This window comes from Carassius gibelio, chromosome B23 (genome assembly GCF_023724105.1).
Source record: "Carassius gibelio isolate Cgi1373 ecotype wild population from Czech Republic chromosome B23, carGib1.2-hapl.c, whole genome shotgun sequence".
Classification (NCBI taxonomy): domain Eukaryota; kingdom Metazoa; phylum Chordata; class Actinopteri; order Cypriniformes; family Cyprinidae; genus Carassius; species Carassius gibelio.
In genome coordinates, this window is record NC_068418.1 from 13227236 (window position 1) to 13341073 (window position 113838).

The 113838-nt window shown below is 38.4% G+C and overlaps 8 protein-coding genes and 2 non-coding genes across 27 annotated transcripts; 9 read left to right on the forward strand and 1 right to left on the reverse strand.

The window, feature by feature from the left end:
• Window positions 1-3434: 3434 nt before the first annotated feature.
• Window positions 3435-7696, forward strand: prim1 (DNA primase subunit 1). The gene is made up of 13 exons (XM_052593567.1): window positions 3435-3620; window positions 3823-3980; window positions 4669-4775; window positions 4854-4927; window positions 5034-5170; window positions 5284-5342; window positions 5429-5538; window positions 5758-5849; window positions 5988-6123; window positions 6450-6519; window positions 6649-6755; window positions 6873-6971; window positions 7382-7696. The coding sequence occupies exons 1-13, from the start codon at window positions 3512-3514 to the stop codon at window positions 7399-7401; spliced, it is 1278 nt and encodes a 425-aa protein (XP_052449527.1). The 5' UTR covers window positions 3435-3511; the 3' UTR covers window positions 7402-7696.
• Window positions 7697-7774: 78 nt separating this feature from the next.
• On the reverse strand, window positions 7775-17080 carry tfip11 (tuftelin interacting protein 11). 3 transcript variants are annotated; one of them, XM_052593564.1, is made up of 14 exons: window positions 16932-17080; window positions 16112-16324; window positions 15865-16021; window positions 13497-13650; window positions 13224-13351; window positions 12836-12991; window positions 12558-12749; window positions 11245-11559; window positions 10342-10448; window positions 10101-10269; window positions 9772-10015; window positions 9547-9689; window positions 8385-8550; window positions 7775-8282 (listed from the first exon to the last, which is right to left on the reverse strand). In XM_052593564.1, the coding sequence occupies exons 2-14, from the start codon at window positions 16315-16317 to the stop codon at window positions 7921-7923; spliced, it is 2499 nt and encodes an 832-aa protein (XP_052449524.1). In that variant the 5' UTR covers window positions 16318-16324; window positions 16932-17080; the 3' UTR covers window positions 7775-7920. The 3 variants fall into 3 exon arrangements, with proteins under 3 accessions (XP_052449524.1, XP_052449525.1, XP_052449526.1); XM_052593565.1 differs by having other exon boundaries at window positions 16112-16321; window positions 16932-17051; XM_052593566.1 differs by having other exon boundaries at window positions 16675-16933.
• On the forward strand, window positions 16988-25240 carry naca (nascent polypeptide associated complex subunit alpha). Of its 10 annotated transcripts, XM_052593562.1 has the most exons (11): window positions 16988-17075; window positions 17944-18019; window positions 20620-22377; window positions 22456-22502; window positions 22566-22764; window positions 23710-23795; window positions 23914-23991; window positions 24091-24237; window positions 24508-24636; window positions 24773-24895; window positions 25116-25240. In XM_052593562.1, exons 2-11 carry the CDS (start codon window positions 17950-17952, stop codon window positions 25128-25130), a joined length of 2652 nt encoding a protein of 883 aa, XP_052449522.1. In that variant the 5' UTR covers window positions 16988-17075; window positions 17944-17949; the 3' UTR covers window positions 25131-25240. The 10 variants fall into 10 exon arrangements, with proteins under 10 accessions (XP_052449522.1, XP_052449517.1, XP_052449516.1 ...); XM_052593557.1 differs by having other exon boundaries at window positions 20620-22502; XM_052593556.1 differs by having other exon boundaries at window positions 20620-22421; window positions 22461-22764.
• LOC128012704 (small nucleolar RNA SNORD59) lies at window positions 24354-24429 on the forward strand. Its single transcript, XR_008183186.1, has one exon. It is a non-coding gene; the product is annotated as a small nucleolar RNA SNORD59 (small nucleolar RNA).
• Window positions 24968-25043, forward strand: LOC128012703 (small nucleolar RNA SNORD59). Its single transcript, XR_008183185.1, has one exon. It is a non-coding gene; the product is annotated as a small nucleolar RNA SNORD59 (small nucleolar RNA).
• A 718-nt stretch (window positions 25241-25958) lies between the features above and the next one.
• LOC128012187 (uncharacterized) lies at window positions 25959-27581 on the forward strand. Its single transcript, XM_052595262.1, has 3 exons — window positions 25959-26418; window positions 26645-26833; window positions 27159-27581. The coding sequence occupies exons 1-3, from the start codon at window positions 26296-26298 to the stop codon at window positions 27342-27344; spliced, it is 498 nt and encodes a 165-aa protein (XP_052451222.1). The 5' UTR covers window positions 25959-26295; the 3' UTR covers window positions 27345-27581.
• Window positions 27582-27772: 191 nt separating this feature from the next.
• On the forward strand, window positions 27773-34643 carry LOC128012186 (calcium-independent phospholipase A2-gamma). 2 transcript variants are annotated; one of them, XM_052595260.1, is made up of 10 exons: window positions 27773-28629; window positions 29141-30589; window positions 31144-31293; window positions 31392-31549; window positions 31754-31848; window positions 32363-32534; window positions 32617-32674; window positions 32767-32961; window positions 33051-33246; window positions 34060-34643. In XM_052595260.1, exons 2-10 carry the CDS (start codon window positions 29231-29233, stop codon window positions 34320-34322), a joined length of 2646 nt encoding a protein of 881 aa, XP_052451220.1. In that variant the 5' UTR covers window positions 27773-28629; window positions 29141-29230; the 3' UTR covers window positions 34323-34643. The 2 variants fall into 2 exon arrangements, with proteins under 2 accessions (XP_052451220.1, XP_052451221.1); XM_052595261.1 differs by having other exon boundaries at window positions 27773-27906.
• Window positions 34644-35225: 582 nt separating this feature from the next.
• nfascb (neurofascin homolog (chicken) b) lies at window positions 35226-49412 on the forward strand. 2 transcript variants are annotated; one of them, XM_052593176.1, is made up of 27 exons: window positions 35226-35440; window positions 38322-38433; window positions 38561-38666; window positions 38876-39066; window positions 39154-39276; window positions 40102-40272; window positions 40547-40658; window positions 40780-40964; window positions 41728-41859; window positions 41940-42083; window positions 42172-42283; window positions 42445-42608; window positions 42791-42938; window positions 43047-43171; window positions 43251-43352; window positions 43451-43663; window positions 45283-45359; window positions 45472-45697; window positions 45798-45913; window positions 45998-46208; window positions 46287-46409; window positions 46851-47024; window positions 47114-47245; window positions 47336-47402; window positions 47661-47672; window positions 48417-48452; window positions 48547-49412. In XM_052593176.1, the coding sequence occupies exons 2-27, from the start codon at window positions 38346-38348 to the stop codon at window positions 48776-48778; spliced, it is 3522 nt and encodes a 1173-aa protein (XP_052449136.1). In that variant the 5' UTR covers window positions 35226-35440; window positions 38322-38345; the 3' UTR covers window positions 48779-49412. The 2 variants fall into 2 exon arrangements, with proteins under 2 accessions (XP_052449136.1, XP_052449135.1); XM_052593175.1 differs by lacking the exons at window positions 35226-35440; window positions 48547-49412 and adding an exon at window positions 37337-37485 and having other exon boundaries at window positions 47661-48420.
• Window positions 49413-51584: 2172 nt separating this feature from the next.
• Window positions 51585-75820, forward strand: LOC128011226 (acidic mammalian chitinase). Of its 4 annotated transcripts, none has more exons than XM_052593406.1 (13): window positions 51611-51710; window positions 51804-51830; window positions 52017-52221; window positions 52637-52693; window positions 52779-52944; window positions 53401-53525; window positions 53667-53790; window positions 53932-54120; window positions 54224-54340; window positions 68785-68917; window positions 69536-69793; window positions 74200-74415; window positions 75240-75820. In XM_052593406.1, the coding sequence occupies exons 1-13, from the start codon at window positions 51683-51685 to the stop codon at window positions 75464-75466; spliced, it is 1872 nt and encodes a 623-aa protein (XP_052449366.1). In that variant the 5' UTR covers window positions 51611-51682; the 3' UTR covers window positions 75467-75820. The 4 variants fall into 4 exon arrangements, with proteins under 4 accessions (XP_052449368.1, XP_052449367.1, XP_052449366.1 ...); XM_052593405.1 differs by lacking the exon at window positions 54224-54340 and adding an exon at window positions 68583-68699 and having other exon boundaries at window positions 51621-51710; XM_052593407.1 differs by lacking the exons at window positions 68785-68917; window positions 69536-69793 and adding an exon at window positions 54426-54558 and having other exon boundaries at window positions 51603-51710.
• On the forward strand, window positions 66445-106648 carry LOC128011227 (acidic mammalian chitinase-like). 2 transcript variants are annotated; one of them, XM_052593410.1, is made up of 11 exons: window positions 66445-66516; window positions 94489-94515; window positions 94698-94902; window positions 95254-95310; window positions 95396-95561; window positions 95973-96097; window positions 96229-96352; window positions 104012-104200; window positions 104306-104422; window positions 104508-104640; window positions 105263-106648. In XM_052593410.1, the coding sequence occupies exons 1-11, from the start codon at window positions 66489-66491 to the stop codon at window positions 105466-105468; spliced, it is 1377 nt and encodes a 458-aa protein (XP_052449370.1). In that variant the 5' UTR covers window positions 66445-66488; the 3' UTR covers window positions 105469-106648. The 2 variants fall into 2 exon arrangements, with proteins under 2 accessions (XP_052449370.1, XP_052449369.1); XM_052593409.1 differs by lacking the exon at window positions 66445-66516 and adding an exon at window positions 94261-94395.
• Window positions 106649-113838: the final 7190 nt, after the last annotated feature.

The following is a 113838-nucleotide window of genomic DNA, read 5'->3' on the forward strand; positions in this document are numbered from 1 at the left end:
GTCACTTCCACCCACACATGGAGAACACTACTGAAGGAGGAGGAGGAGGAGGAGGATGTGAACTGAACAATAGAGACTCGCGTGTCGATGGAGTTTCGTAGCTGAAGCGCTGACATGCTTCACCCTGTCGCCCAGATAAGCCTCTCTCCCCTCTGTGCTTCTCTACCAGCCCCTCATCCTGCCCCGCAACAACAGCCATTGTTATAAGACAAACATTACAGTCTATTTCTGTCAAGGCTGATCAAGTAAACAAGGTGGTGCTGAACTTGCACCGCCAACCTCTTTTTATTTATCTCATCACAGAGATTCTGTGCCAAACAAACACTAAAAAGAGGTTTGCAAGCTGCAGTTTCAGTAACATAGGAGCTAGCTGTCATATGAGAAGTTGTCACAAGGACTATTTCTCAGTAATTGTGAGGTTTCGAGTCAAAAATCTAATTATACCAAAGTGTTTTTTCCTAGCAGTAACTTTTGTGGGTTTCAATTACTGAACTTCAACTTTGTTAAGTTAGAACAATTTTTTTGTGATTTCTGTCCTCCAAACTTCCATATTATAACCAGTGAACATTTACATTTAATCATTTAGCAGACGCTTTTATCCAAAGTGACTTACAAATGAGAATGTAGCATGTACTCAGGTGAAAGCCAACCATAAAATCAAGGTAGATTTACTGAAACCTGAACCTGTACTCTCAAGACCAGCATGGTAGATTTTGTCCATGGTCATGGTCATTTTTTTTATTTTTTTGTAAATAAACTTCAGATCAGGGCAAGTTGTTACATTTTATAAATTGTTGTACAATTTTAATTAATTAATTAATTGTTTTACACTACCATTACAAAAATTGGGGTAATATTTTTTACTTTTTAAGTCTCCTTTGCTCACTAGGCAATGAGTCAATTAAATATAGTAATGTTGTGGAATATTACTTTAATTTAAATTAACTTTCTATTTTAATATTTTTAAAAGTGTAATTGATTTCTGTGGTGGCAAAGCTGAATTTTAAGCATCATGACTCCAGTCATGATCCTTAAATATTCATTCTAATCTGCTGATTTGAAACATTTATTATTATTATTGATATTAAAAACAAGTGAGCTGATTAAGATTTATGTGAAAACAATTATATATTTTTTTCAGGATTCTGATAAATAAAAAAGTTCAAAATACCAGCATTTATTTGAAACAAAAATCCTCTGTAACTTTTTATCAGAGTCTTCACTGTCACATTTGATCGATTTAATGTGTCCTTGCCTAATAAAAGAATTAATTTCTTTCAAATAATTATCTTACTAGCCCAAACTTTGAACGGTAGTGTACATATGTCATCTGGGTTTCATAATTGCTTTACTGTTATAATTTAGCTGAAAAGCTATTTAATCATAGTTTGCATTATGACAGCTTACCTCCTTACAGTATAACAACATGCTCTGCTATTAGAGGAAAGCATATCTTCAAGTACAGGAAGACAATTATTCAAAGTGCTGAAAAAGGATCTGTGAAGGACGACAGGAAATGCACTTCTTCAGGGAAGGATATTAAGCCTAAAATAGCACTGACCAGTTGCTACATGAGAACGTCTCTGCTGAGCCACTCAGGAAGCTGCTAGTCATTAATATAGAGGCTTGCTGACGAAAGTAAAATCCTCTAAAATGCATAAGGAACAACTAGGCATTGCTTAACCTGAACGTACTGAATTCAAAACGAAATAAAAGAAAGTCAGTGAGAGGAGTAAATGAGACTAGTACACTCAGACACAAGTGCTCTCAGTCAGACACTCTCTCTGTGAGAGCACTCACTTGTACAAGAGTTCCTGTGAGCTGCACTCCATTAGGATTTACAGTCAGTTATTCAAATAAAATATGAGGTTTCTTTAAAGTGTTAGCGAGAGGATGCATCCCAGTTTCTGTTTTAGTGCATAATGCCTGGGACAGTGTTTGTTTTTCCATCACAGGATGCCTTGGTGGGGCCTTTCATTCACTGGCACCGGACAAAGGCCTGGGATAATATTCCTGGTGATGGGCCTGTGCAACATCATACCCACACATCTTTACATAGACACAGGCATCATATCAAACATTTATACACCTTCACCTGTTTACTGCGGTGACTGTGGACTCAGCACATCAGATCTACAGTAATGTCAGCTGCAGAATTATCAATATGCATGCAGTCAATATGACTGTCGCAGTCTCTCCAGTACTCAAGTGGTTTCTGCCCTCCTGTGGTAAGACAGAGACTCTGAAGGAGATACGTAGTTCAGAAAAAAGCATGTCAGTGTTGGATGGTTTTATGCTGAATGCAGATATTAAAAGGTTGACTGGTTTTCTGTTTGAGCCACATATTTTAGTACATAACCAATAATATTTGAATGGCTGTTACCTCTGACATTTACAAAAAAACATCTTAAAAGGATAGTTCACCCAAAAATGTAAATCCAATCTCATAAGACTTTGATTAGTCTTTGAAACACACCTTAAAGGGATAGTTCACCCAAAAATGAAAATTCTGTCATTAATTACTCAGCCTCATGTCGTCCCAAACCTGAGAGACCTTCATTCATCTTCGGAACACAAATTAAGATATTTTTGATGAATTCTGAGAGCTCTCTAACCAGACAGAATTTTCATTTTGGGGTGAACTATCCCTTTAAGATATTTTAATGAAGCCTGAAGAGGTTTCTGTCCCTCCACTCAAAGTCCAGGTAACCAAAACTTAGGATATCCCAAAAGGTCCTAAAGGCATCATAAAATACAATGAACTTCAAAAGATGACAGGATTTTCATTTTTATGTGAGCTATCCCTTCAAACACACTATTCACACTATTAGTACTTTATTTATTTTGTCTTCTAACAATGTTTAGTGGTACATTCAGCAGCATATATTTTAAACAAATAAAACAATTCTACCTTTTGTGTTTAATAGCATTCTAGTTAGAAAATTATGTATTTAGATTAATATTTATACATTTTTTTTTACAACTCCTTCCTTTTGCTAAGGCTAATTACGCATTTAGCATTCAAATACCCTTAATACACACACAATTTATTCACATTTCTTGCATAATAAAAAGTATACTGTCCAAGCCTGATATTTAACAGATGTTCCACTGTTATCTTCACAAATTTCACAAATTTCTCAAACTCTTCTATTGATACTGTTGTCTTTTAGAAATGTATTGGGGCAAAACTGTTAATCTGTACGAGTTCGCCTGATGTAAATCACACATTCACCATCCATCTTCTGCCCAATGTAACGTCTCGGGATTGCAGGAGTGCGAAACAGGTGTGTGGACTGTCCATTTTTAATCACGAGTCAACATAATCATAATCATAACCCACTCCTTTCCGAACCTTTAGGTGGCAGCACAGCAAGCGGAAAATAGTAACATTACCCGTGCGCGAGACCAACGAACAAGAACCGAGTACGTCATTTCCTATTTACGTATATTTTCCCGCGCTGTTTGTAGGTTCAGCTGTCACTGAGAATAAACACTGTACGATTTAAGTATGTCAAACTCAGATTATGATCCAGCTTGTTTGCCTGACTTGTTGCCGATTTATTACCGCAGACTGTTCCCGTTCTCACAGTACTATCGCTGGTTAAGTTATGGCGGGGGTAAGTACATTTCTCAGCCACTAACTTGCCAATGTCGGACTGGTCGGTAAAATGCTGTCTTTCTGTAGTTCTTGTACTATTTGTTTTATGAGTTTTTAGTTTATGCAATATGTCTTTTACATGCATACTTTATCTTTCAACAACATTTATGTCTCTACCTCAACACTATTAGAATCAATATTTCTAATTTTGCCTCTTGCAGTGTCTAAAAATTACTTCCAGAACCGCGAGTTTTCCTTCACCCTGAAAGATGACATTTATGTGAGATATCAGTCCTTCACCACACAGAATGAGCTGGAGAAAGAGATGCAGAAGATGGTCCCATACAAGATTGATATTGGAGCAGTCTACAGCCACAGGGTAATATAACTCCTCTATATTATATTATATTACATTACATTGAGATTATATTAGGTTATATTTCATTATATTGCATGCCCTGTGGTGCTATATGCTAAAACAGCATTATTTTGATTATTTTTTATGTCTATACATATTAATTGAAAGACTTGATGGAATATCTATACTTCTAGAAATATGTTTGTCACACACAGGATTTAAAATCAAGGAAAAAAAGTGGGCAAAATATACAAATAAAATTGTGCTGTGGTTTCATAGTTCTGTAGCTACGTAGATAATAATCTAGTAAGTATATTTATGTCTTTGTTGCTATGAAATATTTGCTGTGTGATTAGATGCTTCTAAAAAACATTCATATTTAAATGTCAATTATAATTACATTTGTTGCTCTTTAATCTGCTTCATCCTGTTTTAAATGAACTTTTTAAACGAAGTATGCTCAAAAGATATTAAATTATTATTATTATTTTTATCTTGTATAATTTTAACTTCTGTATTTGATTGGTTCTTATTTTGTGTTTCTGTAACTCTTGTGTTGTTACTACTCAGTTTTTTTGCAAAGAAGATAGCCTTAGATGCTTACATGGCAATAAAATAAATTACTACTACTTTAAACTGCTTCATATTTGTTGTTGGGAAAAAAATGAACTGAAATGTCTCCTAATTTCTCTGGTTCTGTGATTAACAGCCCAGTCAACATAACGCAGTGAAGTCTGGGACCTTCCAGGCGCTGGAGAAGGAGCTGGTGTTTGACATTGACATGACAGACTATGATGATGTCAGACGTTGCTGCAGGTATACAGATGCCTTTTCTGCTTCTTTCATCTCATGGACTATTGCTTTAAATGCAGTTATTTTCTTTTTGTTCTTTAGTGCTGCTGATATCTGCTCAAAGTGCTGGACTTTAATGACCATTGCTATCCGTATTCTGGACCGGGCTCTTCGGGGTAAGCATAACTTTTTATCAACAGAACTAACAGTTTTGAGTAACATCATAACAGATGTACAAATTGAATTGAATTTAACCAATTTTGTGCTGTTTGTGTGGTTCAGAGGACTTTGGCTTCCATCATCTCCTGTGGGTGTACTCGGGCCGGAGAGGGGTGCACTGCTGGGTTTGTGATGATGCTGCTAGGAAGCTCTCAGTGGCGGCGCGCTCTGCCGTGGCAGAGTATCTCAGTTTAATCAAGGTACCCTCATCAGATAATTGATCATTCTAGAATCTGTTTTTTATGTTCAGCTGTGTAATCTAAAAGCTGTAATTTCATTCATTCAATTGTGTGCCCTGTACATGTTTATTTAGGGTGGTGAGGAGACCTTGAGAAAAGTTGTGTTGTCAGATCCAATCCATCCTTTCATCAAGTAAGGGGAAATAATGACATACTTCCGTAGGCATATAACACGTGCGTGTCAATAATGTAACCGTAGTCTCTCTCTTTTTCTTTTAGTCATTCTCTGTTGGTGGTGGAGCGCTATTTCCATCAGTATGCCATTGTGGACCAGGACATATTGGGCAGTAAGGAGAGTGTAGATAAAGTGCTCGCTGTGTTGCCTGAAGATATCCTTTCATTCCCAGTAGTGCTGTCACAATACCAGGATTTCAGTAGTTCATATACAAATACCAGTCAGATTTCACAATTCTCTGTACCAGTTTTGATACCATATAAAAAAAAGACTGGAAATACTTAAGCAGGTTTTCATTGTGTCATTTCATTAGTGTAACTCCTTTTATATGAGGAGACTACTTGACCGTTATTTCTTTAAGTCTGACTTGCACATATCAAAAAGGACCTGGCAGTCTCTTTTAAGGATGAAAAGGACCCAATGAAGCGATGGGACCTACTCTGCGATCTGGTTGCACGTAAAAAGGTAAAAGCAAAGTACTGGCACCACTGACCACACAACAACCTTGAGATAACCTCTCCTCTTTGTAGACAAGTGAAATCTTTTACCAGGGAAGGTAGTTGAGTTTCCTATGATTTTCATTTTTCATGTGTGTCTGTGAAGTCGAATAGTAAGAAGGGGGGTCAGTACTTCGATAAGGAGATCATGCTGCAGTACTGTTACCCACGCCTGGATGTCAACGTCAGTAAAGGAGTCAACCACTTACTGAAGAGCCCCTTCAGCGTACACCCAAAGACAGGTGAGAAACGGACTTTATACACTGCTGTTTCAACGTTTGGACTACGAAAGTTGTTTTTGTTTGTTTTTCTTTTGGGATGACTGTTTCCACAAAAACTTAAAGCAGCAAAACTGTTTTTAACATTAATGATAATGTTTCATTATGAGGAAATCAGCGTATTAGAATGATTTCTGAATGATCATGTGACACTGAAGACTGAAGTTTTTTTTTTTTACAGAATCGCATAGCTAGTTTTGTGGTGCAAGTTTCATCTGTGCTTTAAGTTTCAGGTACAATGGGTTAACAATTTTATTTCAGTTTGATATTGTATTCAACATTTTCTTTAGGTCGAATCTCAGTGCCAATAGATCTGAAAGAACTGAACACGTTTGATCCTTTTGAGGTGCCTACGATCAGGTAAATGCTGAGTATTTCAGTGTCCTTCTTTGTCAGGTTGTTCTATATAATGTGACAAGTGCTTTTATATATGTGTGGTTTCTATACTTGAGGATGCTCGATATGCTAGACTTACTGGTCTCTCTGTAGTCTGATCTGTGAGGAGCTGGAGAGACCCAGAGCAGAAGAGGCAGAGGAAGATGACATGAAGGACAAGGAGAATGAACAGGAAGCTGGAGAACGACGCAGAATCCGAGGTGAGCAAACATCGACTGTTCAGTTGAATTGGTTTCTACATGTTGGTATTGTTCAAGAGTCAGCTTCCGTTCTGTGGGCTGGTACTGTGTGCTAAACATGGTTTTGGTTATTTGTAGACTACAAGCGGACCAGCCTGGCCAAGTATGTGAAGGTCTTTGATCGGTTTTTGGAGGCAATGGCTCGATCTCGGAAAGGAGAGATGCTGAAGAAGAGTGGTGAGATAGAAAATGTTTCTGTTTTTCCACATACACTTGATCTCAGCTTTTACATTACAAATGGATTAGGGATGCACGACACATCGGTTATTGGTCAAAATTGCATATTTAATTCTGCATGCTAATATCCTCTATTTTTACATGTAAATCTTAGCATTAAATGACAACAGAGTTCATCTTTAAAAACACTAATTTAGCAATGTTAAAATGTAATGTTTAGTCAGTATGTTTTTATTTTTATTTAGTTAGACAAAATAGTTCAAATTCTTAATATTGGCCATTATATAATAAAAAAAATAAGGATTGGCTTAAGTGTTGGTATGTTAAACTGATGATGGTGGTTCTAGTTGTTGTGACTCTGCAGATTATCATTTGATTGTTTGAATATGATTGATTTTTGGGTTTTGCAGATCTTCAGAAGGACTTCTAAGAGCTGGAACTATAAAACAGCAGTTTATCAGAATTCATGTACGTTTATCTGCTGACTGTCTGCTTCTGTAGATCTAGACACCTCCACATTCAAAGATCCACAACAGTTTTGCTCTGAAACATGTCATTGGACGATTATGTATGAAATAATGTCATTTATTTTCATGTGATACTGTGTTTCTTTACTTTACTACTGGGAATAGGTTTTCCCTCATGCTCTGTGTTGTGTAAATCAACCTTTTTTTTGTTTGTTTAATTGTTCTACCAGCTAAATAAAATAACTTGTACAAATGTTATATTTGTTGTCTGGTTAAAAGAGAGGAAAAATACAAAAAGTGGTTGTTGTGACCTCTGTATTTCGCATGACTCAAGCATGGTGTTAAAGACAATTTTATTCACAACCAGTTCTTCAGCAATATAAAACAACATTGATAGACAAGTCTGATACAGTGTAATAAACTGCATGGAAGCAGACTAGACAGCAACATTTAAACAGCTTCTCTTTGACGGAGCATCAGTCTCATTTGGCCATGTCAATCAGACTCTGTAGTGATGTTGGAACCCAGGTTTTCTCGCCTTGGACAAAGACCACTCCACGCTCAATGTAGATGACTATTCTACCAAATGTGAACAACTGTTTGCCCATATGCCGTTTAGCCACCAGTGGCATGAAGACGATGCCGTTCTCCTCAGCTTTGGCCTGGACTAGATCTTTAAAGTTGGTAGGTACAGATGCTGGTACTGCTGTGGTGCCTGGTGGCCGTGTGACAGAATTCTCCATGTCACGGCGCTCAGGCTGAGGCTCGCACTGGAAATCTTTCCTTCTCTCAGTTTGAATCAGATATGCAATGTTCTCTCTCGCTCCAGGTTGCATGTACCCACCTGCAAAATACATAAGTAAAGTTGAAGGAAGAATGAGAGACCTGTACAAAGCTACAAACACATTTAGTGGACTTTGTATGTTATTTTTTTCTAGTGACTGACCTAGCCCAGATGCAACAGCACGATTCATGATGTCAAGGGCCTCGTTCAGTTTTTCTTTGACCAGTGGGTGACTGAGCAGGGTCTCTGAGAGCAAGCTTTTCCAGCCCAGATACCACTTGGTGATCTCCTCATAGTTTGGGTTGTTACTGAGCCAGGAACACAACACCTGCACCAAAAAAAAAAAAAAAAAAACACCTATTAGTCAACTTCAATGTACGAGTGACACTTAAAGGTGCTGTAGGGAACTTTTGTAAAAAAATATTTTACATATTTATTAAACCTGTCATTATGTCCTGACAGTAGAATATGAGACAGATAATCTGTGAAAAAAAAATCAAGCTCCTCCCAGTGGTCCTATTGCCATTTGCAGAAACTCCATCGCTCCCGGTAAAAAATAAACAATCAGAGCTGCGGTCCGTAACTTTGTTTGTGTTCAAAATGTAGAAAAATGTATATAATAAGCGAGTACACCATGAATCCATTTTCCAAACCGTGTTTTTGGCTTGTCCTGAATCACTAGGGTGCACCTATAATAAGTTTTTATATTCTGACTATTTTAGATTGCTTCGGGGATACCGCGGCGGAGTAACCCAGCACCTTTGTGATTCTTCATAGACATAAACAGAGAGAAGTAGTTCCGGCTACGATGTTCTTCCGCAAGACGCAAGCAGTTCTGTTTATTAACCGCTAGAGCGTCAAAAGTTACCTACTGCAGCTTTAAGGGTCAACTAAAGCAATTAATATATTTTTTTTTTTGTAGTTTTTCTAATGCTAATAGTTGTGTATGTAGTTCAATGTAACAGTAAAATGAATGAATCACATTTTAAACTTTGAATAGAAATGTAAAAATGTACATTTAATATTAAAATGTGTATTAAATATTTAAAATGTTGGTTAAATCTATCAAAAATAATACAATATAAATTAGATTTTTTTTAAATATCGGCCAATGTCTTAATAAATAGGTTCATTCAAAAAAATTAATAAAAAAAATGTATAATTAATTCCTTCATTTTCTTCATAAGTGGCACTCTTGGTCAATCACACATTTAGTTCCAAAATGCAAGCCATACTGATGTATTCGCCAGTCAAGTTTGGCTCTAACTGATGTTTATTCTAAATAATTTTTATTCAAAAAAAATTATTCTTTAGACTGACTGACCTGTAGCCATTTAGGGAAGAAATTCTTATCCAGCAGTCCAACCATGGTGGAGACCGAGAGCATCCCTTCCCAGTCCATCACCCAGTTGAACGGTTCCAGTATTTGCTGATGAGGATTCACCACCAGCTCTCCCAAACACAGAGCTGCAACACAGTAGCAAAACCTCCAGAGACTCCCTAAGACTCCCAAAGTCTGACACTGACAATCTAAAAGATAAGGACATACCTAATTTGGGAACAATATTTTTGACCATGAAGGCCTCCCAGGCACCGGGTGTGAAGACCTCTTTCCAGGGTTGTAGAATGAGTCTGGCGGAGGAGTCACTGGGGTGCCAGCGCTGCAGGGCATGGGCTAGTTTACTGCGGATGGGTGCGTACAGCGGCTCAAGACGGGTTTGCATTAGAGGCAGCCAGGGATGAATCCATGAGTGGATTGGCACTGTGTCTGTCAGTGGGTTCCAATTGTCCACCTATCCAAAAACAGAGAGAGATTCGAACTTAATCATACTTATGTTGGACAAGAAAGTGTGAATTGGTCATGTGATCAGCACAAACCTCTCTTTGTAGTCGTGGGAAAATAAGCTGCTCCAAAACATGGTCCAGAATCCACAGCGGCAATACAGGAGCCCAGCACTCCACACAGTCCACCATGGGCCCCACGTTTCTAGGCTGCCACTGAGACACACAGCTCCTCATGACTGGAACCCACACTTCCCATATCAACCTGCACACAAAACACGCTCGAGTCATTTTCTTCCACAGACCCTCCACACACACACTTCCAGTTATGGGTTACCTGTGATAGGGGTCCATGTTAGAAGTGTCTGGGCCACCATGAAGAGATTGTGAGCTTTCAAGAATGGCTCTCCACTGACCGACTTCCTCTAATCCATCCGCACAGTCCTTTAGATCAACAGAGGAAGAGTGCAGAATTCATATATAATAATCCAGAGCTTATACAAAGTATGGAAACAATAACAAAATCAATGATGATTAATACAAAGATCTAACAAGATTTTATGAGTAGTTTGGGACTACTGGACTTTAAAAAAATTTTTTTTTAATTATATAACATTTTATAATATATTCAACTAAAAAACGGTTCTTTTAATGTTCAATACTATTTAATTGTATTTTTAATAGTGCCATCAAACAATCATATCAAAAATAAGTTTTGGTTTCCATAATATGTGGGTGTATTTTGTACATTATATATAAATACACATGCACACACACACATGGACATATACATATACACATATACATATGCATATATATATATTAGTGCTGTCAAATGAAGTTTTTGTTTGCATAATGTGTACTATTTTTATATTTATTATGTATATATAAATACACACACATATTGTATATATTTTGAAGATATTTACTTGTATTTACGTCTATATTTATATGCATATAATTAATATTATAAATATATTTAATATATAACATTTTCTGAAATATGTAAATGCATGTGTGTGTATTTATGTATACACATAATAAATGTACACTGCACACATGCATATATTAAGTAAAGTTTTATATTTATTTTGGATGCGATTCATTGTGATTAATCGTTTGACAGAACTAGTTTTTAACAAATAAATGCAGCCTTGGTGAGCATAAAGGGCTTTCAAAAACCTTGCTGAGCCCAAACTTTTGAACGGTTTTATAAATACATACTATATAAAATGTATACCTTCAGTGGATCCCAACTGCGAAGTCTCTCCATCAATAAAGGATGCACCACAGACACAGCTAGGTCTCCCAAACCCAAGGTTTTATACTCTTGATAGAACTCTGTCTGCAGATGTTGAAAAATCTTAGCGCACTCCTGAAGGCAGAGCGCAGGGTTGCCCTCCTTATCTCCCGCTTCAAACCGATCCACCAGGTTCATCACCTGCTCCAGCCGACCAAGAGCCTGTTCCTCCTCTGCCAGCCTGACCTGCAGTGTGTCGCTCTCATGGGTCAGGGTCACCACAGTGTCCTTTTCGTGCTGCAGACATCGTGCACTCTATACACACAACACAAACCCAGACAGAAATTAAGAAAATTCATGCAGCCTTCACGTGCTATCAGAAATAATCATAAATACAAATTTCCTAGTCTGAATTTAGACCGTTAGAGCTGTCAAATGATTAATCGCATCCAAAATAAAAGTTTTTGTTTACATGTTTACATAATATGTGTGCGTACTGTGTGTGTGTGTGTGTATATATAAGCACATACAGTATATATGTATGTATTTACATGCATATATTTATATTATATAAAAATATATTTTATATATAGACTACATTTTTTTATATATATATAGTTTGACAGATCTAAGAGCCGTAAACTTTAAAAGTGGAGGAGAGAAACTAACATAGCAGTACTGTAAAGTTGTATTTGTTTTTCTTACAACATCTACCTTGCTTTCTCCTGCCGTTACAGTCTTGTATATTTACATATATACATAACCATTTGATGCATATTGTATGTATTGAACACAGCAAAAATAGCATTTATTTCACTGAAATTTAGGAATCATCAGCTGGTTAATATCATCTAGAGAGCGCTGTGGCGACCAATGGCTATATTTTATTCAAAACCTTTTGAATACGGACTAAATATCTTCTAATCTATACCTTTTGGCTTCAATAAGACTTGCCCAAGAAACAGGCAAAAATAAACAGGCCGTCCTCCATGATTTCTGTTCTTTCAGACAACAAAGCACTTGACCACAATAAACTTGTAATTACATCTTCAGAAGCAGGAATAAGGAAATTTCCAATAGCACTTGAAAGCAGCATAAGCACTAGGCCGAAACAAGCATTTATTAAAAGGTGAATTATCATTTAAATATGATACACAAGATGTGAAGGGTTACAAAAAGGCTACTAAATGATTTATTACATACAATTTTATTATTATTATTATTATTATTATTATTATTATATTACTTAATTGATGTGATATAATATTATTTGATGTCAAATGTAAATCAGTGCAAGTTTCTGAGTGCTGTACCTGTAGGATGTCTTGCTCTGTCAGCTCAATCAGCAGTTCGAGGTTGTGTTCCAGCTCCGGTAAGGAGAAGCCGGAGGTCTTCTGTTCTCGAGTGCTCACACTCAAAGGAGCCTCTTCAGGAACACTGTGCTTCTGACTCATATGACTGTAACTGTGATACACCTTCTGCTCTCTGCCTGTCATATCGATCACCTGAAACACATGAAGGATGGGTTAACTGCTTCCTGTGAGATATATTAAAGACCAATGTGCATTATCTAATTGCTCTGCACTCTCACCTTAACCTGAGCCAGTTCTCCAGCAGGTCTGCTCATGCCCCTGCTGGTCAACTTGCCATGAGCTTTTAGCTCTTCCACAGTCTTGTAAGAATATTTGGGCTTTTTCTTCGCCGTTCCTGGTTCTTTACGCCACTGGCCCAACTCCCTCTGAAACTCCTTCAAAAGATGAAACAATAATGGAAAAAAATAATTAAGCAAACAATTTGAAAACAGGGCTGCTTAAGAAAGGTTTGAGCTGCTGCTGATCTGTTTAATCAAATGCTAGTTTAGTTTCCTGACTCCATTCTGCATTTTAAAGGATCACTTTAATTAATTTAAATATGCTGATTGAGCATTTGAAATTTATTTATTTACTGTAACCACCAGGAATTTGCTCACGCTGACTTACTTTCTCTTCCTCCTCCTCAGAGTCTACAACAGGGAAATCCTGCAGGGACTGCTGGGTCCTTTCAGTACCGTATGCTCCAACCGCTCCCTTTCCCTTCCGCAGTTTCGCCTCAATCGGGTTCACAATACCTTCACACAAAGACATTCAGAAGAGGACATTCACATCATGACACCAACCCCAAGTAAGCACATGATGCACAACATAATTCACAATAAGCTGGATGCAGGAAAACCAGTATACTGAAGTTTGAAATAAAGGATTAAATTGTTTTACCTTGAGCATTTTTGCCCAATCCTTTTCCTGGAACGTAGCCCATCTTCTGCAGAAGTTTTTGACCAATGCCTCGTGTGTGTTTCTCCCAGGATCCGAGGTCCTGCCCTGTTCTGATACCACCTGCAAACCTCTGGGATGTCTTAAAGCTCCCACCCTAAAATAAAGAATTCAAAGACATATATGACACAAATGTTCAAATATTTGGGATCAGTAAGACTTTTATATTTGTAAGTAGTGATCGACCGATGTATCTGTTTACCGATATTTTTCCCGATATTTAAGCATTTTTCCATAATCGGGTATCGGTTTTGTAATATCGGATTCGCCGATTTACGGCGCCATCTTGTGGCCGTTTTGAGATTTCCGCCATTGCAGCCCGGGTGTCTGAGGAGATCAGTCACCAACAACTCAGTGCACAGGTAAATATATGTTCTACTTGGTTTGCTTTAATTAATCAACTTTATTTAACATAACAGACATGCACAAACGAGATCTGAGACATAAATTCCTGATATAGTTAATTTATGCAGCTTGTTTCTAAACAATTGAGACGAACTCATTGAGTCACGTAGTGTAATTCATCATGTCCTGCCCCAATAAAGACGTATCTTTACATGAATTAAATAAAACAGACAAGAATGAGTGCATGTTGAAAATAAAAGCGTTGAATTTAATTCTCTATCTGTTGTATTTGCTCACCATTAGTCTAGAAGAGAAAGTTTGTTCATATTGCTTAGCAGCTGACAGATGATCTGGAGGCTTAAGCACGGCGACTGAATGAAACTTTTGACAAGATTATCTTGTTTAAACACCCTAGATTATATTATCATTTACTACATAACAATTATTTCGCTAATACACATATAAATATAGCCTACCGCTTTGTGGAAATTAATTATTTATTATCTCCATGCGCGATCGCGATTGATTAAGTTATAGTCAAACAGCACTTTGTCAGTTGGCATTTCATGATTTAACGTTAGATTAAATTTAGATCATAAAATGCCAACTGACAAGTGCTGTTTAACTTTATATAGTCTCGGGAAAAAAAGTTCGTTCATATTGCTCAGCACCTGACTGGGTTGATGATCAGGAAGCCTCAAGCAATGCCACTGAATGAAACTTTTGACAAGATTATCTTGTTAAAACACCCTAGATTATATTATCATTTACTACATAACAATTATTTCGCTAATACAAATATAGGCTACATATACCGCTTTGTGGAAATGAATTATTTATTATCTCCATGCGCGATCGCGGTTGATTAAATTATAGTCAAACAGCACTTTGTCAGTTGGCATTTCATGATCTAACGTTAGATTGAATCTAGATCATAAAATGCCAACTGACAAGTGCTGTTTAACTTTATATAGTCTCGGGAAAAAAAGTTCGTTCATATTGCTCAGCACCTGACTGGGTTGATGATCAGGAAGCCTCAAGCACGGCCACTGCATGACATTTTTGAAGGAAGCAGGCTTACAGGGCAGAATGCTGAACGACTCTGTTTTCTACACTAAAACCTAGTTCTGCTTAACTGGGAGTAAATAGCTATGCACTCCTAAATAGCCCTCCCGCCCCCACCAATATGTTAGAATCATTTTAGTGCTTTATTTTTTTTACCTGTTTTTATTTTTTTACCTCATCAAAGCTTTTATTTTAAAACAAAGACACTTAGTAACAGTGCGCTTACATTTTTTGGACTCAGACCCCTCTATTTATTTGTGTATAAATATAATGTTTTTTTTTTTTTTGTATGCAAGGGGGAAGTGATTGTTATAAATAAAATGTTTTTTTCAGCTCATTTGTGTTGTAATAATTGTCAGAAACAGAAGTATAACAGTAAATAAATATCGGTTCTGCATATCGGTTATCGGGTACATAAACATACAAATAATCGGTATCGGTATCGGTTATAAAAAACCAATATCGGTCGATCACTATTTGTAAGAAATAAATACTCCTATTCTACGAGCCAAAGACTCATTTAATTGATCAAACATGACAGAAAAGACATGAATTAAAGAATCCTAAAAACATTTCCATAAACTATTAAGCAGCACAACTGTTTCAACATTAATAATAAGATTAAATGTTTCTTGAGCATCAGATGAGCATATTAGAAGGATTCCTGAAGGAACATGTAACACTGAAGACTGGAGTGATGATGCTGAAAATGTAAATATTTTAAAATATATAATTTTACATAGTAATACAATGTAACAATGTTACTGTATTTCTGATCAAATATATTCAGACTTCTGGGCTTTCAGAAACATTTACAAAAAAAAATAATTAACCTTAATACTTTTGGATCTGATATTCCAAATGAAAGCCATTGTTATTGTGAACTGACATCTCACTTTACCGTTTGGAGTTTTTTGGAAGCAGCAGTGCGGGGTGGAGGAGGCGCATCTCCGCTATCATTCGAGTCATCTGAACCCTCCTGCTCTGCTTTCTCCTCAGCTGCAGTCTTTCGCAGGCCAGCACTCACAAAGTTCACGGGAGCTGAATAGTCCTTTGATCTGTGTGGATACAATTATCAATATTTAACATTGTCAGTGACATTTACCTCTTATTCAATAAGGTCTCTAGCAACTTAACAGCCAAAATACTTTTTCCCTCCAAAGCTGGGCCGCTCATCATCAGAGTCATGCTCTGCCCAAATCCCGTAAGTTGCTTCTTCTTTAGTCTGTCTGTATCTGCGTCTCTCTGGGTTGAATTCGTTGGCCAAATCCCACTCGGACACCTCAAACTTTTCAATTTCCACACCATCCTCCTCCTCATCCCCTCTACGCCCATACAAATGGGACATAGACATCTCTCTGCTGGAATTAAACAGAAGAAGCTTTTAGGAATCTTTTGGGACCCCCAAGAGGAAGCAAGGGAGTACTAAGGGGTCCATGGAAAATTTGAGAGAAAAACTGTGTAACAAATGTAAGATCAAATCAATTATACATAAAAAAAAAATAGATAAAACAGTAAAACAAAAATACATCAAACAATGCTAGAGAGAATACAATAAAATAAAAATGTACTAATTATATTCTCTCGTATATAATATTTTTACAGTATAACTTGTGTCTTTAAACATGAAAATATATCGCTGCCAAAATTAGTTCGGGCTAAATTAGTGAAACAACATTAACCTTATATAACACGAAGGTGTTTAACCTACTTAATGTATTTTCTCACATTAAACTCCTACGATAAAAGAAAGTGCTTTTGATCGTAATATTAGTAATGTTACGTCAGGCAAACGATTTTTAAAAAAGCGTCAGGTTAGCATAGCATTGCTCGTTTTCTGTATACAAAAAAAACATGCTTTCTTTTAAAACTGTTAACGTTACTGTGAATTCTCCATCACGTCTAATTAATGTATACACAGATCTGCGCTAAAATAGCAGAGCTCAAGCACCTAAACGATATATTTACCTGAAAATGTGGGTTCTCACTGTCGGCAAAAGCGTATCCAAAAGCAACTTCCTGTCGGAGCCGGAAGCAGAGCTGTGACATCAGAGCGACGCGGGGGTCAGAAGCCCTCTCTTACAGCCATCTTGGATCCTGTGCCCTGAACAAGTGAGTGCTTCTATGTTAAATCTACTGTCATCCAACGCTGTTTCGACGCGTTTGACCTCTGATTTAGTACTTGTATCGATGCTTTAGTGTTCCTCTGTGCTGAACGGTAAAGATTTGTTTATTTGTCTCGATTGTTGAGGAAATATCTTGATGAACACAACCGGCTGACTGTTCAAAATGGGGGCGCGTTCTATGTGTGCGAGGACTGTCTAACAACACGACGAGATCACATGAAATATAGTTTTATAAACGACTAGAGCGATATTTGTGGAAACTCTTAAATGTAATGACAAAATGAACCTGCTTTGTGTGCGTCAGTAATAATCACTCATTAGAAAGTTGTTCTTGCCTATTAAACAAACAGTTTATGAACATACAGAGGTACACATGTCACGGTGAAATTATATTATAAAATATGAAAATTAATTTCCTGCTGACCGCGTTGTTTTGTTATTATTTGGGTAGTTTTCTCTGATAGAGGACAGTGCTGCTCCGTTACACACGTGAAGTGTGCGTCACTTTACGCGCGCGCGCCCACAGCCTGTTAAACCATGCTTTTGTGTAGTTATGATGTTTAATAGTCTATATTATGTGTGGGTTTTTATAAAACTCACAGTTTCCATACAGTGGACTTGTGAAATGTTATCAGTCGAGCTGGAAACTTGGATCAGATGTGAACACAGCAGTGGTTAAATTTAATCCGGCTGTTAACAGCTGACTGTAGAGGCCTATGAGAAGAGGCCTAGTGTACTGCTCACTTTGAATAGAAACATGAGCACACAGCACAGTCTAACACATGTCTAAACCTATTATTGACACTATTTTCTGTAAAACTTGTTTATTTGTGTATTGTTGATTTCTGTTGCAGTCCAGAATGCCAGGCGAAGCCACAGAAACTGTCCCTGTTACAGAGCAGGAGATGCATCAGCCCCAGGCTGAGACGGGTCAGTACTGCTGCTAAATGTGCATGTCTAACTAAACCAACCCAGGTTGTGTGAGGAGTCCTGGAGCTATAGTGTTGATCCTTTAGGGAATTCTTTATTTTGGAAAAAAATAAGGCAGTTACTGTGAGTTTGATCATTCTATTTTTACAGTGTTTTTGCACCTGTTTTAGATTTTCTTCAGGGTTTTTTATGGTCCTAGCAGCTGTTGTAGAAACTCCACGAAGCGAGTTTCTCTAGTTGGAGTGGTGACATGTTGTTTTGCTGGGTGGGGATGCTGTTTGAGTCAGATTTCTCCACCTAAAGTTTTTAGGTTAATGTTTTTGAGCCCCTCCCTGGATTTAAAAAGAACTGCACTAGTTCTGGCAGTGGGATAGTTCAGCCAATTTTTATGTTGATCCAAACCTGTATGGATTTCTTCTGCGGAACACAAAATAAGATTTTTTGGAAATTGTTATTGACTTAAATTTAACAGAGTAAAAAAAAAACAGGATATATATAATTTCTCAACAAAAAAATTATTGATAGTTTTGGGGGAGAATTGGCTCTTTAAGCTTCAACTCAAACCTTCAGTGCAGTTTTTTTATTTAATGAATTAGCCTACTTATGAATATAGTTATGAGCTAGTAACAACATTTGATTCTGAAAGTGATCCAGGACTGCCTTGCCCAACAATGTGTTTGCCTGTACTGATTACCGTAATATTACACTAAAGTTGAGTTGATATTGAAACCACATGCATCCTTACTTTTTTTTTTTTTTGTGCATGGAATATGGACAGTACCACTCTGCATGAACATTTTCCTAACATTTCACTGAACTTTAATGGCTGCAACCAGAATAGCTGTAAGACATTTATCTTAGACTAGGAAGTGTGTCGTTCTTAATTGGAAGGATTTATTGTACACTTAATATATTTTAAGGCTTTCTGGTCTCCCAATGATTCTGATTTTGAGGAACATGCTTTTGGTGTATATCTTAATGTACGGCATCAATGTAAATATTTATAGCTAAGTGTTAAAGCAACAAAATTAATCATTTTAAGAAAAGTTGACTAAGCATACAAATCATAAATGTCAAAAATGTGAATCATAGATATGGAACACTATCTTTTGGATGGCACTTTGGTAAACCACAGTTATGACAGTATGAATAGGAAATATGATTTATTGGAGCCGTTACAAGGGGCATTTTTGTAAAGCAAGAGAAAATGTTTTTCCACTAGGAAGAATGTTATTGCCTTGGTTTTGAGAGTCATGATATTTTCCATCAGATTTATAGTAAAAAAAAGCTAAGTATTTCATACATTCTCTGATTAAATATATTTAATATACTTCTTGATTTCTTAACTGCTGTTTTGATTTTTATTTGAAGTTGGGACTTGGGCATTGTATGGAATAAATTAGCAGTGGGCTCTCTCTAGTCTGTTGTGAAAGTTATAAAGTAAACATTTATGAAAGTAGTTTTTTTGCTGTTGTTATGAAAGTTAGAAGTGTATCTTGTGACCTATTATTGCAAATTTACCAATACTGATGGAGGGATCACAGTTCATAATTTTAACCAACAACGTGGTCAATTTTACTGTGTCTTTTTCAACACAAATGCACATAAGACCTATCCAGTCTCACACATCATTGCTTGCTTGCACACTGACCCAGGAGGAGGGTGTTTTTGGCCACTATATATTAAGTTTATATTGCTCTGTAATCATTTTCACAATATATTTATGTTTAGACTTATTTTTAATTGGGATCATGTACTGAAGAAGCAATATACCACTTATATAATAACATATACCACTATATATAAATAACAAAAAAGCAGTTCATTACTTGTGCCTCTGAGGGTATTTGCTTTACTAATATTCACTGTTTCAGTTTTGTTACAACTTTATTTGTTGAATAGGCAATACTACACTGTTTAACTGAGTGATTGTTCTTTCAGATTTTGAATGTTTTTTTTTTTTTTTTTTTGTCTAATTTACCATAAAGTAATGCATATATTTTCTGCATTACAATGCTGAAGTGGGTAGTAACATCCAGTTTACATGAACTTGAAATTAGGGCTGCACGATATTGGAAAATCTCTCTCCCTCTGTCTCTCTCCTGCGCTCTCTCTTTCGCGCACTTTCCGCAAATCACATTCGTCAAGGGCTGGGGAGCAGCTTGGCCGTACAGTTAATGAATAACGGATCAACTACGACAGCCTACATCGCACATCCTGCGATGTGACTTTTGTGGATTCGTACATTGCGATAACTTAAATGACACATCGTGCAGCCCTACTTGAAATGTACCAAAGGTTTGTGTTAATCTTTGAACAATGTTAGTTTGTTGCAAATCTTTTAGTGCCGTAGTTCATTGCCAGTCCCTGTCAGGTTCTCACACGTGCAGTTGACTGGTGTTTTTGCAAAGTCTTAATTCCTAACAAGATAATCAAGGTGTGTTTGGTTTGATTTTGTAGCCTGTTGTCATTTTGTGGAGCAATTTAACACATTTGTGCAATTGACTGCATCCCTCATAACCAGCATGGATGTGATGGTTTACACCATGCACTTTTTAATAGGCAAAAAAAAGTCACTCTAGCCCTTTTATTTCCATTAGCCACACCTGCTGCTGCGGCTCCTGCTCCCTCTCAGGCAAAGCCTAAAGAGGGCAAAACTAACCCCAAGCTGTCCTCTTCTCCTCACACCACTGCTCCTAAGCCAGTTCCTGCTGGACGCAGGAAACGCTCCTCTCTATCTGCCTCCTCAAGCTCCCCTACCTCTCCTAAGTCTGCCTCTGCCCCCCGTGCTACCCCACCATGCTCCCCTTTGGCCTCTCCTCCAGCTGGCTGTCCTGTTGCTGGGAAAACTGAGCAGACTGCTCCCAAGGTGGTAAAGGCTGGCAAACAAGGGAAGCAACAGAAGGCAAAGAATTTTAAACCTGCTGAACCTGAGCAAGCACCTCCCTCTGCCTCTAAGCCTGCTCAGGATGCTGCACCAGTTGCAGCACTGCCATCTCTTGCTATACCAAAACCAGAGGTAGCAAAATCAGCAGGAGATGGAAATGCTCCCCCTGTCTCTCCCAAAGTTGCTGTGGCTCCTGTTGCCTTTAAAGTAACTTCTAAATCTGCTGCCCCAGCACCAAAGTCATTTACAGAAGCTGTTGCCGCCAGTCCACCCAAAGTGGCTGAAGCCCCCAAGGTTGCCCCTGAAGCTCCAAAAGTAGCAACCCCTGCTGTTTCAGAAGCCAAGACTCCTTTGCCTTCAAAAGCGGCTGCTAAGCCTAACGCTGCCCAAGTGCCAAATGTGAACCCTCCCACTGCTGCTCCCCCAAAACCTGCTCCTGCAGCATTTGAGGATGATGATCTCCCACCTCTCTTACCACCTGAGAATCATTTTACAATGGCTGATTTTCCCCCTATGCCTCCTAGTACAATTCCCGTAGTTACCCCACCTGCTCCTAAACCAGAACCGGTCTCTACCAGTAAAGTTGAATCTGCCCCTAAAGCAAAGGCTGCTCCCAAAGCTAAGCCAGCTCCTAAGGCTGAACAGAAAGCAGCACCTGCTCCAAAAGTTCAGGCTGATCCTAAAATTGACCCTGAAGTTGCAGTCACTTCTGTCCCTAAGACTGAGGTTGCTCCTACAACTAAAGCTCAGGCCGTCCCTAAGGTTGAGGCTGCTCCTGGATCTAAAGAAAAGTCTTCCCCTAGCCATAAAGCTGAGCCTGTTCCTGCCCCTAAGGTTGAGGCTTCCCCTAAAGTTGAGGCTTCTCCTGCCCCTAAACTTAAGCCTGTTGCTACTCCCAAAGCTGATGCTGCTTCTGCACCTAAAGTTAAGTCTGCTCCTAGCCCTAAAGCTGAGCCTGTTCCTGCCCCTAAGGTGGATTCTCTCCCTAAATCTGACTCTGCTCCTACCTCTAAAATTGAAGCTGCTCCTGTCGTTAAAGTTAAGCCTGTTGCTGCTCCTAAAGCTGAGGTGGCGGCTGCTAAAGTTGAGGCTGTTCCTGCCCCTAAAGCTAAGCCTGCTCCTGCCCCTAAAGCTGAGTCTGCCCCTGTTTCTAAAGCTGATGCTGCTTCGGCACCTAAAGTTAAGTCTGTTCCTAGCCCTAAAGTTGAGCTTGTTCTTGCCCCTAAGGTTGAGGCTCCCCCTAAAGCTGACTCTGCTCCTACCCCTAAAGTTGAGGCTGCTCCTGCCGCTAAAGTTAAGCCTGTTGCTGCTCCTAAAGCTGAGGTGGCGGCTGCTAACATTGAGGCTGTTCCTGCCCCTAAAGTGGAGTCTGAGCCTGCCCCTAAAGTTAAGCCTGCTCCTGCACCTAAAGGCAAGCCTAGCCCTAAAGCTGAGGCTGCTGCTCCTAAAGCTGAGGCTGCTGCTCCTAAAGGCAAGCCTAGCCCTAAAGCTGAGGCTGCTGCTCCTAAAGCTGAGGCTGCTGCTCCTAAAGGCAAGCCTAGCCCTAAAGCTGAGGCTGCTGCTCCTAAAGCTGAGGCTGCTGCTCCTAAAGCTGAGGCTGCTGCTCCTAAAGCTGAGGCGTCTCCTGCTCCTAAAGGCAAGCCTAGCCCTAAAGCTGAGGCTGCTGCTCCTAAAGCTGATGCTGCCCCTAAAGTTAAGTCTGCTCCGGCCCCTAAAGTTGAGGCTTCTGCCCCTAAAGTTGAGGCTGCCCCTACCCCTAAAGCTGAATCTGTCCTTGTCACTAAAGTCGATTCAGCCCCTGTTCCCAAACAAGTTAAAACCCCATCCATACTGGAGCCAGTCATCAAGAACGACAAGGGTATCTCTTTTTACCTCTTTCTGTCTGTTTTTGCTTTTCATGCTTATGCTGGTATATATTGCCAAATGTTTCCTCCCCACAAATTCTTTAGGGTTTCTTCATCAGTGAAAGTTAGTCTGGTAACTGTCATCTGGGAATTACCTTTCCTTAATCTTTGAGTTAAATTAAAGCTTTAGTTGGATGCTTTTCAGGAAGTAGTTCAAAGAGCATAGGGCCAACAGTTGAATGGTTCATAGTTATATTGTTCAGAGTTATAAGCCTAATGGCAATTTATGTTTGCTTTTATTCTAAAGTTTATTTAACCTGTTAACTGTCACCCGTCCGCTCTGTGGGACGCCTACATTTACTTCACTATATTACAATTAATTCTAATCTAATCTTGACAAACTATATATCATTGGAAAGGTCTAAGACTCCCAAATATATATTTTATCTATGTTTTTTGTTAAAAAATTATGTAGGAAAAGTAATAGATTAATTTATGACAAGAGTGCACCCTCAAAAATCTACATTATAACGGGAATTTTGACCTTTATTAAAAAAACAAGACTTCTTTGTTGCCTTTTTCTATATCACATTGTAGAAATCATGAGAAATTATATATCAACTGAAAACTTAAAATCTCAAAATTCATCCTTTAAAACTCATTTTAAAATCAGACATTGCATTACCATATAAATGGTACATCAATATCATGTTACAAAATTTTTTCATTCATGAATAATAAAAATTTAACTTTGGATTGTGCACTACAAAGTCAATGTTCAAAAATATGAGTGACAGTTAAGGGGTTTAAGTGTACTAAAGTATTTGTGCAATTTAAACGCTGTAAAACCAATCCACCATTTTCTCCATATCCATTGAAGATTTAGATTATTCCAACAGGATTTTTGATGATAATCTATGTCTAATGGCAAATTAACTTGAAGTGTCTTGGTGTTTTAGGGTCTGGCACTGAATCTGACAGTGATGATTCTGTTCCTGAACTGGAGGACCAGGACTCTGCACAGGCACAAACACAGCAGGCACAGGTAAGATTCCTTTGATCAGCACATACAAAAAGCATTAATTTCTCTCCACGTTTTTTTCTCACCGTTTCCATTACAATTTTGCATTAACATGAATTGAAATTACATTCCCTTTCCACAGCTTGCAGCTGCAGCTGAAATCGACGAGGAGCCAGTCAGCAAAGCAAAACAAAGCAGGAGTGAGAAGAAAGCCAGGAAGGTAGGTCATCCACAGAAACTGATAAATGTAATTTTAACACCAAATTCAATTAGAATGAATGCAGTGTTGTTTATCTGTACCCTTTCTTCTTTTTGCCAGGCCATGTCCAAATTGGGGTTGAGACAAGTTGCTGGTGTTACCAGAGTAACCATTCGCAAGTCCAAGAACATTCTCTTTGTCATCACCAAACCAGATGTCTACAAAAGTCCAGCTTCAGATACTTACATTGTCTTTGGTGAGGCCAAGGTAAAGATTGGAATAAAATCTGCTTTCTTATTTAAGGTTGATGTACTTCTCCATTCTCAGCCCTGTTTTGGTTGATAGCTAATTCTACATGGCCTGATGATCTAGACCTAAGTGACCTCTTGATGATGATTTAAACAGTTTGACTTTCGTTCTTCTGAGTCTGATGAAGCCAAACGTTCTGTCCTGAGAGAGGAAAATTTCACAGTGGTGTAAGTGAAGAACACATTGAAGCTCACAAACTAAAATCTGGATGCTTTTTGCTCCTCTCAGATTGAAGATCTGTCCCAGCAAGCTCAGTTAGCAGCCGCAGAGAAGTTCAAGGTTCAAGGAGAAGCCGTTTCAAACATCCAGGAAAACACACAGACGCCCACAGTACAGGAGGAGAGCGAAGAGGAAGAGGTGAGTGTTAACACTGTTGTGATTCTAGAACAGAATAATGCTGAAAATGCTTCATGAAACATAATCTGTTCATATGTTCAACAAATGTGAAAAGTAAATGTCCACATTCATGAGTGATTTGATTTACCATTTGCAGGTTGATGAGACGGGAGTGGAGGTCAAGGACATTGAGCTGGTCATGTCTCAGGCCAATGTATCCAGGGCAAAGGCTGTGCGTGCACTGAAGAATAACAATAATGACATTGTCAACGCTATTATGGTGAGTTAAACTGATAACTTTAAGAGTTCTTAATTTATGCAGGTAAATAAAATGCATTTTACAATTCAAAACTCTTCTGTGATGAATTAACATTTGACTTTCGTTCTTCTGAATTTGTCCTGAAGCCATTTCATTTGTTCTGAGAAGAGCTCAGGCTTTAAATTTGGTGCCATGGTTACTAGCAATATTACTTAATGTGTCTTTTTGCCTGCCTTCACAGGAATTGACGATGTAGATGGAGATCAGGGACTGGGTCACATTAAGATGTTGCTGATTTGATCTACACTATTGTTTGTACAATTTATACCCAAGAGAAATAAATGCGTGGCTTGATGAAATGATAAATTTTGTTGTATTTTGTGAATTTTTTTTGTTTTTCTTTTGTTTGGTAAATTTGTCCAGCGCAGCTCAAAACATGAACTGGATAGAGCAAGGGGATGTAAAAATCACTCTGAGGATGGATTTTTAATATATATATATTTAAAATAAAGATTGTAATGTCTAGGCTGTGTTGGATTAAATTCAGACATACAACAATTAAGTAAAACAGTATAAACCTTTACACAACTAACCTACTGACAGATATTGACTATAAATATATATAAATGTTTACCTATACATAAACAAAAAAATACAAACTATACAAATGCTTCACATAAACTGTACCTATACACAACTAACCTACTGACAGATTTTTTTTATATGAATATGCACCGTATATAAATGTCTACCTATATATAGATGGAAAAAGTCAAATATATAGACCATACGAATGCTTCACATAATACTTTACATGTGCAGAGTGAAACATTGTAAGTCAAGCAGCTGGCTGAGGAACCGCAAGATGATTTGTGCATAAGCATGTAAACATCTTGAGTCTTGTGGTATTACGTACACAGCAGTGTGTGTGAAAAGTGTCTTGGGTGCATATTTACATATTACATATTTACGTTTTAATAAGTGAAAGACATGGTCACATTTTTCTTTTGAGTCCCGGTTATTATTATTATATTTTTATTAGTTTTTCCAGATATTTGGAATGGACAGTGTGTGGGACTTTTATTTTGGAAAAGCAACAAGGAACAGCAGCAGTCGGTGAGCTCACGTACGCACTGACTTTTGTCTTGAATAATATACTAATGATCAAATATAATAATTAACTAGATGCCGCGATACTGAAATGTCTTCGTCACACATGCTTGCAAGACGTTACTCGGTATGCAAAAATAAGTGTGAAGTTAATTTGACTCTTAATGCGTTAACGTTACCTAAATGTGTTGTGTAAGTTAGAGAATTAGCTAACAGACATCGGAACAAGTCATCGATGTCATAAGTCATACAGGACAGCACGTGATTTTAAATGCTCCTTACTCTCAGTCAAATCACTTTATTAGACTAAAATGGCTATGAGATTAGCTTTGGTTGGAGCTGTACGTTATATCGACTCCAGAACGAGTGTCGTTTCTGCACAGAGACTCTTCTGCTCTCAAGCTAGAGGACAAGGATCTTCTGACACCGTAAGGGTGAGAACACACTCCTCTCTTAGATCCTTAAGCTAATTACAGCCACGGTGTTTTTACGTCCAGGTTTGTCTAATAACTATTTTGCATACATACTATATATAGACTGGAGTGTATGTTTCTGAGTTTGCACGCATCATCCAAGACGTATCTTAAAGACAGCCTAGTGAGCTTTCCACCCAGCCAGGCATCTTTATAAGCAGTGTATCATGTTCATTTTGTGTCATAGGTGCTGTATGATGGAGAATGCCCAATATGTGTTAAAGAAATTAGCTTTCTTCAGTTTCTTCAGAGAAACAGATCAGGTAAAGTAGATTTTGTGGACATCTCACTGTCAGAATATGACGGGAGCAAATATGAAGGAGTGAGTTATGAGATGGCAATGGAGGAAATGACAGTGATCGATGAGAAGAACAAGGTGAGGGATTTTTATTTGCTCTATTAATTTTTTGTGTAAAGTCATTTTTTAATGTCCACACAAAATTAAGATATGTCATAATTTACTTATAATTTAATAATTTTGGGAACTTAAACTAGTCAATAAATAAATAAAAATAATAAAAAAATAATAATACAATTTGAGTCTTTGGAGTTTTCCTGAATCTTTTTATTTTATTTTTATTTTTATGAATGTCTATAAAACATTCAGAAATATTTGTATGGTATTTAAAAGGATATTAAAGTAACCTTTACAAATATATAATTCATTATTCCTCTGTGACTTTTTGTTCTTCTGAGGGCAGATTCATCGTGGAGTTCCAGCTTTCACAGTGATGTACAGTGCAGTGGGTTTGGGTTGGCTTGGCTCGTTCATCTCTCTTCCACTGTTCAGGCCTATAATGGAGCGAGCGTATGGGGTGTTTGCAAGAAACAGACTGAAGTGGACCGGCAGAGAGGGTTGCACCACTGGACACTGTGCTAAAAAATAGTCTTAAGGGATAGAGAACATCAGGTCAAAGGATGTATTGAAAGTAACAGCTGTTATTGTTAAGTTTATTGCATTTAAAGTGTAATATTCAGAATATAACTGTAATGTCAATATGTGCACAGAATAAATGATCTTTTATTAAGACCTACAACTTAAAAAAAAAAAAAAACATAAGTTGCCCTTAATAAATGCACTGTGATATATGTGTATATACAATAAATTACTGTGAGGGTAAAAATGCCAGAGTGTTGACACTTTGAACAGCTCTAAGGGAACTTTCTCTAAATTTAGAAGCCTCCTGACTGGTCATCAACAGTTAAGATGCAGAAGGACAGATTGTCCTTTAATGAGAAATAGCCAGGGGTTTGGTCAGTAGTTCCTTTAAACCAACCAATAGGATTTTAACTTCAGAGTAGGGCGGGATTAAAAACCACAGCAAAACAAGTGTAAACACTAACAGACATAATCCAAGAGAAAACAAGCAATATAAGTGTTTTAGAAGGAAAGTCAGCATTTATTGTTCACTTTGAAGTCAAATTCAGGAGAAAAAGAAGGAGCGACAGGTAAGACAAATTAACTAGTTTATTTGAATGAAATCTACAAGTGACCCTCAAGGTTGAGTGTGCTTTGTTGAATTGGAATTAACTTGACCTTAAGTTTTAATGAAGAATAAAATATATTTGTTTTATGTTACAAGTTGTAATCATTACTTAAGCTCCACACTGTAAACATTCACAGTCTTTATCTTACAGAATTACGACCAATGGATAATGTGTGTATGTGTGTGTGTGTCTATGATTTGGTTTTATTAAGGCCAGTGAGATTTATGACTATAGATTTCTATCATTCATTATGTGTATCAAATGTGTATTGCTTCTTAATAACATTTTACTTGTGCATTTGTAATTTTTGCTGAATATGAGTCTGATAATAGATACTGAAGATTGTGTAGCATTTAAATTCTCTGTTTTTTATGATATACATTAAGGTCAGCCTTGTTATAATACACTAACAACCAGTTAATATTTCACGTTGAAACAAATTGCAAAAGAGAAAGCAGTAACTGGGTCTGCAGGTGAATTTTTACTATGTTTGGCATTTTAAATAGAGGACTTGTTGGTTCACTGTGCCTTAGCACATGGATATAGGCATGTTGTGTCCTGTACACATCGTGACTCAAAGCCGCAGTCCTCACAGATCACAACAAAGACAAGAGGCAAATAGCTGCACTTCCCTGCTGTCTGTCTTCCATGTGACCAACATGCAACTATAAATATGCACCGGAGGTTCGTGGAAGTACTAAACGGTATTTTTCTGACCTACAGTCGACACCTTGGTGTCCCATTTCATAGTTCTGTGCAGTCACCCTGTTCTCATGCCCAGGATGGCTTATAAAATCCCCAAAGAGATTGTAGAATTAAAGGCTTAATTAAACTTGGCTAATTAAAACATCACGATTAAAAAGACTGCATTTTTATGAATCAAATTGGCTCATTTATTTCTATAATTTGCTTTGTAATCAGCATGGCGGTGTGTGATTAATTAGAAGATATTGCTTTGAATTACTATTGATAAATTAGCATTAGCATATAACACACGTATCGTCCATAACTGACCAGGAGGGGGCGTACAACACTGGTCTGCATTGTTAAACACTATAATAATCTTCGTTATTTTTCCTATTTATGTGGAAAAAAATACAAAGAACTGAATTTTCTCTAGGTTATACACCATATGGACAGACACATTATGAATAAGTATCTATTCCCCTTTGCTGATTTTTGTTTTCTATTTTAGACATCCCATGATTCTGATTCTGCTGCCAGTGCTCATTCAGTCCTCGTCCAGATCATCTGCTTGGTCTCTGTTGTTGTTGGTGCGTCGCTGATGGCTTGGTACCTCAACAAAACCCGGGTCACTCACCTGGGGTCAAAGCGGCTCCGGTTACTATACAAGATGAAGTATCTGCTCACAAACATCAGAAATGTTTCTCACCTTGTCAGGAGGCCTCATAGGTCATGTCAGAGTATCTGCTCCTCTCAGTCTACAAGGAGAATCCCTCCCAAATCTCATAGATCAAAGACGACTATAAGATATTTTGGAACAATTAGCAGTAATATGAAATATGACAATGTATTTGGCCTTCAGATGTATCGATTATATTCAACCTCCAGTAGAGAGACTTCCAAAGCAGAAGCTCCCATTGGAATTTACCAGCACAACAGGACTACTTTTCAGCTGCGCTTACTTGGACTGAGATTAGGAGAGTCTTTTAATCATCTCTCCAGACACATAAACTTGTACTTTAAGCAGAAACAGGTATATGTGGTAGATCATGGGCAAGGTGGAATGATGTCTGCAGTGCAGGAACCGCTTACCAGAGCATCAAGACGAGTTAAACGTGAGAGACGCACTGCAGAGTCCAGAGCTTTTATAGGGACACCTGCCACTGAGCAGGTCTCTGAATCATCCTCACATCAACCTTTGACCTCAACCTATCCTGGACTACAGTTGTTCCACATCAGTTCCTTGGCAAACAGATTTGGGGAGAGTTACAGCTATGTGGCCAATCACATTAACTCTGTATTCTCTAGAAATCCAGCACAGCAAATTCATATGGCGGTATCACCAGATGATGGGCTCAAAAGATTTAGAAGCAGAAAGCAAAGAGTTATGGGTAATAAAAGTGCTCTTTGTAGGGAAACTGCGCAAACTCAGCAAAACATTAGTATGGGTACAAGACCAGAGATTGATAACAATGTATCTAGTTCCTGGGATGAAGGATATCTCCATTTTGCCCGTCACATCAACCAATACTTTGGCGCAAAAGTAGAGGACACTGTTGAGAAAACAGCACATACTGAGATCTTGAAGACTTCAGTTTCACTGGACTCTCTAAATAAACCTAAAGATCCACTTCCTCAGCCCAAATCCCCAGGATTGTTCCACATGAGCAGCCTCACCACACGCTTTGGGGAAAATTACACTTACATGGCCAATCACATAAACCGGTACTTTAAAGGATCTGCAGCTTCAGAGAATGAGGAGGGAGACGGAGAGTTAAACCTTTACAGAGGTTCGCCGGAGTACACTGTGATCTGGGAAAAAACATCCTTTTTTGAGTGTCTGCTAAAACCCTCCACTATACCTGGTTTTGTGGGCAGCTACCTGGGAATGGGCTCTTCCAGGCAAAGTGACCAGAACACAACTGTAACAAGGACCCCAGAGGAAATTCGGGATAAAACAGTGAGTCTTGCTGACTTTGAGTTCCATTGTGTGAATGACAGCTAGGAGTATTCATATACATATTTTTTTTTTTCCCCAATTGGTCCGTGTGCGACGGATGCACAATATAGGTACCATATCAGTTACCTGAAGATTTTAAAATTATTATTATGATTGTTAAAACATTAATAACCTAATACCCTTACTTTTTTTTATTTTTTTATTTTTTTTGCCAATCCCCAGATTTATCTACATTTTTCATTTTGTACATTATAATGTTGTGATGCCTAAATTCGATTTGTAGCATTTAAAATTATGGATTTAAGTTTTTAGTGTTTTATTTTTGCCTTGCTTATTCAAAATAGAGAGGACTTGTTGGTTCAGAATTTTATTAATCAGTTACCGACAATGACTTGAAAATAATTTTCAGCTCATTGTGTTAGCCAGAAGTTTAATATCAATGCATCCATTTGCATTTGCTTGTGGTACACAGGAATTATTTTTTTTTTTTTTGCAGTGAATCTACTTTGAAGTGAATGAAATTGATTAATTATAGCAGGAAATCTGTTTTAAAGGATTTAAGGAGGAGAAAGGCAGATGAGTTGACTAGAGTTCTACTGAAGAGACTTGAAGAGGCTACAGTAATGTCAACTATCACTTCCTGTGTGGAGGAGCTGAACGCTCACCTCTTTCAGCACCCAGCATGCAAGGCTGTGATGTGGCAGGTATACAGTAAAAAAACACAATCCCTACACCAAATATAGATCTCTCTTGTAACTGTAGAAATTCAGAGTTTTCAATTAAATGATCTGATTAAATATAGGAAAAAGCAGCACTGCAGCTGCTTAGATGCCGTCGGACCTTTTGGATGGATGAAAAACTTCAAGAAGCCATCAGGGAAACTCTCGCTCTGATTGGTTATGTGGATCAGGTCAGAGGTCACGGGATCAGGGTGCTTTCCATTGATGGAGGTGGAACCAAGTAGGAAACACCACATTTAATTAACAGTGTATGCCTGTAAAACTAGACAAATATGATCCAATACATTTTACAAAAAAGCTTTTTAATGATGCTAAACATCTGGGAGCAATTTACAGAATAAAGTCAAATATTTTTGTCCCTCATATAAACAAACGTCTTTATGTCAAGATGGCTTTTTACTTAAAGTTATTTTGTGATTTACAGAGGGTTAGTTTCACTTCAAGTGCTAAAACAGCTGGAGGCTCAAACAGGAAAACGAGTGTATCAGCTCTTTGACTATATATGTGGAGTCAGCACAGGTAATAATGCATGACACAACTATTCTACAATTCTAAACATATATACATGAACATTCTAAAGTTTGGGGTCAAACTCTTGATTTATCAATGAAACCTGAAAACATGTATTATGGTTTCCACAAAATATTAAGCAGCACAAACATTTAAACAATGATAATGATAAAAAAAAGTTTATTGATTAGCACATTAGAATAATTTCTGAAAATACAGAAGACTGGAGTAATGATGCAAAAAATGTCTCAATATTAATGTTTTTGCTGTATATGAATACACGCAGCCTTGGTGAGCATAAGAGAATTGTGTCAAGAACATTGAAAAAAAAAATTCTTACCAACCCCAAACTTTTGAAAAATAGTAAAACCTGACTGTATAATTTACTGCATTGGGGTCTCAATCACCTTGTCTGTGTTCATTCTGCAATAATGACCAGCTTACTTCATATGTGGTACATAACATACCTATAAATATATATATATAATGTGGTCTACTTTTTGTGTCTCTGTTTGGTGTACAGGAGCAGTTCTGGCTTTCATGTTGGGTCTAGCTCGTATCTCTTTAGATGAATGTGAAGAGATGTATCATCGTTTCGGCTCAGATGTTTTTCGACAAAACCCCCTGGTTGGTACTGTGAAGATGGGCTGGACACACTCCTACTACAACACAGAAACATGGGAGATGATCTTAAGGTTGGATTTACACAGTAAAAAAAAACTGTACTGTAGTAATGCAAGCATTGCTTTATTAACTATTGCTACACGTTCATCATAGGGAGAAGCTGGGGGAAGAGATTTTAATTAAAACAGCCAGAGATGAGCTGAGCCCAAAGGTCAATCAAAGATAGCATCTGGCTGTTTTGAAACACATTTTTTAAAATCCTGGTTTTGTGAATCTCCTGACTGCTGTTCTCTTCTCACACAGGTGTCTGCTGTAAGTGCAGTAGTGAACTGGGGAAAGAGTCCCAAAGCATTTATCTTCCGCAACTATAACCATGCCCCAGGACGACTGAGCCGCTATGCTGGAGGATCAGGATACCGGCTGTGGCAGGCCGTCCGGGCCTCATCTGCTGCTCCAGGATATTTCCAGGAGTTCCCTCTTCATGGCGACATACACCAGGTCAGAACAGTCCATTTCAGATGACTTGTAAATTTGAGGACTCAAAACATACTTGTATCCAGACCTTCTTTCCTTTCTTTTTTCTCCAGGATGGTGGTCTTATCCTCAATAACCCTTGTGCTCTGGCTGTCCATGAAAGCCGACTGCTGTGGCCCAGCCAGGGCTTCCAGTGTGTGCTGTCACTGGGAACTGGTCGCTATGATAATGCTAGAAGAGGGCCTGCAACCTCCACAAGTCTGAGAGCCAAAATCAGCAACCTGATCTGCAGCGCCACCGATACTGAGGGTTAGTCTGCGATCACTATGACAAGCATTTTACATTTACTAATATTACAAATAATCATTTCACAATTTTTGTGTTCAATACACAATTTAATTGTAAAAAAAAAAGAAGGTATCTTTCATGGGGTCTTATACCACTATGAGCATCATTTTACAATTAATAATATTGACAATGATATGATTATTTATATATTATTAATACATAGAATACTTCTACAGTACTTAATTATGAACAATACACACATAATTATTGAATAGTTAAGAAAAATGTCTCTTATGGTGAAATCATTATTTTGGATAAAAGCATTTGTTATTTGAATAAATGTAAATTTAAATTCTGAATATAATTTAAAAAAATAAAGCTACAAACTTTATTACAAAAAAAATAAATTTTTAATTAATTTTTGATGCTATGTATATTTAGCCTATCAAAACTGTGCTGTTTGGCACACACTTGCAAAGAATACTTTTGCAATTATTTAATGATTAAAAAACATTATCTTCTGTGGCTCTTAAAATAATTACTTCAGATTAAAACAAAACTTTTAGTTGGATAAATGTTTAAGAATTAAATGATACATTTTATTATTATATATATATATATATATATATATATATATATATATATATACACGTATGTACAACACAGTTGGCTAAATGCACTTATTGTATGTATGTATATGCAATATGTGCATTTAGCCAACTGTGCTGTTTTGCAAGTGTTTGCACTTAATTAAAAAAAAAAAAAAAAAAAAAAACAAACCCTTTAGATATACTGAGGTTCATTCCAACATATTGTTCATACTGCCATTTTCAGGTGTTCATACTCTATTGGATGACCTCTTATCACCGAATGTGTATTTCCGCTTTAACCCGATGCTGAGCTCAAACGTGACACTGGATGAAAGCAGACCTGAAGTGCTTCATCAGCTGCAGAAAGACACACAGCTGTACCTGGACCGGAACCGACCCAAACTGGAGCGCCTGTGTGAAGTGCTGATGACAGAACGCTCAGCAATCTGGAAAACGCGGGACTGGATCGGTGGGAAAGCGTGGGAGCTGCAGCAGCGCTGGGCTTGAGTGGACTTTACACAGTGCTGAAGAGAAATCAGTTGAATGAATGTCATTATGTGGATGAAAGCTATACTAGACCATCATTAAATTCTGAAGATATGTCCTTACTGGTCTGATTGTGAACGGCTGTGTTTTGACAAGTTACAAATCATGTTAGAGAAGTTACAAATCAAATACACAGCCATTTTACACTGAATGTTTTGAGCACTTATATGCCAATGTAAATTCTGTGTGAATGTCAATATTTATAGACTGATGTATTTATTTCTGTTTCAATTTTTCAGATTTATGAAATGAAATAAAACTAAGAGCACTACCTCTATATAATCACTGGTTTATGTTTTTTATATATAATATTTTTTTAAAATAAGATTAAAGCACATAACAGATGATGTTAAGAATTAAAAATTCAGGTATTTTTAATACATTGACCGTGAAGTTTGGACTAAATGCAGTGGTTTTGACATTTTAAATTGTTTATACACTTATTTATTTGCCAATTTGTAAATCTCTTTTTTTTTTTTTTTTTTCTTCTTCTGTGTGTTGTTGTCTCTGTGTACTGGAAGCTTATGTCACTAAAACAAATTCCTTGTATGCGTAAGCATACTTGGCAATAAAGCTCTTTCTGATTCTGATTCTGATTCTAAATGTCATGGGATTGATATGAAAACAAAACAAAAACCTATAGATATTCTCTACTAGTCATACTATAAAGATGATAGATAATCATTACCATTACCAAAGTAACAGATTATGGCAGTGTGACCATTTCCTTTAAATATACAATATGTTATGTTAGAGTCTCTAATCATGGTGATTTTATTGGTGTTTTCCATGCTTAAATGAACCAAACGTAGTCATCACTCATGTGACTAGCGGTGACTGGGACATCAGTCAAGAGCACTGTTTGTTATTTTGGACAGTTGTGCAAATTTGTCCCTCTGAGAAGTAATTTTTCTTCAGCTTCTGCTAGAAATTGCAAACAACTGGTGGATTTTTTGACAGACTGGCATGGTTAAGGAGACAAAACATTGACAAAGAGCACAATAATTATGTTTTTGTAAATTGAAAACAGACCCAGGATCCTCCATCTGAACACTGAAACCACTGAAATATCAACTTGGGTAAGTTTCATTATATTACATATATGATTTATTTAATTTGATAAATTTAAATTGATTCAATTAAATATATTTAATGAATTTATATTTCTTTTTATATTTACCTTTGTATTAATATTTCGGTAGCACTTTATTTTACAGTCCTGTTCCCCATGTACATACTATGTACTTATTATAGTAATTACAATAACTACGTAATAACTAGGTACTAACCCTGAACCTACCCCTAAACCTAACCTTACCCCATGTAGTTACCTTGTATTACCAGAACTTTAGATAAATACACTGTAAGTACACTATAAGTACATGTTAGTACACGTACTGTAAAATAAAGTGCAACCAATATTTCTATTGGAGTTCCACCATTACTGGCTGTAAATCAGTGTGATGTCACTGTTAGCCAAACAATGTATGCTTTATTATAATGTCATCCTTCTTTCTGACTTGAGCTGAGAGTTGTGAGTCAGCTGCTTCATCTGAATTACACTTGTCACTGATGACAGAGTCACAACGAACGCAGACATGTACAAACCGAGTTATGAGTCTGTTAAAGTAGTTATGAAAATAAACATAAAGAATTGTGCATGGCTAACTGTAAAATGAGTTCATTCTATTTTGCTTTTAACCTACTCACTAACTGTGAAATATCAATATCTTTCTTCTGAGTTTGGCTATGTCTTTGCCAAAGTAATGCAAAATCAGACCATAAAATAAAGACTTTTTAATGGTACTAAAACCACTGATTATTAATCAGCATATGAAAACAAAATGTGCTATCTTGCAGTTTAGGTTAGCCTATTCTCATTTTGGTTAAACTGTATAGTTTAGATTCAACATCTCATAACAGGTTAACCAGCAGATGTTCTTCCAAACAAGCTTAGTGCCACTTTTACTGATAAAACCCTGAGTTATTCTGTCTGAACAGAGCCAGCTTACTGTGTCCGTGTGGACAGAGGTTTCATTGTCCCGTCTCTGGAGGAAGCGGTTCATTCAGGCTGCTGTCCTGCGCTGTACAGTCTGGTGCATGGCACTGCAGCGCTGCTGATGTCATACGCACCCCTGAGGATACTGAAGTGCTGAGGAACATGACCAGAATTAGATCATGCTTATGTCTCTGTTCACTAAGTGCGCTGACTCAAGAACTTTTTTGTTCTTTCATCATATTAGCTCATCTGTGGAGTGTACAGTAAGACCGTACTGGCATATTGTACTTTATTTGTCCCTGGATGCCTGAGCCGATGTGGGCTGGGAATGTGTTTCAGTGGTTGAGATCCTGTTTCCACCCACATCTTCTCTCCTGAGTCAAGCTCTGCCCTCTGGGACGCTGTTGTGACATGCAGTTCATTCAACTTTTTTTCTGTTTTTGACCATGATAATTTATGGCTTTTTAAATTTAAAGCGTGGTTATAGTTAAAGTGGATATTTAAAGTACACAAAAAGAGCACCAATTTATTAAAGCTGATTTAAATCTCTTTTAGATGCAGTCACGAGTCGCATGACCGCATTTGAATTTTTGCTGAGAAACAAACATTTCATTCATTACGAGTTAGCTTAGTTTTTCAGGACCAAACAATGAGACCCACACATTGATGTCATAATCAGAAAGAATGCTAAACATCTTTCAAATGGGTTTGGCTATTTGAGGCCTATGTAAATATGAAACGAAAATTAAAAGAAGATCAAATATTAAAATAAGGACTTATATACTTGAATCACAATTTACAGTAAATCCTATGTCATTATAACTAAAATATATTTTGCTGTCTTTGGACACCGTCCATAAGTATACTGAGAGAGAGAGAGAGAGAGAGATGGATGGATGGATGGAGGGGGTGGGGCGTCATTCATGGTTCATGGGACAATGAAGAGGGGTGTTAGTTGGAGAGGTATACATTACAGAAGACATCTGCTTGGATTGACATTGTTTTGGACCTATCTGAATGCAACAAATACATTTGAAATTGGAATGACATTTTTGGAAAGTGGGGAAATGATGACAGATTAATATTAGCATAATGAGGAAACAAACTGCAGGGCTGATATAAAAGGTAACAGTCTCCAGATGGTGCACTTGACAAATGTGATACTTGTATAATATATCAGTATTTGTATAATGTATAATATTTGCTTTATTTTAGCACTGTGAAATGACCTGCTGACACGGATACATATGATTTTGTGAATCCTGGATACTCCAGTTCAGTGGCTAGTTTGTGTAACTTAATTGTTTTTGTCACTGTAGGAAACTTATGAAGTAGGATGTAGTAAGTAAATTATGCTATTTTACAAACACAGATGCATTATTTATTTGCATATGTAGGACTATATTGTGTTAAATTATCCATGCAAAGGAGTTAAATCGTTTTCTGTTGTTGGTCTTTTATCTTGTCCGTTTATATTTTAACGGCTGTTTCTTTAAAAATATTAAACATACACTTGCAATGTACAATTTAGCGGGTTTTACATTTTAAATGCCAAAAAGAATACGTTCGTGCTTGTTCTGAAGGTAAAACAATCATTGACGCAGAAGGATTACGCACAGGGTACGGAGGTGCGTAAATGCAAATAGCTCTATCGTGGGCAGCGAATCACAGTTGAGGAAAGCGGAAGAGGGCGGGAACTTAAAAGAATAGAACCAGTGATTAATTTGCATATGGAATAGTTTGGTTTATGCGCTTCATCATTACAAACACAGCATTTTCATGGTTTACCTGGAACTTCTACGCAACTCATACAAAACAAAACAAAGCATTATTAATTATGAAAACTGATTAGTTATAAATTAACAAACAAGGAGATTCAAGACAAGGATATGTAAGTCAATATTTGATTATTTTGTGGTTATCTTAGTACTGGTGTTAGTGTTATTATTATTATTTTTTAGGTCACAATAAGGTACACAGCAGAGATGCGAGCTCTGAAGTGTTGGAGGATTCCTGCCATACTTACTATCCTACAGCAAACATGGATTTTAGCCATGGAAATTCCTCCTGATGGTGAGGACCTGCTGTTTGGAACTTGTCCACAGCTTGGCTTGTGACCAAAGTTCATTGTTTATTCTCATACGTTGTCCTTTTAATCCGTTTAACATTACATTTTTATGTGTACTGTACATCCTCACAGTCAGGCAGCCTCCAATGATTTTTAAAGAAAGTCCTCAAGACTACATAGTAGATCCAGTTGACCCTATTACTGTGGAGTGTGAAGCGACAGGGAATCCACCTCCAGTGTAAGTATCCTACAAGCATTTTAGTGTCCACACACTGTAATATATAATCATAAATGTCAAATCTTTATTGGACTAATTGATTACTTGCCTTAACCTTTTTTGGCCTTTCCTTCCCTATTATTTGTCTTTGTGTCAATAGTGCTAAAATATTAATTGATTGCAATGTAAAATGTATGCATTGACTCATATATGACACTTATTGCATGTAGCTTCACATGGACACGTAATGGAGTGTACCTGAATGTGGCTCGAGATCCTCAGGTCAGCATGAAGTGGCGTTCTGGCACATTACAGATTTTCTTCTGGGGTCGTCCTGATGACTATGAGGGTGTCTATCAGTGCACGGCGACTAATGAGTTTGGCTCAGCTCTATCCAGTTACATCAACCTGCGTGTCTCCAGTAAGCCTGTATACAGCATGCAACTGTTAATTCACAGTAATAACATTTGGTAAATGGGTTTTTTGAACATGTAATTTCTCTGATCAGAGGCCCGTACCTGGTTGAAGGAGTATCTGGAGCCGGTCTCAGTAGTTGTTGGGCTTCCTCTCATCCTTCCCTGCAATCCTCCTGTAGGTCCTCCAAAACCGGACACTTACTGGCTGAACAGCAGTAAGTCTCCAGCTTAGATGTTTCTGATATGAAAGATAAAATATGACCCTGGACCACAAAACCAGTCTTTAGTCGCTGGGGTATATGTAGCAATAGCCAAAAATACATTGTATGGGTCAAAATTACAGATTTTTCTTACATGCCAAAAAATAATTAGGACATTAAGATCATGTTTCATGAAGATATTTTGTAAATTTCCTACTGTATACATCTAAAAACTAAATTTGTGATTAGTAATATGCATTGCTAAGGACTTAATTTGTACAACTATTAAAAGCAATTTTCTCAATATTCAGATTTTTCCAGATTTTCAAATAGTTTTATCTCGGCCAAATATTGTCCTATCATAACAGACCATACATTAATGGAAATCTTTATTTGTTCAGCTTTCAGATTATATATAAATCTCAATTTTGAAAAAATTGACCCTTATGACTGGTTTTGATCTAAATGATCTAAAGTTGCTTTGGACGCATCAGAGTCAGTGCTCAGTTGTACTAGGTTTTTTAAAGAAGTTAAAGTTATGTTACAGAAGATTTCAATATCAAATAAATGCTGTTCTTTTAAACTTTCTTTCCATCAAGAATTTATAATTTTTTTTTTTACCATTGCTTCCACTAAATTATTAAGTAGCACAATTGTTTTCAGAGATCATTGAAGAAAAACTGATTAAAAAATAATTAAATAATAATTAACGCGTCAATTATTTTTACCGAACCCACACTTTTAAATGGAACTGTTTCTGTATCTTACGTTTGTTGAATCTTAAATAAGCCTTTAAATATACTGGCTATAGTTTGTATCCAATTTCATTTTATTCCATAGCCATGGCACCAATCCGTCAGGACCGTCGAGTATCAAAGGCAGAGAATGGAGATCTGTACTTCTCCAGTATTGTAGCAGAAGATGCTCTTACAAACTATGTGTGTGTCGCGCGCTTCCCCTTCACAAACACCATCCAGCAGAAACCGCCCCTCATCCTGCAGGTGCTCACAGGTCTGTGTCATGAAATATTTTCATTCTTCTTTGGGATTATTGCTTAAACAATTGATTTAATATTCCGCCATGCCTATGTCTGTGTGTGTTCAGTTTGAGGAAGAACCATGATTAAAACCATCTAACAGTCTAACGCTACGGTGAGTTAGGACTCTTATGCTTCTTTATTGTAAACACTGAACAGACTGATCCACTAACTATTCACTTCTGCTTTGGCCAGGTTTGTAAAGTGCCATGTTCTCTATCAAATTTGTGTTATTTTATGTCTATGTAGCTCGAATGGCAGCCCATACTGCACCCAAGTTTCTGAAACCTAAAGGAACTGCCAGTACAACCATTGCATTGCTGGGGGAAGAGCTTGTTTTGGAGTGTTTTGCTGCTGGAGTGTGAGTTTTAAAATCATTTTGATGATCTGTTTTCTGACACCAGTTGAATGTAGGTTGATTAGCTTGTTGTGAAACCTGTTTCTTACAATTAGTAGCTCTGATTCTCTCTTTTTTCTTGTAGTCCAACTCCCTCCATCAAATGGATTAAAGATTGGGAGGAGATGTCCATGACAGGAAAGAAGTTGGAGAACTTTAATAAGACGCTAAGAATAAAGAACGTCTCTATGGATGATGGAGGAGACTACATCTGCACCGCTTCAAACAGGATGGGCAGCCTGGACCACGTCATCACTGTCAGGGTCAAATGTAGAATACTTCATTACTTTATTATCATTGTTCATGACTGTCATTAGTTAGATTCACCCAAAAATGTGTTGTTCATTATTTTCTATAGAACACAAACAGAGAATTTGAAAGAAGTTTACTCTGTTCTTTTTCATACAATTCCAGTTAATGCTTCAAAGTGACAAGACCACATCTGTCACTGAACAAAAACACATTATAAAAGCACCATAATGAAACTCCAAACAGCTAGATATTTGATGTATACATTGTGCGAGGAACAGACCAACATTTTTGTCTTTATTCTCTAAATTAAAAAATCAAATTTGACAACATTTCAGTGTCAGTTTTGACATTTAAAACATCACCTAACATAAGTGACATTACACCTGGTTCCATATTCACAGTTCTGTTCACAGTTTGAGGCCTCTATAATTGTAAAATATTTTTAAAGGATATCTCTATTGCTCAGTAGGGCTGCATTTTTATTTATTTTATTTAACCAAAAACAGAAATGTGAAATATTATTGCAATTTGAAATAGATTTCTATTTGGATATATTTGATGGCAAAGCTGCATTTTCAGGAGTCATTACTCCAGTCTTCAGTGTCACATGATCTCTCAGAAATCATTATATTATGCTGATTTGGTGCTCAAAAACACAAATCTATACAGAAAAGCATCATGGAACAATATGAAGATGAATAAACAATAACTACATTTTATTTACTCAATGAATGACAAAATCAAGATGGCTATCTATTCTCAATTCTCTTTCCATCTGCAGCGGTTCCGTTCTGGGTGGAGAAGCCTGAGAGTCTGGTTTTGTCTCGTGATGACAGTGGTAGTATAGTGTGTAGTGCTGATGGAATTCCTCGACCACAGATACAGTGGCTGGTTAATGGAGAGCCAATCAGTGGTGAGAAAAAACACAGCTTCATATACAACCAGGTGCACTGCTAAGCTTTTTAATGCTTATTTTTTCTGTGTTCACTTTAGATGCTCCTAAGAGTCCAGGCAGACAGGTTTCAGGAGACACTTTGACGTTCAGGGCTGTGGTTCCAGACAGCGCTGCTGTGTTCCAGTGCAATGCTTCAAACCAGTATGGCTATATCATGGCAAACGCTTTCTTGGCTGTAATGGGTAAGAGCTAGAAGAAGCTGGATTGAAAATTCTAGAATTTACGTGCACCATCAGCTTTAATGATTAATTGCAACTATGTTGTTTGCAGATATGAAACCTCGCCTGTTAGGTCCCAGAGATGAACTCATTAAAACAACCGAAGGCAATCATACTCATTTAGACTGCCCATATTTTGGCTCTCCGAAACCTGCCCTGCGTTGGTAAATATATTGCCTTACTATAAATTAAAATTGATACAAATACAAGAATAACACCAGGAAATATATATATTGTGATGTTGTTAATAAACAAAACATGCAGTAATTGCATGAAACATTTCAAAAGTGTATATAGCAAAGTTTTCAAAGTTTTCTGTGTATAGGTCAAAAGGAGGACTCGGTCCCTTAGAGGGAGGTCGTCATAGGATTCTTCCAAATGGTACACTGGAAATCAGAAATACAAAGCTACAAGATCAGGGAAGCTATGTGTGTGTTGCAAGCAATGTCATTGGACGAGATGAGAAGGAGGTCCAACTAGAGGTCAAAGGTCAGAATCTAGACAAGTTTCTTCTTTGAAATGTCTACTAAACATACCCATATTTCATAAGCATAAGAAAATACAAACTTTTTGCTTTATAGAATCGTGATTCTCCTATTTACTTGTAAATGTGTCATAATAACCCAAGTTGACTTGATTGTTTGAAGATTAAACTTATTTTTATTTTATAGAGCCCATTAAAATCATCCGTGCCCCACACAATACTGTTGTCATAAGAGGAAGTCTGGCTCGCTTTGATTGTAAGATTAAATTTGACCAAACTCTGGATGTCACCGTTACTTGGCTTAAGGACAAGAAGTTCTTGATCTTAGGAAGGAGGTAAACACAACAAATTGTTACATCTGGCCACAAGCACAAGTGTCATGAATTATTCTAGTGGTTTACTACAGGATAACAGATCGTATTTGACTGCTTTGTGTCTTACAGGATGACCAAGGATGAGGATTCTCTGAGCATTGCTGATGTGTACAGACGAGATGAAGGCGTCTACACCTGCAGGGTTAAAAGTGAACTGGAAGAGGTCACTGCCTCAGCCAAACTCACTGTGATGGGTACCAACACATATACAGTTTCTGAACATGTATGCATTATAAACATGAGCATATTATTGATGTATACTTTTGCTTTCAGATCGTCCAGACCCACCCAGTGACCTAGAGATATCAGACCCATCAGAGAGGAGCGTTAGACTCACCTGGGTACCAGGACTGAGCAACCACAGTCCTATTAAAGGTACACGAATACACACATCCACACAAATATAGATGCAAACAAAAATTTTTCAAAAATAAGCTTTACAATGACATAATCCTGCATTAATTCTCTTTTAGAGTACCTGGTTCAGTATACTGAAGATCTCCTTGCAGACTATTGGCTGCTGCCAAGTGGCTGGAAGAACCTGTCCAGCTACCCAGGAAGCCTGAACTCTGTCATTTTACAGCTGACACCGTTTGTAGAGTACAGATTCCGGGTCATCGCTGTCAACGGTATAGGTCCCAGTAAACCCAGCTGGCCATCTGAATACTACCAGACAGGAGGAGCTGGTAGGTCCCTAATCTGTTCTATTCTCATTCAAAATTTGGCGGTCGGTAAGAATTTATTTATTTTTTCTCAATCACAACTACTGACAAGATCCATTCATACTAAGGACGACAACTGTAATGATAACAATAAAGATGTTTTAAAAATGGTTTTAAATTTAAAAATAGAAGCACAGTCCACACCACAACTATAATGATTACAGCACAGTGGAACAATATTGTTGGAATAACTTTCAGATTGATGAATAAAAACATTAACAGCCAATCAGAATCCACATGATTTTAAAGAGCTTGAACATTTAAAGAGGCAGACAACAAAACTGCAGAATATGCTTATAATAAACATGGATACTTGTATAGTTACCAATATAGTTATCATATTTGTTTTGAACAGGCCATTATTAGGAGCCAAGCACCGAAAGTGCAAGGCACCTATTGTATCCGTTAGCGTAATTTTTTTCTTCCACTGCAAGTCTAAGGCAGCCCATAGAACTGATTGTGGGAAAGTATAATTTGGCACACTGATAGAGGACAGTCCCAACGTTAACTATAGCAAATTTGAAGTCTCTAACTCCAACTCTCTAGCGCCACCAATTGTCCAAAGTTTCGATATTTTTATGCCAGTTACTTTAGAACTGTAAGCCAGAAAATTAAAATAATTTTTTCCTCTGAATCCTTGGCTCATGTCAAGTCAAATACAACCCAAAATTAAAAAATTGCTTTACAAATTAACAAATTTGACGAAAAGCACGCATAAATGTATGTGAGACTATATCTCGGCAATGGTTTGGCATTGAGACCATTTGAGACCAAACTTGGTGTTTGTCATAATAACCATGACCTGAGACTACTTGCAGTGTTTCGACGCAGTGCCTCCTAGTGGTCAGCTGATATGAAAAAAATCATATTTTTGCTTATAACTTTTGAATGGTTTGGCCAAAAATCACATAACTGGTCTCTTTAGATTCAGTGAGTCATGTTGAGTCAAATGCTATAAAATTTTCCTGTGTCAGCCATTGTAGGCGTCGGCCATTTTGAATTATGTTTTAAAATGCTGTATTTTTTGAACCTCAGATGATCTTCAGACTGTGCTGACAGTTATGGATTGTGTGTCGATAGAAAAAAACTTTTTTGCATACCACAGCAACGAATTTGAGGCATCATGCCAAAATGACACTTCAGCTTGTATCGCTGCAATGCTTTGGCATTTTAACACCAAACTTTCTGTGTGTCATCTCTCACAGAACATTACAAAATGATTTGATTACACCAACACCTCTTGGTCAAAAGTGATAAGCCATTTAATCATATTACTAGTGGTTGTATTTATGATTTTTCAACCATTTCTATTACAATCATCCTAAAATTGCTGTTATTGCTCACTGTTGCATTTGTTGTGGTCCTCCATGCCATGCTTAGCTCCTAAATTTGCCGGTGGAGTGCTTGGCCCGTAATTGCTGCTTGCAGCTATATTATTATAAATGTTTTTTTACTGTAACTTTTTATAAACTTAATGCATCCTTGCTGAATAACTAATAAAAAAAAAAAAACTTTGAATGGTTATATTATATTATATCATATCATATCATATCATATATTATAGAGTTATGTTTTGTCTTTAGTGCCTGATGCCATCCCAAGGAACATCCAAGGAATGGGAAGTGGAGTGTTCAGAAATAACATGGAGATCAGCTGGGAGGTGATTTAATGTTGATTGGTGGATGGCAGTTATTGTAGTCAGAGATGCTGACTGGGATGTAATCGCATGCATATGATTTAAATGAACTGTGATGTATTTGTTGTGTATGAAGCCACTAGAGTACAGAGAATGGAATGGGCCGAAACTGGGCTACATGGTTTGGTGGAGACGAAGGGATTCAAGGGAAGAGTGGAAGAACTACACAACATACTGGTGGTGTAGCTACATCATCTATGACACTGACACCTTCACACCCTATGAGATTAAAGTTCAGGCCGTCAACTTCTTCGGCTATGGCCCAGAATCCCCTGTTGTGATTGGCTACTCTGGGGAGGACCGTAAGTTCACATCTACTTCAGTAACCCTGAAGTTCTGTTCAACATACATTAGAAAAAGAGATGCGAGTCAGTTTTTCGCTCATATTGGGTTCTCTAACAGGTCCTGTTGCTGCTCCATCTGACCTGGGAGTGTCAGACGTTGAGAGCTCAACGCTGACAGTCCACTGGGAACCAGTGGCACGAGCTGACATCATGGGTGAAATAAAGGAGTACAAAGTACGCCTTCTTAGATGCTCAGGTCAGTTGATTTGCATGCAGAAATGATATGGGCTGCTGATGGAGCTGTGCTTGGTTTCTCAGGTTTATTATTGGAGAGAGAGCAGTCGCCTGCCCTGGCACACTGTGAGCAGGAGGATTAAGACCAAGAGTTTCAAAGCTAATGGACCTCGTCTGTCTGGGACCCTAACCGGTCTTGTACCATATAGTAACTACAAGATGTATATTGTAGTAGCCAATAATCGCTTTGAGGGTCCGCCCAGCAACACCATTGAGTTTCAGACACCTGAAGGAGGTATTAAACTGTTCTCTTAACATTATAACACACAGAACACATACTTGACTTCTTGCATGCATCTCCGTTCCCCTCTAGTGCCCTCGATTCCCAGATCATTCAGAATCATGCACCGGCACTATGACACCATTTACCTGGACTGGGAAGAACCTGCAGAACCCAATGGCATTCTGACCGGATATATCCTCAAATATCAGTCATGTAAGTGCACTTACATCACTTCTCATGACTTTTTTAAAAGCATTAGTCACAAATGCATTTTTTTTATTATTAGGAAAATTCAAAAGAACAGATATCTTTTGTACCTTTATAAATGTTTTATTGCTAATCCATTTAATGCATTCTTGCTAAATAAAATATAAATTTATTTTACTGACTTTAAACTTTTGAATGGTGGTATATGTGTAAATTATACAAACTATTCTCACGACACCATCATTATCTTGAACTAATATTTAGTTTACAGTGGTAAAAAACATCTTTTCTCCAAATAGCATTACTAAAAATTATGACATTATTTGTAGGTTTTCAGCATTTTATTTATTTTGTAAACATTAACATGAAAATGACTAAATGAGGACACACATCAGGGTTCTTAATGGTATCTAGCCTTACCAGACTGTGATCATCATGTCTTTGTAGTGAACGTCTCTCTGGGTGACAGAATCCAGGTTGAATACATTCCTCCGAACATCACCTACTTCTCCCTGCGGCGATCTGACCGTTACACGCGATACAAGTTCTCACTGGCAGCACAAACCGAGGCTGGAGTCGGGGAGGCATTCACAGAGGAATCACCCCATTTTACAACTGAGGGTACGGTGTCTTCATTTACATTCATATGGTGATTGTTCCGCAACTATGATTCCTGACACATCTGCATGATTGACTGTGTGTATGAGCAGAATATACCCGGGATCAAGTGGACATTGTGACGCAGGGTTGGTTCATTGGCTTAATGTGTGCAGTCGCTCTCCTTGTTCTTATCATGCTCATAGTCTTTTTCATCAAGAGGAGCCGAGGAGGAAAGTACCCAGGTGCGATAGAAATTTCTTGAGACAAGTTGAATGTAATTATATATAATATATGTGGCAAAACATTATTTGGTTTGTTTTTGTTTTTATAAGTGCGGGACAAGAGGGACTTTGCATTGGAGCAACTGGATGATAGAGAGAATGGAACGTTTGATTACAGGTGACTTCAAAGTTCTCTGAAGTTTATTTACTACAGACACACTTTATTTTCAGTGATACACTTACATAAAAACAGCCTGTGAGGGTGAAAAATGAATCAATCCTATCATTTACATCATAACATTATCACATTAGCACAAGTTGATCTGGAGCATGTACTGTACACCACAATAATTGTTCCTTTTCCATCACACATTTCTCACTTTGTTTATTCCTCCTTTATTTTTGTTTCATGTCTTTTGCGACTGGACCACTGAAGGTCTCTTGAGAGGTATGATTCGTGTCATTTTTAACAGGTTGTTTATTAATTAAATGGCCCTATTCTACTATAGTACTTTAATACACTACAACTATTCCAGTCTAACGATCAAGTGTTTTTTTAAACCATTTTTACACTGCTGGTTCAATGGTTTGTGAAAATGAATACTTTTAATCAGCAGATACATTAAGTTGTTCAAAAGAATATTTATAATAATAATTTGAAAAAGAGTTTCAAATAATTCCAAATAATTGCTGTTCTTTTTAACTTTCTGCCCATAAAAGAATGTATCAGAAAAATATTATTCAGTAAACATTGATACTTGTGATCTTAAATGTTTGTTAAGCAGCAAATCAGCATTTGAGAATGATTTCTAAAGGGTCATGTGACACTGAAGGCTGGAGTAATCATGTAGAAAATTCAGCTTTGATCACAGGAACAAATACATTTTTTAAAATATATTCTAATAGAAAAAAATTATTTGTAAAAAAAAATTAATTTAAGAAGAATTGTAAATTTAAAAAAGAAAGAGAGAAAACAATTATTTATTAAAAAAAAAAAAAAAAAAAAAAAAAATTTGTATTTTACAATATTAATGTAATAAAAAACTTTCAAAAGCATTAAAAAATCTTGCTGACCACAAACCTTTGAACGGTAGTGTATTTTTTTTTATTGACTACTCTTTTGTTTCATGTTTTGTATGTAATGTTTATGCTTCACATCATATTAATTGTGACTTCTTGGCTTCTATATCAGGATAACACGAGTGTCCACAATGCCCTATACCAGGCGGTATGCATCTCTTTAAGCTTTATGTGCTTTGTTTGCAATAATGAAGATCTTCTTCCCTGTAAAATTAGTCTCAAATGAATAATTTCCTCCTCAGTGAGGAAGAAAGTCGACAGGGACGCAGTCAAGCTGCGATTGAGCACATCGGCAGGAGAACGAACAGTGACGACAGCCTCATGGAGTACGGTGAGGGTGAAGAGATCGAGTTTAACGAGGATGGCTCTTTCATCGGCGAGTACACGGGCGTCAGTAAGAGGAACATGGACAGGAGCCCGTACCAGGACAGCTCTGAGCCCACGTCTCCTGTGGCCATCTACTCTTTTGCTTAGAGCTCATGGTGGGATGCCTACAGTGTCCAACTGAATTAACTTTACACACACCTCAAAACACACAACACAAGATTATGATCCGTTTAATCTGTCGGACAGGCTGCAAATGAGTAGTGCATATAGAGGTGTGATTTAAAGCTGCTTCTGGTGATTTACAGTAAAAGTAGCAATCAGTGTTTTTCAAATCCACAAATCATGTGCGAGGAAGCCAAGCGAAGATGCCTTGATGTGTTTATCATATTGATAAGAAGAGTGAAAGAAAACGGCTGATGGAAGCTTGATTCACTGAACACATAACATTCAGGATCATTTCACACAGATTTAATTACACAGATGTATGAAGAGATGTTGAGCATCAAGAACGCCCATAGGGCTTTACTGTTTAACCAGTTTTTGATCTCACTGATATTTGCTACTAATTCGTGTATATTTTATTTTTCAATATATTTGTGAATTCGCTGTTCTGTAGGTCACATTAATGAACTACAAACCATTTATTCTTACACAAAATACAATCTAACCCTTCGCTGCTTATTATAGTGTGAAATATATCGTTTTTTTGTATATATTTTTGAGTCTGTTAAGAGTACTATCATAAGTGTAGTGCTTCAGCTATTAAAATGCATCAAGAGAATTAATGTTATTGTCATAACTGAAGTAAAGGTCATAACAGTTCACGGTGAACATGGTCTATCATGCTGCAAAGAGAGCAAAACACAATATAAAGCACCATAAAAAGGATTTGTGTGAATCATTCACTGTTATCTTCCAACTCATTTTAAAGTCATATTAAAGATTTGTAGAGGGACAGATCAGAATATATAATCTTGCCTTCCTCCAAAGCTCACATCTGTCCCACATACGAGGTTTGAACTACATAAGAGTAAGTAAACAATAATTGTTTTCATAAGTGTGAACTCCTCATACTTTAGGTGGCCTTTATGAGTCTGATATGGCAATATTCTCCATTATAGGACAGAATTAACTGTCCATATCCTCAACAATACGAACACACTTACATCCCTGAGCTATATTCAGAAACTCTGTGTAAGCTGCATTTTATGTTTGGTTTTATGATCTTGAAACAGAAAAAAAAAACATGTCTAACAATAGCAGAGCTGATCATGATTTACAGTAAGTTCAGTGATTTAGTTCATGTCTCAGTCACGTTTCCTGTGCTAAACGAGCATTGCGTGATTGGCTTGCGATATTTAGTGCTACTTGACATTTAAAATACAGCATTCTGTGCAATCATAGAAGGAAGTTCACACCAGGGAAGTGAAAAATCACGTCCCACTGTTAAATGACTGTTTTCTTTTTACAACAGATTATGGTATGCTAAGACTTGTTCCTTTTTCCTCTGTGTGAAAATCAGCTTCATTTGACCCTGGGAGACCAAAAAGTCTAATTGTGTTAATTGTGATGAAGGGTAATATCTGGGTTAAGCACATCATAGATTCCAATTTAAGGTTACCATTTAAATGTTTAGCATTGTTTTTTTGGAGTCATTTTTGTAGGTTTCAACTCCAGTGCAAATGAAAGTGGCAGCTGTGATCATCAAGCCTGTCAGTTTATTTGGGCCATAAAGATAAAAATAATCATGCAGAACAAGTGTTAAAACCTAACCTGACATTATCTGTGTCAATTACTTTGTTCCTTGTGGTTCTCCTATCAAAGGCCTGTAAACCACTGGTTGTGACTCTGCTCAACAATACAACAATATGGACAGGAGTAGGTTACCTTGTTCATTTGGTAGTGCATGCCAACATCTTGTTTTAATAAAAGCTTACTGTAAAATAACAAGTTGTATGCCAACGGGATGACATGCAACACTAATATTTCACTAGTCACAAGACACAAGTCAGATTAAGCAGAGGACTTGTCTGACAAGGTGACAAGGTCTTAGCAGAGGATCTGTCGAAATGTGATCAGAATAGCACACCTAGGTTCCTAACTGATGACAGGAATTAACAGAGCAACCGTCAAGCATTAGATAGTGTTCTAGGTTATTACATGATGAGGTTTTTGGTCCGATAATTAATACTCAGAATTCTTTTCTTTTTTTTTCAGGATTTAACAGTAGAAAATTACTATACATATCCAGTTTTTTATATCAGCTATGTATTCTGTTGATTTACCACCATCACCATAGCAGTGAAACTTTTATTACTGACTATTCAAATCAGCTTCTAACATACAAATGGAATAATTACATACTTTTCAGATCCTTGAAGCATGAAGAGCAGGTGATCAGACCGGATGTGTTCTGAATATGTTGACACCGGGAGCAACCTAATGTTACTGAGTATTACTTTGTAATAGGAATTAATGGTGCATTATATTGCTGCCTGAAAGTTGTGTTTCATAGAGATGGAAAATAAAAACATAATTTCCCCTCTAGCCTCCTAATCTAGATTACTAGATTCCTGCCACTGTGCACTATGAATGTTAATGTCTCTATATGACAGCTTGTTTATGTTTGTCCAGTTACTTTGGAAAAAATGTAAATCTAAGGGATATTTGACAGTCTTTTTTGATTAATGTATATTCTTTGCAGTAGATGTAGTTTTGGATCAGAGGGCCTGTATCTTTGAAATGACCATTACAATTAGACATTTGATTCACTGAACTCAGTTATTGAAGTTGAAAAAAAGGAACAAACGCTCCTACAATCCCAATGTACAAAACATTAAGACTGTTAAAATGCAATGTCTTGTGTGATGACATCCAGGGCAGATGACAGGGAACAGCTATTTTGGGGAAATGAATGTGTTCTTGTTTTTGGTTAATCATTGGTATTATGCTAGAATTTCTGTGTGTTGGGGGTTATATAAACAATAACTTCTGTCAGTCATACAGCAGCAGCAGACAAAGATTCTTCTTGACTGGTACAACCATCACATTATGATGACCAAATTAATTTTTCTAGCTGGTAAGTGTCTGCTGATCTTACAGAATTACATTACAAGAGCTTGATTGCCTCGGAGTCTTTTATATGTTAACATTTCTTTTTATCTTGTTTTAGGCTTTTCCCTTGCGTTGTTTCACTTTGGTAATTTTCTTTTAATTTGTTGTTTCTTCTTAAATACTGCATTTAAAAACCACTATATAGTACTTCTAATAATAATTTAGCCATTCTGAAAAGTTGCTTTCGATTATATTTCTAAAATGTATTGTAAATAATAATTGCATATTATATTTTAATATGTATTATGAATGTATGTATTATGTATTTTAGGATGGGCCTCCGAACTGGTTTGCTACTTCACAAACTGGTCTCAGTACAGACCTGGTGTTGGCAAGTACATGCCAGAAAATGTGGATCCACATCTGTGCACTCATTTAATTTATGCCTTTTCCATCATTAATCCGGCAAATGAGTTGAGCACTTTTGAATGGAATGATGAAACTCTCTACAAATCTTTCAATGGACTAAAGGAAAAGTATGTTTTATCTGATGTTTTGTTTGTGAATGCGTTTTATAATCAAATAGAAAGCATTATGTATTTTTGAATAAAATCTTAAAAATAAAGGTTCTTTATTGGCATCAATGATTCCACAATGAACCTTTACCATTCATGTAAACTATTCGTTCCACTAAAGGTTGTTTACAGTGATAAACAAAAAGTTATTTAGATACATAAATACATATTTAGATACATATTATTTAGAAAATAAAATGTTCTTCACACAGTTTCTTTTAAGAACTGTTCACTGAAACGTTCTTTGGGGAACCAAAACTGGTTCTTCTATGGCATTGTTGTGAAAACCCTCTTTTGGAACCTAAATTTTTAAGAGTGTTGTGTTAATTTACAGAGACATTAATGTGAATAATGATACAAATATTTGACATGACAGAAATCCCAGCTTGAAAACTCTCTTGGCTGTCGGAGGATGGAACTTTGGCTCAGAACAGTAAGAATCCTGCTTAAAACAGTGAATTTTGAAGGATGTGTGTTAAATGTAAACGTAATTTTATCTTCATGGTACTTCTCATCAGGTTTAGTATCATGGTGTCCTCACCAGCAAACAGGACGACGTTTATTCAGTCCTCCATCACATTTCTGAGGAAACATGGCTTTGATGGTCTGGATCTGGACTGGGAGTATCCAGGTTCCCGTGGAAGTCCTCCAGAAGACAAGCAGAGGTTCACTCTGCTCTGTAAGGTACTGCAGTATTTACAGATATTTTACACAATATAGTAGTTTTAAAAATCGAATTATGGTGTTTATATGATGAGATGATAACATGGTTGAAAGCTTAAGTACAATACAATAAAGATAATAGATAATCAGAGAAAGAATGAGTTTGTAAGTCCACTAGTGAAATACTCTTTTCTTTTGTAAGTATTTGAACTCCACAAGTTTGTTTTAAACCTAAAGGGTTCTGACCATCTGTAAAAATAGTCATGATCAATGCCACAAATATAATAAATTGATTAGTGACCTAGAAAGTTGTTGTTTATATATATATATATATATATATATATATATATATATATATATATATATATATATATATATATATATATATATATATATATATATATATATATATATATATATATATATATATATATATATATATCCTTTTTTTATTATCATTTACTTTGACTATTACAGGAGCTCTTGGAAGCTTATGAGGCAGAGGGTGCTGCTACTGGACGTCCCAGACTCATGCTCACTGCTGCAGTGGCTGCTGGGAAAGGAACCGTTGATGATGGTTATGAAATTGCAGAAATTGCCAAGTATGTCTTCTGAAGAATTTTTAAATGAATGAATATGAATCAAATGAATATGTAGTCTGGCCAAGACCCACACAGTCTGCCTCATTATTTGCTTCTATGTCTTGAGTCTGAGTTGATGACTCTGAACTTCTGGTAATGCAGGTATTTGGACTTCATTAATGTGATGACCTATGACTTCCACGGCTCATGGGAAAATGTCACCGGGCACAACAGTCCTCTGTATGCTGGCTCTGGATACCCAGGAGGCAACATCTACTATTACACTGTAAGACGGCCATATATCCTACTGTATTCTTAACTTCATGTGTAACATTTAAATGATTGTGAATGAGACTGTGAGTCATTCCAAATAACAAGAAGCTGGAAACATGCAACAGGAAATAAGTGATTTGTCATGACAATGCAGGATTTTGCAATGAGATACTGGAGAGATCAGGGCGCTCCTGTGGAGAAGCTGAGGATGGGCTTTGCTACATATGGAAGAACATTTCGCCTGTCTTCACTTTCTGGACCTAGTGGAGTTGGAGCTTCAGCTAATGGTCCTGGATCAGCTGGAAACTACACCAGAGAGGACGGATTCTGGTCCTATTATGAGGTCTTACCTTCAACCTGCGCATGCATTTACTGTACATTACAGCTTGTTCTTTTATTGTGTAAAATAAAATCAGAAGAGTAATGAACCAATAATCTCCCATCAGGTCTGTACTTTCCTTCAAGGAACCTCTGTGGAATGGATTGAAGATCAGAAAGTTCCTTATGCAACAAAAGGACAAGAATGGGTGGGATTCGACAACAAGGAAAGCTTTGAGATAAAGGTTAGGATATATCATAAAGATTGGTAAATACATGAAATGTAATGCAGCTCTCATGCTCAAAATAACTCCATCTGTTCTGCTTCAGGTGAACTACCTAAAGAAGGAAAAGTTTGGAGGAGCTTTCGTCTGGGCTCTGGATCTTGATGACTTTACAGGACAGTTCTGTGATCAGGGCGAATACCCCCTCATTGGACATCTCAGGACACTTCTTAATAGAGGTACATCTCATATCTTTATTAAGGGCATTATTGTCACAGAAGAAAAAATCATGCTTTGGTAAATCAAAATTATGACATGAAAAGTCTTTAAAACTTACTTTATAATTATGAGACAAGAATTATGATGAGATGCTAAGTAATAAATATAAGACAAAAAGTAGAAACTGAGATTCACAATTATGATTTCATAATGACTTAATATCATATTGTAATATGAATTACCAATCCATTATATTTTTTTTTCTTATGTGGCAAAAATTAGTTCTGATAAATCATTATAATTAACACTGTGATTGCCTTATAGTACTTTTTAAGATGATAAAAATAATTGATAATCTACAGTCAGGTCTGTGTCTTAATCTGTCACAGGTTATTTTGTGACAAATGACTGAATTTACAGTAATTATTTACATTTACATTTATTCATTTAGCAGACGCTATCCAAAGTGACTTACAAATTAGGACAAAGGAAGCAATCAAAAACAACAAAAAGTGCAATGATACTGTATATCAGTGCTATAACAAATCTCAGTTAGCTTAACACGGGACACGAAGCAAGGGCTTTTAAATAATATAATAAATAAAAAGGAAACAGAAAGAATAGAAAAAGAATAGAGCAAGCTAGTGTTAGAGCCCCCCCCCCCCCTCAATTCAGAATAAACTCAGTATAATCAGATATAAACTCAGTATTATCAGATATAAACTGAATTGTGTGATATGAACTCACAAAAAAAAAAAAATATATATATATATATATATATACATACATACATACACACACACACACACACACACACACACAGATACATATATATATGTACATACACACACACACACACACACACACACACACACACACAGATACATATATATGTACATATACACTCACCTAAAGGATTATTAGGAACACCTGTTAAATTTCTCATTAATGCAATTATCTAATCAACCAATCACACGGCAGTTGCTTCTATGCATTTAGGAGTGTGGTCCTGGTCAAGACAATCTCTTGAACTCCAAACGGAATGTCAGAATGGGAAAGAAGGGTGATTTAAGCAATTTTGAGCGTGGCATGGTTGTTGGTGCCAGACGGGCCGGTCTGAGTATTTCACAGTCTGCTCAGTTACTGGGATTTTCACTCACAACCATTTCTAGGGTTTACAAAGAATGGTACCACTCATCTCCACTACGAATTGGAAAAAGAGGCTACAATTTGCAGTTGAACAGTTGAAGACTGGAAAAATGTTGCCTGGTCTGATGACTCTCGATTTCTGTTGAGACATTCAGATGGTAGAGTCAGAATTTGGCGTAAACAGAATGAGAACATGGATCCATCATGCCTTGTTTACACTGTTCAGGCTGCTGGTGGTGGTGTAATGGTGTGGGGGGTGTTTTCTTGGCACACTTTAGGCCCCTTAGTGCCAATTGGGCATCGTTTAAATGCCACGGCCTACCTGAGCATTGTTTCTGACCATGTCCATCCCTTTATGACCACCATGTACTCATCCTCTGATGGCTACTTCCAGTAGGATAAGGCACCATGTCACAAAGCTCGAATCCTTTTAAATTGGTTTCTTGAACATGACAATGAGTTCACTGTACTAAAATGGCCCCCACAGTCACCAGATCTCAACTCAATAGAGCATCTTTGGGATGTGGTGGAATGGGAGCTTCCTGCCCTGGATGTGCATCCCACAAATCTCCATCAACTGCAAGATGCTATCCTATCTATACAGTATTGTTCAAAATAATAGCAGTACAATGTGACTAACCAGAATAATCAAGGTTTTTAGTATATTTTTTCATTGCTACGTGGCAAACAAGTTACCAGTAGGTTCAGTAGATTCTCAGAAAACAAATGAGACCCAGCATTCATGATATGCACGCTCTTAAGGCTGTGCAATTGGGCAATTAGTTGAATTAGTTGAAAGGGGTGTGTTCAAAAAAATAGCAGTGTGGCATTCAATGACTGAGGTCATCAATTTTGTGAAGAAACAGGTGTGAATCAGGTGGCCCCTATTTAAGGATGAAGCCAACACTTGTTGAACATGCATTTGAAAGCTGAGGAAAATGGGTCGTTCAAGACATTGTTCAGAAGAACAGCGTACTTTGATTAAAAAGTTGATTAGAGAGGGGAAAACCTATAAAGAGGTGCAAAAAATGATAGGCTGTTCAGCTAAAATGATCTCCAATGCCTTAAAATGGAGAGCAAAACCAGAGAGACGTGGAAGAAAACGGAAGACAACCATCAAAATGGATAGAAGAATAACCAGAATGGCAAAGGCTCAGCCAATGATCACCTCCAGGATGATCAAAGACAGTCTGGAGTTACCTGTAAGTACTGTGACAGTTAGAAGACGTCTGTGTGAAGCTAATCTATTTTCAAGAATCCCCCGCAAAGTCCCTCTGTTAAAAAAAAGGCATGTGCAGAAGAGGTTACAATTTGCCAAAGAACACATCAACTGGCCTAAAGAGAAATGGAGGAACATTTTGTGGACTGATGAGAGTAAAATTGTTCTTTTTGGGTCCAAGGGCCACAGGCAGTTTGTGAGACGACCCCCAAACTCTGAATTCAAGCCACAGTACACAGTGAAGACAGTGAAGCATGGAGGTGCAAGCATCATGATATGGGCATGTTTCTCCTACTATGGTGTTGGGCCTATTTATCGCATACCAGGGATCATGGATCAGTTTGCATATGTTAAAATACTTGAAGAGGTCATGTTGCCCTATGCTGAAGAGGACATGCCCTTGAAATGGTTGTTTCAACAAGACAATGACCCAAAACACACTAGTAAACGGGCAAAGTCTTGTTTCCAAACCAACAAAATTAATGTTATGGAGTGGCCAGCCCAATCTCCAGACCTTAATCCAATTGAGAACTTGTGGGGTGATATCAAAAATGCTGTTTCTGAAGCAAAACCAAGAAATGTGAATGAATTGTGGAATGTTGTTAAAGAATCATGGAGTGGAATAACAGCTGAGAGGTGCCACAAGTTGGTTGACTCCATGCCACACAGATGTCAAGCAGTTTTAAAAAACTGTGGTCATACAACTAAATATTAGTTTAGTGATTCACAGGATTGCTAAATCCAGAAAAAAAAATGTTTGTACAAAATAGTTTTGAGTTTGTACAGTCAAAGGTAGACACTGCTATTTTTTTGAACACACCCCTTTCAACTAATTGCCCAATTGCACAGCCTTAAGAGCGTGCATATCATGAATGCTGGGTCTTGTTTGTTTTCTGACAATCTACTGAACCTACTGGTAACTTGTTTGCCACGTAGCAATAAAAAATATACTAAAAATCTTGATTATTCTGGTTAGTCACATTGTACTGCTATTATTTTGAACAATACTGTATGTGCCAACATTTCTAAAGAATGCTTTCTGGTTGAATCAATGCCATGTAGAATTAAGGCGGTTCTGATGGTGAAAAGGGGTCAAACAGAGTATTAGTATGGTGTTCCTAATAATCCTTCAGGTGAGTGTATACATATATGCATATACACACACAGAATTGCACAATAAATGAAAACATATACAAAATAGAATACAAAAAAGATTAGAAAGGTAGTTATTATTTTTTTTAAATTTAAGATTAGAATTAGAATAGTGAGTGCTAAAGTAAGAAAGTCAAAAAAAGATGGAAGAGATGGGTTTTAAGCCGATTCTTGAAGATGGCTAAGGACTCAGCTGCTCGGATTGAGTTGGGGAGATCATTCCACCATGAGGGAACATTTAATTTAAAAGTCCGTAAAAGTTACTTTGTGCTTCTTTGGGATGGCACGATCAAGTGAAATTCACTTGCAGAACACAAGCTTCTAAAGAGCAAATAAGTCTGAAGTAATAAATTTAGGTAAATGGGTGCAGAGCCAGAGGTAGTTTTGTAGGCAAACATTAATGCCTTGAATTTTATGCGAGCAGCTATTGGAAGCCAGTGCAAATTGATAAACAGAGGTGTGACGTGTATTCTTTTCGGCTCATTAAAAATTAATCTTGCTGCCGCATTCTGTATTAATTGTAAAGGTTTGATAGAACTGGCTGGAAGACCTGCCAAGTGAGCACTGCAATAGTCCAGCCTGGACAGAACAAGAGCTTGAACAAGGAGTTGATGTTGAATAAAGCAAATCTGCAGGATCGGACAGTTTTAGCAATGTTGTCTGAAAAAGCTGACCATCAATCATAACTCCAAGGCTTCTGGCTGTTTTTGAAGGAGTTATGGTTGATGTGCCTAACTTGATGGTGAAATTGTGATAAAACGATGGGTTTGCTGGAATCATAAGCAGTTCTGTCTTGGCAAGTTTGAGTTGAAGGTGGTGGTCCATCATCCGGCAAGAAATGTCTGTTTAGACAAGCAGAGATGCAAGCAGCTACTGTCGGATCATCAGGATGGAATGAGAGGTAGAGTTGAGTGTCATCAGCATAGCAGTGGTATGAAAAGCCATGTTTCTGAATGACAGAACCTAATGATGCCATGTAGACAGAGAAGAGAAGTGGTCCAAGAACTGAGCCCTGAGGCACCCCAGTAGTTAGATGTTGTGACTTCAACACCTCACCTCTCCAAGATATTTTGAAGGACCTATCTGATAGGTAAGACTCAAACCACTGAAGTGAGGTTCCTGAGATGCCATTTGCCAGTAGGGTTGATTGGAGGATCTGGTGGTTAACCATGTCAAAAGCAGCGGAAAGATCAAGCGGGATAAGTACTGAAGATTTGGATTCCGCTCTTGCCAGTCTTAGGGCTTCAACAACTGAAAGCAGTGCAGTCTCGGTTGAATGTCCACTTCTGAAGCCTGATTGTTTGCTGTCAATGAATTTGTTCTGTGTGAGAAATGCAGAGACTTGATTGAACACAGCTCATTGCAATGTGTTTTTGCAATGAAGGGAATAAGGGAAACTGGTCTGTAGTTCTCTAAAAGAGATGGGTTGAGGGTGGGTTTCTTAAGTAGTGGAGTTACACGAGCCTGTCTTAATGATGAGGGAAAAACACCAGTGTGGAGGGATGTGTTAATGATGTGATTGAGTGCAGGTACAACTGCAAGAGAAATGGCTTGAAGGAGATGAGATGGAATAGGATCAAGTGGGCAAGTGGGATGATTATAAAGGAAGAGTTTGGAGACTTCTGCCTCAGAGAGTGAAGAGAAGGATGTAAATGAGTGTATGTTTGCTGGTGATATGAGCTTGACTGATTGTGGTGTAGAAAATTGTGCACTGATGTTTTTAATTTTATAAATGAAAAACGTGGCAAAGTCATCAGCTATTAGCGATGAAGCAATAGGGGGAGGAGGAGGACAAAGAAGTGAGGAAAATGTTTTAAAAAACACGCGAGAGTTGGATGAATTGTTCATTTTGTTATGATAGTATATCCTTTTAGCAGTGGATACATTAGCAGAAAAGGAAGATAGGAGTGATTGATACACATTAAGGTCAATAGTATTTTTGGATTTTTGCCACACCCTTTCAGCAGCTCTAAGCTTAGAACGGTGTTCGAGTAGAACATCAGATAACCAAGGGACAGAAGGGGTGTTACGGGCTGGCCTGGAAGATAAGGGGCAAACAGTGTCTAAACAAGATGTAAGAGTGGAGCAGAAAGTATCAGTAGCACTGTTAGCATCAAAAGATGCTTACAGTTTAGGGGAAGTAAGTGAAGATGACACCATCGCAGATAGCCGGGAGGGTGAGAGTGAGCGTAGGTTACGTCGAAAGATGACATGTGGAGGGGTAAGTGATGTATCAGGGACCATGTTGAGGTTAAGAGTGAGGAGGAAGTCATCCAACGTGTGCAGTGGAGTAACCAAAACATGATCAGTCGAGCAGTGTCATGTAAATAAGGTCCAGTTGGTTACCTGATTTGTGAGTAGCAGTAGTTGATACTCGGTTGAGATCAAAAGAGGCAAGCAGAGTGTGGAAATCAGCATACAGAGTATTAAATGTAATATAAGGATATATATAGTATAATTATAAGGAGTATTGCACAGCTACTTTCCTTACATATATGTAAAATGTTGATTTAACTTTAAATGTGTTAATAATGGTTCATTAACGCTACATTATTTTAAAGCTTCTGCTAAAAAAAGCAGTATTTCAGAAAGTTGTGTATAATAAGATAGATTAATAACTTAGATTAATGCATTTTGTAAAAAAAAATGTACTAGTCAATAAAATATCCAATTAAAATTTCCTCCTCCAGATTTCCCACCAGTTTCACCAAATCCAACACATGAGCCTGGTAAGACAACAACAACAGCATCCAGCACTGGATCTCATGCCACAAGACCTCATGTTGTCCCGACAGTCCCCTCAGAGTTCTGTGTTGCCAAAACAAATGGGCTATATGTAAACCCATATGACCCTGCGACCTTCATTCAGTGTTCTAATGCCATTCCCTATAAAATGGATTGCCCTCATGGGACTGTCTTCAATCCTGACTGCTTGTGCTGCGACTGGCCTAAGAATTAAACTCATGTTGTCACTGTTCCACTCCTGCAAGGGAAATGTTTAGAAATTTGGCAGGTTTTTGCAAAACTATTTGGCTATGATTAATACTACTTTCATAAAATAACATGCTACATTTTGTTGTGTCTTAAAAAGCAAGCACAGTCTTACTTACCTGATTAAAACTATGAGATTTTCTTGAGATCTGCGGCGTTTTTATAAAAAAAAATCAAAAATGTACATCTGAAATGCTAATTTGTGCAGCGATGTAAAAGGTTATAAATAGCATATTTTTACAACAGTAAACGACCAAATTCCACCCCTGATCACTAAAGGAAGTTATTATAAACACTCAATCAGGGTTTAAAGTGAGTTTTGAGTAAAAGTGTACTAATAATTTCATAAATTGTCTGATGTAGCTTGATGCTAATGTTAGCTCTAATGCTACTAATAGCAGGTGCAGTTCTTCTTCATAATGCATTTTTGTCACAATAATTCACGTAAGGTCGTAAGAAAATGTTTTGTTGTATTTTTGTAGTAAGACTTTTGATAAATAAGGGCTAAATACAAACAGAGACTGAAGTGAGATCGCTGCTTTGTGTCTTTGTAAAGCCTGAAAACCCACAATAAAGGCTAATAAAGGTGGAATAAAAACAATAGAATAATGATAATAATGCGGATAATGTGTCATACCTGGCAGAGGTGTGAAAGACTCGTTTGGTTAGAACAATAGAACAATTAATTGGGCAGTTTTGCAAAGCCAACACACATACAAAACACACAGGAGAGTTTACATGCGAGATCTTACAGAGATGACAAGTGCCATAAATCAATCTGATTAGCCTTCTCTAAAAACACACATGACATGAAAATATTTCATAAAATTCACAGTTTTACAGATTCGATTATGAATTTTTTTATATAGTTTTAGAAAACTTGTGGTTTTAGCTACAGTGTTTTCAAACTCATATCCTACATCAACAATTTTTAAAATACATTTGAAAAATATGTTTTTAATATATATATATATATTTTTTGTTTTTATGTTTGAGCTTATATATCTTAATTATCATAACAGTCTGAGTGATTCTGATTCCTGAACAGTAAACTTTGAAGTGTCAGCTTTGTGAACAAAGGTTGATTATGTATCTAGTCAGAAAGAATCATGAACAGAAACCTTTTTATTTTTGGTATGTAATTTCTATCTCCATGCCAAAAAATATGTGTGAAAAATATGTAATCAATTTAAAGTTAATTATAATAAATTATAATGATTTTTTTTTTTAAATGTCATATAGTCCTACTAGTACTACAAGTACTTAATTTTTGGAATCTTATAATGTAATCCACCTGACATGTGTTCCCAGCACTGCATGACAATCACATGCACATTAAATGTATGTTCCTTTCTATGGCAACAGTAGAGTCCTGGCTTTCTTTCAGAATCATCATTGGTTCAATTAATTTTCAATATTAAAAACATAGAAATACACTGTAATTTGCACAATGAATCATTGGACCCTGGGGGACCAATGCAGAAGCAGCGCTGGTGGCAAGTTGGACTGTGGTGGAGATAAATCCTCTCCTGGGCCCTTTTCACAGTTGAGCCCATGTGTTTCAGGAACTGTGAGATGGTACTCAACTGTTGTCTCTGTGCTGTTCATGATGATGAGTGAGTAGGGGTAATGCTGGGGTATTTCTCCTAATATTCACAATCATCTTGTGAGGCAGATGACTTCCGAAACTTCAGAAGCCAGACAGAGGGGTTTTTAGAGGTACATTGTAAAAGGAGAAGAGCAGTGGGGAGAGCACAGATCCCTGGAGGGTGCCAGTGCTGATTGTAGGTGTTGGACATGAATTTCCCCAGTCTCGCTAGCTGATGCCTATCCGTCAGAAATCTGGTGATCCACTGACAGATAGAGCAAGGAACAGAGAGCTGGGCTTATTTGGTCCGGAGAAGAGCAGTGATGATGGTCTTGAAAGCCAAGCTGAAGTCCACAAACAAGATCATCACATAAGTCCCTGTTTTTTTTTTCCAGAGGTTGCAAAATGCAGTGTCCAATATTGACTGCCGTGGGGTGTGAGATTTGCTAAACTTTGCTATTGTTGTTAGATAATCAAGAACTTTCAGATCTAGATTTTATTAGAAACTTTTATTAAAAGCATTTAGCATTCATGATTATATAGTTTATATTCAAATTTACATTTAGGAGAAATTTAGTTTTTATGAAAAGTGACACACAAATGAAAATCTGCCTGGTGGTTTACCACATAATATTAAATGCAAATACTGAGGCCTTTATATTAATGCCCTGTGCTTCAAGGTCAGTCTTTTTTGTGTTACACTAATCAGGGTATTTATGAAATGTAAAAAATAAAAACAATGTTCTTTGTATCTCTACAAATGTGAGGGCATGGTTTAAAGTGTGGTGAACTTTTATTACTGGGAAGCAAACATGAAAGTTGCTAACCGGCCACACACTGAATCTAATAAGGCTGGGAGAGTTTTTATTGGATTCTATTGAAATCTGTGTGCGGATAGTCACTTCCTTATTTGCTTCCAAGTATTATTTTGGCTCTACTCACCTGCAGCAAAAGGGTTGATTTTTTGCTATTTGGAGCGCTACAAACTATTTAGAATTTTTATCACTGGCCGTGCAAATGATCTTGAAACATAAAAATGGAATGATAACACACTCATTCGAGAAACGGTGCTTTATGTAACATTGTAGTGTAATAAGTGTTCATGATAAATCAATTTTTTACATTTGTACTGGTTACTTTATAGGCCACCAGAGTAACACACAGACTTCTTCTATTTGAGATAGTGATGGCCGCTGAAAAAAATCTTAATTGTTGGTGATTTTTTTAATGTCCACAATGATAATGAAAAGGATAAATTGTGATCAGCGTTTATATAGACATTCTAAACTCTATTTGGGTTTGACAACTTAGTCACTTTCGTAATCATCTAGATGTAAAACGGTCACATTTAATTGATGTTAAGGCATTCTGCAACAGATCATCATCTTGTGTGTACTCCATATAGCTAAAGCTGCAAACTCAACTCCATATAATAAATGAGTTAGAACCATCACTTGTACCACAAATGAGTAACTTGCTTTGTAACTAATCTTTAGGACTTGTCCCAATTCCCCAACATATTCAATAGCTCAGAAAAACTTGTCTTTTGTATCAGAAACTATGGACTCATAGATATCTAAAAGATAAAGATAAAGATAAAACAGTCTGAAACTGTGGTATAACTAACACATTCAAGCCTTAAAGAGAGCAGCCTACTGGAAAATGGAGGGCAATTGGAAGAAAACAAAAGGTGCTTTGCATTGCATGGAGGGAAAGTAGATCCTTCTACAGAGAAAGCAGTTAAAAACTGCTAGATCTGATTACTTTTCATCTGTTTTAGAAGAAAACAAACACAACCCCACTTATTTATTCTGTACAGTGGATAAATGAATGAAAAATAAAGCACCAAAAGGCGCATTTCCCAACAACATCAGTATTGACTTTTAGAACTTTCCTTCAAAGATTGATATAGAAATAAAATGAATGTCTACGTATGTATGTATCCATCAGCTACAGTATCACATCAGATAGATGCACTATAGATCCCCTGAACAACAATTTCACACATTCTCTGATTTAAGAGAGGAAGATTCAGAAAGCTTTATCGCCAGGTATAAGAAGCAGATTAATTCTGTGGTTAAGAGTTGCTTCTTCCAGATTAGATCTATTGCTTGGCTAAAGCCTATACTCACAAGAAAAGATTTAGAGAAGGTATTAATGTCTTTGTTCTGTCTCGCCTTGACTATTTCAATGTTTTGTATGGGGGGTCCTGTCAGACCACTGTCACCCTTGCAAAATAAGTGCAGAATGTGGTGATTAGTGCAATACTTGGAGAGTGGGGAGGACTGTACCATTGATTCTAATTTGACTAATTTTTTAAGTTGTGAAGTGGTAAATGAACTAACTATAGCTATTGAGAGAGAGAGAGAGAGAGAGAGAAGGGTTAGGCCTAAAAGATTATATAGTTATTGTTGGGGCCCCATACCTGAAATTTGCTTAGGCCCCCCAAATCTGACCCTGCTTGTAGGTCAACTGGAACTGGGAGCAGAAGACTTATCATGTTCTTGATTCACTGAGCTGAGTCATTGAGGTTTAAAGGGGTCATGTGACATTGCTAAAATTGTTTTTGACATTATGTTGGTGTGACAAGTGTGGCAGGGCCGAGAGCTGTGGGAATGGGTCAAGGCCAGTGGAGTAATTGGAAATGAGTGACACCTGTGCCAAACACTGGTGTCGAGTCCCACGGAGGATATCGGAAGGTTTCGACAGTGAAGGATGAGAGAGGACCAGACCTGGGCTTTATTTTGGTTTTGTTTGTGCGGGGCCTCTCACGCTGTTTTCTGTTTATTTTGTTATTAAAGTTTTATTTAAATGTCCGCCGGTTCCCTTCTCCTTCTTCCTGTTTTACAAACTGGGTAACAGTTGGGTATTTGGTGTAAGGCAATGTGTTTATGTGTTTTCAGTCAAAAAAAAAAACAACAACATTATTTTCCACATAATGTCTATTATTGTTTCTCCTATATGACCCAATTTTATTGATTGGTCGAAATCTGACTTTGCTGCAGCCTGGAATTGAACTACTGGTTTTCGTCTGGTCGGAGGAGAACTGGCCCCCCAACTGAGCCTGGTTTCTCCCAAGGTTTTTTTCTCCATTCTGTCACCGATGGAGTTTCGGTTCCTTGCCGCTGTCGCCTCTGGCTTGCTTAGTTGGGGTCACTTCATCTACAGCGATATCATTGACTTGATTGCAAATAAATGCACAGACACTATTTAACTGAACAGAGATGACATCACTGAATTCAATGATGAACTGCCTTTAACTATCATTTTGCATTATTGAGACACTGTTTTCCAAATGAATGTTGTTCAGTGCTTTGACGCAATGTATTTTGTTTAAAGCACTATATAAATAAAGGTGATTGATTGATTGATTGATTGATTGCTGAAAATGTTATGCCCCTTAACATATGTGTTCTTGCAAACATATAACCCATTACAGACGAGGCATTTGTTGTATCCATTGGGGACATAATTACTGATTATTATATTGTTTTTCTGCGTTGCAGAAGTCTAAACTTTAATAAAGAATATCTTTTTGGGTTTAAGACTTTAGTCTTTGCAACTTTACAGATCATCTTTATGCACCATGAGCTTGTAACACTCTAAAGATAAAAGAAACATTTTAATTGCATTATATGACCCCTTTAAACGATGGAACAAAGTCTCCGACTGTTATAACAAAACTGGGCCAATGACAGGGAAAAGATATTTCAGGGAAATTCAGTTCTCGTGTTTTTTTATTAATCATTGGTATATGAAGGAGTGACACTGACGTGTTATATAAACGATAACTTCTGTCTTTCATACAACAGTAGCAGACAGAACTTCTTGACTGAAACAACCATCACATTATGATGACCAAATTTATTTTTCTAGCTGGTAAGTTAATGTTGATCTTACAGAACGAAAGAGCTTGTTGGCCTTGGAGTGTTTTATATGTTATAAATTGTAACATTCTGTTTTGTCTTTCAGGTTTTTCCCTGGCATTGTGTCACTTCGGTATTTTATTTTTTTTATTTGTTTTTCAATTCCTAATAATAATAATAATGAGAAGAAGAATATATTATATTATATTATATCATATCATATCATATCATATCATATCATATCATATTATATTATATTATTTTTATCAGGATGGGCCTCCGAACTGATATGCTACTTCACAAACTGGTCTCAGTACAGACCTGGTGTTGGCAAGTACATGCCAGAAAATGTGGATCCACAGCTGTGCACTCATTTAATTTATGCTTTTTCCATCATTAATCCGGCAAATGAGTTGAGCACTTTTGAATGGAATGATGAAACTCTCTACGAATCTTTCAATGGACTAAAGGAAAAGTATGTATCTGATGGAATGCATTAGTTTTCAAGAGTGATAATTTGTTAGACAGCATTACACCTATTAATGATATAAATATTTGACTTGACAGAAATCCCAGCTTGAAAACTCTCTTGGCTGTCGGAGGATGGACCTTTGGCTCAGAACAGTAAGACTCCTGCTTAAAACAGTGAATTTTGAAGGATGTGTGTTAAATGTAAACGTAATTTTATCTTCATGGTACTTCTTGTCAGATTTAGTATCATGGTGTCCTCACCAGCAAACAGGACGACGTTTATTCAGTCCTCCATCACATTTCTGAGGAAACATGGCTTTGATGGTCTGGATCTGGACTAGGAGTATCCAGGTTCCCGTGGAAGTCCTCCAGAAGACAAGCAGAGGTTCACTCTGCTCTGTAAGGTACTGCAGTATTTACAGATATTTTTTTACACATTTCTTTAAAATCTAATTGTGCTGTTTATATGATGAGATAATAGCATAGATTAATGTTTAAGTAAAAGACAACAAGGAAAGATAATCAGGGAAAGAATGAGCAAACATGAACAGAAGTCCAAAGGTGAAAACACTTCTATTTGCATTTTTCTAAAACTTCAGAGGAAGAAGAATATCTGACCGTCTGTACACGATCAAACCCAAAAAAATTATCTTTTGACAAGTGACCTAAAAATAATGCAAAAATAATGTAATTTGTAATATTTTACATTTTTTATTTTATTTATTTATTTATTTTGAATAAAAAAACAGACCTTAATCTACTGCAAACATGTGACTATTACAGGAGCTCTTGGAAGCTTATGAGGCAGATAGTGCTGCCACTGGACGTCCCAGACTCATGCTCACTGCTCTAGTGGCTGCTCAGAAAGGAACCATTGATGCTGGTTATGAAATTGCAGAAATTGCCAAGTGTGTCTTCTGAAGAATTTTTAGATGAATGAATATGAATCAAATTAATATGTAGTCTGGCCAAGACCCACACAGTCTGCCTCATTATTTGCTTCTATGTCTTGAGTCTGAGTTGATGACTCTGAACTTCTGGTAATGCAGGTATTTGGACTTCATTAATATGATGACCTATGACTTCTACGGTTCATGGGAAAATGTCACCGGGCACAACAGTCCTCTGTATGCTGGCTCTGGATACGCAGGAAGGAACATCTACTATAACATTGTAAGACGGCCATATATCCTACTGTATTCTTAACTTCATGTGTAACATTTAAATGATTGTGAATGAGACCGTGAGTCATTCCAAATAACAAGAAGCTGGAAACATGCAACAGGAAATAAGTGATTTGTCATGACAATGCAGGACTTTGCAATGAGATACTGGAGAGATCAGGGCGCTCCTGTGGAGAAGCTGAGGATGGGCTTTGCTACATATGGAAGAACATTTCGCCTGTCTTCACTTTCTGGACCCAGTGGAGTTGGAGCTTCAGCTAATGGTCCTGGATCAGCTGGAAACTACACCAGAGAGGATGGATTCTGGTCCTATTATGAGGTGTTACCTTCAACCTGAACACATGCATTTACTGTACATTACAGCTTGTTATTTGATTGGGCAGAATAAAATCAGAAGAGTAATGAACCGATAATCTCCCATCAGATCTGTACTTTCCTTCAAGGAACCTCTGTGGAATGGATTGATGATCAGAAAGTTCCTTATGCAACAAAAGGACATGAATGGGTGGGATTCGACAACAAGGAAAGCTTTGAGAATAAGGTAAGGATATATCATAAAGATTGGGAAATACATGAAATGTAATGCAGCTCTCATGCTCAAAATAACTCCATCTGTTCTGCTTCAGGTGAACTACCTAAAGAAGGAAAAGTTTGGAGGAGCTTTCGTCTGGGCTCTGGATCTTGATGACTTTACAGGACAGTTCTGTGATCAGGGCAAATACCCCCTCATTGGACATCTCAGGACACTTCTTAATAGAGGTACATCTCATATCTTAATCAAGGGCATTATTGTCACAGAAGAAAAAAATCATGCTTTGGTAAATCATAATTATGACATTAAAAGTCTATTAAAAAAATGTATGAGACAAGAATTCGAAATGACCAGATACTAAGTTATAATTATAGAAACTGAGATTCACAATTATGATTTTATAATGACTTCGTATCCCATTATGTCATAATTATGAATTACAAATCCATTATTATTTTTTTCCATATGTGGCAAAAATTAGCTTCCATACACCTGATAAATCATTATAATTGATTAATTAATAATAATTGATTGCCTTTTAAGTACTTTTTTTAAGAATAAAAATAATAATCTACAGTTGAGTCTGTGTCTTAATCTGTCACAGGTTATTTTGTGATAATGACTGACTGACTGTACAATAATTATAAGGAGCACAGCTACTCTCCTTAAATGAATACATATACTGTATGTAAAATATTGATTTGACTTGAAATTTGTTCATAGTGGTTCATTACCACTACATTATTTTAAAGCTTATGAAAAAAAACTGTATTCCAGAAAGTTGTGTAATAAGATAATAACTTGAAAACTAAGATAAAATATCAAATTCAAATTTCCTCCTCCAGATTTCCCACCTGTCTCACCAAATCCAACACATGAGCCTGGTAAGACCACAACAACAGCATCCACCACTGGATCTCATGCCACAAGACCTCATGTTGTCCCGACAGTCCCCTCAGAGTTCTGTGTAGGCAAACAGGACGGGTTATATGTAAACCCAGATGACCCTACGACCTTCATTCAGTGTTCCAATGGAATGCCCCATGAAATGCATTGCCCTGATGGAACTTTCTTCAATCCTGGCTGCATGTGCTGCGACTGGCGTAAGAATGAACCTCATGTTGTCAATATTCCACTCCTGCAAGGGAAATGTTTAGAACTTTGGCAGGTTTTTGTAAAACTATTTGGTATCGGTAATGCCATAATAATTTCACATTTTACCTTTACCTCTGGTAAGTGTTTTATTTTATAAATTTTTAAATCATATGATGCGATTTCTATTTTTCCTTTTCTTTAGTGTGTTATGTAGCTATTTGTGCATGTATAAGATCTGCAGAGTTCCAAAGCGTAAAGTCTCCCACTAAAGGATTTATTCTGTCTAAAAGAGAAGGCTGATCCATACTGGGCTAAAACGCCTCATTCAAACACGCCCCCACATGTGTAACAGAGGCCACCTCTGTTACCTCACTCGCCTGATCTCAAGAGACGCACTAGTGACTGATGCTAGTGGCTGCAGTCATTTAGCCTCCTTGTTAGTGCGTCCACCTCCCACGCCAGGAAGATTATTATTATTTTAATATTATTATTATTATTATTATTATTATTATTATTATTATGATTATATAAAGGTGTCATATGATGCAATTCCTATTTTTCCTTTTCTTTAGTGCTATGTAGCTATTTGTGCATGTATAAGATTGTCTAGGTTACGTATGTAACCATTGTTCCCTGAGAGAGGGAAAGGAGACGTTATGTCAGAAAGAGACTGAAAAAAGTGGGATCTCACCCGAGAGTCCAATCACCTTCGAGTGGTAACAAAACGAGCCAATGGTACACAGAGTACCTTGGTCTGCTGAATTTGCATCGCGAGTGCAGGTATATAAGGAGCAGCACAAGCAACTTGCACTCAAGTCTTCGCTGAGGAGCCGAGTCAGTGACCTGGCCGTTCAGCAGAACAGCGATGTGGCAAAGGGACGTAATGTCTCCGTTCCCTCCCTCAGGGAACGAGGGTTACATATGTAACCTAGACGTTCCCTTTCAGTTTGTCATGTTCTACGTTACGTCAGAAAGAGACTGACGAATGGGGTCTCTTACAAAACGCCACATGGCTGTCTTCCAGTGACCCGTGTGAGTGATAGCACCCTGTCGTGAGGACAGCACGAGAGAGGGGCTATAGCTGACACAGAATACACTGGGTAGCATATTCCAGCTGGACATATGCTAGCAGGCTGCCTGCTTGTAGGACGACTTACAAAGGCAGGTATCAACCAAAAGGTGGTGATACACATGAACTCTGAGGTACCCAGCCCACAGGGTGGAAGTCAGTGATGTGCGGGTCAGTGTATAAACAACCCGCACCCGACCGACGTTTTCAACTAACCCACCGACAACTCGGACCGCAAAAAAAGAAAAAGAAAATATTGTACCCGAACTGCTTCCTGACCCGCATTTTTTAAAAGTATTAAATGCTCATCTTAGTGTCATTGGGCCATAGACATAGGAACTAGGCAAAAAACTGAACTGAATATATTCTAATTTTGTCAAGAATAATAAAAAAATTATTGTAATTAGTACTTAAATAGTCTAGTCTGGCTATGTCTATTTTGATGTTTCTGCAAGTTCAGCAGACAGTGAGTTTCGGGTCTGTTCCGATCAGGGCTGAGTTTCCCAAAAGCTTCGTAAGCCTAAGAAATTTTTAAAAAACGATTGTACGACTGATCTTAATATTATGGTCTGTTTCCCAAAAGCAACATAACTTAATTAGTACTTGAAAATCATCATAGATCTACGGGTGCTTGAGTAATCGTAAAGCCCTTGTGCTTTGATTGTGCTTTATTGTACACTTTATGACTCGTTCTCTTTTTTTTCCTCTTTTTATACATTTATAAATGAAATAATTAAAAGGGGCAGAAAAAAACAGAAATACACATTTAAATTGAATGACTGAAAATAATAATAAAAAACTAATAAAATAACAAATGTATGAAATGCTTCAAAGACTCGAGGGGGGGGGGGGGGGGGGGGGTCTTACTTCTTTTGTATGTCAAAGAAGAAAACCAATAACGTCTCTCTCTCTCTCTCTCTCTCTCTCTCTCTCTCTACTGTATATAAAGTACATTATATATGATTATGTCAAGTATAATACGCTATAATATAATATAATGTTGCATTGTATTAAAGTTATTATATCCAAGTTGTCTGTCTGGAACACAGCATTAGGTTAACATCAATAAACGATCGCGTACTAGGCCTACTATTACGAGCCATTCTAAGATGACATTTCAGCACTTGACAAACAGAGAGCGACTCCTAAGTAGCACTTAAAGCCCGTGAAACAATAATGAACGATCGTAAAATTACTCGTAGGAAACACTCTCAAACGCTAAGATCAATCGTTATCAGGAAAACCTGCCAAGAGCTCGTGAGCGGAGAGCACATTTCTGAATATCCCGCTCCGCTCACTCATTCCGTGAGGTTGCTCGCTCAAACCAGAATGGCCTGCTGGTTCGAAAATATGAGGAATAAGGGCTGCCGCCGACTAATTTTTTTTCTAGTCGACTAGTAGTTGTTTATTTAAGCCATTCGCGGACAAATCGCCCCTTTATATTAATTTAATTACTTAAATATAGTCTACAGCAGTGATCCTCAAATATGGCTCGCGAGATCCAGTTTCCTGCAGAGTTTAGCTCCGACTCTAATTAAACACACCTGCCTGTGATTTTCTAATGATCCTGAAGACACTGATTAGCAAACTCATGCGTGTTTGATTAGGGTTAGAGCTAAACTTTGCAGGAAAGTGGATCTCGCGAGCCAGATTTGAGGATCACTGGTCTACAGGATAATAAGCGTTATGACTGCAAACAAGCTTGCCACGAAGAACTGGCTAAAGTAATGATTAAGAATGTGTCTAAATTAGCAAGGAGACATTTAATTGTTTAGTAATAAACTGGTGTTTTCTGTGTCGCTGCAAAGATAAAGTTGACGATGCGGACTCACCATGAACGCTTTTCGTTTAAAAGTATTCACACTTTCTGTAATATATAGCCTATATTTCTCAAATCTGCGAGGCACAAGCTGAGATTCCGCGACCTGCAGTTCACATGCAATGCAAGTGATCGTGCCTATATATTTGCTTCTTATTTATTAAATACGGGCAATTGATTGATAAAACATTGATCACAATTAAAATACAATTTATACAAAATGAAAATCCCCAGTCTTCACCTTTTCTCTTGCCGCCTCCATCTCTACCTTCAGAGTCATCTTTGTGCCAGTTATTCAGCCAATAAAGTGTAGGCATGTATTTCAAAATTGTGTCAGTGAAAGCAGCAAGTGATGTGCTTGGCTCCGAAGCGAAAGCTTGAGTGCAAGTTGCTCGCGTTCCTTTTTATTTACCCGCACTGCGGGGCAGAGCTTGTGATGCAAATTCCACAGACCAAGGTAGTCTGTGCTCCATTGGCTCGTTTTGTTACCACTCGAAGGTGATTGGGCTCTTGGGCGAGATCCCCATTCTTCAGTCTCTTTCTGACGTAATGTAGAACATGACTGACTGAAAGGGAACTGCAGAGTTACAAAGCTCAAAGTCTCCCACTAAAGGATTTATTCTATCTAAAAGAGAAGCTGATCCAGACTGGGCTAAAACGCCTCATTCAAACACACCCCCTCATGTCTACGTCACGATGTGGAAATATTTGTGTAATGCCACTGAAATGTTCATGTGTAACAGAGGCCAGTGAGTAGGTGCTGTGCATTTAACACCTCTCTACCCTGATCTCAAGAGATGCACTAGTGACTGACACTAGTGGCTGCAGTCATTTATGCATTTAACAGATCCAAAGTGGACTTACAATGCATTCAGGCTAACATTTTTTACCTAACATGTGTTCCCTGGGAATCAAACCCACAACCTCAAGCTGCTAACCCAATGCTCTACCACTTGAGCCACAGGAACATGTGGTCATGTGTTCCTGTTAGCCTCCTTGTTAGTGTGTCCGCCTCCCACGCCGGGGAGAGGGGTTACATTAGTGCCGTGACCCAGATGGTAGGGAGGTTTATGGGGGTGATTCAAACGGAGGTCAGTGAGTAGGTGGTGTGCAGGTGAACCTCACTCCCCTGATCCCAAAGAGACACACCAATGACTGACATTATACTGGCTGCAGTCATTTAAACTCCTTGTTAATGCATCTGCCTTCATGTTTGAGACCCGGGTTCGAGACCTCTCGGAACGAGAAGGAGGTGTGCGGTCAGGACCCGAGAGAGATGGGTTGCAAATGTAAAGACAGAAGGCGTGGTTTCAGGAACTGCAGTAGTGTTGATGTAGCCATGTCATGTAGACGCTGTGTGTTTCTGTGCAAAAGCACATAGTTTAGCCTTCTGAAAGTGGATGGAATGAGGAATCATTGGTTTAGATTTGTTAACAACAAAAGAGCTTAATCCAGATGATTGTAATAAACTAGATTAACAACTGGAAAACTAAGATAAAATGTCCAATTCAAATTTCCTCCTCCAGATATTTCACCTGGCTCTCCAAATCCAACACAAAAGCCTGATAAGACCACAGCATCCAAGGCTGTTCCCTCAGAGTTCTGTGCAGGCAAACAAGACGGGTTATATGTAAACCCAGACGACCCTGCAACCTTCATTCAGTGTTCTAATGGCGGGACCTATGTGATGAATTGCCCTGATGGAACTTTCTACAATCCTGACTGCTTGTGCTGCGACTGGCGTAAGAATGAACCTCATGTTGTCAATATTCCACTCCTGCAAGGGAAATGTTTAGAACTTTGGCAGGTTTTTGTAAAACTATTTGGTTTCAGTAATGCCGTAATAATTTCACACTTTACGTTTATGTTTTCTGGTAATTATTTAGAATTTTTTTTAAAGAGGTCATACGATACGATTCCTATTTTTCCTTTTCTTTAGTGTGTTATGTAGCTGTTTGTGCATGTATAAGATCTGCAGAGTTACAAAGCTCAGTGTGTCCCACTAAAGGATTTATTCTATCTAAAAGAGATGGCTGATCCAGACTGGGCTAAAACGCCTTATTCAAACACGCCCCCACATGTCTACGTCACGACATGGAAATATTTGTGTAATGCCACTTAAATGTTCATGTGTAACAGAGCCCAGCGAGTAGGTGCTGCGCAAGGTAAACCTCACTCCCCAGAAAAAAGAGTCACACTAGCGACTGACATTAGTGGCTGCAGTCATTTAGCCTCCCTGTTAATGTGTCTGCTTCCATTTGGGTTCGAGACCCACACGGAACGAGAAGGAGGTGTGGCGGTCAGGACCCGGTAGAGATGGGTTACAAATACAAAGACAGAAGGCGTGGTTTCAGGAGCTGCAGTAGTGTTGATGTAGCCATGTCAGGGAGACGCTGTGTGTTTTTGTGCAAAAGCACATAGTTTAGCCTTCTGAAAGTGGATGGAATGAGGAATCATTGGTTTAGATTTGTTAACAACAAAAGAGCTTAATCCAGATGATTGTAATAAACTAGATTAACAACTGCAAAACTAAGATAAAATGTCAAATTCAAATTTCCTCCTCCAGATATTTCACCTGGCTCTCCAAATCCAACACAAAAGCCTGATAAGACCACAGCATCCAAGGCTGTTCCCTCAGAGTTCTGTGTAGGCAAACTGGACGGGATATATGTAAACCCACACGACCCTGCAACCTTCATTCAGTGTTCTAATGGTGGGACCTATGTGATGAATTGCCCTGATGGAACTTTCTACAATCCTGACTGCTTGTGCTGCGACTGGCCTAAGAAATAATCAGTGCTCCACCTCTGCAAAGAAAATGTGTTGAATTTTGCCAGTATATATATCTGTGTGTGTGTGTGTGTGTATATTCAGTACTCTCCAACTCAAATGTTTTCCATTTTTTCACTTGGCCTAACTAAATATTTGTGAATTAGTAATCACATGTACATGTTTCAATTGAACTAGTGTGAATTTAACTATAAATTAAATCAGGCCAATTGAAAACTGAAGATGTAACCAGTCACTAGAATTTTTTGAGTTGGAGAGGTTTTAATTTTTTACAGTGAAATAATATGATACAGTTTGTTGTTTTATAAGGGGTGCAGTCTGTCTAATTTGTCTGAGTAAAACTAACCTGAATAAGCATTAGTCGTCTGCAGTTTTTAAATTTAAAGTGGAACTGCATTGATAACTTTGTGACATTTCTAAACATTTTTAGAAAACAAGTTTTTTTTCAGTGTATGAATATTCATTAGAAAATAAATAAGAAAGAACAACCATCTGTTTCCATTCAAACAATTTATTAATTTAAACTTGAAATCAAAAATTAAATGTAACATTCTTGACATTTCAAAATGATTAATGTAAAACATTTACAGTCATTTTCAGTCTCAGCACATTCCATTTCAGTGCAAAAATCACTAAGGATTCAAAGTAGCATTTAAACAACTGATAACAATACCTTTGTGTCGAGTTACAGGTGATATGCAGAGGTAAATGTTTATATCCAGACATAATCCGTCATAATACAAACCTGGTTCCAAAAAAGTTGGGACTGCACAAATTGTGAGTAAAAAAGGAATAGAATAATTATCAAATATCATAAACTTATATTTTATTCACAATATATTATAGATAACATATCAAATGTTGAAAGTGAGACATTTTGAAATGTCATGCCAAATATTGGCTCATTTTGGATTTCATGAGAGCTTCACATTCCCAAAAAGTTGGGACAGGTAGCAATAAGAGGCCAGAAAAGTTATATGAAGTTACATATAAGGAACAGCTAGAGGACCAATTTGCAACTAATTAGGTCAATTGGCAAAACTGATTGGGTTTAAAAAGAGCCTCTCAGAGTGGCAGTGTCTCTCAGAAGTCAAGATGGGCAGAGGATTACCAATTCCCCCAATGCTGTGGCGAAAAATAGTGGAGCAATATCAGAAAGGAGTTTCTCAGAGAAATATTGCAAAGAGTTTGAAGTTATCATCTACAGTACATAATATCATCCAAAGATTTAGAGAATCTGGAACAATCTCTGTGCATAAGGGTCAAGGCCGGAAAACCATACTGGATGCCCGTGATCTTCAGGCCCTTAGACAGCACTGCATCACATACAGGAATGCTACTGTAATTTAAATCACAACATGGACTCAGGAATACTTTCTCGGTAGAAGACATTCTCGGTGAACACAATGCACCGTGCCATTCGTCGTTGTCGGCTAAAACTCTATAGGTCAAAAAATATTTTTTTTTCTCTCGTTTTCTCTGGGTCAAGGCTCATTTAAAATGGACTGTGGCAAAGTAGAAAACTGTTCTGTGGTCAGACGAATCAAAATTTGAAGTTCTTTTTGGAAAAGAATGGGAAAAGAATGAGAATGTGGCGGTCTGGCGAATTTCGATGATTCGCCATGAAAAATTAAGTTGCTATAACTCAGACATACAATGTCCAATCTGCCTCAAACTTCACATGTTTGACAAGACTCCGATCCTGAAAAGATTGACATGCACATATTCAGTTATAGTCATAGCGCCACCTATTGGCAACAGGAAGTGACATATTTTACACTGGGATGGACTACTCCCAGAATTTTTTTTACATTAAAAAATAATTTTTTTGTGGTCAGTCTAATCTAAAGGCCTGTGCGATGTTAAGTTGTGAAGATCTTGAGTTTTCATTAAAAGGCGTGTCCATGGTGCCGTGACAAAGTTCGATGTCTCTCCATGGGAATAAAAGATTTTATAACTCAGGCATTAAATGTCAGATATTCCCCAAACTTCACATGTGTGATGAGAGTCCTGGTCTGAACACATCTGAAGGCCAATATTCCATCGGGTGTGGCAAAATGGCTCTATAGCGCCACCTATACACTTTCAATGGAGTGCGCCTCAAGCTATGTTTCACGTTCATGTACGAAAATCTGTAAACACATGTAACACACCAATAGCTACAAAAAGTATCTTGGTATGAAATCAGAATCCCAACAGGAAGACGGTTATTTAGAATTTTCTCTGCAAAATTGGTGTTGTTAATGCCATTTTCAGGGGTTGTACTTTAGCAAACTCCTCCTAGAGATTTAGTCAGATCAACACCAAACTTGGTCAGTGTAATCTAAAGGTCTTTCCGATGTTAAATTGTGAAGATCTTGAGGTTTCGTTAAAGGGCGTGTCCATGGTGGCCTGACAAATTTCGATGTTTTGCCATGAAAAATGAAGTTGCTGTAATTCAGACATACAATGTCCAATCTGCCCCAAACTTCACATGGTTTATAAGACTCCTGACCTAAACAGATCTACATGCCCATATTCAGTTATAGTCATAGCGCCACCTGCCGGCAACAGGAAGTGACATATTATACACTGCAAAACAATACTCAAAAAATTTTTTTGTGGTCAGTCTAATCCACTGGTTCTCAACCGGTGGGGCACGCCACTCTCCAACACGCAACACTCTCCAGGGATTTGTTCAAAACACTGAGTCATTCAAAACACGATTGAGAGTGTTTCTGTGAGATGCGCTATGTTGTGATCTTTGTTTGGATTCATCGGATCTATTTTCGTTGCTAAAATAGACCAAAACAGTCAATATTACGTCTAAAATGTAAGTGACTTAATATTATTAACTTGTTTGTTGAACTTGTTTGTCATATTGTCTTGTTTGTCATATCAGTGTCACATTTTCAATCGCGAGGTGATGGTAAATTAAGTGATGGTCAATTGTCAGCTCTCTTGGTCGTCAGGTCGTGTGATGTATGTTGCTGAACTGTATTCAAATGTTAGAAATATAAAAACACCACATTTTGAAATTTAACTGCAGTATGTCAATTTAGTTTACTTGTGTGTGCTGCGCTCATAGACTGCGCTCATTTGTTTGATTTCTCCTCGAGAAGCTGCGCAAGCCTCAAAAGTTTAAGGTCCTTGCACCCTGACCGAGTCATGATAAATCTCATCAAATCACGGCCGCTAAACTCTCGCTTGTTTGGGGTCCTCTGCCAGGAGATGGAGGAGATGGGGTCAGGGCACGAACAGCTATTTCTGCACACTGAAGTTCACTGGCTCTCCAGGGGTCGATGTTACAGCGGTTGTATGAGCTGCGAGAGGAGGTGAAGTGGTTTTTGACAGAAATCAAATCAGATCTGGCGAAGCATCTGGATGACACTATGTGGCTTGCGTCTCTGTCCTATTTGGTCGATATATTTGACCGCTTGAATGGCCTCAACCTGTCTTTGCGAGGCCGCAAAACTCATATTTTGCTCCTTGCACATAGGGTGACCACGGGACAGTCCCGAAATTTGAAGCTTTGTCCCGCGTCCCGCAAATCATAAGCAGTGTCCCGCATTTTAATTTTGTCTTCGTCATTTTATTAAATCTTCCTTTAAATTACAATTCTACAATTAAAAAACACTGAACATGCGCAGCGCAGCCGTTATTATTGGTTCTAGCGGCTAGCCAGAGCGGGAAAATAAACACTTAGAATTGACATTGAGAACATAGTCACAAAAGTTTGCAACCACTTTTCGTCTTCAGCTAAACGTGTGCAAGAATTAAAGGAAGTGTTTGAGTTTGTGGACGAGGAGTACACGGCTCTTTACAAGAATGTGCCGACACGGTGGCTAAGTTTGTGGCCTGCTGTCAAACGTCTGCACGACTCCTGGCCAGCTGTCAAAAGCTATTTTTTATCTCTTGGAGAAGAGCGCTGTCCATCAGCACTTTGGAAATTGCTCGCAAATTGTGAGGATGGAGAAGATGTGCCCTGTGAACTCCAGGCATACTTGCTGTTTTTGCAAAATAGCCTCAAAGTTTTTTTCGACGCAGTGCTTAAAGTTGAGGGAGACGAGACAACTGTGTGTGAACTTTTCGAGTTAATGACCAACATCAAATTCAAACTAGAGCAAAGGAAAAATGATCGATTCTTTGGATTCGAGACCAGTACTCTCCTGCAACAGTTTCCCACCGCACAGGTTGCTGTTATAGAGCAGGACTTTCTTATGTTATATGAAAGAGCGCTTGCTTATCTACACAAGTGGTTTGATTTCACTGATGGCAACTACCTAAAGCACATCTTATGCCTGGCTATCAAGAGGGAATTTAGCTTCCAAGACCTCCGTGGAGCAGCTGAAGCATTAAAAATTAGCTTTAAACTGGACATGAACCAGTTGTATGATGAATTCTGTGTTCTTATGCCGCACGTAAAGGAAATCGCAACAACAACAAATCCAGTTGCATCTAAGTGGACAGTTCTTTTGAAGCACGTCCGTGCCCCAAACATAACAGCTCTGGTATCTTTGGCTTTGAGCACTCCTGTCACCAATGCGTTCGTGGAGAGGGTGTTTTCTCTCATGACTGCTGCGTGGACAGAGACAAGGAACCGCGCAACTGTGGACCTCATAAAAAGTGAACTCCTGGTGAAAGTGAACTACAGCTACACCTGCCAGGAGTTCTACAGACACATAATGAATGAGAAGGCCCTACTCAAAGCTGCCAGATCAGACAAAAAATATAAATTCAAGATGCAATGAATCCGGTAAGAACGCATTTAATCTTAGTCTCTCCTAATGGAATTTATGTGCTTATTTGTAAATGTGCTTTGTAGCAATTGGATTTTTATTTTCACTTAATTATTTGGATTGAATAGAGACGTGCTGTTAAAATAATTTTTTACTGATATTACTATTAAATATTATTAGTGACGTTCACAGTGCCGTCATTAACATTTTTATAAACCCTTTTAGCAATTTAAAACATGTTAACATCACTGCAAAAAGATATCTAATAAAAAAATAAATATTTATTCACCTAGTATAATAATAGTAATTTCTCTCCCTCGTGTCCCGCATTGTCCCGCAAAATCAGGTCTGCTGTCCTGCAACACAGCAATAGCCAGGTGGTCACCCTACTTGCACATGACGTTACACGATTTCTCCTCCCTATTTCAATCAGATCTGAGCACTTGTCAGCAATGAGAAAACAATTTGCGACATATTTTAAAGAGGATTATCGCTCTTTTGCGTGGGTTCGAGATCCGTTTGTGTCCACAGCAAACGAGCTATCAACTGATATGCAGGAACAGCTTATTGAGCTGAAGAGTGACAGTAGACTGAATTAACTCTTTAGCTCCTGCCCTCTTTCGTCATTCTGGGCAGCATTGATGCAGGAATACCCTCAACTCAGTGACGTTGCCTTGAAGATTCTCCTTCCTTTCGCGTCGACATATTTGTGTGAGGCAGGATTCTCAAAAATGACTGCACTCAAAACGAAATACCGCAATCGTGCACAGATTGAGGTTGATTTGAGGCTATGTTTATCAAACATTGAGCCAATAATTGAGGATCTTTGCAAGGCAAATCAGGCTCAGGTCTCACATTAACATCACCTACCTGCAAGCTTCTGTAAAAAATGCAGATGATGCCTACTATTAGGCCTAGTAATAATTATAATAAAGCATAATATCAGAGGTCTGGAGCAATTCCCAATTATAGCAATAGCCTAGTTATGATAATAGGCCTACTGATGATAATAATAATAATAATAATAATAATAATAACAATAAAGCATGTAACCTCATATAATTATATATCAATAGCCTAGTAATGATAACAGGCCTACTGATGATAATAATAATAATAATAATAACAATAACAACAGTAAAGCATGTAATAATTATATATCAATAGCCTAGTAATGATAATAGGCCTACTGTTGATAATATAATAATAATTATAATAACAACAATAAAGCATGTTACTTCATATAATTATATAGCAATAGCCTAGTAATGATGATAGGCCTACTACTCCTCCTAATAATAATAATAATAATAATAATAATAATAATAATAATGCCTCCAATCTCACATTAGAAGTCTGGTGCTACTGCCAATTATAACAACAGCCTAGTAATGTTAATAGTGGGCCTAAAAATAATAGCCTAGGGCTATCTATCTATCTATCTATCTATCTATCTATCTATCTATCTATCTATCTATCTATCTATCTATCTATCTATCTATCTATCTATCTATCTATCTATCTATCTATCTATCTATCTATCTAATGTGGGGGGTCTGGGGAGTGTGTGTGTGTATGTGTGTGGGGGGGGGTGTATGGGGCCCCAACTGCAATGATCCAGCTTTGGGGGGGCCCAGCTTCCAAAAGGTTGAGAACCCCTGGTCTAATCTAAAGGCCTGTGCTATGTTAAATTGTGGAGATCTTGAGGTTTTGTTAAAGGGCGTGTCCATGGCGCCGTGACAAAATTTGACGTCTCGCCACAGCAAAAGAAGTTGTTGGAACTCAGGCATAAAATGTTCGATCTTCCCCAAACTTCACATGTTCGATAAGAGTCCTGGCCTGAACCAGAGACAGTTTATGAGAGACATGCCACTTCCTCAATCCTCAATACAACTATATAAGGAAAACCCGTAACGGCAAAGATGGCGGTTGTGTGCACATGTCCCGCCCCTCCTGCTGGAAAACAAATCATCTGCTTTTGACAGTCAAGCCGGGAAAACATTTAAGCCTATCGTCTGGTTCCACTGGTGTACACGCACAGTTGAGGAACCCTTGCACATGCGTAGTAAAGGTATAACCTGTGGGGGAAAAGGCATTTTAAACCTTATTCTATTTCTGCGATTTTTGTCATATTTCACTGCTGTTTCTATACATGCTATTTGTATGTCCCGGTGACCAGTGAAAGTGCAGTTCTGACTCCCTGCCCATTCATTTAGATAGGAGCTGGTCTTGTTATTCTGAAATAGCTGCCCGGAGGCGTTGCCAAGATGGCGGCCGAGTGGCACGACTTGCCTGAAAGGACTTTGCCTGAACACATCTGAAGGCCAATATTCCATTATAATGATAGCGCCACCTACTGGCAACAGGAAGATTGGCATATATATGGAATAGACTTTGATATATTCCACTTATATTTATGACTTTAAATGCATATTTCTCACCGTTCACCTTTTTACTAAAGCCACTCGCTGCCGGTGAGCCGGGATGCGAGGGCCCGTTCATCGCTGCTTGCAGCTTTAATTAAAGCTATTATTGTAATATATTTACTGTAATTTTGTAATCTGTAATTACTGACCATTTCAGTGCAAAAATAATGAGGGATTCAAAGTGACATTTAAATAACCAATGACAATAACTTTCTGTTGAGCAACAGCTTTGTGATGCAGGTGATATGCAGAGGTAAATGTTCACAGATCCAGACATAAATCACTTCTGTCAAACAACATTTTAATTAATAATCTATTGGCAAAATGGGTGCCCTAAGCAGGATTGAATTGTTGTGCCCCCCTTTCTCAAATATCATGAAAAAATACAACAATAACAACAACAAAAACACCTACTAGGGGTCAAAATAGAACTTTAAAGGGGTGTGAAATGCTATTTCATGCATACCGAGTTTTTTACACTGTTAAAGAGTTGGATTCCCATGCTAAACATGGACAAAGTTTCAAAAATTAAGTTGTAGGTTTGAAGGAGTATTTCTGTTCCAAAAATACTACTTCCGGTTTGTCACAATTTTCGGAAAGTTTTTTTCGCGTATGGCTCTGTGTGACGTTAGATGGAGCGGAATTTCCTTATATGGGTGCTAAGGGCGCGTCTGCCGGAAGAGCGCGCGTTCCCATATAGCTGAGCAGAGGGAGGCTGTGCACAGACAATCACTGATCAGAGCGAGAGCGTCGCGAAATGTCACAAAAGGAGTGTGTTTTTGGTTGCCAGGGCAAGACAACCCTGCACAGATTACCAAAAGAGAAACAGCATTAAGGGACCAGTGGATGAAGTTTATTTTTACAGAGCATCAACGGAGTTGTGCAAGTGTTTGTGTTTGTTCCCCTGCATTTCGAAGATGCTTGTTTTACAAACAAGGCCCAGGTTGACGCTGGATTTGCACATCGTTTATTTCTTAAGGATAATGCAATCCCAACGAAAAAGGGTCACGATCGTGTGTTGGAACTGCAGGCGGTGAGTAAAACTGCTTAAAATATCTCTGTGTTGTTAACTTGGCTATTGGCGTGTGAGCACATCAAGTAAACAACATGCGATGTTGTCATCAAACTGCACGAGTAAAACTGCTTCAAATATCTCTGTGTTGTTAACTTAGCTATCAGCGCATAAGCACATCAAGTAAACAACATGCGATGTTGTTATCAAACTGCACTTTCCACATGTACAGCTTAAAAAAAAAAAAAAAAAAAAAAGACGACAAAGTGGAACTTAGTCATTTTCCAAAACCGCTAAGCAAATATATACAGTTTCAGTACATACCACATAGAGAAGCCTTTGCTGATGCTGCTCTTGTTAAATTTCAGCCTCTGGATCTGTGTCACAGCTTCCAGACTCGCTCAACACAAAATCCTACTCGCGTTCGTGATTCTTTAGCTCCGCCCACACGTCACGCCTCTAGGCGCTCGTGTTTTTCCGGGAAAAATCGGTACAGACTATCTTTCTCTTATGAATATAATAAAACTAAAGACTTTTTGGAGTTATGAAGGATGCAGTACTACTCTATAGGTACTCAAGATTAACAGGATATTGAGTGAAAACGAGCATTTCACCCCCCCTTTAATAATAAAAAAAAAAGTAAATAAATTGTATTATTTACAAACTACAATTGTAGCTCTCGACATTTACCTAAGCTTTGACTTTATTATGATTCTAATTTATTTTATAGTCTAAAGCATTCGGAAATCAGGCTAAAGAAAATGAAGTAGTTTTACTATGATAAAACCATGGCTTATTTTTGTAAGGGTTGTGATGTCCACGTTTTTTGTTGAAGAAATTATAAAGGCTGTCTCATCTATAGAATCAAAATCAGAATCAGAATGACCTTTATTCCCAGGTATGTTTACACATACGAGGAATTTGTTTTCATGATAGAAGCTCCGCAGTGCAACAGTATGACAGCCACAGAACAAAAAACACATAATAAAATAACCATACGTAAAAAAGGTGGCCAAAAATGAAATATTTTGTGAATATTTGAATTAAATGTTTGGCCAATAGCCTGAACAAGGATTTGATTTTCCTGTAAGTGTAACAGCAGCAATTACCCTTTGGCTCCCTTTGCAGGCATTTGTGATAACATGTTATTGTATATTTTGCATTAGCCTACATTATGTATTTTAACAGTGTTATTGTGGTGGTGAAATTATTTATGACATTAAAACTCATTATTAACATCAAAACAGTTTCCCAGTAATTTACCTGAAAGTGATACATGGGCCTCATTTTTACCTTTTTTTATACAGTCTATGGTTTTTACCTAAATTTTTTACAATCTATTTTTATACATATTAAAAATGTATAAGGTGTGTATTGTATTTGACATGTATGAACACATTACATTTGTTTTCATGACTCCAAGTCTTTCTCCTCAAATGCTATTGAGCTTTAAAGCAAGGATGACAACAGAGACACTCATGGACTTCAACCCAAAACTCAGTACTTAGAGGTAATAAGGTTTGAATAGAAATACAAACAGTGTATATGACATTAGCTATATTAATTATAAAGTCACTTTGGATAAAAGCATTTGCCAAATGCATGATGCACATTAGGGTGCGTAGCTGATGACACATTTTTGGGTGAAATCCCCCTCAAGAGTGAAGATGTGCAGAGCTAATAGCGTTAATAGCTATCAGAATTATATTGAATCAGATTGAATGAGTCTGTTCAGATGAATAAGCAAATTAGTAATTTAATCCATTACATAGACAGTTAAGGTCTTTTTAGATTACTTATGTGCTAACTCGTTTATTACATTGATCTAAATAGAATATTCCAGTATCATATTGATTTAAAATGGAAAGAGAAAGAAAATATATTCCATTCGTGGTTTTTAACAAGATGAAGTCAAGGTTTCCCAAACTGGGGTTCATGAAGAAACTGCAGGATTGTGAGTTTAATTATAAGCTAATAATTCATATAATCATAAAAATTGAAAATTAAATAATTTTAAATGAACAACAATCAAAATAAAACCCTTATTTAAAAAGATGAAATATTGTATTTGCTTGCATGTCATGTGACCATTAACCAACATCAAAGAACTATGAGCATGCAAATGCATTAGTTGTTAACTTATTACCTTAAATTCAAGTAAATATATTAAGTGAAAGAGGTTCATCTGACAAAAAAGTTTGGAAATCCCTGCAACATGTAAATATAAGAAATAACATAAATTGTGCATTTAAATGTGTTTGAAAGACAAAAGTCTTCCAAAGACATGGTCATACATGATTAAATAAGAGTGATAATTCAAATAAAAAAAATTATATCTTAACAATATAGTTGATGCAATGTTGAAATGCTGTACATTTTTAATTATTTTTGTAGCCATTATAGCCACATCACTAGGTAGAAAACTGTCTGAATCTGAAAGTGGTAGACTATTTTAGGAAGGAAAATTTAAAAGATAAAAAAGAAGAATCGGTCATAATCAATAAATTATATAAATAAATAAAAAACTGATTACGAGTATTTTCAAATGTCATATAGTCTAATTACAAGCACTTATTTTTTGGAGTCTTATTATGTAATCCACCTTACATGTGTCTATCCAGCACTGCCTGTCCATCAGAAAGAATCGTGTTTAGTGTCATGATTTTATTTGTCTTGATTCAAAATGACTTGCTTTTGTCCTTTTGGCATGCTGGCTCGAATAATAATAGATTACATTTTAGATTTTTTTCTCAGCAAACTCTACCATATATGCTCTTCAGCTCTGCATCATATTTTGGATTTTTTTTTTACAGAATTAGGCATACCAGAATTTAAAAGAGAGCCCTACTCATACTTTGGAATAAATTGATTCAAATGGTCTCATTTTAAAACGTGCACAGTGTTACATATTTTGTATTTTATATGTTTACACTACTGTGATAAATACTGACTTTTATTAATTTTTTAATTAAGTTTTTATTTAAGAGTCTATAATTTAGGACATGTTTGGTCTATGTCGCTTGAGAAAATCTCTTTTGATTCCACTAGGTGGCAATAAACAAGAGAAAAAAGAATTTTGTCGATAACATATTCTCAGCAAAAGTCATTTAGCTTTAACCACAAGGTGGCGCTAAGAGCCTCCAAGTGTACTTTCACAGTCACCGTTTTTTGATTTCTGAAAGCAGGCATAACTTAAAAGACAGCCTTACCCCCATACTTTGGAATAAATTGATAGAAATGGTCTCATTTTACAGAAAACTCTTTGGAGTTTAACACAAGGGTAAGATATTGCATATTTTTACAATATTGTGACAAACAGACAAAAGTCAGATTTTTAAGTTAAAAATTGTATTTAGGACCTGTTAGGTCTATTTCCCTGCAGAAGTCAGCCCTACCCACATACTTTGGAATAAATTGATAAAAATGGTCTCATATTGAACAAAACAACCTAAAGTAAAAGCTGATATGGGATTTTAGGCTAGTATGTGAGCACAGATATAGTTATCAGTGCAGAAATATGATGCATAAGTTTGCTTGTTTACAGGAGTAATTTCAGTTTTCGTGATTCTTTTGAAAATTATTCTTTGTTATGTCACTGTACTGTATAAGATCTGTGAAACATTCCTGAGAGCGAGTGCTTTCGTTTGATGTGTGACTTGTCAAGGGGGGTGGTTGCGGAAGAACGAATTTAGACCTTATTATTTTCTTTTATGTACAATTAATGCAAATATCATGGGACGTGCAAGAAAGCAGAGGTTATACGCGTTAAAAAAAAATACCATATGTAACGGGCTGAAACACCCACTCCTAAATACCCAATAGAGGGCAGTAAACCCGCTCAGGCCATTCAATTAAATGAATAAAGGTCTAGGCCTTGGTGTAGTACATGGTCCTTTTATTCATAAAGGAAAAGGGGAAAAAATGAACCCTACATCTATACAACAAACAAAACTAAATATAAAATAACAAACAGACAAAAACCCAAAACAGAAGGACAAACAGGGGGCCAAAATGGCTAAGCTGGAATATAAGCCCTGGGACTGGACACAGCAGTTTCAGCTAGTTCTAATACAACAATACAACCTGTGCCACAACGTAATATACCATCAAACAAATCAACCACTAGTGTTATCACTGCACCACACCGCACACACTGGTAGCTGGAATACTGCTCTGCCAGATACAAGGCCCCCAGATTAACAAAACATAAAACATACATCACATAAAGTCAATCATGAACAAAAAGACAAACAAAGAAATTCACATAACAGAATCAAATACTCCAAAATAAACAATATTCAAATGATAATCAAACGAAACAAAAATATAACAAAAACAAAAAATGTAACAATTATAATATCCAATACTGGGGAAAACAGTGGCCTACTATATTAGCTCCCAGGTAGATCTGCTAAAAAAAAAAAAAAAAAAAAAAAAAAAAAAAACACAAAATTACACATTTAAATACATTTGATATACTATAAAAACCTACACATTACATTTAGACATATTGCTTGCAACTTTATATTTTTGTTAAAAAAAACTACATTACCTTCACAAGGTTTCCTATATGAAATGTCTCCTAACACCAATAAAGCAACTGTGCTGCCAAGTTCGTCCCTACCATAAAAACAAACCGCATACTTAAGGACAAACACAGACTATTTATAGCACATAAATCAAACGACCTACCCGGATATAGTCAGCAATACGAACAGCAGAAACACGATAAGAGACGCACAATGCCAAGTTTTTGCTAGTAACCATCAGCAACACAGATGCATATTGCGTCATAAACCACACACCACATACATCCCTACTTTAAAAGTTCACCGTCCCGGTGAATACCTCATTACTACTCTTACTGCCATGGTCGAAATACAGTAGAATGAGAATTTACCACAGCGTCGCTAGGACCCAACCCCTGAGGTAACCGAAAAGGGTTTGAATGACATCCTGCAGTGGGACGTGTAGTACGTCTAACTGATGGAGGTATCGTAGCCCCTCTACCTTGTCCCCCACCAATTACAACAGATGAACCACCACACCCTGCATCTTCAGATGACACCAAACTTTCCCTTGATATATCCAAATTCTGATCCCCAGTCTTCCCAACACAATCTACCTGACCTCTTGGACAAGGGTAGGGATGTGACTGTATTTCCCTTTGAATCTGTCCTTGTCTTGTCTGACCTACAACATGTGGACCTCCAACTCTTCTACTCCTTCACTATTCTCAACTCCTCCCTCAACCACTAGTGTCTCACTCCCATGTGAGGTAGGGACCGGCTTTAACTCAGATCTATGAACGCACTTAGAGGGGCCTACGCCATTTTGACGTGGCACTTCATACACATTACCAAGGCCATCCTTACATTCCAACACTTTAAACACGCTAGGGGCCCATGCATCTTGGATCTTATTTCGCCCCAAAGGATGACTCTTACAATAAACTAACGTGCCTGGAGCAAGTATGGATACATCATTCGGTGGCATTGATTTCTGGTATGGAGCCCTCTTCTCCAAATACCTCCATAAACCAAGGACAAATGTTCTTTATGTTGGACAATCCAGTCACTTACACTACCTCCCGATAACTCTTCCTCAGCCACGCTCAAGAGAAAATCAATTGGCAACTGTGGCTTTTGGCCGAACATAAGTTCATATGGTGAATGCTGGGTTGACTGATGAACAGTGGTGTTATACGCAAATAAGAGTTGTGGAAGAAAGTGTGGCCACTTCCCTTTCTTATCTGGGGGCAGGGTCCGCAACAAATCGTGCAACGTTCGATTGAAACGTTCACACTGTCCATTTCCCTGAGGGTGATATGGGGTGGTACGACTCTTCTGAATTCCATAAATGTCACAAAGATGTTTCAGCAACTCACTCTCATAACTACGCCTTTGTCCGAATGTATACGCTTGGGTACGCCATACACACAAAACCACTTTTCCTCCAGTACTTTAGCCACAGTCTTCACTCTCTGATCTGCAGTAGCAAAGGCTTGAGTAAACTTGGAGAACACATCTGTTACCACTAATACATTCTCCAGACCACTACTAGCTCGTTCCAAGAGGGTGAAATCAATGGCTATAATTTCTAGAGGTCTTGATGCAGTAAGACTTCCCATATAGGTGCGAAATTTAGGCTGTGTGGCCTTAGCCAGTACAAACCGCTCACATTCAATGCACCACTGTTTAACGTCCTTCCACATGCCTGGCCAATAGCATCTTTCCCTCAACATGGTCATGGTTCGCCCGCCACCCTGATGGCCATGATTATTATGCACATTATTAAGAACCTCGGGTCGTAAAACAATCGGTAGTAAAAGCTGCAAGACAGTCTCTCCTGTAGGTGGAAGCTGTACTTTTCGATATAACACTCCTTTATCCTCCTTAATCCGAGGCCACTGCCTAACCAACTCCCTAAGACCCTCAGGGCCCTGAGCTACCTCTCCCTTTGAGGGTGGCGCTCCCCTCCTCCAGTGCCTCAAAAAATTACCAATCAATGGATCACAGGCCTGCAGTGCAGAAAGATCACCATTCTCTCGCATTGGTACCGCACTTACCACAGAGGCTCTAGCAACATGGGGCTTTGGGTTCAAAGCTACTTGGTGCATACTCACCTCAGGGGGAACCATAGTCCCAGCATTACTCATCGCGAGAAGCCCAGCGCTGTTCTATAGCTGCCAATTTCGCAGTTTGCAAATAACTCAACGGGTTATTATCAGTATATACAATGAACTTATTGCCCATTAAGTATTCTCTGAACTTCTCAGTTACTGACCATTTCAATGCCAGCAGCTCTAATTTCATCGAGCTATAGTTGGACATATTAGTTTCAGGGGGACGCAACCCTCGACTTGCAAACGCAATAGGCCTAATCTGTCCCCCCTGGTCTTGAGACAAAACTGCTCCAAGACCTCGGTGGCTTGCGTCGATCTCCAAAATGAACGGTTTTGCAAAATCTGCATATCCCAACACAGGGGTATACACTAGCTTCTCTTTAAGGGTCACAAAAGCCCTCTCACAATTATCGGTCCAATGTTGTTCAAAGGAGCCCAAAGTTTTTCAGACTGCTCTTACCACCCTGCAAAGCTCCCACCAACTTATGCAAGGTTGCAGCAACTGAAGCAAACCCTTCAACAAATCGGCGATAATATGAAGCAAAACCTAAGAAAGAACGCAATTCTGTCACATTACTAGGCCTTCGCCACTGAGCAACAACACTAACCTTTTCCGGGTCTGTAGCTACCCCCTCGGCTGAAATAATATGCCACAAATACTTCACCTCAGTCTGAAACAGATGACACTTTTGAAGCTTCAATTTCAAGTGGAAATGTTGGAGGCGTCCCAACACTATTTCCAACCTCTCCAAGTGCTGCTGGAAGGAAGTTGAGAAAACAACAATGTCGTCAGGATATAAAAGCAAAGCATGGAATCGTTGGTGGCCAAATATCCTTTCCATAAGGCGCTGGAAGGTACTTGGCGCATTGCACAACCCAAAGGGCATCTTAGTAAACTCAAAGAGCCCGAAGGGAGTGCAAAATGCGGTCTTTTCCTGATCTTGACTAGCTACAGGAACCTGGTTGTATCCACTAGCCAGATCTAAAGTGCTAAACAAACTAGCCCCAGCCAAAGCGTCTAAGGATTCCTCAATCCGTGGGAGAGGAAAGGCGTCCTTACGAGTCCTTAAATTTAGCTGCCGATAATCTACACACAGCCTAATTGAACCATCCTTTTGTACAACAACAATTGGAGAAGCATATGGACTGCAACTTTGCTTTACTACCCCTTGGTCTACAAGCTCTTGAATATGCCTTTTGACCTGATCATACTGAGAAGGAGGTAACCTACGTTAGCATTGTCGCACTGGGGTCTCGTCCACTAAAGGTATTGTATGCTCTACTAAAGTCGTACAGCCCAAATCCCCTTCCCCACGACTAAAAATATCACTATACTTCTCCAGAAGTTTACGGGCCTCCAATTCTTCCTGAGAAGACAAATTAGGCCAGGCCATTTGTGAGAAATCCACTGGAGGAAGTTCTTCTACTGCCACAGCTTTAACTATAGCTACCTGTTCACCAGTAGATCCCCGTTCATGGAACTGTACCAGTGTTGTTGACTGCAGAGAAACTAGATGAAATTCTCCCAGAACTACTTTAGACTGAACCCACCGATCCTGAGTTCCAACGTTTACAACAGGTACCTCCAACCTCCCTTGAGTAACTGGCAAATAAGCAGAAGATATAATCAAATCACAAGGCAAGTGACAGTTCTCTAAAGGCAAAGGCTCTAAAAAACCTGAGGAAAATGTCGATCCTAAACCAGTGTGACAAATAGCAGGAACCAGAACAGCAGGTCCAGGACGAACTCGGACACGGCCAATCAACCCGGTCTCTAAGACACGGTCGAGCTGTCTACATTCTGCCAAACTGTCCCTCCCAGCAGCTTCCTGAGATGACCTCAGATCTACATTACAAAACCTAGCAATATGGCCTGGTTTATTGCAACGAATACATATAGGCTTACCATCTGGCTGATAAGGAAACTTCGTGCCATGTGGACGAACATCATACCTCTTATGAAATGCAGGGGGTTCAAGATGTGTCATAATGGTGTCTAATTGTACCTGTTGCTTACGAAGGCACTCCTTCATTTCTTTTAACTCATCTACTGACTGTACTGCAGCTACATTTGTTTGAATCTCCCCAACCACGCCCTGAGCGCTATACGAATAAGCACGGGGCCTTTGGCTAACAACACGTTCTCCTTCCTCTACCCACTGGACCGCTTCAGTATGAATATCCAAGGAGGAGACAAAAGGGTCCATCCGTACCTGTCGCTTTAATTCTCGTCTCAACATGTTATCTCTAACATGCTCGATAAACTGATCCCTAAGAATAGAATCAGGATTAGCAAAACATTGTGGATCTCTCCGCTTAACTACTTCAATGAGAGACATAAGGGCATGAGAATATTCTCGCAGCGATTCACCCTCCATTTGTTTTCGTTGATTCTGTAGCCCTATGTAAGATTTAGAACAACCATAAGTTTCACGAAGGATGGAAAAAATCTTTTCTGGAGTATTTCTTTCTGCAGGGGTCCTAAACTTTATCGTTTGGTTACTACAGGGAGAGATGGCATAGACACAGGAGATGGTACAGAATTAGTCACAGGAATAGACGCAGAGGAAGAACCCTCCAACAAATCATTAGCCGGAACAACTACCGCTCTTTGAGTGGTTTCTTTAAGCATGGCATTTTCTGACTGCAATTGTTGTATTAACTCTGTTAATGCCTGTAATTGTGCTGCCATTTCCTCTGCCATACTAAAAGAGAGAAGAGGGGGACATTGCGCTGTGTAGAATAGCGCTTGTTGTTCATCATTTTTTTCTGATCACAAATGCAGACATAGTTATATGTTTACACAGTCCGATACACAATGCATAAAAACACAGCATAAGTCACCTCGCTGTTCAGAACGATGAGCTTTGTAAAAATCGACATTTTTTTTTTTTTTAAACTACCAAATACAGGATTACTAACAAAATCAAAAGATAAACAATCTGCTGCTCCCAGCTGATGCTCAGGACCCCTGAGGATGACGATCCAAATCTTCAACCACTGTTTTTCCCAGTATACAACCAAAAAACAAAACCATGGACCATATACCCACCGCCTTAATATTTGCACCCTGCCGACTACGCCAAATGTAACAGGGGCTGAAACACCCACTCCTAAATACCCAATCGAGGGCAGTAAACCCGCTCACGTAGGCCTGGGCGAAAAATCGATTCAATGAATTAATTCAAATTTTTTGTTACAGGCGATTTAAAAAATAAGTAAATCGAGTTGTGTAATGGTGCATTTTTGGCTCCCCGGAGCTTCCGTAGCATTAGTTTCACATGGCAGTATGGCAAGCAACAAAAACATCATAGCACACACGAAACAGCAAGCGACAACATGGCTACTGGTGAGAGTTGGAAGTTTGTTCACAAAGAAAGGAATAAAATCATCTGTTGTTTGGAACTGGTATGGGTTTGCTGCGACAGACGTGGAGCAAGAGACCCCACGCTGCAACATTTGCTTAAAGCCCATCGCAGTCAAAAGCAGCAGCACCACACATCTATTCTTTCACCTGAAACAGAGCCATCCAGCCGCATATGAAAATGGGGGTTACATTTGTCTTGCTTTTGATTAGAGCTGCTCCAATCACGATCGGCCGATCGTTAATCACGCACCTGAGGGAATTTACCGCTTATTTGTTGTCTGCTGTTTGTACTTATTGCTTTCCTTAAGTAGGGAAAAAAATAAAAAATAAAAAAAATAATAAAATAGGAAATCGAATTAAGAATAAAATCAGAGATGTTTGAACGAGCCGTTTTAGGAGGGCGTGGACAAGTCTTAACTTTGATAAAGAATATCTTTTTGGATTTGAGACTTTAGACTTTTCAACTTTACAGATCATCTTTATGCACCATGAGCTTGTAACACTCTAAAGATAAAGGAAAAATTTAAATTGCATTATATGACCCCTTTAAACGATGGAACAAAGACTCCAACTGTGATAACATATACTGGGCCAATGACAAAGGGAAAAGCTATTTCAGGGAAATTCAGTTCTCGTGTTTTTTTATTAATCATTGGTATATGAAGGAGTGACACTGACGTGTTATATAAACGATAACTTCTGTCTTTCATACAACAGTAGCAGACAGAACTTCTTGACTGAAACAACCATCACATTATGATGACCAAATTTATTTTTCTAGCTGGTAAGTTAATGTTGATCTTACAGAATGAAAGAGCTTGTTGGCCTTGGAGTGTTTTATATGTTATAAATTGTAACATTCTGTTTTGTCTTTCAGGTTTTTCCCTGGCATTGTGTCACTTCGGTATTTTAGTTTTTTATTTAGTTTTTCAATTCCTAATAATAATAATAATGAGAAGAAGATTATATTATATTATATTATATTATATTATATTATATTATATTATATTATATTATATTATATTATATTATATTATATTATATTATATTATATTATATTATATTATATCTTATCTTATCTTTCAGGATGGTCCTCCGAACTGATATGCTACTTCACAAACTGGTCTCAGTACAGACCTGGTGTTGGCAAGTACATGCCAGAAAATGTAGATCCACATCTGTGCACTCATTTAATTTATGCTTTTTCCGCCATTAATCCGGTAAATGAGTTGATCACTTCTGAATCTAATGATGAAACTCTCTACAAATCTTTCAATGGACTAAAGGAAAAGTATGTGCTATCTGATGTTTTGTTTGTGAATGCATTTTATAATTGAATAGAATGCATTATGAAGTTTTGAATAAAATCTTAAAAATAAAGTTTTTTTATTCGCATCAATGATTCCACAATGAACCTTTACCATTCATGTAAACTATTCGTTCCACTAAAGGTCCTCTACAATGTAAAAAATAAATGTTTCTGTTAAGAACTGTTAACTGAAAAGTTATTTGGGGAACCAAAACTGGTTCTTCTATTGCATCGTTGTGAAAACCCTCTTTTGGAACCTTATTTTTTAAGAGTGTAGTGATAATTTGACAGAGACATTAATGTGAATAATGATACAAATATTTGACATGACAGAAATCCCAGCTTGAAAACTCTCTTGGCTGTCGGAGGATGGACCTTTGGCTCAGAACAGTAAGAATCCTGCTTAAAACAGTGAATTTTGAAGGATGTGTGTTAAATGTAAACGTAATTTTATCTTCATGGTACTTCTTGTCAGATTTAGTATCATGGTGTCCTCACCAGCAAACAGGACGACGTTTATTCAGTCCTCCATCACATTTCTGAGGAAACATGGCTTTGATGGTCTGGATCTGGACTGGGAGTATCCAGGTTCCCGTGGAAGTCCTCCAGAAGACAAGCAGAGGTTCACTCTGCTCTGTAAGGTACTGCAGTATTTACAGATATTTTACACAATATAGTAGTTTTAAAAATCTAATTATGCTGTTTATATGATGAGATTATAACATGGTTGAAAGCTTAAGTACAAAACAATAAAGATAATAGATAATCAGAGAAAGAATGAGTTTGTAAGTCCACTAGTGAAATACTCTTTTCTTTTGTAAGTATTTGAACTCCACAAGTTTGTTTTAAACCTAAAGGGTTCTGAGCAGCTTAAGCTGAAGTGTAAACTGTCTTATTCATTTTACTTCATAACATTTATCTATGTAACATTTTTTTTTTAATCCAAAAACTTTGTTTATTTACAAGTTTATATTAGATTTTGAATCCCATAATCACATTTTTTCATAATTTTTTAAAAATATTTCCATTATAATTTACTTTGACTGTAACAGGAGCTCTTGGAAGCTTATGAGGCAGAGGGTGCTGCCACTGGACGTCCCAGACTCATGCTCACTGCTGCAGTGGCTGCTTTTAAAGGAACTATTGATGAAGCTTATGAAATTTCAGAAATTGCCAAGTAAGAATTTTTAGATGAATGAATATGAATCAAATGAATATGTAGTCTGGCCAAGACCTTCACAGTCTGCCTCATTATTTGCTTCTATGTCTTGAGTCTGAGTTGATGACTCTGAACTTCTGGTTATGCAGGTATTTGGACTTCATTAATGTGATGACCTATGACTTCTACGGTTCATTTGAAAATTTCACCAGGCACAACAGTCCTCTGTATGATGGCTCTGGATACCCAGGAGGCAACATCTACTATAACACTGTAAGACGGCCATATATCCTACTGTATTCTTAACTTCATGCGTAACATTTAAATGATTGTGAATGAGACCGTGAGTCATTCCAAATAACAAGAATGACAGGAAAACAGGAAATTCATGAGTTCACCCTTAAATCTAATCTGATAGCAAATAGTAAGCATATTATGGCATGCTGACCTAGGGGAGGGGTCCGGGCCCGGAACATAGCCCGAACCCAAAGAACTCCCCTACCCCTAATTTGGGATAAAAAATATATTAGAAGTGAGGAGTTGGGGTGGAGGAGGGATGGCGAAAAACTGTTGTAGGACAGAGGTAGGTAGGCTGCATATATATATACTCTTAGTGTGCTATTGGTGTGGCCGGAGCTGAAGAGGGAACACTTGGGATACAGAACGAGCTGCATGGATAACTTTTATGACATTTGATTCCTTTTTGTACAAATTTTGAAGAAGTTAACAATTCATAAAATATACAATTGCAAGCAGTTTTGTAAATTACGTCTTCACTTGTTATCCCAAAAATGTTGGTATAGCATAATAGAGAGAGAGAGAGAGAGAGAGAGAGAGAGAGATTTGGCCCCCAAATCACTAAGTCCGATCCTGCATGTAGGCCAACTGGAACTGGGAGCAGAAGACTTATGTTCTTGATTCACTGAACTTAGTCATAGAGGTTTAAAGGGGTCATGTGACATTGCTAACGTGTCGATTTTTACAAAGCTCATCGTTCTGAACAGCGAGGTGACTTATGCTGTGTTTTTATGCATTGTGTATCGGACTGTGTAAACATATAACTGTCTGCATTTGTGATCAGAAAAAAATGATGAACAACAAGCGCTATTCTACACTGCTTAAAACTTGTGTTGAATCATCAGTGGCAAATTCTTAAATATAAAAAGGAGCTGCGGCTCTGCTGCACCGGAAGGGAGACTGTCTCTTGCGGCTGAGTATGAGGCATGGTTTGATGCATCTGATGGAGAGCTCTCACTGCGAACGAAGGGAGCCGTGGGTCTGCTGCACCAGAAGGGAGAGCCCCGTCAGATGCTGAATAGGCAAGGAGATACGAGGCACGGTTTGACTCATCGGATGGAGGGTTCCTATTGCAACCGAAGAGAGCCAGTGGCTTTACTCCACCAGGAGGGAGATCCCTGACCGCCATTGAGCATGCAACATATCTCAGACAGGGGGTTCACCCTGCGCCATAAGGGTGCCGTGTGTCTGCTGCACCGGAAGGGGAGCCCTTGTCCTGTTTTATGAAGAATAAGCAATGAAACATGACTGATGGAGGGACTCTTGCTGCATCTGAAGGGAGCTGCAGCACTGCTGCACAGGAAGGGAGAGTCCCCCTTGCGACTGGATATGAGGCTTGTTTTGACGCAACTCAACAACAGACAGAAGGCTCACACTGGGACCAAAGGGAGCAACGGCCCTGTTGCACCAAAAGGGAGAGCCCTGTCCAATGCTGAATAGACGAGGATGTTTGTAACGATGGCTGGAAGGCCCTTACTTTGCCCAAAGGAGTGGTGACTTACTGCATAATCGAGTGAATAAAATGAATTAAAAACACTTAAAATTTAATTTCATCATTCATTTATTAGATTTTTTTTTTTTTTTTCACAAAATGAGTGACTGGAAACTTTTCTGCGGGAAAGCCTGACTGAGCAAGGATCAGAGGGTCGAAGAGAGGGTCCAGTGCAGATTTAGATTGAGCATTCCGGAGTTGGACATAAGAAAAGGGAGCCTGATAGGGTTGAATTGGAGATAAAACATGTATATGGAGTGGCCTTTCCTTTCTTGGTCCATCTTTATTTAATGAAGTAAGCGATAGTTTCACTATCAAGTATAGACAAATCAGAGATTGTCAGGTGAAGTCTGGGGTTGAATTTAGGGGTTATTGCAATTAATGAGAATCTCAGAAAACCAAAAAATCCAATAAAACATGGCATCTAGAAATGAGAATCTGAGATTTTATGATATTAGGCACAGGAGGTGGTTCCAGAGTGGCAGCATTCAGTGCAGTAGGTAGAGGGGCCACTGAAAATAAAGTATACTGAGGTGTAGTTTGGGTAGAAGTTAGAAGGAAGATAAGGAGGGGGCGTAACCATTTGCAGAAGCTGCCTCACTCACCGATTAGTCCCTGATGCTTGGGGAATCCCATAGGAAGAGGAAGAGAAAGATGGAAATTAGGGAGGAGGCCAGTATGCTTGCTTGGGCATCTGCAGCAGGGGCTTCTGACCATTGATGGGGAAAAGGAAAAGTGGAATGTTAAAAATAAGGTGTCTGAGCTTGAGCAACTAGCAGAGGCAGCCTCATGCTAGCATCCGGAGGTAGAGTGGAAATGAATGGAGGTTGAGAAGCCACGCCAGTGGGCGATGTTACATGCAGTGATTAGCTGAGAGGAGGAGGGAGGCAGTGCAATGTGAGAACCATCTGAATCTGGGACCTAAACTTGCTTTGTCTTGAAGCTCAAGGAGAGCCGGAACTTGATCTGGAAAACAACGTCATTTTAAATGAAGTAGTGAGCTATGAGGAAGAGGAGCATGGGCTGCAACTGTCAGCAGAGACAGCCTGACGTTTAAATCATCTTCTATGGGAGCAGGAGGCCACTGAAAAGAAAAATTGGTCATTAGTAACTAGAGAAAAAGCCTGAGATGTGTTGGCCTGAGTTACAAGTGGAGAAAGCCTAATGCTTCCTTCAGCTGCTGTAAACCACGGGGAGGGAGTGGATTGGATTGACATCCCGAAGTGCCTGTGTATCCTGCATGGCTAGCAGAGGAAGCCTCATGCTAGCATCTGCTATGCAAGCTGAAGGCAGCTGAAAAGGAAAAGGATTAGAAGTAGCAGAGGGAAAAGACTGAGATATGAGGGCATGCGTTGCCAGCATAAGCAGCTGTAGTCCATGGGGGCTTGTGATATTCAGGGGGGAAATGCTAAGGGGCCTGTGCAGCATGCACAGCTAGCAGAAACAGCTTCACAAGCATGTGTTATGGGAGCTGGAGACCACTGAAAAGAGAGAGTGGTTAGTAGCAGGAGAAACAAAATACATGCTTTTCCTCTTAACCACACAAAAAGCAGCAAGTACTGAAACATCTACACAGCCAAGCAGCTCATCAGCTGGTATAGACATGGAGAGAGGTGCCTAACAGTATGCACAATGCATGTAAATTAGGTTGCCAGTTGAACTTGTTCAATCATTTTTATGTTTTTTTTTATACTCCTTAGCTATTAGTTTGTACCTATAATTTTAAATTATTTAGGTACAGCGTTGAACTTAATTTGTCAAATCAATTTCCATCCTATCGATCTGAGTATGATGAGGGATTTAAAAACAGGTAAAATGACAGTGAAAATTACAGAAATGTGAGTAATTTCATTGTATTCTACAAAATTGACATCACCATCCATGATGTTATCTTCTTAACCTTTATTTAAACAGGAAAGTTACACTGAGGTTAAAACCTCTTTTACAAGTGAGACCTGATCAAGACAGGGTCGAATAGCAGAATTAAACATATAACAAGCCACAATGAAAACAAAACAACATTATCATTTGATACAACAGAAAACTCAACAAACAAGTCTCCACAACAAAATATAATACAACACTGAAACACAGCACAGCAGCGCATACATTTAGATATTACACAATACCTTACATAATACTGATCACAGATACGACATTATTAAATCATACGTTTAAAAAAAGGAGTTAAGTGGTAGAAGACTTGGCAAAACAATTGCAATTAGCAGTGAACAGATCCTTTGTTCTATGTTTAAAATAATTTAAAGAGATGAGGGATTGTAGTTTGAGTTTGGACTGCACATCATTCCAAGACCAAGGGCCATAATAAAACAGGCTTAGCTTTCCAGCCTCTGATCTAATAGCTGGCACTTTGAACTGTAGGCAGTTATGTGACCTGAGATTATGACTGCTTTGAAATGATAAAAATTTCCTATTTAAATAATTTGGAAGTTTTCCTAAAATAACTTTGGAAATTAAAATATACCAATGTTCAAGCCTGCACAAAGGAAGGGATGACCATCCTACCATACTGTACAATATACAATGTGTCCTAAAACTAGAGTTAGTGACTGTAATGATAAAAACTCCATAGTCGTCGGGAAGAAGGAGGCGGGAACCAGCGCACAATCAAATAACACTTTAATTATTCAAAATAAACACAAAACAGTGCACCAGCCCCTCACGGACGACTGGTGTGCATAAATTAAAAGCAAACACATAAAATATGGCACAGGCCTGGTCCTCTCTCGTCCTTCACGATCGTCGCTCCAGTTTTATATCCTTCCATCTCCCATCTCTGGCGAACGGTGCCGACTCCTCTGCTCCCTCACGCGGCCGCCCTCCATATCGTGGGCGGCCGGCAGCGAGCTCGCCCGTCCCCGGCAACTCGCTCCAGTCCACCGCCTCGAGCGTCCATGGCGGCACACTTCATCACCAGCTCGAGGGCACCGCGGATTCACCACAGCGGCGAGGGATCTTCAGCAGCACGTCCCTCCTTTTCCCGGGCTTCGGCACCACTGTAATGATAAAACTTCCTAATCATCCGGAAGAAGGAGGCGGGAACCGTCGCACAACCAAAATGAAACTTTTATAATTCAAAATAAACACAAAACAGCTGGTGCGCATAAATAAAAAGCAAACACATAAAATATGGCCCAGGCCTGGTCCTCTCGTCCTTTACGGTCGTCGCTCCAGTTTTATATCCTTCCATCTCCTACGTGGGACTCGAGACCGGCGGTGGGGCACAGGTGCAGTGCATCTCCAATCACTACACCTGGCCTCACTCCTCGTGCCCACGTCTCTCGGCCCCGCCCCACTCGTCACATACCCCCATCGCCCCTCGCAGGCCGGGGGTACCCTCGAGAATGCGCTCTACCCCCATCCCTCCGGGGTGGGGACCGCTCACGGGGACCTGCGGGAACCTGGGGGTAGGACAGACGAGGCGAGAGAAAAGGAGATGGAAGAAGGAGCAACAGGGACGAGAGAGGGGAGAGAGGAAAAAAAAAAATTCGGGTTCCCAGACGCACTGCTGCTCGGTCCTCCAGCAGCTGGGTGATCTCCTCCGCGGTGCCTGGACGGCCCTCGGCGGACGGCACGACACTCCTCCGCTGCCCGGTGGGCGGCGACGGCTCCTCCGGTTTTGGGCAGCCGGCAGGAGTCCCCCGTTCCCTGCTCCTTCCCATTCAGGCGGACGGCAGCAGGCTCCGGCTCTCTGGCGAACGGTGCCGACTCCTCTGCTCCCTCACGGACGGCAGCCACCCCTCCATATCGTGGGCGGCCGGCAGCGAGCTCGCCCGTCCCCGGCAACTCGCTCCAGCCCACCGCCTCGAGCGTCCATGGCGGCACACTTCATCGCCAGCTCGAGGGCACCGCGGATTCACCACAGCGGCGAGGGATCTTCAGCAGCACGTCCCTCCTTTTCCCGGGCTTCGGCACCACTGTAATGATAAAACTTCCTAATCATCTGGAAGAAGGAGGCGGGAACCGTCGCACAATCAAAATGAAACTTTAATAATTCAAAATAAACACAAAACAGCTGGTGCGCATAAATAAAAAGCTAACACATAAAATATGGCCCAGGCCTGGTCCTCTCTCGTCCTTTACGGTCGTCGCTCCAGTTTTATATCCTTCCAACTCCTACGTGGGACTCGAGACCGGCGGTGGGGCGCAGGTGCAGCGCATCTCCAATCACTACACCTGGCCTTCTCGTGCCCACGTCTCTCGGCCCGCCCCACTCGTCACAGTGACATATCTGAGAGCAGAGTGCTAAAGGGGGTCAAGTTTGGACAAGGTGGACAGAGAGGCAAATCTGTAGATAGTATCCCTGTAATCAATCTGAGACAAGAAAAAGGCTAGCAATTAAGCGTTTTCGTGAAGTCAAGGAAAAACAGGACTTTAGCCTATACAAAAAACCCAAAGTGAATTTTCTTTAAAGTATTTAAAGTTTAGGTTATTATCCATCCAAAATCCCAGATTTTTGTAATTATCTACAGACTGGATACAAACTCCATCCAGTGAGATGATGGAGACGGATGGTAGCTTTGTTCGCCCAGTAGTAAAAGCCATAACTTTAGTTTTATGAGGGTTTAACAACAGCTTCAAATCTTGTAGAGCATATTGCAGGGTTTCAAAATCTGTCTGCAAATTTGAAAAGGCTAACTCAGCTGTGGGAGCACAGGAATACAAAACTGTATCATCTGCATACAGATGATACTTACAAAATTTAAACTTATCACAAATATTATTAATATAAACTAGGAAAAGCAAGGGTCCCAAAACTGAACCTTGTGGAACACCCTTCATAACAAGAATTAAGAAGAGAATGAGAATGATTCGTCTGTGATGATTAAGCCTGGAGATAAAGTGAAAAGGCGTATGCTTAGGGCTGGCAGGTTGAGACAGAGGATACGATAAATCCCCAGTATAGATCTCCTCGTTGTACCGAAAAAATTTAGTCTGTGATTATTAAGGCCAAGGGAGCAAAACTGAGTGCCAAAAAACTTCGTAGGACAGAGGTAGGAAGACTACATATATATACAGTGGGGCTCGAAAGTTTGGGCACCCCTTGCAGAATCTGTGAAAATGGGATTAATTTTCAAAAAATAAGAGAGATCATACTAAATGCATGTTATTTTTTATTTAGTACTGTCCTGAGTAAGATATTGTACATAAAAGATATTAACATTTAGTCCACAAGACAAAAAAATTGCTGAAATTATTAAAATAACCCCCTCAAAAGTTTGGGAACCCTTGGTTCTTAATACTGTGTTCTGTTACCTGATGATCCTCGACTGTCTTTCTGTTTTGTGATGGTTGTGCATGAGTCCCTTGTTTGTTCTGAACAGTTAAACTGAGCAGCGTTCTTCAGAAAAATCCTTAAGATCCTGCAGATTCTTCAGTTTTCCAGCATCTTTGCATATTTGAACCCTTTCCAGCAGTGACTTTATGATTTTGAGATACATCTTATCACACTGAGGACATTTGAGGGACTCAAACACAGCTATTTAAAAAGATTCAAACATTCACTGATGCTCCAGAAGGAAACAATATGCATTAAGATCTGGGGGGTGAAAACTTTTGAACACGGTGAAGATGGCCAAATGTGTCTTATTTTGTTGAAATATATTTTTTTTAAATTTAGTTCTGCCCTTCGTAAGCAACAGAAGATACTTGGTATGTAGGTAGGTATGTTTCCCGGTACACAAATTAAGTACAATTTACCTTGATCTTCAAATTCCAAAAGTTTTCACCCCCCAGCTCTTAATGCATCTTGTTTCCTTCTGGAGCATCAGTGAATGTTTGAATCTTTTTTAAAGGTTCCCAAAATTTTGAGTGGGGTTATTTTAATAATTTCTGCAATGTTTTTGTCTTGTGGACTGAATGTTAATATATTTTATGTACAATATCTTACTCAGGACAGTACTAAATAAAAATAACATGCATTTAGTATGATCTCTCTTATTTTTTGAAAATTACTCATATTTTCACAGATTCTGCAAGGGGTGCCCAAACTTTCGAGCCCCACTGTACATTTGTAGTGCTAGTTAAGATGGTTAGCTAAACAAATTGGATGATTATCTGATCATGCTCCTCCCGAACCTTGTTAATAAAACATCATTAAATTATTAATCATGACAATGCAGGATTTTGCAATGAGATACTGGAGAGATCAGGGCGCTCCTGTGGAGAAGCTGAGGATGGGCTTTGCTACATATGGAAGAACATTTCGCCTGTCTTCACTTTCTGGACCCAGTGGAGTTGGAGCTCCAGCTAATGGTTCTGGATCAGCTGGAAACTACACCAGAGAGGACGGATTCTGGTCCTATTATGAGGTCTTACCTTCAACCTGAACACATGCATTTACTGTACATTACAGCTTGTTATTTGATTGTGTAAAATAAAATCAAAAGAGTAATGAACCAATAATCTCCCATCAGATCTGTACTTTCCTTCAAGGAACCTCTGTGGAATGGATTGAAGATCAGAAAGTTCCTTATGCAACAAAAGGACAAGAATGGGTGGGATTCGACAATAAGGAAAGCTTTGAGATAAAGGTTAGGATATATCATAAAGATTGGGAAATACATGAAATGTAATGCAGCTCTCATGCTCAAAATAACTCCATCTGTTCTGCTTCAGGTGAACTACCTAAAGAAGGAAAAGTTTGGAGGAGCTTTCGTCTGGGCTCTGGATCTTGATGACTTTAAAGGACAGTTCTGTGATCAGGGCGAATACCCCCTCATTGGACATCTCAGCACACTTCTTAATAGAGGTACATCTTATATCTTAATCAAGCTCATTATTGTCACAGAAGGGGAAAAAAAATCATGCTTTGGTAAATCAAAATTATGACATGAACAGACTTTAAAAAACTTACTTTATAATTATGAGACAAGAATTTGAAATGATGAGATACTAAGTTATAATTATAAGACAAAAGGTAGAAACTGAGATTCACAATTATGATTTATATTAAATATGAAATATATTATGATCTGTCATAATTATAAATTCACCAATCCATAATTTTTTCTTTCAAAGATGATCTTCCATACATCTGATAAATCATTATAATTAATATTGTGATTGCCTTTTAAGTACTTTTTAAGATGACAAAAAGAATAGATCTACAATCAGGTCTGTTTCTTTATCTGTCACAGTTTATTTTGTGATAATGACTGACTGACTGTACAATAATTATAATGAGCAGTGCTACTCTCATTAAATTAGTGCATATCTGTAAAATATTGATTTAAGAAATTTGTACATAATGGATAATTACCGCTACATAATTTTAAAGCTTCTGCTATTCCAGGAAGTTGTGTAATAAAATAGATTTATCACTCAAAAAAAAAAAAAATGTTTATATATATTTTAACTAGTATCTCCTCCAGATTTCTCAACTGTCTCTCCAAATCCAACACATGAGCCTGGTAAGACCACAGCATCCAGCGCTGGATCTTATGCCACAAGACCTCATGTTCTAATCGCATGTCCCATAAAATGCATTGCCCTGATGGGACTGTCTTCAATCCTGGCTGCATGTGCTGCGACTGGCGTAAGAATGAACCTCATGTTGTCACTGTTCCACTCCTACTAGGGAAATGTTTAGAACTTTGGCAGGGTTTTGCAAAACTATTTGGTATCAGTAATTTCACACTTTACCTTTACGTTTTCTGTTAAGGTTTTTTTTATTTTAAGACATATATGATATAATACTACTTTAATAAAATAATATGCTACATTTTGTTGTTTCTTTAAAAAAGAAGCACAGTCTTACTTGCCTGATTAAAACTTACCTGATATCCGCTAATTTTTACATTTAAAGTGGAACTGCTTTAGTAACCTTGACATTATTATTTTTTATGCAAAATCTGTGTGTTTTTATCACGATGTTAGAATATTTATTCAAATAAAAAAACACCCATCTACTGTATTTTTGTTAGTAAACTAAACAAATAAACAATTAACCACCTTGAGATAATTAAAACTATTTATGTAAAATATTTACTGTATAATATTTATTTTGTGATCCGTAATCAATGATGTCATTCAAAGTGACATTTAAATAACCAATAACAATAACTTTGTGTTGAGCAACAGGTTTGTGATGCAGGTGATATGCAGAGATAAATGTGCAGAGATAAATCACTTCTGTCTAACAACATTTTAATTAATAATCTACTGGCAAAATGGGTGCCCCAAGCAGGATTGTATTGTTGTGCCCACCTTTCTCAAATATCATGAAAACAACAACAGCAACAAAAACTAGAAAAATAGAAACTTTAATAAAAAAATTTTTTTTAAGTAAATAAATTTGTATTATTTACAAATTACAATTGTAACTCTCGACATTTACCTGGCTTATTATGACTCTTCATTCTTCAGGATCCCTTTTCAGGCATTTGTAATAACATGTTATTGTATATTTTGTATTAGCCTACATTATGTATTTTAACAGTGTTATTGTGGTGGTGAAATTATTTCTGACATTAAAACTCATTATTAACATCAAAAAAGTTTCCCAGAAATTTACCTGAAAGTGATACAATGGCCTCATCTTTACCTGTTTTTATACAGTCTTTTGTTTTTACCTAAATTATTTTCAATGTGCTCCTGTGGCTCAAGTGGTAGAGTGCTGCATTAGCAGCACAAGGTTTTGGGTTTGATTCCCTGGAAAAACATGTTGGGTAAAAACTGTTGATGCACTGTAAATTGCTTTGGATAAAAGTGTCTGATAAACATACAATCTATATTAATAAATATCTAAAATGTATAAAGTGTGTATTGTATTTGACATGTAAATGAACACATTACAGTTGTTTTCATGACTGTAAGTCTTTCTCCTCAAATGCTATTGAGCTTCTAAGGAAGGAAGGATGACAACAGAGACACTCTCCAAGTTGCCAATGGACTTCAACCAACCGGTTTGATTAGAAATACAAAAAGTGTATATGGCATTAGCTATAGTACTGTATAAAGTCACTTTGGATAAAAGCATCTGTCAAATGCATGAATGGATTCACATTAGGGTGTGTAGCTGATGATGCATTTTTGGGTGAAATCCCCCTCGAGAGTGAAGATGTGCAGAGCAAAAGTTTATAGCTATCAGAATTATACTGAATCAGATTGAATGAGTCTTTTCAGAAGAATGAGCAAATGAGTAATTTAATACATTACATAAACAGTTAAATTCTTTTTAGATTACTTACGTGCTAACTAGTTTATTAGATTGATCTAAATAGAATATTCCTGTATCATATTGATTAAAAAATCCCCTTAACTGTCACTCACATTTTTGAAATTTTTTTAGTGCACAATCCAAACTTAATTTTTTATAATTCATGAATGAAAACATTTTGTAACATGATATTGATGTACCATTTACATGGTAATGCAATGTATGGTTTTAAAATGGGTTTTAAAGGATGAATTTTGAGATTTTAAGTTTTCAGTTGATAAATCATTTCTGATGATTTCTAAAATGTGATAGAGAAAAAGGCAACAAAGAAGTTTTTTTTTTTTAACAACGGTCAGAACTCCTGTTATAATTTAGATTTTTGAGGGTTCACTCTTGTATCATCAGCTCCTCGGTTCTTGAATCGGACGCGTCTGACAGAAAGGGTTCTCGGTTCAGTGTACTGGTTATCTGAAAACCGATGCAACCGGTTCTTGACTCGAGAGCGAGAAATGCTCCGGCAGTGGGCGTGTACATTTGTTATCTGGCTCTGCTGCACAAATCCCCCCCCCCCCCCCCCCCCCCGGCCTTTATTTAAGACCGGCCTTTATTTGTCCGTGTTGACCATGCCCCCGGCCACTATAAGAGGCCCGGCGTTTATTTGACTACCGGTTTTTATTTGAGGAATTACGGTATTTTATTTGCTTGCATGTCATGTGACCATTAACCAACATTAAAGAACTGTGAGCATGCATATGCATTACTTATTAACTTATTACCTTAAGTTCAAGTAAATATATTAAGTGAAAGAGGTTCATCTGACAAAAAAGTTTGGAAATCCCTGCATTACATCTAAATGATGTTTTAATTAACAAGATTCGGGAGGAGCGCGTCAGATACTTAGCCTAATCGACACAGGTGGACCATAATCAAGTAATCAATCCCATAGTATAAATATCGCTAACTTACCTCTATCCATTGATGGTTTATCAGCATGCTGGTTCGCTTCATCTGTCACCTTATCACAGACCCAATTTTCCTACCAATGAAGAGAGCTATACCGGGGATTTATCAGATCTGCTGCTTTTGCGATCATTCCTACCCAGCCAAACACGGCCGTTGAGCACCATTAAGTGTCATCGCGACAGCTGCTCTCTTCGCCAAGCCACACGTTGTGGGCAATAGGCCGTGTTAGCTCCGAGCTCACCTCGCTCGACACAACGATCGTGCCACCTGCTGATCTGGAGTGTGGAGTGCGCATAAATTTGGAAGAAAGACACAAACGTAGTTCCGTCGAATGACTATGCCACTTTTAACCACGAAGCCAGAGTCTTCCAAGACATTACATCCGCCTTACCGCGCACGTTTAAACCTTACTGAAATTATAGAGACATAAGTTCCATGATAGGTAAAAATAATAATAATAATAATAATAATCGATAGCCTGAATGCACTGTAAGTCGCTTTGGATAAAAGCGTCTGCTAAATGCATAAATTTAATTTTACATTTTACTTTCCATGCAAGTATTCTGTCAGGACCAATTTATTTAGGGACCTATTTCACCATTCACTGGCGTGATCACTCAAAATTAATCTAAAACGCAACTGCCCTCGTGTTTTGACGCAGGATAGCAAGTGTGAGCAAAATTTCTGTTGCCTTTTTAGGACCGTAATACAAAAAACAGGCAAGTAAATATCTTTAGAAACCACTTGGAAGCAAATAGCACATATACTGCTATTAACCTATTTGCTTGCAAGCATCGCCAACGGCCCCAGTTTATTATTGTTTCACTTTCACAGTACGTTAAACATCACTCTATTACTTGATATGGATAAACCGTGTATCAATTGAAAGTCTAAAGACTCTGGCTTCTATATTTGACCAATGTTTCAATAAAACATAGTTTCAGTGACAGTCATTTAGTAATTTATGTCAGGAAAACAATTCAGATTCCTGAACGGTAAACATCGAAGTGTCAGCTCATGGACAAATGTTGACCATGTTTCTAGTCAGAAAGAATCATGAGCAGAAACATTTATATTTTGAGTATGTAATTTCTGTCTCCATGCCAAAAATGGGGGGTGACTGGTAAAGGGTTAACGTTACAGCTATAATCATGTCTTTCGCTACAACGTCTTACAAGACTAAACATGCTTCATTGTTTCCAAAAACCTCTGTTTCCACAGTCCATACTACAACGTGTAAACAGCGTTCTTAACGTATCCACCCTGGAGACCGTCTAAAAAGGTTGGAGGCCAAACGAGAGGAAAAACGCTTTTCCAACAGGAACATAATAATGTGGACAAGGCTTGAGAAATTGTCAAATCAGGCAACCAATTTCTAAGCTGGCAACACAGTAGGCTAGCCATTCATTTTTAGCTTGCCCCATCAAATGTTACTAAACCTTTTTACTCTTCCCGCAGCCAACATTTACAGCAGCCGAAGCAAGCTCCGCAGGTGGCCCAAGCAGCTATCTCTCCTCCTCTTCTCATGCTCCCCTTTACTTCTCTGTTTTCTGAATCTCCCCACTGCTGCTGCAGTGTCTGCTCCCGCAGGAGCCTTTTCCGTATCTCCTCACTGCCGCAGCAGTGTCTGCTCCTGTAGGAGCCTTTCCTTTATCTCCTCACTGCCGCAGCAGTGTATGCTCCTGCAGGAGCATATGCCATGCATCCTAGGCTGCGGTGATAGTATCATGTATCGACGATAGCCAAGATGATATTAGGCTCATTCTCCAATCAACGTTTTTATTATCATTATTAGGCGGCCTACCATAATTCGGCTATCAAACCGCTCCGTTATCCTATCTCAGCACTGCATTTCATGCTCGCCCGTGCTCTCAAAGGATGATGTGAGCCTGTAGGCGGCGAAGAAGTCTCCATCCACAAATAGACATAGATCGTTTGCAGATATAAGGTATTACATCGTACTTTAACAGGTAATCTGATATGTGCCATATTTTAAACAAGCTCTCACTAACAGAGTTTAATGCCACAGTTACGTTAGAACGCAAATTCATTCTCGTTTCCGGGGCGGCGCGTTGGTCCCACCATGAGGCATGTTGTCTGGAGCGCATATGACCAAGGCATCAGTTCAACCGAACTCACTCCAAATATATGAACTTACCTGTTTTTATATACCTTATATTTAAGGCGTTCATTTACGTCCATATTAGGGTTAAATCGTTGGACTTTAAATGAAATCTACTACTGTTTTTGCACCATTGACTGATTTTGAAGAACATTTAGACTGATAACTTCCGTGCGCAGATGCAAAAAAAAAAACTGTCACAGGACAAACGAGATACAGTAGTGCCGACTACATGAACTAGCTGTTTTAAATATAGTATTTTATATTTAATGCCAGTTTATCAGTACGTCCGAAAGTATATTTTTTGATTATTGGTGATTCCATAGGCTCTTTTTCGTGCACCTGCATGGTTAAAATGGCAAATAGTAAGCTCAGACAAGAATAAAGAATCTTTCTCTTAATCCACTCATGCACGATTACATCGTCGTTATGTACCATCGATCTCACGTGCTGACAATATGACGATTTGACACATCGCTGATTCACGGCACCTATTCGGGGTACACTGGCACAGGAAATCCAATTTATTTTTGCACGCTTAATTTCGAATACAATGACTGCACCAAGATTTTTCTGACTCGTTATCGGAAGCAGCTCATTGGATTTGCTAAACAATTATTCAAGTAAGCCCCACAGCGTCTACCCTCATAGACAACCAAAACATCCTTAGTATTGAACTCCTATCAGGCACTGAAGAAAATAATTCTTTCAGTCAGCGACACTTACATATTGAACACCGAGTACATCGCAGTTAAAACTATTTTCCCTCCGATGGCAAGACCCATCCAATACCGCAAATTAAGCTTTTGCCGAACAACAACAGGTGATTCGCAGATAAAACAATCTCAAATTTCCCTCTGATGGCCGGAGAGACTACACATCCGGTGTCGCAAATGAAAAAAAAAAAAAAAAAAAACTGATGCCGGCCATAGCCTCCCGGCCAGATAACCTTTTTAACCTTTTCTATCCTATGGCCGGCGAGGCTTCTCTCTTCGATGCCAGGACCTCGAGCTCCCATCGGATACTGACGAGAGCCTCCCAGCAAGACAACCTCACATTTTCCAATTCTTAGGCCAGCAAGGCTTACCCGTTCGTTGCCAGGAGCTCACACTCCCTTCGGAAGTAGGTGAAAGCCCCCTGCTACCTTTCTTGCCATTATGTCTTACGTACGGAGAGGTTTACCCATCCAAAGCATGGAGTCGGGGCTCCCATTGGATGTAGGTGAGAGCCTCCCGGCTAGACAACTTTACCTTTTCCGTCTTTTGGCCAGCGAGGCTTAACCGTTCGATGCTGGGAGCTAAGCTCCTGTCAGACGCAGGTAAGAGCCTCCCGACTAGACAACCTTTTCCGTTCTTCAGCCAGAGAGGTTTACCCGTTCGATTCCTGGAGCTAAGCTCCTATCAGACATCGGTCAGAGCCTTCTGGCTAGACAACCTGACCTTTTCCATCCTTTGGCCAGCGAGGCTTGCCCGTTCGATGCGAGTGCTCCCATCGGAGGCTGGCGAGAGCCTCCTGGCCAGACAACCACTACCATTCCACGTAGTCTAGGTCGCAAAACTGATCTACCCAATAAGCAAGCCATCCGATGCGACAAGTACCAAACACACAAATAAACCCTCCTTCCTTCCTACGGTCGTCAAGGCTTACCAGTCTCATGCCGTGAGTAGCGAACTCCCATAAGACGTCGACGAGAGTCTCACGACCACACAAACTTAGCTTTTCCATCCTATGGCCTGCAAGGCTTACCCAGTTGTTTCCGGGAACAGGAAGTCCCCGTTGGATGCTAGCGAGAGCCTCCTGGCCACTTAATGTTACCCTTTCTGTCTCACATCCAGAGAGGCTTGCCTGTTCGATGCGTGTGCTCCCTTCAGACGCCGGGAAGAGCCTCCCGGTTGGACAACCTTACCTTTTCCTTTTCTATGGTCAGTGAGGCTTACCCATTCGATGCGAGTGCTCCCTTCGGATGCTGGTGAGAGCCTCCTGGACAGACAACCTTTACCTTTCCACTCTACGGTCGGCGAGACTTAACCCGTCTGATGCGTGTGCTCCCTTCAGACGTTTGGTTGGTTTGAGTTCTCCCAGTCGGGTCTATACTTGCCGGCCGCAAGTGAGTCTCATCCATCCGATGCCGTGAGTCAGGATCTCCCTTTGGATGTTGCCAGAGTCCTCCTTGTAGGCCAGCCCAAAGCTTTTTATCTGCCCAACCGAGAGGACCCAGACGTACGTCATCCTGAGTCTCATGTCAGAGATCATGGGCCCTCTCGGTCAGCATTAGGCCCTTTGCCCACTGAATAGCAGGGGCTATCAGCCAATAGGGCCCGTACGCCGACACCGTGACCTATTCCGGTCCAGGCAACTCGGGTCGCCCGGTCAGGCACCACAACCACGCTGCACCTCCTCATCAGTCGGTAGGGCTCGCCGTTCCAATGCCACAAGCTCCCGTTGAGCATCGGCTCGAGCCCTACCGACCGGGCGCCAACAACCACGTAGTTCACTACCTGCAGCCGGTAGGGCCTACTTTTCCAATGCCTGAGTCGCTCCCACCAGAGTACGTAGGCCCTTCTGGCCTGCCAACGAGACGACTTCTCAGAAAATCTAAATCAGCCCCCTCCAGTACTCTATTCTATTTTTTGTGGGGGGGGGGGGGGTGTTCTTTAAACTGGCGGCTGTCCTCTTGTACATTTGCTTTTTGGGGGGTACTCTAGGTTCGGGCCATTCCCGAGGTCGGAGCCCTTCCCCGGACAGCACGCCAAATACGCATACCATACCATACCATACCTCAGCTAATTATATGTAAGCGTGAACTAGTGAAATTATGTTTTTATTATTAGGATTTGGGAGGAGCATGTCAGATACTTAGCCTAATCGACACAGGTGGACCATAATCAAGTAATCAATCCCATAGTATAAATAACGCTGACTTACCTCTATCCATTGACGGTTTATCAGCATCCCTCCTCCACCCCATCTCCCCACTAGCAGCATTAGCAGCAGTGAAGAAGTGAGCCAGACAGCTATGCAGCAACATCGGGGGGCAGGATTTCAAGCACCCCTGCCCTGGGCGCCGCCATTGGCTAGCGGACCCCCACCTGCTGTTAGCATTCCATTGAATCCCATTCATTTTGGAATCCATTTGTCCATTAATTATTTCTAGAGAAACACGAAAATGTATAAAAGGCTCCATTACCTTGTATCTTACGTTATGGCCCTGTAGAAGCAGTTTTTGTAAAAATAGGCTAACGATTGCATCATAACCAGCGACTCTCTGTCACACAGTAGAGAAATTACCGTATGGACAGGAGGAGAAACTTGCAGGCAATCTTTTACTGTCTTTGAGGCTATCGGAGGGACGTGGAGACATAAAGTCAGGGGTGATAATTAATCAGAATACTTACCAAAATTTGCTCCTGTTCACGCTCGCCTTCTATGGAAGATTCGGTGGGTGATTCAGATTTCTCTTAGCACAGTGATTAGAAGACTTACAGGTTGCTCACATAACATCTACGTCATCAAGCTCAGTTTGAGTCTGCGCAGTACGACCGACCCCCAGGAAGTACGTGCTTCTAATCTACTTCATTTTCCTCCGTTGAATCCAACAGGGTCGCTGTGTCCATTTCTTTTACTGTCTATGAGCAACATGCCACCAGTGATGATGAAGATGGACAGAAAGATGAGCTAGTTCCACAGGCAGATCCAGATCCAAG

What these genes read in the sequence shown, in the direction of transcription:
- prim1 (XM_052593567.1), top strand. Translation starts at nt 3,512, where the DNA reads ATGTCAAACTCAGATTATGATCCAGCTTGTTTGCCTGACTTGTTGCCG. An exon ending in TCTGGACCGGGCTCTTCGGG is followed by an intron (nt 4,928 to 5,033) that starts GTAAGCATAACT and finishes TGTGTGGTTCAG; the next exon opens with AGGACTTTGGCTTCCATCAT. An exon ending in TTTGAGGTGCCTACGATCAG is followed by an intron (nt 6,520 to 6,648) that starts GTAAATGCTGAG and finishes GTCTCTCTGTAG; the next exon opens with TCTGATCTGTGAGGAGCTGG.
- tfip11 (XM_052593564.1), bottom strand. Translation starts at nt 16,317, where the DNA reads ATGTCTATGTCCCATTTGTATGGGCGTAGAGGGGATGAGGAGGAGGAT. An exon ending in TCCCACGACTACAAAGAGAG is followed by an intron (nt 10,016 to 10,100) that starts GTTTGTGCTGAT and finishes GTTTTTGGATAG; the next exon opens with GTGGACAATTGGAACCCACT. An exon ending in AAATATTGTTCCCAAATTAG is followed by an intron (nt 9,690 to 9,771) that starts GTATGTCCTTAT and finishes ACTGTGTTGCAG; the next exon opens with CTCTGTGTTTGGGAGAGCTG.
- naca (XM_052593554.1), top strand. Translation starts at nt 17,950, where the DNA reads ATGCCAGGCGAAGCCACAGAAACTGTCCCTGTTACAGAGCAGGAGATG. An exon ending in CACAAACACAGCAGGCACAG is followed by an intron (nt 23,796 to 23,913) that starts GTAAGATTCCTT and finishes CCCTTTCCACAG; the next exon opens with CTTGCAGCTGCAGCTGAAAT. An exon ending in TTGTCTTTGGTGAGGCCAAG is followed by an intron (nt 24,238 to 24,507) that starts GTAAAGATTGGA and finishes TGCTCCTCTCAG; the next exon opens with ATTGAAGATCTGTCCCAGCA.
- LOC128012187 (XM_052595262.1), top strand. Translation starts at nt 26,296, where the DNA reads ATGGCTATGAGATTAGCTTTGGTTGGAGCTGTACGTTATATCGACTCC. An exon ending in GATCTTCTGACACCGTAAGG is followed by an intron (nt 26,419 to 26,644) that starts GTGAGAACACAC and finishes TTTGTGTCATAG; the next exon opens with GTGCTGTATGATGGAGAATG. An exon ending in TGATCGATGAGAAGAACAAG is followed by an intron (nt 26,834 to 27,158) that starts GTGAGGGATTTT and finishes TTCTGAGGGCAG; the next exon opens with ATTCATCGTGGAGTTCCAGC.
- LOC128012186 (XM_052595260.1), top strand. Translation starts at nt 29,231, where the DNA reads ATGGCTTGGTACCTCAACAAAACCCGGGTCACTCACCTGGGGTCAAAG. An exon ending in ACATGGGAGATGATCTTAAG is followed by an intron (nt 32,535 to 32,616) that starts GTTGGATTTACA and finishes CGTTCATCATAG; the next exon opens with GGAGAAGCTGGGGGAAGAGA. An exon ending in CAGCGCCACCGATACTGAGG is followed by an intron (nt 33,247 to 34,059) that starts GTTAGTCTGCGA and finishes TGCCATTTTCAG; the next exon opens with GTGTTCATACTCTATTGGAT.
- nfascb (XM_052593176.1), top strand. Translation starts at nt 38,346, where the DNA reads ATGCGAGCTCTGAAGTGTTGGAGGATTCCTGCCATACTTACTATCCTA. An exon ending in CATGGAAATTCCTCCTGATG is followed by an intron (nt 38,434 to 38,560) that starts GTGAGGACCTGC and finishes ACATCCTCACAG; the next exon opens with TCAGGCAGCCTCCAATGATT. An exon ending in CATCCTGCAGGTGCTCACAG is followed by an intron (nt 40,273 to 40,546) that starts GTCTGTGTCATG and finishes ATGTCTATGTAG; the next exon opens with CTCGAATGGCAGCCCATACT.
- LOC128011226 (XM_052593406.1), top strand. Translation starts at nt 51,683, where the DNA reads ATGATGACCAAATTAATTTTTCTAGCTG. An exon ending in TGGAACTTTGGCTCAGAACA is followed by an intron (nt 52,694 to 52,778) that starts GTAAGAATCCTG and finishes ACTTCTCATCAG; the next exon opens with GTTTAGTATCATGGTGTCCT. An exon ending in CAGGACACTTCTTAATAGAG is followed by an intron (nt 68,918 to 69,535) that starts GTACATCTCATA and finishes TTCCTCCTCCAG; the next exon opens with ATTTCCCACCTGTCTCACCA.
- LOC128011227 (XM_052593410.1), top strand. Translation starts at nt 66,489, where the DNA reads ATGATGACCAAATTTATTTTTCTAGCTG. An exon ending in GAAATTTCAGAAATTGCCAA is followed by an intron (nt 96,098 to 96,228) that starts GTAAGAATTTTT and finishes CTGGTTATGCAG; the next exon opens with GTATTTGGACTTCATTAATG. An exon ending in GCAACATCTACTATAACACT is followed by an intron (nt 96,353 to 104,011) that starts GTAAGACGGCCA and finishes ATGACAATGCAG; the next exon opens with GATTTTGCAATGAGATACTG.